Source organism: Cupressus sempervirens, chromosome 3, assembly GCF_028749045.1.
Source record: "Cupressus sempervirens isolate cs-2001-9-10 chromosome 3, ASM2874904v1, whole genome shotgun sequence".
NCBI lineage: Eukaryota > Viridiplantae > Streptophyta > Pinopsida > Cupressales > Cupressaceae > Cupressus > Cupressus sempervirens.
Window position 1 is genome coordinate 643,507,060 of NC_143120.1, and position 144,179 is coordinate 643,651,238.

A 144,179-nucleotide genomic window follows, 5' to 3' on the forward strand; every position below is an offset into this window, starting at 1 on the left:
TCTAGGACTATATACATATAAAACGTTATCAAGGGAAATGTAGATCTCCAGGAATAATCCAAAAAACTATAGTGATTGCTTAGAAGAATGCAACCATACATCATTCATATATAAGTTATACGCTACTTAAAGAAAATGCAACCAAGATAAAACTTGAGAAAACTTAACCTAATTACCGGGGAGCCATTCTTTGTCACGGTCTCCTATGATTCCTCTCCATCTCAGTAGGAATTGAATACTCGCTCCATCCTTGGCCATTCTATATAAAAGAGAATATTGTCTCTAAAAACCAAACATGGGTGCCTAGGGCATGTTTCAAGTTCAGGGCTACCAATTTTGTATTCCATATAAGCTTTTGATAGAGGAATTTTAAGCTTGGCATCTATGTTAGCCACAACAATCTCAAGACCTAGCAACCAGCTTGAATCAAACAAATTATGGCTCAATCTAACAATATCCCCCTTCTCTACACCTGCCCTGGCAAGACATTCTACCCAAAGACCCAAGATGTCACTGTTTGTATGCCATGAATATTCATAATTAAAAACCCCTTCCCCCAATTCCTACTAACTACAACACAGCTCATGTCATCTATCTGCCTACAAATCCTATTCCATCTCTCTAGTTTGACAGGGCCACAAAATGCCATAGTACAATTTTCATGGGCGTGATACAAACATATGTTAGTGTCCATGGGTTGATGTTTTACCAGAGACAAAGTGGAAAGGAAGGGTAGGAAAGCTGAGACCTAGACTTGCATTTTTATAGATCTTAGGAAGAAGAATCTAGAACCACATACAATGACACCATCTCCCTGAATTTGCAAGATTACCTTGCTTGATTTCATGATTAAAGGGATACTTGGAACTAGGGAAGGATTGACAACATGCTTAGATGCAAGAGCCCAAATATGTGGTTGATATGAAAATCATGACTCCGTAAGGAAAATTTGATGGTAAACATTTAAAGAGATCTAAGAATGATTTCCTTGATCTAAGCTATGACTAAATAGAAGATTCACTCCAACTGTACCTTAGGTTGCTAGGCTATATGTTGCCAAATATCCTACACTATAAATATTTAACATCTAACTAATTCAAATGCTACTAAATTATTAAATATTACATTAATTAATAATATATAAGTGTAATGGTCAAGAATAACCACCAAATGAGTATACAAAGGACACTATAAAATAACTAAAATAAGTACCTAAAAGCTAAATCTCCTAACCCCCAGAAAATTAGTCTGTACACCTGATTGTGACAAATAAGACACCAATGATTTCTAGGGTTGGGACACGAAATCAACAAAAAGAAAAAGAGAACAAAATAAAATTTGGGAGAAAATTAAAATATTATTAATAAGGGTGGTATTATTATACTAATTAGAAATATAGATTTGGGAGAGAGTGAAGAACTTTCCATTACAAGGCACCTTCGAAAATGACCTTTGTTAGGCTTAAATCTAGACAACTAATCAAAACTATAGATAAGACCAAAAACTTAGAACTCTCAGCCCCAAAAAAATTATACTATCATGGTTAATAGGGGAGAACAAAGGAGGAGGGAATTAAACAATCTAAGAAAAGGAGGGGGAAAAAAGAAAATAATTAGAACCCTTGCAAGAAATTTTAAGTGTTATTACCTATCTTTGATTACCAAGAAAGTTTTACCATTAGCCCCCATGTTTGCCAATAGATCAACCTTCTTGTTTACTTCCTAAAAGGTATGATAAATATAAGTGTCTTCAAACTTTTCTAGAATAGTAAGAACCTCTTCTAATTTTGAGTTCAAAACCCAATTGGGCGTTGCTCGCCTTCTTATAGAATTTAAAACGATCTAGGAATCTCCTTCAATGATAATTTTGGATAGATTTAGATCTTGACAAAGTTTGAGCCCTTCTTGAAGAGCTTTCAGCTTTGCTAAATTATTAGTAGTGGGATTAATAGATTTGGCCCTTTTAGCTATCTAATTACCTGAATCATTAGTAATAATGTAGTCAATACCTGTTAGGCCGAGGTTGCCTCTTGAGGCACTATCAAAATTTAACTTGGACCATCCGTTAGGAGGGGAAGACCATCTACAACTTTCCCTAGCCTCCTTATTCATATTTTTGTAACTAAGCAGGGGGTTAATGAGATTAGACTAGTTTTTCTTAATGAAACCATCCTAGCAAGAGAAAGATCCTTCTTTTTGGGATTTTCTAAGGTGGGAGTTTAGTGGCTTAACTATGCTTACTTCTATCTTTTTAACTATATCTTCTGGTTGCATTGCCTAGTCCCTAAACAATCTTCTATTTCTTTCTTTCTATACCTCCCATATGAGGATATATGTGCAAATATTCTAGATCTTATTATAAAAACCTTTGAAAATATAAGTAGGCCATCCTTTAAGAAGGTACCCTAGAGAGTTTAACAAAGGGGTATGCCAACCCAACTTGAATCTTAGCCACTCCCAACAATGTTGGGTGCAAGGGCAACTAAGTAAGATGTGGTTTGTACCTTCACTATTTAGTCTACATAGCACACATATAAAGGGACCTTCATACCCAAGTTTGTGAAATATGTCAACCATAAGGATTCTATTTTGGTAAACCAACCATAAAAAGAACCCAGCCTTTGGCAAACAGGACAAGTCCCAACACAGATTGAGTGGGAGGTCCACTTCATCCCAGTTTTGGGAGATAATAAGTGCTTTATATCTATTTTTCACACTATACTTTCCATCTTAAGAAGATGTCCAAACTATTTTTCATTCCTCTCTACTTGTTTGGTTTTCTTGCTTTTGATGATCTTACCATATATCTCTTTTGTTGAAGGTTCCAAATTTAAATTATCCACAAATTTCCACACCCAACAATTAGTTCCATTTGTTGAGATCTTAGTTTTATAGTCACTGACCTTACAACCTCACAATAAGATTAATTTCTCTTTGAGCTCTATAGGAATCTCCACTTTTTCTATAGGAGGGAGTCCATCCCATGAGTCCTCCCAAAAAAGGCTTCATCTCCTTTACCAATATCCCATGTGAGATATTTACTAATTAGGGGTGTGCATCTAGCAATAAAATTCTAGCTCTCTGATCCTTTAGGGAGGGTCTTTATCCTGAAATGGACAAGGGATCCATCACATTTAGATACTTTTTATATATAATTTTTGTCTATTTTTTGTTTTTCTCCATGTAGAGACGCCAAATAAGTTTGGGCCCAAATGCTTCATTTTGCCAAAGTAAATTTTTTATGCCTAGGCCTCAAGATTCCTTAGGTTTACAAATGCTATTCCACCTTATAAGTGCTAGATTATTGGAGTCCTCATTGTTATTCTAGAGAAAACTTCTAAGAGTTGTTTCCAGCTTCTTGTTGATGTTCTTAGGAAGCGGGAGACAAGATAAAGGATAACTAGGGATGGCAAACAGGATAGATTTAATCTTGGTAATTTTTCCTGCTTTAGTGAGTTATTTATCCTTCCATCCACTTATTTTAGTCTCTAATTTGTCCAAAATGTTATGCCATACTTTTTTGGATTTGCTTTCTTTTTCTAGATCAATTCCAAAATACTTACAAGGAAATACACCCTTCTTGTAGCCCATGATATGATAGATCTAATTTTCTATATTTGGACATGTGTTAATGAAGAAGATTTTAGATTTCCCTACATTAACTTTTTGACCTAAGGCTGTCATATATAATTGAATGATAATCCTAATGTTTAGTGCCTCCTTTGGGGTGCTTTCACTTGGCAAAATAGTGTCACCTGCAAATTGTTGATGAGTAATATTTGGGATGTTATATGTTACATTAATTCCCTTGATATCCCCTTTATTGCAAGATTTGGTGATTGCTCTCCTAAAGGTTTCTGTCATAATGATAAATAGGAATGGGGAGAGAGGACCTCCTTGTCTAATTCCTCTTGAGGTTTCGAAAAAGCCTTCTAGGGTGCCATTAATAAGGATAGAGAACCTGGTAGTAGAAATACATTGATAAATGAGGTTGATCCATTAGCGGGAGAAGCCAAAAGCTTCAAGGGTTTTACATAGGAACCTCTAGTCCACCATATCATATGCCTTTGGCTATCTAATTTCATGAACATGCTTGCCCTTCTATTCTTATGTGCTGAGTGAATTGTTTCTTGAATAATAAGTATACCATCTAGAATTGATCTACCTAGAACAAACCCAATTTTTTCTTCAAAAATAATCTTTGGAAGAAATTGTTTAAGTCTATTAGCTAAAATTTTATAAATGGTGTTACATACTGAAACCCCTAGGACTTTTAGGGTCCTCTTTTTTAGGGATCAGAGTAAGGAAGGTATGGTTAATTTCATAAAACAATAATTCTCCATTTCTAGAAGCTTTGATGGCTTTCCAGAGGTCTTCACCCAAGATATCCCAGCATTTCTAATAGAAAAATGTCTAGAAACCATCAGGACCAAGTGATTTGTCTAGGTTCATATTAAATATTACCAATCTGACTTCTTACAAGGTGATGGGTTTGTTCAAAAGTTTGTTATCTTCGGGTGATAATACTTTAGGAATACCATCTAACATTTTGGATTGGGCTGATTTGTTGGAGTAGTCCTGATTTAATAAGTTTTTAAAATGACTCGCTAAGACCTCTGATATTTTACCTAGATCCTCACTAGTAGTACCTGTATGATCTTTAATTTTAACTATTTTTCTTTTAGCTCTATTAAAAAGTGTGGAGTTATGGAAATACTTAGTGTTCTGATCTCCTTCATCAAGCCAAATTTCTCTTGACTTTTGTCCCCAGAAAATCTCCTCCTTAGCCAATATATTTTCTTGTTTGGCTAGAAGTTATTTTTTCAACATATAACTATCATTGTTCATACCTTTCTTAATTACTTTTGTATTTAGTCCATTCAGACTTTCTTCAATTTCTAGTTTCTCTCAAAAAATATTATTGAAATGGCCTTTGTTCCATTTAAGGATATTTTCTTTTAGCATTTTCATTTTTGAGACAAAGATATACATTTTAGATCCTTTGAAGCTACCTAAATTCCACTAGTCTTTTATGAGTCTCAAGAAGTTTGGGTCTAAAAACCACATTTTTTTGTACTTGAAAGGGTTTCTAGCTGGTTTGGAAAGTTCTTAAAGAAATAGTCTAACCAAAAAGTGATCAGATCAAGCTATTGGCAAGATTGAACATTGGATATTAGCATTAATTCCACTCAGATCTCCTTTGAGGAGAAACCTATCCAGCTTTTCAGCAATATACGTGAAGTTTTTCCTTCTATTGTTCCAAGCATGATTTCCATTATTGAGCAGAATATCAATCAAATTATTGGTATCAAACCAATATTTGAAGTCTTTAGAAGCTTGGGAGGCTCGTTGAATACCTCCTACTTTCTCATCAATATTTAATATAGTATTAAAGTATCCTCCTAGAAGGATGAGATCATTCTTATGATTATTTATGAATAAGGTAATTTCTTCCCATAAGTGAATCTTGTCTATATTATAGGTTGGACCATATACATTAATGTGAATAAACTGAAGGTCAGATTTAGTACTTTTGACTCTACTACCTAACCAGTTGTTATTGGAATTTAAAATTTCTAAAGTAACTTTCCTAGGGTTCCATATGAAACCTAAACCTCCAGAAGCCCCTCTAGATGCATGTAAGATAGTGTTCCAACTCCCTATATTCTTTTCTAACTTATTTCCTTCTTCCATATTTAACTTAGTTTCCTGAATTAGTATGATTTTTTATTCGAAAAGTTTTAAATTTTGTTTTAGTAGTCTTTTTTTTCTAGGGGCATTTAAGCCCCTAACATTCCAAGTAGTGATCTTCATAGTTCCTTAGGAAGGCTCTTCCCCTTCCCTAATTTAAATAGTTGACTAATCTTTTGCTATTCTCTGGCCTAACCATCTACTTCTTTGATCTCCTTGAGGGATTGCCTACCTCTTCTAGATTTCACCTTACCATAGTTAGGGGATTTAAGTCCTTCCTGATTCATCTAGATGCCCAACTATTCTTTATTCTTTTGTGCACTTAAGGAAATTTCAGATTGATTACCTTCTTTCCCTTCCTTTTCTTTGCTTTCCATTTCCTGTATTAACTGCTCTGCTAAGTTTAGATGGTCCTTTGTGACTCTGTCCTCTATAGGTGTGTACTTTCTTAGCTTAATTTCCTCAAAATCCTTGGCTTGCATAATCTTTGGAAGTGCCTCAATTGGTTGTAGAAATTATATATTTTTATCTTCACCTTCAATTTTTAATAAATATCTTTTTAGATCTTCATAGGTATAGTTATCTCCTCCTAGTTTTAGAACTTTACGAATCAAACTTTCCTTTTTTGCTTCACTACTCTTATCAATATTTTCAAAGCTGAAGACTTCACTTTGCTTCTCTGTTAATGCTTCTATATTACCTTCTTCTGCTTTTTCAAGATGCAAATTTTCTAGTTCTTCCTCCCTAACCTGGTCTCTGTGCAAGAAATCTTGAAAATCTTGTGTTAACTGTCTATTTGCTTTAGATTGATATATGTTCTTCTCCTTATCATTTCTGCCAAAGTCAGCTACTAAGTCTGATTTGCTGGTGGTGTTTGCCAAAATTTAGAACACTAGCTGATTGGTTCTTCATTGGAAGTTGTTTCTTCTTCACCATTTTTTGTTATATTGTCCTGGGGAGGTTCCATCTTCTCATCTAAACTCATAGTCATCCCTTTTTCTTGTTCTTCCCCACCAAATAGTAGGAATTTTATGTTTCTTCAATTCTTTTGACTTCCAAATCTAATGGCTTCTTAGTAGGCCATGCCTCCATTTTCTCTGATGATTTCACCTCTATGATTAGAGCACAACTTCTCTTATTCTTTTTGGTTTCCTCTAAGTTGTTCATAGCTTTCCTACTAATGGTTGTCAATCCATATGACTTTGAGTTAATCAAATCTTACTTGCAATTTCTACCATATATACAGAGATCTTTGGCACTATGATTCTAATCTATCCTCTGTAGATTTAAAGGAGGATTTGTATCTATGCTTTCCCCAATATCGCTTTTCCTTTGCTGGGTCTTGGAGCTGTATATTTTCCTTCTTTACTATGTCGACTACTCATTATTTTGATTAATTGCTTTTCCTCTAACACTTTCTTTCGCCTTACTTTTCCACTTTCTTTTGCATGTCTAAGATCTGACAGTGAAGATACCCTAGCAGGTTTTATAGAAGTTGCTATCCCGTGTTCTTGTGTCTAATCAATATTTTTTTAAGTCTCCTGGTGAGACTAAAGTAAATCCTTCTTTTGCACAAAATCCTTTAGTTTCTCTTTTTGGTTTCTGAAGTTCATCATAGGAAATGTACTTTTGAGATTCGTAGTAAGCTGTAGTGTTTTAAATGTGATTTTATTATCATTATCTAATCTGATGGTCTCTGAAATTTTGCCTTTATATCTGTGAAGTTTCAAACTATACATAGCTTTGTTGGTTTTAATTTTAACCTTGTCAATTTCTAGATTGTTAGCTTTAAATTTGATTAGTAGCTTGATATTGTTACAAAATTAAAAGGAGGAGTCCAATCCTATCAATTCAGCCAAAGACAACCCTATTTCCTTAATAATGTCTAGGTGAAGGAGTTCCAAAGGAAGGGATTGGATGCTAAACTAGGTTGGGATAACAAAGTCTAGCATCCCTTCCTTGCAATCTAGAGACCAATCAAAAAATCTTGCTGCATATCCTTATAAAAAGCAATGAGATACATAAATAAAATCTTTTTTAACAAATTCATCACTATAATAAATGTATATTAATCTATCAAAATGTTGAGAAATACTTACCTGCTTCTTGCAATAATCTTCTAACCAATTTTTGAGGTTGAGCAGTTTGCATTTTGGCCCATTCCAATATGCAAAAATACCCACTTTTTGACACTCTTTCCATCACTCTTCACTTGCTTGGATGCTAATTGTAACAAACTTATCTATAGGTTTAGGGGAGTGAGCAATAGAAGGGAGTCTAGAAACTATGTGATTGACCCCTAAAGCCCTGACAATAGGGGACCTACGACGAGGGGAACATAGGAACAAGGAGATCTACTTGGGGATGTCAAAATAGAAGGATCTATCTTCCTAGGCTAGCTTTTGCAATCGAGGTTCAAAGTGTTATGGAGCCCTATTTGCTACGGAGGTGGATAAAACTTTTTGTTGCCTAAATATTTGGTAAGATTGAAAATCCTAATTTGGTTATGCAGGCTGATCGTAGAAAAAATAATGGGGTGGGGGAGTAAAGACCTGAGATGAGAATTATCTGATGGTTTTTGGTCTATCCTCCGAGAGGCTTGTGACTGTAGATTTTGAAACCCAGTGACCGATTGCTTACCACCACTTCCATTATTAATATGGACCATCTTGGCTCCTATTCTGGCAGGAGAAACTCGAAGAGCCTTATAATGTTTTGCTTGCTTTGTTTTGGGATACTTGTGTCCATGATGCTTATCGAGGACCTCAAAGTGATTCAAGGTTTCTATCGAATATCTATTGGGTGGTTTAGGTTTCAGAGGTGGATCGTAGCTTTCAGTATTTTGTGGCTAAATCTTCCTCCTTTTGAAGCAACAGAGATTTTGGGCGGAGTTTACCATTGCATGTGCTTTGGATAAGGGAGTTGTCGAAGATTTCTCAAATTAACCCACTAATAACTTTGATTATTACCTTTTGTCACATGTTTTAAAAAATTTGTTGGGTTTTTATCTCTTTTTTTTTGCAATTTCGCTCGACATTTTTGTGGAATCTTATTATTGTTTTTTCTTCTTCTTTAATTTAATTATTCTTCTAGGAATAAAAGTAAAAAAGAAAATGATTAATTAAAATAACTATTATTATTTTTTATTAATTTAAAACAATAAAATTCTTGAGTGGATAAAATAAAAATATATAAATTCAATGATAACATTTAAAGAAAATAAATTGTAATAATATATTCCAAACCTTAAATAGTAAATTTAAGATTACTTTTTATATTAAAAATTAAATAAATACTTTTTCTATATTTTTATTCTTATTAAAAAAACTGTCATCTACTTAATTAATTTAAACAAACTTATATACTAAAGTTAAAACTATTTTTTTATTAAAGATTTAATAAATATTTTTATTATCATAAAAAATAAATATTGTGTATTTAATTAATTAAACATATTCTATAAAAAAATATTATTAATAGAAAATGTATGTTGTTGTTTTTAATTATCTCTTTTATTAATCATTTCAAAAATTAAAATAAACAATTATATTGTATAAGATAATAACTATGTATGTATGTATGTATGTATGTATGTATGTATGTATGTATAAAATTGTATAAAACTTAAAACTTGTTTTTTTTGGGTAAAAATGATATGTATTAATCAAATAAAGTATTATAATTGTAAAAAATAAACGTTCTAGTTAAAATAATATTATTGAATGAATAAAATAGAAAAAATCTAAATACAATGATAATATCTTCACATTTTAAAAAAATTATAATAATATTTGAAAAACTTTATATATGAAATTTAAGATTACTTTTTATATGAACAAGAAGTTGATGAAGGTAAAATTACAAAAAAGGGATGGTTCAAGTTAAATTTTGATGGAGCATCGGGAGGCAACCCAAGTAAAGTTGGCATAAGATGTTGCATTCACAATGACAAAAGAGAAGAAATTGCCAATATAGCAAGGTGCATTGGAGAAGCTAATAATAACTGGGTAAAGATTTCTACTTTAGTAGAAGGACTCTTGTTATGGAAACATTTGGGAATAAATAAGTTAGAAATAGAAGTAGAGTTGGCCATGATTATAAATGGTCTTAGGAAGGGAGCTCTTTCTAATTGGAAGCTAGATGCAAAGCTCTTGACAACTTTAGAACTATGCAAAGCCTTCAACAAAATAATAATTGACCACATTTATTGGGAAGAGAATAAGAGAACGGGCAGCTAGCTAATATGAGGATTGATAAAAAAAAATTAAATAAAGTATTAATCTTCACTTCAGTTTATCTAAAATATATTTAATGATAACTTGACATACTTTCGATATCCTCGGAAGTGTTTAAATTGTTTTCCTTTTTTCAGTAATTGATTCCCTTCGAAAGCTCTATAATCACTTTCTTATGTTTATTTTGTGTTTCTTTCTATTTTTAATTTAATATTTGTTGTTTCCTTTATGTCTATCTTTTTAGGATCTCAATGTCTTTAGCAAATTTATATCTTTCTTAGGCTTCTCTAACCTCCTAACAAGTAGTATAGCATTTTTTTGGATGTTTATCTGTGCTATTTTTGGTCACACAAACAGAAGGAATAACTAAGGAATTAAGGAATCTCCAATCATTTAGATCGAAAAGGGCAATACTAATGGAGTAACGCCCATCTTTGTCCTCTCGGTATCCCCTGAGTGGGGTTGTATAACTATGGCTTCGACCTCTTGCTTATAAAAATAATATTTAAAAATAACAATAAAATACTTTCTTAATATATAATTATTTTCTTTATTTGTTAATAAATAAAATAATCAAAATTAAGTATAATTTATATTAAATAAAAATATCAAAAATAAAAATAAAAATAATAAGATATCTAAATCTCTAGAATATTAAATAAAATAGATTCATATAGAATTCTTTGCTTTAAATGTGTATGGACCTTGCAATCAAACTTTAAAATCTCAGGTATGGGAAACTTTGATTGATAAATGTAATAATGTGAAGAAAAAATTGTTTATTTTAGGTGGTGACTTCAATGCTATCTTATCCCCGATTGAAAAAAATTAGGAGGTAAAGGATGTCTCAGCCAAAGTCACTTGGAATTTGCAGAATTTTTGTATTTGCAAATGGTTTGTAGGATGTGGATTTAAATAATAGGAAATTCACATGGAAAAACCTTCATAAAGGTTTTACAAATATAACAGAAAGGATAGATAGATTTCTCCTAGGGGGGACAATGTGTGATACAAAATGATTATGCCAAGTAGATGTAATGCCTTTAAGTGGTTAGATCTTTTTCCTATATGTCTTCGAGTTTGGGATGACTCTTCTCTCTGATTTGAAAAAATGTGACTAAGAGAAGAGGGGTTTGTAGACTTAATTCAAAATTGGTGGAATAAAGCTCCAAAAAGAAGAAGGAACTTAGCCTTCATTTTCTTCAAGAAACTTCAATTTTTGAAGGATCAATTAAAAATTTGGAATAGAGTAGTTTTCAAAAATATTTTTGATGAAAAGGTGAAATTAGAAAATGAGTTGGTAAAGGTTAATGACATAGTAATGAAGGGGGGAATGGATGAATCCCTTTATAATCAAGAGGTGAGCTTGATAAAGAAGTATAATGAGGTTCTACATAGAGAGGAATCCTTTTGGCAACAAAAATCTTGAGAGCTTTGGCTTATAGAAGGTGACAGAAATACAAAGTTTTTTCATAGTTCAATTAAAGGTAGAAGAGTAGTCAATAAGATTTTTACTATCAAGGATAGACATGGTAGATTGCTAGAGGAGAAAGATGATATTAATAAGGAAGCTATAAGTTTCTTCTTAGAGATATTTTCTAAAAAAACTCAAGAGAAAAATGAAACGATGAATTTATTGGATGGAATCCCCAAACCACTAAGTAAGGAACAAAATGCTATGCTATGTTAATGAAACCTAATTTGGAGGAGGAGGTTTAAAATGTTGCTTTTAGTATGGGAAGTAATAAATCCCCAGGGTTGGATGGGTTCCTGACACTTTTTTTCAAAAAACTTGGAATGTGATTAGAAAGGACCTTTGGGAGGTGGTGGAAGAATCTCGAAGAGGAGGCTTTATTTTTAAAGACTTTAATAACACCTTCTTAACTTTGATTCCAAAAAAAGGTGCCAAGGATTCATGTGAGGATTTTAGACCAATTGCCCTCTGCAATACTATATATAAAGTCATAGATTGAAAAAAATTATGCCAACTATTATTTCAGGGGAGCAAAGCGGGTTTTCTCTAGGTAGATCTATATATGAAGAGATTATTGTGGTGCATGAAGCAATTCACTCTCTAAAATTGGCTAGAGATATAAGAATGATGATCAATTGGACATTAAGAAATCATATGACATGTAGATAGAGCCTTCTTTCTTCAAGTTCTTAATCAGTTTGGGTTTGCTCCTATTTGGTGCAATTGGATATGTAGTTGTATTTCTACACCAAGCCTATCTATATTGATCAATGGTAGTCCACAAGGTTTTTTGAGACTACTACTGGTATTAGACAAGGGGACCCTCTCTCCCCTTTTCTTTTTATTATTATGGTGGAGGTTTTGGGGCAATCTATCAAAAGTGCTAATCTAAATAGAGTGTGGAAAGGCTTAAAGATAGCCAAGGGGCTTGACCTGATTACACATTTACATTTTATTGATGATACAACTTTTATGGGGGAAGCTTCTATTCTAGAAGCAAGGTGTATTAAATCAATTTTGGAGAAGTATAGTAAAGTGTCAGAATAGTTCATTAATTGAACTAAATCTAAAATCTTTTTCTTTAACACCCCTTTCCCCACCTAAGAACATACTAGTAGAATTTTGGGTATGAAGTAGGGTTCATTACCAAATAAGTATCTTGGGATTCCTCTTTTCAATGGAGCTAACACTACTACATTTGGGCCTAAATTATGACGACAAGCCATTGCAATTACGACAGCAACCCATTGCCCAATCAACATCAGTCAAAGTCGGCTCCCGTTGGACAAGCGTCAGACTTTTCTTGTCGCAAGGTGTGATGGCAAGGGTTATCGTTGCAATTGAGATGACTATAGGTGTTGTAAATTGGGCTACCATTATGGAAAACTGTTCATTTTCACCATAAGAATTGCAATGGAAATCTATCGAAGACATCATCGCAATTATGACGTCTATGCAACAGAAATACTATGGGTCCCACAGCAAGCCATCAAAAACCTCCATCACAATTGGGGTGGGCATGTGGCAAGAATGTTGTGGGATCGATGACCAGCCATCACAATTGCAACAATGTGTTGTATTAATTTAAAAAAAATGGCAACAAATATTGAATAGCTATATGCAATCATAGGTTAATATTGAGCTTGACTTGGTTGTAAGAATAATTTAATATTCTCTACTAATCAGGACCAACCACATGAAGGTGGAAGCTCATTTGGCCTCACCCCCCCAACATCTAAATTCCCTGTTAACATCTAAAATCTTTAAGAAATGATCAATGTTTAAAGTAAAAACATTCCAAACCTACAAAAGTGACATCATTTTCCCATCTTTTGGTGCATGTCATTTTTCTATTGCATCCAAAATAAGATTATGTCACTCTAAATCAAGAATGCATGTGCAACTGTGTTCAAATGCATGGGTAGCAGGTGAATTTGATAAAACAAAACATGATCTTACATTTATTTAATAGGTCTATTAAGTTTTTAAAATTATAGACTATCATCATGAACACTGTTTGTAATGATCTATAACTTAAAATACCTAATTAAAGACCTCTGACAAAAATGCAAACATGTTGCATTTTTTAGCTCCACCTGATGTTGTATGCATATGAATTGGCATTGCATATTGAACTATGGCATCCTTCCATTATTTCTGAAACCAAGAGATTCACACAATTAGTTGTCATACAAACATAGGTTATTATTGAGCTTCACTTGGTTTCGAGAATAGTTTAATATTCTCTACTAATCAAGGCCAATCACGTGAAGGTGGAAGCTCATCCCCCCCCCCCCCCCCCCCCCAACATCTAAATTCCTCGTTAACATATAAAATCTTTAAGAAAGGATCAATCTTTAAAGTACTTGGAATGTCCTCGTCGCCTCCTGCTACTCTCAGGGGAAGTCCATATTCATTTCTCACGAGGAATTCATCACATGGGTACATCCAGGAATGTCCTCATCACCTCCTGCATAAAATGAATCCAATATTAGAAAATGCCCCCTAAGAAATAATAGTTCAAGTGAAATAAACATATGAAAAATGAGAGAAAGAAAGAGGAATCTACTTACCAATAGGTGTTGCCATTGCATATGTGGCCATGCTACGTGTTGAGTGAGTTTTATTATTTTTATGTTGTGCCAAGACCTCTCTATTTATATACATACATACATACATATACATGTATATACACATATAAATGTGTGTGTGTATATATATATATATATATATGTACATACATACATACATACATATATAGAGATCACAAAGGCACAACAACGAGATGCAGAGATCACAAGGGCACATACATACATACATAGATACATACATGGATACATACATACATACATACATACATACATATATACATAGAGATCTTTTTAAGGTGCTAAGTGACTTACCTCAAGATCCTCAATAGAAATAATGCAGACTACGAAAAATGGGCAGAGTTCACAATAGCAGATATTTTTAGAAAGAAACAAGCCATAACCTAGTTAAATTGGTCTAGCTGTTAATTACCTGGGTTGATATATATGTATATATAACTAGGTTATGGCTTCTGCAAGGGAATGGTCCTCGTGATTATGGCATTTACACATAAGCAATAATTGCTTCTTCAACTCCTTACACTCAACTCTTCACTAAAGTTATTCTTCTAGTAGTGAGAATAGTTGCTACAAATTCTTGGAAGCCAAGGGACCCTGAACCTATGCTACATTTTTTGGAGACATGGGTGAATTTACTACTGGCTTAAGTACTTCATAAAATTCTAGATCATATAGTGATGCCCAAATTAACAACTACAGTAGATACTTGGGATGCAAAGATCACAAGGGCATGACAACAAATTCCTATATAATTGTCATCATATTAGGTACAATAAAATGAACAAGATGCAGAGATTAGAAGGGTACGATAACGAGATGTAGAGATCACAAGGGCATGATAATGAAATTCAATGATCACAAGGGCATGACAACAAAATCCTAGATCTTTGCATGATATATAGATACATAAATACATACGTGTGTGTGTGTGTGTGTGTGTGTGTGTGTGTGTGTGTGTGTGTATCTTTGTAAAGGTGCTTATTACATCTTAGCACAATAGAAAAATTGATCCAATTGCATACATATTCTAGAATACAAATAATTAAATAATAAAACTCACTCAACCTGTGCTAAGTGACTTAGCTCAAGATCCTACACAAAAATAATATTGATTGTTCCTTTTATTGTACCTAATATGATGACAATTCTATAGGAATTTGTAATCAACCCAGGTAATTAGCAACTAGACCCATTTAATTGGGTTATGATTTGTGTGTGTGTGTGTGTGTGTGTGTGTGTGTGTGTGTGTGTGTGTGTGTGTGTGTGTGTGTGTGTGTGTGTGTGTGTGTGTGTGTGTGTGTGTGTGTGTGTGTGTGTGTGTGTGTGTGTGTGTGTAACTAGGTTATGGCTTCTGCAAGGGAATGAGCCTCAAGATTATGACATTTACATAGAAGCAAAACTTGCTTCTTCAACTCCTTACACTCAAATCTTAACTGAAGTTATTCTTCTAGCAGTGAGAATAACTGCTACAAATTCCTGGGAGCCAAGGGACCCTAAACCTATGCTACATTTTTTGGAGACATGAGAGAAGTTACTACTAGCTTTAGTACTTTATTACATTCTAGATCATATAGTGATGTCCAAATTAACAACATTATATACTTGGGATCCTCACAGGGAGGGCATGCCAATAGATGCATGGTTACATCCTTAGCTTCCATTGTTGGGCCATCCTATATAGGCTTTATATCCAACCATTTATTATAAATTGGGGAATGCACTTCATGCCTGACATTCAAGTGATGCATTTGCATATGCAGTTTTATCACCTTGGAAAACTGTATTTGATCCTACTAGCTGGGAATAGTTGATTGTTCATTTTATTGTACCTAATTTGATGACAAATCTACAAGAATTTGGAATCAACCCAACTGATCAACAACTAGACCAAATTAACAACAGCAGTAGATACTTGGGATCCTCATAGGGAGAATTTGCCATTACAATTTAAAACCTGCATAATTCAAATCAAGTTATTTATCTGTAATTCTTTTAAACCTTTAATAAGATAGGCATAAAAAACCAAGTCTGTTAGATCTAGATTCTAGTTAAATTTACTGGCAAACATAGAACAAATAATGACATAGTCCACTAATTTTTCTAACATGTTCCTACATTGTTAATACCCTATCTTAGCTAATTTTCCTTAATCTAATTGAAGTCAAAGTGGAATTTCAAAAACATTTATTTCAAGTAAATATATTTCAAGCCCCATTGCAAAAGAAAGAAATCATTAAATATAGATACTCTTTAAAAAGATGAACAAATTTTCTTCTAACAAAATTAGATATATTCTACGATTTCTATATGATATTTTAGCTAGATTTTCTCATTAGAAATCATGGTGTTTGGAAGAAAAAAAAACATAGATTTGAAATAAAGTTTGTATTAGCCAAAACCAAATAAAAATCAACTCAATTTTTCCATGCCATTGAAAATATCATTTCTTCCTAAATTGTCAAAATTTTGTCTTAGCTTATTAGGCAACACATTATCTAATCGGGTTTCTTCTTTTGGGGGCAAATTAGATGCATTTTAATAAAGCATTCAAAGCAACATTGTCAAAAGTTTTATACTATGCTTAAAATTGGTAGAAAAAAGGAGGCAATGAACAAAGTTCCTATTTTCGACTAAGAAAGTGGTTTTTAGCACTAGTAAATTAAATGGGCATCAACAATCAAAATGTGGATAAAATATTGACCACCCATTTGACTTAATCCAAATTGATTGACATTGTACAAGATCAAAAAATCTAAACTTTCCTAATTTATCTTTATGTTCTTCTTTATATCTGAGCTCTTATAATCTTAATTTTGATAAGGTAGACGTTCATAATTTGGATAATCTTTTCTCCTTCAAATAGTTGATGCTTTTTGTCAACTTGCAATCCACATTTATAATGAAATATGCCAATTAATCTCTAATTTGTGGCATTCTGGGGGGTAAGAAATGTCAATTCGAGAATCTATTTGGTCACAATGTCAAACACTTCTAGAAGACTTTATAATGCACTTGGGTCAAGAAAGATTACATGCAGGAATTATCCATGTGATATACTTGCTTTTAATAATTAAAAAATCAATGTAGAATTACAATCTATGTTTTTATATAATTATTATTAAATAAAGAAATGGGTCTTATCACAAGACAAGATGAAGGCTCAGTTATCTATGGACAAGGGAGTAAATTTCGTAATTAGGGAATCCTAACAGACTTGCTATCTAGAAACTCCTTACGAAGGATTTGTTTTGAATCTCCAAGGATGTTGATATTCATGATGTTTCTATAATTACTACCTATAAATTTTATATATCCCAAAGACTTGCCTTTCCCCTTGTTGAAACATCTAGATAGAGGGAATGTGCTTAAGAAATGGTACAATAACCTAGAAAGAGTACCTAAGAAGAAATGGATCTCATATTCATTCATTAATAAAGTATAGAATTCATTCATTATCACATGAAGTAAAAAAAAATTATGAGTATCCATAAAATAATATCATAATGTCCAAAGCTAACATCTAACATTAGTTCATCCTTTAACATTCTTTAACAATAGCACAATAAATGCATAGCATTCAATAACATGTTAAATAAGGTATTTAAACATGCCTCAACCAATTATGATTTAATTTTGGATCACCTACTTGATTAGTTTGGAATTTTTTTCTCACCAAAAATCATAACGTGTAAGAACAATTGTGCCAAAAAGAGTGTAAAAAGGTGATTATTGTGCACCAATCATGTTTTTTAGCTCTTTTGGAACAATCGTTCTTACAATTTTTTGGCTCAATCTCCAACTGGTCAGTATGTGTTTTGAAAACTTATTGTTGGACTGTGAGTCAGGAAAAAAAGAAATATCAAACTTGAAAAGATGTACATAAATGCAATTAAATTTTAAAATTCTATTTTATAAACTTACAAATAGAACCATAGAATTATAAGAAACTATTTTGGTTTGTACTATTTGAAAATTATAGTTACAAGTGATAAAGTTATATACCTTTGATTCAAAGAGTGCAAATAATAGAAATGAAGTATTATAGAAGGTGCAAGCTCAACTGCACCCCCCCCCCCCCTCCCATGTGGATGACACTGTTAAGTAGAGAATAGTTACATACATAGATATATACATGGTTAAGTGCTACCTAACTATGTCCAAGGAATTTGCACACTGGAGGCATACATTGCATATTAGGCTGCCTACATACCTGTATCCACAAGATCAAGACCCTTGAACTACTCATTCTAATGAATATGTAGTTATGGTTTCTAATTGTTTTGATGCAGTTGTATTCCTATAACCACTAGTGAGCTTTACTCAGCTAATACAACTCTTTGCCATCGTACACCCACTCAAGAAAATTATGCAGTTTTCTATAATTACAATACTGTAATACCCTGGTGCAACCTTTGTGTTGTAGTTTACAATTAATGTAAGGTTAACCTATAAACATCCCAACTCACTCCTTATATATTTATGTTTAAAATATTGTGATAATACCCGTGACCATGCTACCTATTGAGTGAGTTTTATTATTATTTTTATTGTGCCAAGATCTCTCTATTTATATACATACATGCATGCATGCATGCTTATACACACACACATATATACATATACATATGTATATATGTATAGACATACATATATAGAGACCACAAGGGCATGACAATGAGATGCAAAGATCACAAGGGCATGACAACAAAATGCAATGATCACAAGGGCATGACAACAAAATCCTAGATCTCCATTGATCTCCACAATCCACAAGATCACTATATATATACATACATACTTATATACATACATACATATATATTAAGATACATACATCTTTATATGCAATTTTATTGCCTTGGAAAGCTATATTTGATCCTACTAGCTGGGAACAACTAATTGTTCATTTTATTGTACCTAATCTGATGATAGTTATACATGAATTTTTAATCAATCCAACTAATCAACAACTAGAATGTGGTCTTTGTTTTATCATTGGCTTTGTTCAAGTCCTAATTTTAATGAAGTAACAAAGTGGTTTTTAGGGTGGAAAGGTGATGTAGAAGCATCTCAGGTTTGCTTAGTGGCTACTTTGGAGTTCATGGGAGGAGGTTCAATAGTTTCTTTGGAGTGGTGCTTGGTCGCTATTGAGTTTAGTGATGGTCAAGTCGCTTTTTCATTGAAGGAGCTCGACAAATATTGTTGTGCTCAACATTTATTGGTTGCTCGACATCTATTGGTTGCTTGACATGTATTGATTGCTTGGAATGTGTTGGAAGTTGACAATTCTTGTGGGAGCTCAGTGATGCTTGGGAGTTCGCTGACACTCGACAGTATGTTGGTGTTGACCAAATTTCTTGGTGCATTTAATGCATGTAGCATGTGATCATGAAATGGATCAATTTGGGAGTTTATGTGGACCTATTTGTGGTCTTGATTATCTTTCCTATGTGCATTTAATCATGGTTCTAAACTTGGGGCTTGTCTTGAGTATTTTTGTGTGGTTATCGTGTGTTAACTGCAGGTTAATGCGAGGGTTAACATTTTATATTTAATGTTTGTTGTGAGCCAACTTATGGCTTAAATATACATTTAATGCAAGGGTTTTATTTAATTTATAATTGCTAGGGCAACTTGTGGCTTAGTTGGGTATAAGTAGGGGGTCTTGCAAAGTCTTTAGGTATTCATTCATTGAGAGGGAGTGGATCTTGAGTTTAGCGTGGAGTAGCTAAAGGGCAATTTTTCCTAAGCCTATGGATAGAGCGCCAAATGTGAGGTAGTTTACAACTGGATTGTGGTGGAGTTGTGAGTTTTTAAGAAGGGCTAGTGGCTACAGTTTAGAAACAAGGAGGTTGCTTGGTGGCTTGCGAGCACAAGTTGAGATCTTGCAGGTTTCTACCAGATTGTTATTATGTTTTAGATCTAGGCTAGCTAGGGGTTGATTTGGATATTGAGGGATCTTGTAGAACTATTTTTGTATTTTTTGTTGTATTTGGTCATAACCTAGAAGGCCTTACAACCAGACATATTGCATGTAAACAATTAATTTTATGAATAAAGAGTTGCATTTGATATCAGATCATAAATCTTGTGTTGTGTTTCTATTGTGTGGTTTTTTTTGGGGGCTAGGACATCTCCTTTGGGGATTCTCCATCCTTTCACTATGTCAAGTGGTATCAAGGTGAAGGTTGTGCCTGAGTGTGTAGATAGATCGCTAAATTTGAGGTAGTTTGCACCAAGATTTGGGTTGAGAGAAGTTGATATAAGATCTTGATTTGGTGGTGAATTATTCTTTCTGGAGTCCTAGATCTCTTGGTTGTGAGGTGGAAGATTGTGGTTCTAACTTATAATTGCAAAGGACTTGTAGATGCATTGATGGATGCAAAGATGGAAGGTTGATCTTATTAAGGCATGATCGTAGAGAGTCTGTATATTGCAAATATATGTTCCTGGACTTGTGATTTGGTTCCTATATTTTTGTACGAGGTGGCAGGTTGTGATTTGACTTGCAAACAATTAAAGTTTTCACAAGGAGCATTGGAAGGATTTGTTGTAGAGGGTTTGCAAAGATCTTGGAAGATGGCTCCAAGAGGATTGGACCCTGGGATGATTGTAAATCTTCATGATGTGGTGGAGAGGAGGTTTTTTGAGATGCTTGCTTGGTTTGAAGCTAGTTTGGTTGATCGAGCTAAGGAGTTGTCTGCTCGGTTTGAAGCTAGTTTGGTTGATCGAGTTAAGATGTGATGAGGAAGGTATTTTTTATATGTTTGTGGAGTTGGAGTCTATCGATCTAAAAGAGAGTTGTTTGGCTAGTTATAAGACTTGTTCGAGAGAGAAGAGGGCATGACAAGGTTGAGGTGGAAGAGGTTGATTTTGTTGACCAGTTTGTGGATTTTGACGTAGAACCTACATAGCAACTTGAGGTTGTTGCTGAGGATATTCCTAACCTTGTTGATACTGGGATGGAGGTTGGTTTTTATATTTAGTTGGTTGGGTCTGACATGGAGATTGTAGAGCACTTGATCGTCGATGATATAGTTGTTGTTGGTGGTGAGTTGTATATTTAGAGCATCTTATTGAGAGCAATGTAATTATTGGTGTTGTGAGTTTGGCATATGTTGCTAAGGGGTTACATATGGCTACTGATAGGCATTTTGGTGCTACTAGTATGGATTCACTAGTTGTTGATGTGCATGAGAATTTGTTAATGAAGCATTATGTTTAGTTTATTCTTGGGAGTGAGCATGTTGATTGGATGGTTAAGATTCTAGTGTTTGACAGAATGATGCGGATGTGGATGATTTGCATGTTGGTTTTCTTGCTCTTGTTGGAGTGGAAGCCTTTGGTCAAGATAAAATTGGTGTTGATCTTTCTTTGGGCATCAAAGTGTGGGACACACTTTTCTATTTACATGGGGAGTCTGATGTAGGAGCATCTTGGGTTTGCTTGGTGGCTACTTTAGAGTTTGTGGGAGGAGGCTTAGTAGTTTCTTTGGAGTAGTGCTAGGTTGTTATTGAGTTTAGTTATGGTCAAGGTGTTAGATTGTGGTGACTGATTAGGAAATTTTTTTGGGAAGTAGCCGACATATTATGGCTGACATGTTATAACCCTAAAGCAGTTTAATACTTGTATAAAAAGGGCTTAGGGTTGGGTATTTTTTAATAATGTTGTGATACGAAATTGGTTCTTGCGGCGGTATTGAGCTGCAAGGGATTACAGATTGTAATCAGGTTATAATCACTGGATTGTAATAAGATCGGACTTGCTGTTTGGTGGACGTAGCCCAGGGATTGGGTGAACCATGTTAAATCTTGGTGCCTTGTGTTCATTTCTGTGTGTTCTATTATTTTCTGTTATTGGTTATATTTGCATGTAGTTTTTATTTCTGTCCATGGTTTATCCTAACAAGTGGTATCAGAGCAAGGTTGTCTTTCAGTTATCCTCTGCAGGAAAGTCTCACGATTAAGTGGGAGTCTCACAATTGAGTGGGAGCGATGGCAGATGAGGGTAAGTTGAGGGTTGATAGGTTTAATGGGTAGAACATCCAGTTATGGAAGATGCAAATGGAAGACTATTTATATCAAAAGGATTTATGGAAGCCGTTGGAAGGAAAAGCCAAGAATCAGGGAACTATGTCAGAGGCTGAATGGGATCTTTTGGACAGAAAGGCACTCGGAAGCATTCGATTATGCTTGGCACCATCGGTGGCATTTAATATTACAAAAGCAAAGACGACAGAAGATTTGATGAAAACCCTAGCGACACTGTATGAAAAGCCCTTCGCTTCAAATAAGGTATTTCTCATGAAGCGTTTATTTAATATGAAAATGGCAGAAGGTGGATCTGTTGCAGATCATTTAAATGAGTTTAATACTATTACTAGTCAATTATCTTCTGTGGGTATCAATTTTGATGAAGAAATTAGGGCTCTCTTGATTTTGTGTTCTTTGCCTAAAAGCTGGAATGGCTTGGTAATGGCGGTGAGTAATTATGTTCCTGGATCTAGTACCCTAAAATATGATGATGTGATCGGTGTTATTTTAAGTGAGGAAACTCGTAGAAAATCCTCAGGTGGATCTACATCAGGAAGTGCTTTAAATGCACAAAGGAGGGGCAGAACGACTGAAAGAGGAAGTAACTCTGGAAATCGTGAGAAATCAAGAGGAAAGTCAAAGGGGAGGAGGTCTTAATCGAGAGGACCAAATGATTGATGGTACTGTGGGAAACCAGGGCACAAAAAGAAAGATTGTTGGAATTGAAAGAAAAATGAAGGAGATAAATCAGATGGAGACAAGGAGGCAAATGTGGTAAGTAACAAATCCAAAGAGGATGTTTTGCTTCTGTCTTTAGAGAGTGTTGATGATTCATGGGTTTTAGATTCTAGTGCTTCATTTCATGCTACACCTCATAGAGGTTATTTCATTGATTATGTCCAAGGGGATTTTGGGCTTGTTTATTTGGGGGATAATGAACCCTGTCAGATTGTTGGAAAGGGAAAAATTAAGATTAAGTTGCAGAATGGGAATCATTGGCTACTACATGAGGTAAGACATGTTCCAAAACTAAGTAGAAATTTAATTTCAGCAGGGCAACTCGGTGATGAGGGTTGTGTAGTTACTTTTAATGATAAAAATTGGAAGGTTTCAAAAGGTTCCCTTGTAGTAGCAAAAGGTGTGAAAGTAGGAACCTTATATCTTTGTACAGGTCATATTGTTCCTTCTACTTTGATTGTTTCAGAGAAAAATGAATATTCAGGAATAATTACTGCAGTTGAGCAGGGAGAACAAATAGCTGCTGTAGATTTTGATACAGCGTTGTGGCACAATAGAGTTGGGCACATGAGTGAGAAAGGTATGAAAGTACTTCATTCAAGAAAAGTTTTACCAGGTCTAAAATGTGTGAATATGGATTTTTGTGAAAGTTGTGTATGGAAAACAAAAGAGAGTGAGTTTTGTAAAGACAGGGAAGGAAAACAAAAAGGAGAAATTAGAGCTTGTGCATACAGATGTATGGGGACTAGCCCAGGTATCTTCCCTTGGTGGCTCTCATTATTATGTTACATTTATTGATGACGCAACTAGAAAAGTATGGGTTTATTTCCTTAGACAGAAATCTGATGTATTTCAAACTTTTAAGAAATGGAAATGCTTGGTTGAAAATGAGACTAGTAAGAAATTAAAATGTCTCAGATCTAATAATGGTGGTGAGTATTGCAGTCATGAATTTGAAGATTATTGCTCCACTAATGGTATTCGTAGACAGAAAACTGTTCCAAGGACTCCATAGGAAAATGGAGTGGTTGAACGCATGAATAGGACTATAATGGAGCGCGCAAGGAGTATGAGGTTGCATGCTGGGTTGCCCTTACACATGTGGGCGGAGGCTGTCAATACTGTAGTATATTTGATTAATAGAGGTCCCTCTACTCCTTTGGGCTATGGTATTCCAGAGGAAGCATGGACTGGTAAGAAGGTGAGTTATTCTTTTCTCAAGACCTTCAGTTGTGAAGCTTTTGCTCATATAGACTCTGAAAATAGAACCAAGCTAGAAGCTAAATCAAAGAAATGTGTCTTTGTTGGATATGGCATTAATGAATTTGGTTATAGGCTTTGGGATTTTGAAAATCTTAAAATTATTAGAAGTCAGGATGTCATATTCAATGGGAAAGTGTTGTACAAAGATTTGTTGCAGCAACATGAGAAGAAAGAAGATGATTATGTAGTGCTGGATGATACTCCAAAAGCTGATGTTCTAGCCATTCCTCATGACGTGCAACAACTGCAACAACAAATACCACACACACCAGTGAATGTTAGACGGTCAACAAGGCAAATTAGACCTCCACAAAGGTTTTCTCCCTCTTTGTATTCTATTTTACTTACTGATGCTGGCGAACCTGAAAGTTATGATGAAGCTGTGCAGGTGGATACTAAGATTCAGTGGGAGTCTGCAATGAAAGATGAAATGGACTCTTTGCTGAAAAATAAGACATGGGATTTGTGCAAGTTGCCTGCAGGTAAAAAGGCTTTACAGAATAAATGGGTTTACAGGTTGAAAGAAGAGGAAGGAGGTAAGAAAAGATTTAAGGCCAGGTTAGTTGTAAAAGGATTTGCACAGAAAAAGGGAATTGATTTTGATGAGATATTTTCTCCTGTTGTTAAAATGACTTCTATTTGTACTGTTTTAAGTCTTGTGGCTACTGAAGATTTGCATTTAGAGCAGATGGATGTTAAAATAGCCTTTCTTCATGGTGATTTGGATGAAAAAATATATATGGCTCAGCCACAGGGTTTTGAGGTCAAAGGTAAGGAGAACTTAGTGTGCAAATTGAAGAAAAGTTTATATGGCTTGAAGCAAGCACCTCGGCAATGGTATCTGAAATTTGACAGTTTTATGCATGAGCATGGATATAATAGGTGTCATTCAGATTACTGTGTTTATTTTAAGAGGTTGGATGATGATAGCTACATTATTTTATGTTTATATGTTGATGATATGCTTGTAGCTGGGTCTAACATGGATCATATTAAGGGGCTGAAACACCAATTAGCACATGCATTTGCTATGAAGGATTTGGGGGCAGCAAAAAAAATCCTTGCTATGAAGATTTGCAGAGATAGGAAGAACAGAACATTGACGCTATCTCAAGCTGATTATATTGAGAAGGTGTTGCAACGTTTCTCTATGGAGAATGTTAAAGCTGTCAGCACACCTTTACCTGGTCATTTGAAATTGACTAAGGAGATGTGTCCCAAGACACAGGAAGAGGAGGATAAGATGTCCAAGGTACCCTATGCTTCAGTTGTAGGAAGTTTGATGTATGCTATGGTATGCACTAGGCCAGATATTGCACATGCAGTGAGAGTCGTTAGCAGGTATATGAGTCATCCAGGATTTGAGCATTGGAATGTTGTCAAGTGGATTCTCAAATATTTCAGAGGAACATCCAATAAGTGTTTACACTTTGGGGGCTCTACTACTAATTTACATGGCTATGTTGACTCAAATTTGGCTGGGGATATTTATACCAGGTGGAGTACTACAGGTTATGTCTTTACTGTTGGTGGGGCAGCCGTGAGCTGGGTTTCTAGGTTACAGAAGATTAATGCTCTCTCCAATACAGAGGCAGAGTATGTTGCTGCTACAGAGGTAGCCAAAGAGATAATATGGCTTTAGTTCTTCTTGGAAGGATTGGGACATCCTTAGAAGGATAATTATTTGTTCACAGATAGTCAGAGTGCCATTCATCTTGCTAAGAATTCAACTCTGCATTCTAAGACCAAACACATACAGTTGCGGTACCATTTCATTCGGTCAGTTTTGGAGGATGGACAGTTAAAGCTGGAGAAGATACATACCAATGACAATCCAACAGATATGTTGACAAAGGTTGTAACGAGGGAGAAGCTGAACTCCTCTTCAGCTTCAGTTGGTCTTTTAGACTGAACATGAATAAACTAACAGTAGAGTCCAGGATGGTTTGATCCAGTGGGAGCCCCATGTGGTAGTGGTATTGCTACAGGATCAGTCTCCAAGTGGGAGATTGTTGTTTAGTGTGGAGCCTGATCAGTCCCCAAGTGGGAGATTGTTAGATTGTGGTGACTGATCAGGAAAGTACTGTACATACTTCATAAAAAAAAAAATTTGGGAAGTAGCCGACATATTATGGACGACATATGGCCGACATGTTATAACCCTAAAGTGGTTTAATACTTGTATAAAAAGGGCTTAGGGTTGGGTATTTTTTAATAATGTTGTGATACAAAATTGGTTCTTGCGGCGGTATTGAGCTGTAAGGGATTACAGATTGTAATCAGGTTGTAATCACTGGATTGTAATAAAATCGGACTTGCTGTTTGGTGGACGTAGCCCAGGGATTGGGTGAACCACGTTAAATCTTGGTGCCTTGTGTTCATTTCTGTGTGTTCTATTGTTTTCTGTTATTGGTTATATTTGCATGTAGTTTTTATTTATGTCCGTGGTTTATCCTAACACAAGGTGCTCGATCATTAAAGGGGGCTTGATCGCTGAAGGATCTTGATAGATACTATTGTGCTCGACATGTATTGGTTGCTTCACATGTGTTGGCTTCTCAGCATGTATTGGTTGCTCATCATGTGTTGGAACTCGACAATGCTTCTGGAAGCTTGGCGATACTTGGGAGTTTTCCAATACTCGACAATATGTTGGTGCCAACTAGATTTCTTGGTTCATTTAATACATGTAGCATGTAATCGTGACATGGATTGACATAGGAGAGATAATCAAGACCATAAATAGGTCCACACAAACTCCTAGTCAATCACGTATTAACTACAGGTTAACATAAGGGTTAATCTTTGTATTTCATTTCCATGCCCTTGTGATCTCTATGCCTTTTACAACACTACAACATTTGGGGTCAAATTGCGACGGTGGTGTAATTTATGGTGTTTGGACCCAAATGTAGTAGTGCTTACTCTATGATTTTCTTCAAGGGGAGAAGAGGTACCTTTGTAAATTTTCCTTTCTTTTCCTTCTAAACATGTATCTCTTTATGTTTCCCCCAACAAGTTATTAGAGAAGCTTATCTTTATGTATATATATGTGTATATATACTGTAGACACCTAAATTTGTCCAAAACCCGTTCCTAGCCAATTAAATAAATATTCATTATTTATTTAATTCCCCTAGTTTAATTAAATAAATTTTACATTTATTTAATTATGCTTGCCTTTCCTTGATTTAAATAAACTAAGTTTTATTTAAATCTTAGCCTTCCCACTTGCATCTAACCCCTTTCACTTTAATTAAGTATGTCATTTACTTAATTAATTCCTTGCCTAAACCCCCTAGGAATTAAATATTACATTTAATCCTATTTGAGCACATGCTCCTACTTTTAACCCTCACCTAATCTCACTATCCTACCTAACCCATCATGCTAAACCTACCCACTTCCTTAATCATGCTTGCTTTGCATAATCATCCTAGCTAATCACCTCTTAATCCTAAGTGTGTTCTCACACATGTGTGAGAGATGTTCACACTCCCCTCATCCCTCATGTCTTGCATGCCTCTTGCACACTTGTCCTCTTGCATGAGAGTCAAGTTGTCTCACACATGTATGAGAAGCCATCTTTCTCACACCTCTTGCACACTTGTCCTCTTGCATGAGAATCAAGTTGTCTCACACATGTGTGGGAAGCCATGCTTCTCACACCTCATTGATCATGTCACCATCAAAGGTTGCTCACACATGTGTGAGCATATTGCCCCCTTTGAATGGTCAAAACCCTAACCCATGTGGAGTCTACTTGGCCTCCACCTCATTGACACCTCATCGATCCTGAGAGATCTTAGCCCTCCATCTTGCATTCAATCTTAGCCGTCTGTTGCATCCATTTTCCTATAAAAGGAGAGCTCTCTCCTCATTTCAAAAAATCACTATCTACCTTATTGTTATGCCGTTGGACTTGTGAGCAACCACATCCCATGAGCAATGAAATCATCTCCACTTGATGGTTTCATGAGGTTTGCATAGTGGTATTTTAATAGTTTATACTCTTGTTTGTTTCATGTTGTTCATTTACATGTCTTCTTTTATATTTTGGGGTTTTGCATGATAATGTAGGAATGTGCATTAGTTGCTTAGTGTTATTCCTTTATTACATTTTTATGCAACACATTTTGGCACGCCCAGTGGGACCCACTTCACGGGTTCGAACTAACCATCTAATGTGTTTTTGAGTATTTTGTGAGTGTTCAAGCTTGTAGGTTGAAGACTTGCATTTGGAGGTCAAGTTTCATGAGGAGCATCTAATCAAGCCATAAAGCCCATCATTGCATTTCGAGGACCTAAGGGAAGTTTTTTGACATAAAACACTTTATATTTTGCTTATGGCTTTATTTTCAAGTTCTAGAGTACATATGCATTAAATATTCGTTATTAGGAAAAAATTTAAACAAAAAAAAAATGCTCCCTCTTTGTTGATAAATAAGTAGATTAAAAGCAAAAAAAAAAAAAAAAAAAGGGTGGGGGTGCTCGTTTAGTTTCATTTATATCTTCTTCAATACATTTTAAATATATATTTAAATTGTTTCAAAAGAAAAAAGAAAAAACAAAGGGAGGGTTTAGCATTTATAATATATAAAATTATTTGTTAGCATTTTTGTATATAAAATATATCAAAAATCAAAAACAAAAAAAATTAAAAAAAACAAAACCAAAAAAAAACATATAAACAAAAAAAAAAAATCAAAAAAAAAAAAAAATAATAAAAATCATTTTTTGTTTTTTGTTTTTTTTTTTTGGCAGGTTAGCGCCACCCGCTAGCGCCGCCCCCGCGGCCACTCCCCGGTGGCTCCCCCTTCTCCCCTGATGACAGCGCCCGTCTCTCGCCGGCCCCCCCTCCCCTTTGCAATTTTGCTCCTGGTGGCTCCTGACAGCTCCCCTCGATCTCAGTCCAGCGCAGTCTCCCCGCAAGCGCCGCCCTCGCGCCACTTACCTCCCCCTTCTCCCGACACCGAAACCTATTGCTAACGCTGCATTTCCCGCCGTAGCCAGTCTCTCACTCCTCTACAACCACGCAACCCAGCTCTCGTGCCACCTCCTCCCGAGCGCAACCCGCGGCTCATCTGCTGCCACTACCCACACCGAAACCCCCACTTGGCTCTGCTGACGCTGCTAAGTCGGCCGCTCAACTTGGCTTTGCCCAATCCGTAGTCACCTACGTCACCAACTTCGCTAAACCCTCATCCGCGCCACCAGCTCCGCTCTAGCGACTCCCCTCTACCCCACCACCACTGTTCTACCCACTCCAGCCCTTGCAGTCTTCACCTGTCTTTGTCGCATCGGCCATTGTTCACCGCTCGACTACGGCCTGTCGCAACCTCCCCCTTCCTTCGCCACTTGCGGCGCCACCCGTCGCCGCGTCCACCGAAACTCCCGTCTCAGGTCAACGCAATACCCCTCGCGCCGCTCGTCGGCTCCATCCACGGCTTCAAACCCCATAATCCCCACTCCCCTTCCTCCTCCATCCCTCAGCCCCACTCCCATTCCTCCTCCATCGCTCCACCTTGCAACTTACAACCCTCCACGTGTTGCCTGCTCTCCTGTTTGTTGTTCCCCCGCGGCCGCGTCTAACACCCCACCTCCTGCAGCCAACACCAACACCTCTTTCACCTGCGTCGCCCTCCCTTCCTCCACCACTCCTCCCCTTCTCGCAGCCCTACAACCCTCCCTCAAATCGCGGTCTCAAAACCGCCACCCCAAAAACCACCACCTTCAAAAACTGCCACCTTCAAACCACCCCTTTTTTTTCTTTTTTCAAATTTCCAAATTTGATATTTCATTTGAAAAATAAAAGAAGTTTTTTTTTCACAAAAAAATAAAATTTAGCTTTTTATGAAAGTCATTTAGATCTAACATTCTTTCTTTAGCAAAAAATTTCAAAAATAAAAATAAAAATTCTTGACGTTCTCTTAACAGTCAAATTTTTGCTTGCAGGTTGTTGATGTCAGCACTGCATCAGCAGTCCACATGTCCCTCTAGGCCATAAGGAGCAGCCTTTCATTTTTTGTTCATAACTTGAGCATACGAGCTTCATTTTTGCGAAATGAAATATCATCTGAAAGTTGATTCTAAGCCCGTCATCATGATTCTAGTTTTATGAGATTTTGATGCTATTTAGGTCTCTAATTTTTCTGTCAAAGAACAAACTTTGTGCTAACTTTCTCATTGCAGGGTTGTTTCATGTTTGTCCTACATTTTCGTTGCATTAACTTGTGTTTTTTGCAGGGATATCTTGTCACTAACCATCTTGCTTGTAGGTTTTGCTTCAAATTTGTTTTTGAGAATGAACTTATATGCTTAAACACTCGTCTTTGAATGCATGGTTAAAGCTAAAATAATCAAATTCAATCTTGAATGCCTTAAGGGAATTGACATGCATGTTTAGGGTAGCAAACATTTGGGCTTGGTGTTTAAAACGAATTCATACACTCTTGAATGCCTTAAGGAAATGGACATGTATGCTTAGGCTAGTAAACATTTGGAATTGGTGCTTAAAATGAACTCACACACTCTTGAATGCCTTGAGGAAAATTGATTTCATTTTTAGCAATTTGCTTATGCACATGCTCAATTTACTTTCTTGTTGACGAATCCGTGTTTTCATTTAAGTTGACGACAATTTCAAATTGGAAAGAACATAGTATGATAGAAACACGTGTGTCTTCAAGTAGATTACAAAACCTAAAGTTTCATTGGGAACAAACGCATGTCTTTTTGAACCCCAAGACCACTTACGTATTCTCTCCCCTCGCGCCTTTGGGCGATCTTGGGTGCACAAGAAATAAGTGGTCTTGTTTTTTACTTTTTAGGAGGCCTGCTTGGGGATTTCATCACCCCTTGGGATGACCTTAACTCCAACATTCTGGCGAAGTATAAAAATTGGGAGGTGAATCGAAAGACACCTCTCTTGGAAGTAAAATATTGTCACTCTTGGCTAAGCCCCAAAGAACTTTATACCTTTGGGAAGTGAAGGAGGAGATTTGGGTTACCGTCTCCCCCCGACTGTGTGGCAGTATTTTCTTTCATCTACAGATCTGGGCCTCACATACCTTGCGTATATCGAGGATGCCCTCTAGTTGATCCTTGTACATCCTAGGTGCAACCTTATAGGTTTGTTGGTGTGTTCTACGTACTTGAATGTTCAAAAACCTCCCCATTCAAAGGGGACAAACACCATCTAAACTTGTCTTGTATATAATTCCTTGTTTCATTTTGCATCTAAAACATAAAAATCCAATTTTTTTTTATAAAACTTCAAAAATCCAAAAAATAAAAACAATTTCAAAAACAACAAAAACAAGTCTTGGTTTAGGTCCTCTTAGTCAAGCTATCAACATCACTTCCATGTCACATCTTCTTTCCATCCAAGTCATCACCCTCATACATCTCATCTTCATCATTCAAATCATTCCTTAGCATCTTAATCATCTCCATTTGTCCACATCATTTCCTCGTCATTCAATCTACTTCCTAATCTTCATCCTAGTCATGCTTCATCATCATCCAACTTCAATTTCCTCCGCCAATCTCATAATGCATTCTTAATTCAATCCTCCACATCATCATTCTTCTAATCCAATCCCTTGTCAAATTCATTCATTTCTAATCAATTCTTAATTCAATCCATTTACATATTCCTCCATAATCAATCTTCTTAATTTCATTCGTCTTCTTCTAATTCAACTTTGCATCACATCTTCCACTTTGGACATAGGAGCCTTGTCATCAACATTGGACTTTAATTCAAATATCACATTCACTTGTTCACAATCTAATAGGGTTTTTATCAAATCAAATCAAACCCTCATCCAATCCAATCAAATCAAATTCAATCAAATAAAATCAAGTCAAATAAAATCAACACAAAGTCCAAAGCTCCTAGTCCTAAGTTTGCATCCCATCCTTCATCAAATCTTTCGTCACTCTTCTTCTAACATCTATGGATTTGAATTTGCTTAATCAAATGGTTGACAATCTTCAAAGACAATATAGAGTTCTACCTCCTGTTCAACCTGCATATCAAATCCATCCTCAACATTTTATATCCAACTCTCATCCATCTCATGTTCATTATTCTTCTACCTTTGACAAGGGAAATCCACCTCATTATCCTTCAACTCCATACAATTCCATTCCTAGCCCACACACTTCCTCCAACACAAATGCCCTTGCCATCAAAATGGAACAATTAAAGAATTATCTCTTATCAAGCCAACAGCAAGAGGCCACCTTCCATGCCATGTGTCCTCTTCCCTGTTTCGAAGATCCTAGTCCTCATGTCCCATCCGACCCCAACCCTCCATGCAATCCCCCACCCATAGTTAACACCTTCCCACAATCCTCATCCTAATCCTCCAAAAACATCATCCCCACCTCGTAAGGGGTTTTTCTCATCATTATTGGCTAAATGTAAAGAACAAGATAAAGTGAGCCAATCACCCAAAGTCATACCCCTAGTGCCATCTCAAAACCTTCCTCCAAAGCATGACATTATAGATTCCTCTTCTCCTCTAGATCTGAGCATTTCTCCATCTCATCCTTCCCCTATCCCTCAAGATCCGTTTATCCCCCCTAGTCCATCTCATGATCCCCTTCCTAACCAAGATCAAGGCATTTCATGTCCCACACACCTTAGCGATTCCATTCCATCTCAAGAGTTAGTATCAATAGATCCTCCATTTCATGAAGATATTCCTTCCACTCCATCCACTAACATTCCTTCATGTCAAGATCAAATCACTCCATCTCATTATTCTAGTCCATCTCATGATCCACTCATTCCACTACATAATCCTCTTTCAAGTCAAGATCAAAGCACCCCTCCATTTTCCTTTCATGATCCCACCCCATCCCAAGATCCTATTATCCCTCGTGATCCCCCTTGTGATCCTAATCCTCCACATGACCCTATCCCACCTATCCAATCCACTCATGAACCCCATATACCTAGACTTGCATCTTGTGTTGAAAATGATAAATATCCCATTAACGAAATAATGTCTCGAGATGTTGGTACACCTTCCACTTTTTCCAACCCCACAATTCCTCCATCCAAACCTAAAGCTTTTCATCATTCATCTTCCAAGTCCATTCTAGGTTCTTATCTTCCATCCATCTTAGGTCCCTATGTTCCACATCCAAACCCTTCATCCCTTCCATCCATTTTGGGTCCTTACATACATCCATCCACCATATCCATGTTTTCCACTTCAGTCCCTCATGCTCCTAAAGATCAACAAAGGCACACATCCTTGACTTCCTTCCCACGTTCACCATCCATATGCTCTCCATCTCCTTTACTTTCATGCACCCATACCATAGCCAATGGAAACAAATTGGATGCCAAAGAAAAAGAGAATAAAGCCAAAAATCCACAAAAGCACAAGGATCAACATGTCCCCTCTAAAAGACATTTCCAAGAAAAGAAAAATCTGATCCAAAGTAAAATCAAAAGGCCACAAAGGTTGAAAATCAAAAATGCAAAAATTTTGTGGATACCAAAGCTACTTAATGTAGCAATGAATCTCAAAGAAAGATTCCAAATGGCATCTAATTCTGCTAATCCATCCAAGCTTCCATCATCCATCTCCATTTTGGGTCCCTATACCCCAAAATCCAAACTTACATATCCTCTGCAATTCCCTCCTTTCCATCACCCTTCAAGGTGTGTGCCAATGAAGATCTTTCCACTTCCTTCACAAGTCTTCCAACCTAGCATCCATCAACCATATCTTCGTCCCACCCACTCCAATCCCTTAATCCAAACCTTTTCATAAGTCATTGTCCTCCATTCACTATCCTACCAACATCTAGGAGGAAATAATACAAATTCCTTGAAAATAAAAAAGAAAAGAATAACAAATCAAGGGATACTATCTATATATCTAGATGCTTGAGTCCTCCCTTCATTCTTCTATCACGTATCCAATGTCTTCCACTTCCACTTATCCTTCCATCTATTCACTTTTCCTTTTCCACTTGCACTCTACACTGGAGGCAAGCTCTAGCCATACCACTCTTCCATACATATCTTCCATCCTTCCATCTACCATTCATATTCTACTTCCATCTTTGATCTCGACTTTCACTTTCCTTTCATCCATCCATATGCACTTTTCATATCCCTTGCACATTATCCATACATTATCCTATATACTTCCATAATCCTTCCATACATTTGATCTTGACATAGTATCCATCTTTGCATTCCATACTCCTTGTCATGTTCATTTCATCCATTTTCCATCCATACTCCTACATACTTCCATCCTTTTTTCATATGTCCTTGATCTTGGTCATCCCTTCCATCCCATCCCCTTCATATTCCACATTTCCTCTATACCCTTCATATCATATTCATTCCCCTTTCATCCCCATGCTCGTGATCACCCTTAGAGGCACAACAACGAAAATGTTCATACATGCTTTGGAAGAGCACATGCCTTCTCTTCCTCCACACACTAGCCTTCATGTCATCTTCCCTTTTCATGCATCCTTTCCCACCATATCTCTTACCATTTTCCTATCCTTTGTATGGGGCATTGGGACTCCTTTGAAATATGGTCCTTGGTTTTGCACTTCCCGACACCATATCATTTGGCTCCTCATATCCATGCACCATTCCTTTCATCTACTGAATCCCATTGATTTTCCTCCATTTACCATCCCTTGGTTATCCCTTGTCATTGGTTCTACTCTATTCCACCTTCCATCAATTTTTAAGTCTTCCCATCCATTCCATCAATTAATTTCTCCTCTAATCTAATCATATTCCCTTCTTCTAATCATTTCATTTAAATCATTTCCATAATAAAATCCTTCATTTTTCCATCTATTTGCATATACCTTGATCAAATTTCTAGTCTTCCATTCAGCACACTTTCCTCTATCAAACATTTATCACTTGCTCTCTTGCATTCCCCTTCCATTCCAATTCAATTCATCACTTATCTTATCATATCTTATCCAAATTCTTCTATTTATCTCCTGGCATTGAGCTTAAACCCATCAAACTGAGCTTATCAAATAGTGATTGCAAACAAACTTACACAAATTCACACTTAGACTAAATGATTTATGAACATTGTTACTTTCACACTATTGCCAGTGAACAATCACTTACATTTCAATACAATTCAATCAAACAATCAATTTGGCCTTACAGGATGAATCTTTCCTACACAAGCTTAACAAATTTCACTATCAGAATCAAGTTCATGGCAAGAACTGTGGACTGAATGACTACTTCGTCATAAAGTCTTTTTGTTGATTTTATCTTTGTGTGTCGGCGATAGCCTCTCCATGTGTGCCTCGATCTTCAATATCTTGGTATCATTTGAATGGCTTACCCTGATTACACGTGTCATTTTGCAATATGATCTATTTTCATGATTCTTTAGCACATCTATGTCAATTTCAAGTTATGGTTATGCATTGTTCACTGGGGGCAACGGGTTAGCACACTTTCCACCAAGCTTCCTAACAAGACTTTGGGTGTGCCCAGACTTCTTCAGTGTGTATATGTCATTTGTTCCATCGTGACTCTGAAACCTACATCTATTGTGTTCAGAGTCTAGTCCACGCAAAGGAATATTGTCATCTATGCTACTATAGCATTTGATGCATAACTTCTCTTGCAATATCAAAATAAGGTGTTCTCTCCATATGAACACAACTAAATCTCATGCATTCATGTAGTTAATTTGCATTTAGATTAATCATTATTCACTTCACCCCGCTTCATGTCAAGCTTACCAACAAGCCATGCAAGGTCATCTTTCAAGCCTTTTTTCTTTCCCTTTTCATTCCCGTGTCTATTTTCGAGAAAATGGGGCAAAATATATTTGATTTTCACCCCATTTCTTCGAGGGGGCACCCTCCTCCCTTGTCGTCACTTCAGCACGACTCCTAAGACTCCTATCCTTCTCTGGGGCAACCTATATTTTCTTTTCTTTGATATGATGTCGTTCCGACATCACATCAAAGAGGGGCAAAATGTAGACACTTAAAATCATCCCAAAATACTATATTAATTAATTTTAATATTGCCCGTGACATTGTAATTAATTATTAATTAATTAATTATATTTCTCACATTCTTCTACTTATTTAATTAAATTATTTTAATTAAATGAGTTCATTCTCTTAAGTATTTAAATTTAATTTAAATACTCCTAGCTCTAATGTCTTAAATTAATTTAACACATGATCCTCCATGTCTCCCCCTTTTTGAATAAATTTTATTTATTTAAATCCTCACATCCCATTAATTCCATTAAACCCATGATTAAATTAAAATCTCATTTAATTTAATCTTAAGCCTAACCTAGAGCCTAGCCTATAAGCCTACTTCTTCTCTAATCTCACTTAATCATTCCTAATCATCTCCCTAATCCCCCTCATTAGCCTAAGAATGTGCTCACACATGTGTGAGATGGCATGCCTACACACTCTTGTCTCCCACTCTTCTTCTCAAGTTTGTTCACACATGTGTGAGCAAACTTTGAATTCTTGACCATTTGCATGGCTTGCATGTCACCTTATGTGGCATCTACATGGATGCCACCTCACCAAGCCCTCCCTCAAGCCTATAAATAGAGGGCTTGTCTCAAGCATTTTTATCTCCCATTATTGCATTGTTACCATGCTATTTTGAGTTTTGAGTTTTCATACTCAGGGTTTTGCATTTGTAGCTTGATTTGCATAGAGATTTCTAGGATCATACTAACAATTTGGTAGTTGATTTAGTTTACATCATGCATTGTTAATCTAGTTTCTACATGCATTTGTAGCTTCATTTTAGCTTGCATTTTTATCATAGTTTTCATATCTAGTTAGTTCTTCCATTGCATATCATCTTCATCCTTGAATGCGTTCAAGAATGGCTCTCTCCATAGCCATTTTTTGAGGTATTCTTCATCTCATGTAGTCCAAATTCATATCTCACTTGCATACACCCTTGCACTCACTCACTCAAGATATTTCATCATTGTTGTGTTTGGGAGAGCACACCAAACATACCCCCATCTTAACACACCAACAAGGCCTCTCATGGGTGCCTTTGTTGAGCTATAGAGGTGGCTGGAAGGTTGGATTTGTTGGTTGCTTAGGGTTGCAAAACCCAAGCAAGCATTAGTTGATATTTATTCCTTGCATTTTGATGAATGATTGATGTATTTTGAAGATTTTAAACTAGTGTTTGTTTGTTAACCCATGCTTCTTGCAGGTCACATTTTCTAGCACACATATACATACACACACACAAGTGTATATGTATGTATATATACATATATATACATACAAACATACATATACAGAGATCACAAGGGCATGACAATGAGATACAAAGATACATATATACATACGTACATACATGCATACATACATACATACATCTGCATATGTAATTTTATCACCTTGGAAAATTGTATTTGATCTTTACTCAATCACCAAGAGATAATATAATTTGTAAGTACAAGTTTCTACATACTTAGTTTGGTATGACTAGTTTCAATTGAAAATTTGAGGAGCGTGAGTCTACTCGTGATGATAATGGCTCCATGTATTGGGTCTTTAGAGGAGAGAGACTTACAAAAGATTAGATGTTGTTAAAGGATATAGGATGATTCGTGTGTGTGAATGGCTGATCGAGCAAGTTGTAGAAAATTAGAGTGTCAATTGCAAGTATTTTCATTAATTAGATAAGGGAATCAACTTTGAAAGTGGGATGATCAAAATTGGCTTGTCCATCCTTCTTATAGATGTCTCTATCTCATAATAGAAAATTACCTCAAATGACAAGCGACAAATTATTAAATATATGGAAAATCAGAAGAACATTCACCTATAATATTTTTGAAGGACAAAAATATAATAAAAATATAATTTGGTGGAAAAATCCATGAGCTATGTGGCTCCACATTGTAGCTATTTCATTGTCTAGTAGTGGAAACTCTTCACGTTAAATATGAAGATCTTGAAATTGAAAAAGATAACTATTAGAGATCTATATTTGTGTTTTAGTGATAAAAATATACAATCTAATTTTAAGAAATATAATAGTCTTAAATGTATATGATTAAATAAGATAAACCAGAGTACTAGTTGTAGCTGTATAATTCTAGTATTATTGATTATGTTAAACAAAATGTTCGATAAAAGAAGTATGAAGTAACATAAATGGATCATCTGCTTGATCCTATTATGACTTAATGTGAATGCATATGATCATTACCTGGATCATATTATGCATGAGATCTTTACTCAATCACCAAGAGATAATATAATCTATAAGTACATATTTCTACATACTTAGTTTGGTATGAATAGATTCAATTGAATGTAAGAATAATTGCTTGTGTGAATTAAAGACATGAATGATTAATTTTATTTAGCATAGTAACTATGCAAGTGTGTATGTATGCATGTAAACTAGTTCACATAGTGAACTGATTTACATACATACATGCACATATACATACAATCATCATAATCAATTATCCTTGAATCTGACCAAAGCTATTATATATGAACAAGAGATGCATGTTTAGAAAGAAAAGAAAAGAAAATTTACATAGGTACCTCTTCTCCCCTTGAAGAAAATCATAGAGCAAGGGCACATAGATCACAAGGAAGCATCAACAAAATCCTAGATCTCCACTGATCTCCACCAATGCTTAGAGCTCTCCACCCTCATTCGGAGCTTTCCACTGTCTTTTATGTGCAGGTCTCCACAATTAGTCAAAATTAAATGGGGATGATTAATGTTGTGTTTTCTTTTCTTTTTTGTTTATAATCCACAATCCACAATCCACAAGATCTCTCTGTATATATGCATGCATACATACATACATACATACATACATACATATATATATATACATATATACATACATACATGAAAATAACAATGCACTTTCTAAGAGTTTACAATTGTTCAGCAAAATTAATGTTTTACAAGAAAATGCATTTGAAGAATTGTTAGCTCAGAAACAAGAACATGGTGTTGAAATAGTACAGAAAGTGCTTGACATGAGAGGTTCACAAGTAAGGGTGTTGACCAATCTTGAAAACTTGAATGCTAAAATGAAAGCTATCAATGATCAAACACCTATGCCAAAGTCACAACACAATGTGAATTTGATTTTAGATAAGATAGAGGTAGATATTTAGAAGTTTGATAATCAAAATTTAAGGCATGAGAGCAAAGAAAAAGAGTAGCTTTAGAAAGAGACTACACGACGAAAACAACAACTAGACAACATAGAGGATATTATGGGAGCCACTAGATAGAATCTAGGAAAGTGTTGTGGTAGGTACTATGACATTGGAATCCTTTGCAAGTGTCTTTGATAATTTACAGTCAAATTATCAAATGCTTGTAAGAGTGTTTCAAGTATTAACACAGTCTCCTTGCAATGATCCCAAGTACCAAATGCTTATAAGAGTGTTTCAAGGTTGGGAACCACTACAACATCCTTTGCATGGTTTAGAGGTAATGCCATTGTGGTAGAGGCTTCTACAAGGGAATGAGCCTCGTGATTATGACATTTACACAAAAGAAAAACTTTCTTCTTCAACTCCTTACACTCAACTCTTCACTGAAGTTAGTCTTCAATTCCTTGCATATGCAATTTTATCACTTTGGCAAACTGTATTTGATCCTGCTAGATGGGAACAACTGATTGTTCATTTTATTGTACCTAATATGATGATAGCTCTAAAGGAATTTTTAATCAACTCAACTAATCAACAACTAGATCCATTTAACTGGTTATGGCTAGTTTCTTTCTAAAAATATCTGCTATGATATGTTTTTGTAAAATTTCTTGCAAACTTTGCCCATTTTTCTTGGTCTACATTATTTTTGTGGAGGGTCTTGAGGTAAGTCACTTAGCACAAGTTGAGTGAGCTTTATTTTTTTATATTTGGATTCTAGAATATTTATGTAGCTAAGATGTAATAAGCACCTTAAAAAAGATCTCTAAATATATATGTTCAAAATGAGATATAAAGAGATACTTGTTTAAAAGGAAAAGAAACCAAAATTTTACATGCCCTTAAAAATTACAGAGCCAGGGCATGGAAACAAAATCGCAGAGCAAGGACACAACATGACTATGAAATCTTAGAGCAAGGGCACAACATGGCAAAAAAATTGCAAAGCAAGGGCATGACACTAAAATTGCAAAGCAAGAGCACGACAACGAAGGACAAAGATCACAAGGGTATGGCAACCAAATCACATAGCAAGGGCAACACAATGAAATGAAGAGATATATCATAGGAATGAAATGCACCAAGCACATATGCATCATCACGAGCTCATACCCTTGCATAAGCCATAAACTAGTTAAATATACATATATATCAACCCAACTAATCAACAACTAGACCCATTTAACTGGTTATGGCTTGTTTCTATCTAAAAATATCTACTATGATATGTTTTTGTAGACTTTCTTTTGGACCCATTTTTTGTGGTCTGCATTATTTTTGTGCAGGATCTTGAGGTAAGTCACTTAGCAAGGGTTGAGTGAGTTTTATTATTTTATTATTTGGATTTTGGAATATGTATGCAGCTGGATCATATATGTAATAAGCACCTCGAAAAAGATCTCTTTGAATATATAAAGAGATACATGTTTAGAAGGAAATATAAAGACATACATGTTTACAAGGAAAAGGAAAAAAACATTTACATACGTACCTCTTCTCGCCCTTGAAGAAAATCGCAGAGCTAGGGCATGTAGATCATAAGGGCACAACATAAAAATGAAATCACAGAGCAAGGGCACGACACGACAATGAAATCGCAAAGCAAGGGCACGACATGATAATGAAATCATAGAGCAAGGGCACAAAAAAAAATATAGAGATCACGAGGGCACAACAACCAAATGCACTAATCGCAAGGGCCATGACAATGTTCACAACTCTCCACCCTCATTTAGAGCTCTCCACCTCTTTCATGCACAGCTCTCAAAAATCAAAACAAATAGAAAATGATTGTCGTGTTTTTTTTTTTTTGGTTTTTTTTTTTCTCGTGAGGGAATCGTGATTACGATGCCAACGTTAGTATTGCGACAACATCGGAGACAATTACAAAAAAAAAACATGAAAATGACCATAATTATACTATCGTCACAATTTGACCCCAAATATTATAGTGTAACAAAGCTAATCTATGGAAAGATATGTTATATGCTTGTATTAAAAGATTGGATAGCTAGAAAGGAAAATGGTTAACATATGCTGGTAAAATATTATTGCTACAATCAATTATCTCGACAATCCCAATCTTTGTAATGAGTTGCTTAAAGACCCACCTTAAAGTGTCAAGGTATATTGAACAAAGGATGAGGAAATTTGTTTGGAATGGGGCTCAAGAGGAGGAGAAGATTCCATTTATAGCTTGGGATAGGATTTGTAACCCAAAGAAGCAAGGGGGGCATGCCTCAAAAAATGGCACTTGGTAAACAAAGCACTTGGAGATAAATTGGTGTGAGAGATGTATATTAACCCTTCTCAATTGTGGGTGTAGATTTTACAAGCTAAGTATCTTGATTCTAGGTAGGCATCAAGAATTTTGATGGTTAGAAATCCACCAAAAGGCTCTATTGTCTAAAATTTCATTCTGGATTACAGACAGATTATTACAGATCACTTATCTTGGCAGACAAGGGATGGTAAAATGGCCTCCTTTTGGAATGACTCTTGGAATGGAGCACTGGTTCTCACAAAGTTAGATGAGGTTTTGTAGGCTCTTACTGAGGCCAGAAAGACTGGACTCCCTTGGAACTAACAACGGATCATAATAGAGTGATGTAGAGGATCTTTAGTGATAGATGTATGATTCATAGAGAGAAAGATGATAGGATCATTTGGTGTGCAACAAAAAGTGAGGCTTACTCAACAAAAGTGGGATATCAGATGCTCAGTAGAGCAAAATGCATAGAAGAATGGCCATCAAAATTAGGTTGGGATAAAGACTATTTGTAGAAGGCAAGGGCCTTCACTTGGTTAGAAATTCAAAGAAGAATTTTAACTTGTGAAAGAAGAAAGAAATATGGGTTAATTAGACCAACTCGATGTATCCTATACATGTCCTTTATTAGTCTAATGTGAATTTATAGAGGAGTGTTGGCAAAATTTAAGACATCTAAATTGGTCTAGCCCATTGCCAAATAAGTTATGGCCTCTGTTCCAAGGATGGCCAAAAGACTTTAAAAAACTACCTTTTCAAAAATTTGGATTATAAGCCCATCAATAGTTATATGGGAGGTGTGGAAGGAGAGAAACAAGCATATTTTTCAAGATAAAATACAATCAATGGAGAGAGTTTGGAATCAAATTCATAAATTAATAGGTGAAACTCTGTAAGTTATCACTTATAGGGGACAAGTGAATAGGATTTTTTCTTCTTGGGATTGCTTCATTCAGAGATATTAGCCAGTGATCAGAATCAATTGGTTCACAAATGGAATTAGGAGAGTGGACAAAAATTTAAGAAGGGAGAGCGCCTTATGGAAACCACCGAAAAAATATTGGATGAAAATTAATTTTAATGGTGCTTCGAAAGGGAACCCAAGAGTGTCTGGTGCAGGGGCAATTACTCAAATGGCTAATGGAGAAATTGCAGCTATGACAAAAATAAGACTGCCAGATGGAACCAACAATGTAGCAGAAGCAAATGCAGCTCTTCTAGCTATGCAATTAGGAGCAAAGTTGAAGGTGAATATTCATTTGGAAGGCGAGTTCAAAATAATAGTAAATAGGTTGAAAAAAAGACAATCGCATAATTGGTTTTACAAAGCAAAATAGAAGAAATAATTGTATTGATGGACATATTTACCAACTTCAAAATAGGTCACACTTATAGAGAGGCGAACCTGGAAGCTGATAAATTAACAAACTATGAAATATCACTACCTAATATTGGTGATATAATGATGGATATATTCAATGATCAACCCAATAAGGGATGATTGAATATTAACGACACTCATAAGAAGGTGGGAGATGTGCCAACAAAATGCAATGATATGATTCATTAAATGTGGAAGATGAAAAGTACATGAAGAGGTTTTTAGTGGTAGAATAACTTGAATAGGAATTCATGAAGAGTGATGGTTGAATCGTGCGAAGGATAGAGTGAAGTGCAAATCACTTCGAATGCTTTTATAAATCGGCTAAGTGTAGGGAGGAATACACAAAGAAATAGTAAAAGATGGAAGCCACTTTCTCTGTAGACTCAAAGAGACAAATGAAGGCATTTAAAGGACCACCCAGATGGGAAAGGGTGAAAGGGTTGTTAAAAATAAAGATTGAGGAGATGATTTTAGGAGTGTTAGGGGTGATTAGAGATCAATTCCATGAAAGATTCATCAAGAGGAGGACAAATTTAGATGTGATTTCAATATTCATCTCGTAGGGTGGAATCTGTGACACGTGCCCTGTTTGTAGACGATATACTAGATGGGTTGGGATCAATCATGAAGTGGTCAATCTCTAGCATAGGGAAAGACATAAGTGAGTGCTTTAAGATGAAGATGATGCTCGCCATTATGGATATGTGCCCTTCTTGCATTGGAAAACACAAGTGGATAAACCATTACTGTTTCATAAAGATGAGGAAGCATGGTTGAGGGTTGCAAGAGAATCGGGGAGAGTGGAACATGCAAAAAATATAGCTAGCTTAGGACCCTGGAGAAATGTCCCTCATTGTCAAAGAAGCAGTGTTGGGTCCTGGTCTGGCTCGGGCGGTGATTGAGCCTGATGGCTAGGTGATAGATGAAAACAATTTTTTTGGGGCTTTGGAATGGAGGAGTGAGACGTGGAAGATTTTGGTTTTTTGACACTATTTAGTGAAAGTGCGGAGAAAGGAAGAAGCCACGAACAACAAAGCGACTAAGCTTGATTTTGTGAAAATATAAAAGCTCATAAGGTTTTTTGATTATGCATCATTGTAAAATGTATAGACTTTACAACTTTAATAGTTAATAGTTAGCATAAGTGATTGGCTTATAAGGAGGATAAGCAAGTATGGGGGAGAAAGGATTGTGGGGAGGTAGAGAGGTAGGGGTAGATGTTATTTGGATTTGCACTCGATGTAATGTTTTTAAAATTAATAGAAAAAACTTATTACCAATAAAAAAATATAGATTTGTATGAAATAACACATATTTGTATTAATTGAAAACGTATATTTTACATTCTAATTCTGGCAATACAACTAATTTTTTAAATATATTTTGTCAATAATTAAAGTAATGAATATAAATTATCTATTTTATTAAATATAAATACAAAAATTAGAACAAATAACAAATTGACTCATAAATCTCTAAAATAACAAATAAAACATAAAATCATCTATTTTGTTATATTATTTTAACTTTTTCTAAAAACTATGCATAAATTTTATCATGTTTTGAACTTGTGCTTATAAATATAGGGTCAGATTTTTCAAATAAGCACAAATTTGAGAAGGCTCACATGTTGAAAGGTATTTGACATTCATATGAATGAAATTTAAATTGTATTTTTAATTGTCAATATTCTGGTAGTTGTCTATTTTGTATAGTGTTAAGTATTAATTGTCTATTCAATATATTGATTATTGCTAAAATTGAACAACTCCTACAAGAACTGATATTAAGGATTTGTGAGTTTGTGTTTCAAAGCCCTTTGAATAGATGCAAGATATTTTGTTCTATACAACTTGTCACTTGGTAATATCTACACATGTTTTGGATTGTAATATTTTTTTGTTTTACTGTGTGGTATGAATTTAGGTTCAAATTAGTCCTCTAAAGAATTTTGCAATTGTTTCAAATTCAGTTTTAGTAAGTAATTATTACATGATTTTTTTTTTTTGGTTTATTAACCTTTACTTTCTTTCCTTTTCAAACATTTTGATCAAGATTTAATGGCTTGGTATGCAAAATGTTTCATTAGCATCTCTATGATTGCTATCAAAAGTATATTGTGATCTAGACACTTTGTTTATTTGAGCTAACTTCGATAATAATAATTTTTCCTGCAAATGAGAGCCTTTAAATAGTGTCCCTCTAATTTTCCCTTCTTATTACATTTGCAGGTTTGCAATCATGTAGAGAGATTCTGGTAGTCGATCATCAAAATACTTTTCATACCTCCTTTGGGATGAAGGGGAGTTCTATGTTCAAGATTGGATATCGCTTGAAGTTATGCTCTAAATCAACTTTTTTAACCCAACAGTTTGTCACTTCCAATCATCAGACTTCTTATAAACAAAGTGAAGAGCATTGAAGCTTTAAAAAGAAAATCACACTTGCCTCAATACAACAATGACAAATGACAATGGAGACAAGAAGACTTTGTCTTAGAGACAACCTTCAATATGACAATGAAGGCGAATGGACTTGATGCTCCCTATAAATTTGAGAAGCAAGATTTTGCATGTTGGTTTTCCCTAGAATTTTTACTAGTTGAGTAGATTGAGATACCTTTCATTTTCTTATTTCTTAAGTTGTTGGGTCCATCTTCCATAACAAGAATTTTGTCCGAGTAACCTATCTATTGGACAACTCTATTCTTCATGCCATGACTACAAGAGCTAAGAAATCTCTTTGATTGAGGCAAATGATACACATAATAGGAATACTTGAATAATCTGTTTAATTTTACATAGTTAGACATATAGGTAGTTAAGTTAAAACATGTACAAAATTGTCTGTCAGTTATTCTCTTGCACCTCTTATGACGCAAGTGTTAGTAATACATTTAACATGTCCAACGTGTTGACATTTTCATATTTTTAACAAGACAATTGTAATTTTACTGATTTAATATATTCCGAAAATCTTTTCATATTTTTAAAATATAAATTTATTATTTTATTTATTTATTGAGAATGCCATGTTTGAACTAATGACCTCCCCAAAGGAAGCCATGTTTTTGGTATATGACGAAGGTTTGAAATAGATTTAGAAGTGAATGACACAGGAAAATCTTTGGGGCCCGTTTGGCGAGCGGAATAGTAATACGTACTCTGGAATACGTACTTTGGAATAGAAAATGGGGCTACGTATCCCTATTCTTCGTTTAGTTCAGCCAATATTTGATGAAAATTCGCGGACCTCAAAATTTATGTTTTTTAAAATAAAAAAAAGTAGAATAAGAATATGTATTCTAATAACACCTATTTGGGTGGAATTGTAAAACTCCATTTTTAGGCCAAAATTGAAATACGTATTCCTATTTTACTTTGTATTCCAATTCCGTTTTGGTGCATCCAAACTAAGGAATTCAAAAATTTTGGAATAAGTATTCCAAATACATATTCCTACTCCGCTCGCCAAACAGGCCCTTGGAGAGTGGAAATTCGTCTCAACCTTGTTACCGCCGCAATCTGTACGATGAATGTTCAAAATTCGTTTCAATCTCATTACCGCCGCAATCTGTACGACGATTGTTCAAAATTCGTTTCAATCTCATTACCGCCGCAATCTGTACGACGATTGTTCAAAATTCGTTTCAATTTCGTTGCGGATCTGCGCTTCGCTCGCAGCAATCTCCCGGGTTTTGGAAGGTATGATATTTCCGTTACATTAGAAGAATTCAGTTGTTAGCCTGTAAAATCTGTGCCTATTCAAGCTTTCTCTTTATCTTCATACCCTGAAAGACTTGTTGATGCCGATGGTTCGATATTTTTTTAAAAAATCATCTTAATTTCTGGGTCTAATTTACCGGAAAACAACATAATCCGAATTTGGGCTTGTCTCAGTTTAAATGAGAACAAAAGGTAATTATCATACTTGGTTTACTGCAAATACGCCTTTCCATTTTTGTATTTATGTTAGCAGCTATGCTTTCATAAAGGATATACCTTTGCTTGTTAGTAGTTGTCTGCTTGCAGGCTGGTTGGTGAGAATTTTACTGTTTCTTCAAGCAATTTTTTTTCCTGGTAGGATGGTCTGCACAGATAATTTTTCATGTAGGGGGCATCACATATTTAGAAATTTCACAGCGTACATGTATACCATAGTGTACACATTGAGAGCTCCCTGTTATCCTTTCGGTTAAATATATTTGGATGGGCAGCCAACCGCAAGATTTGCATTTGCTTTTGGCTTATGTACCTGCCCCATGTGTCAATTGAGCTATTTATATCCAAAGATGACATTATACTCCTATTTTAGTAATCCACATAAAACATTATCTTTGTCATTAAAATGGGAAATGTGGTAGAAGACAGAACTCCATTTACTTCATTTTTCCGGGAACGAGTTGAGGCATATTCGGTAACGGCAGAATTTTTCACATCCTATCTGGTACCCTGTCAGGAACCTTGTTAAAGTAGTTATGTATGCTGTTTCCATTGATCTGTTTAATGTGGGAAATGACCTGGGTTGCACAATGTTGCCAGTGACCTGTTTAAGCTGGAGAATCATGCTAAGTCTGCTATCTTAGCTGGGGGATGAGGGAGGACCCAGGGATCATCGTAGAAATTTATGTTTTCCTAATTTTTGACCTATCATCTCACTGTTGTCACTAGAACATGCACCCTTGTTGAACCTGGTTCAACCATGCAATGAAACATTGGATTAACTCGCAAAGTGTGGGCTTTGATAGTAGAGGTCAACCTTCAGAGAGGGCCAGTTCCCTTCAGTACCTCACTGGAACTTTTGCTCTCTGGGAAAAGGGAATAGAAATAACTTTGAAAATAAAAACTACACCATGGGGCAATGCACCAAAATGAATTCATACCCATACTGCTGCTTCTTTAGACAAAATTGTTTTACACAACTTCAATGTGTTCACTCACCAATGCATCAGGGATTTGCAAGAAGGTTTGAGTTCAAAACAGTTTTTAGTCTTTAGAGGGAAACCTACAGTTTCACAACTTACACCATAACAAAGTCATCACAACTTACAATCTGCAAAAGTATATTTTACTACCTAAAGGCACCAAAGAGACAAATATTAAAGGAATTTAATTTTTAAAATACAAAGGACTTCACAGAAACACTCATCAATCAATATAATGCACACATTGAAGCAGCCACAAGGTTTGCAGCAGTGCACAATCTGAAAAATTGAGTCTCTTTGCATAATCAGATCAAAAGAACCTTATTACAGGTTACAGTCTTGGCCAAAAACCAGCAAGAACTCCCAAAAAAGCCTCCCTAGCTGTACTATATCTTCAACCTCAACAAATATGAGCGATAATAGGGCATGGTTAGGGTCATTAATGACTTCAATTGACCTGGTTGCATTCCATCTTTGTTCCGGAAAGAAGCTTCTGTTGTTTTGATTTCTTGAAATCTCCTTGGGTGGTGTTAGATGAGGGAAGTGTTGACTTGGTCTCAACTTGCATACTTTCTTTGGAATCCCTTGGATGCCTGGCATATGCCTCCCAGGTGTCCCATATGTCATTATTTGTTGTTCAAATTGCTACAACTGCCTCATAATTGTCTTTCAAATCTTTCAACCTGCTTTGAGCCTCAGTTCCACGCTTTTAGAACATGTGAAAAACAACATTGAAATGACAATTACCTTCTAGGGACGTGGGATATTTTTAAGGATAAGAAAATGGCACATTCCACCATTAGTAAGAGTTTGTTATATTCATATTCCATTATCCATTCATCATTTAACTCATTGTCATTAGGTATACTGTGTCATTGTGATTCATCTTTGGCTTTATCCTTATGTTTTCGTTAAAAAAAACAATTGCCATTTCCTTGTACCTAACCTCTCTCATTTGTTTCTACTTTTCATGGTATCACCATGCATCATGTTTATCAAGGTATTTATACTTTATAACTACAATATCTGATGAAATTCCATTTCATTATGCTTTGATGAATGGTCATAACCTATTCCAAAATTTCCCTTCTTGGCTTCTCTGCCTTTTTACTCCATGATAATCTGCCCTTTTAGACTTGTCACCAATTATTGCTAGACTGTGACTATTTCATGCATGGACTGCCTTTACACCCTTTTCATGACATTCGACTCTCCTCTTTGTTCTTTCTGTCCTATTTCTCACTGCACTTACATCATATGTGGAGTCTTGTCAAAGCCTTTAAAGCTTGAAATACCCCCATACGTTGTCATTTCCTTAGCATTCTCTGACTGCCTCTTTCACAAGATGGTTATCCCAGTATGACTGTTCCATGCTCATTATCACTCTTCTTCTATCTCTGTAGGTTCTCATTACTGTTGTCTCAAATATATACTTCTGTCATTGTAAATCAATGTCATAGCATTCTTAATTCATACCTTGCTGCCCATTTCATAGTTTGAAACTTTGAAATGGTGCTGATGCATTCTGTTGCCCACTGTGCATATAACCATACTTCTGTCCTGCATGTCTTCACAATCTTCAACAAATATCTTTGTGGCCTCTTGTCATCATCATCCGTCAAAAGGAATGCTTATGCTTTCCTTGTTGTCTTCATTATATCTTTATTACATGCCACAGCAAACACCTTGTGATGTTTCATTAGACTGTTCGTTCTCCATATTAATACCTTGCACACCATTCCTCAGTGGGAACTGTCCCATTCTCCATGCTGTTATTATCTACTTCCACCCTTTATCATCCATTCTATGTCTGTAATGCCCCCTACAAGGTTCATGCCTGTTATAACCAGAATTATCCCAAGCTGAGTTGACAAAGATATAATGATTCAGATCTATGTAATTCCATGATTCAAGGTGAGGAAAAATTGTTCATTTGTCAAACATATTAAGTAATTTGGCTTCTTTTACTAATTTTAATTCTTAAATGTCAATGCTGATCTTACTACCACTTAAGTTTGATAGGGAAGAAGATATGGATGTAACTAAAGCGCTTAGAGATGAGGCACAATAGGCTCCCTCAAAGTTTACCGGTCCAAGCCCTTATCCTATCCTAGGACTATACCCTCAAGGTTTAAGGGATGTTGATCCCTACCCTATCTTGGGAATCAATGTATTCGCTGGGTTTAGACTGCCCCTCCTTGGAAACACGTCAGTCCCTTCCTCTTCAGGTATTGAGTAGTAGCAGGATTCAATCACGGACATACATATTTATATATTTCAACCATTAATCTTTTCTTGATATACCGTATATTCCTTATTTATTTGTAACTATACTTCCTAAATATTAGAATACTGAACATACCAGGCTACTATAACAGTTGATAGTTTTAATGCACCAATCCTTGCTGACACCACGTCTCAGACTATCAGTCCGAACTGAATATATCCTTAAATCTTTATTATTTAATAATCTTCAGTCCTTTGATGATAGCTAGATGTAGTTTATAATTTGTTTACCCAATTCTTCCAATGCCCGAATTGATGATGGAGTGTCTTCTTATAACCTATGCTTGGGATGAGGAGTCATGTGTAAAAGACATGACCCAAGTGTCTTCTTAAATTGTATAATTTCATTATCAATACTAGTTGTTGCATAATCAGAGCAATATTATCATGCTTCCTGATAACTTAATTGTCATGTGACATCGACCATTGTGTACTAATTGAAATTGTTTTCTAATGTGCCTCTTCATGATATAATGGATGTGGATTATAATTGCTGTCCTACCAAGACATTGCTTTAACATTAATTTTATTAATTAATTATGGTTGATACTCTTGTTGATCCATTTGACAAGTATTTTGAATCGCAGGCTTCCAGGTCAGTGAGTATCTTTATTGAGTATCGATATTTATGTTCTTGTTCATAAACGACTATTTTCTTCATTAGTGACAGTCTGCTGTAATATTGGTTATGACATACAAGTAGGACCTTTTGGACAATACATAAACTACTATATTATTCTTTCCTTTTACATATTCTATATCAAAGTTAAAAGCCTGCAATTTGCTCACCCAGCTTTGTTGACGATCATCAAGATCCCTTTGTTTTAAAAAGAACTGCAAACTATTGTGATCTGTCTTAACAAGTATCATGCATAATCGCCAACATTTCTTTAGCATAGATAGAGTAAGACCTTTCCTTAGCATTGTGTTTTCTACTTTCAAAAGCAATTGGGTCCCTGTTCTGCATGAGGTCTGCACCAATGCCTTCTCTAGATGCATCACATTGCAGTTCAAATGGAAGAGAGAATCAAATGGAAGAGAGAAGTTAGGGATGGCCAGAATAGGACATGAACAGATGGCCTTTTTGATGTTCTCAAAGGCTCGTTGAGCTTGTTCATTCCATCCAATAACTCTCTTTTTGGTTAAGTTTGTAAGGGAGCTGTCATTTTCTAGAGTCCCTTCACACACCTTTTGTAATAATTGCATGGTCCCACAAATCCTCTTGACTGAGTTAAAGGTTTTGGGTTTAGGCCATTCCTTAATAGCCTTAGTTTTCTTTTCATCAACGCTCATAGCTCGTTCACTGATCTTGTGGCTTAAGTATAGAATTTCCTATAATTCCAAATTCACACTTTAAATCTTCACCATAAAGTGATCCTTGCTTAAGAATTTCCATTACTTCGTCAATATGCTTGAGATGATCATGTTTTACCATATACGAGGATGTTATTGTTGGCTATTTTTGCCTCCATTCAGCCCATCACAGATATCTGATCAAAGTGATCTTTCAATGGGCTGGGTTCTTGTTTTGGGTTAACCCACTAAGGTTGGCGGCTAATATTTTGTGTTAGCTCAGTTTCTTCGTTGATCGAGTGAACTCGGTTTATTCTTGGTAGAGGATCCCATCTTTTGCGCTTGTTTTTAACACAACATGCATTGTGTAGATCGACAGCGGAGATTCAACGGAGGATTATAAGATCGTCGTCCATTCTGTCAAATGGCAAGGTAGGAGATGCTGCCGCATGTCGCTATTTCAACTTGGAATTGTGTCACGCTACCACGTGTCGCCATTTCGGTGTTTCTTCATGCTACGGAGTCTCCAGAAGGCTCTGAAGCCCGAAATTGTGTGACAACTGTTGTATCTGGCTCATCTCAGAGTCTCCTCACTACATCTCAGCCGTTTGTTGGAAATAAAGATCATCTTGATCGACGACTATGTTTTAATCTCTCGTTAAGGGAGATTCTCTCGCATCTTGGCCGTCCATCTCGAGGGGAAGATCTGTATTGACAATGGCAACTTAATCTTTTGTTGGGAGATTTCCTGCGGCATCTCGACTGTCCCTTTCAAAGAGAGGACCTTCATCGATGACCAGCATTCAATTTCAGGGAAATCAGATTCCCCCTCATGGTCAACCCTGCATTTTGTTGGCAGACCGACTTCTTGCGGCCATGGCACGTTAACAGGGCTTGTTCTTCAATGCCCAACGACTTCTTGGGCCTGGTTTCCACGACGCCAATGCCCTCCATGCCTCTTTAATGCATGTAATGATCAAATCTTTGGTGATTTGATCCCTTTTACAGCTGGATGCATTCTTTTTACCCTGCCTGTCACTTCCAGCATCCAGTTGCACTCCTTGATAAAATTTTCTTCTGATTCTCAGTTATTGCTCTCCTCTGCAACTCAACTCCACCTTGGTTGGGCTTTGAACTCCATAGTTAAATCAGAGTTATGCCTGAACTCTTTAAAAAGCAGTTGTAAATATTTCTTAGGGGTTCTTCTCTGTTTGTATTTTGTAGTAGCATTATGCTCTGCAACTCTTGCCTTCCATTAATGAAATAGCTCTATTTCTTACCTTCTTCCACCATTAATGTTGTGCATGCCTTCTTGCCTTTTGTTAGTGTAGCTTCTTTTTTTTTCAAGTTATATGTTGTATCTACTTTGCTTATTGTTAATGCTATCCTGTGAAGCTTCTTCCTTGTAGCATTTTATCTAGTTCCTGATCTGCATATGAGTTGTGAGGGGTAATTAGGGTTGGGGAGTTATGTATATTGGAGTGTTTCGTTGATGTTTCATGTAGTTATGGGTAGAGTGGTAACCACGTTCTATCTTATTGCATCACCTTTCCCTTTCAACATTTTAATTTCTGTTCTCCTTCTCCCTTTTTCTCTCAAGTAGTAGTTTAGGTGCACTTTGATAGTGAGGAAGCTGGCCTTCTCCGAAGATTTAGCCTCAGAGCGCAAGTCCCATATTTAGAGGCTGTTTCCATGTTACACAAGGTCGCTTGAGGGTCATACCTCAAGCAAGGGTGCAGACTTTTGTGTCTACAGTTATCAAAGAATATTAACAAAAAATTTGTGAGTTGCTTCCTAAAGTTGTGATTCATACAGGACTAAAATGTGGTGGGGTCATTTGTTATACTAATGGATAAGACTAGAAACTTGAATGTCCATAGTGGCATTTGAATGTTGTTTTTGGGATATCTTCCTCCCTCATTCTTGTTTGGTCATACTGTGACCTTAAGTCGATTGTTGAGAAATACTTGGCTCCATGGAGCTCATCAATGAGTTTGTCCGTGTTAGGGATAAGATATTGATTCTTGATAATCTTTCTATTCAAGGCTCTATACTCTATACACATTCTCATTGTCCCACCCTTCTTTTTAACTAGTACAACCGATGATACAAAAGGGTTGGAACTCTGTTGAATGTGGCCCAACTTCAGCAATTCATTTATAATTTTTCCTATCTCGTCTTCAAAGTTTTGCAGTTGCCTATATGGAGTGGTAATTACAAGTTGTGCTCCGTTTCCCAACTGTATGATGTGTTCAAATCCCCTTTTGCAGGGTAACCTTGGGGGTATGTCATCAAAGACTTTTTATGCCTTTTTAGGATAGGTCTTTTATCAATGTGAATGGTCTTCTTTGTGGGGCAGACTTTTCAAGGATCATGCACTATGCTGCCCACTCCCCTTGACATTTCCTAAAACTTCTTTCCATCCTCTTGCAAGCAACTACCTTAGGGAATATTTTGGGTCCCTTTTAATGTCACTTCTTGCCCTTCATGCTGTAAATAGATTGTTAAGTTTGGTAGATCGAGCATAAAGCATCCTAAATAATATATCCAAGGAGTGCCTAATATCTTGTCAACATCTAATGGTACCACATAAAAGTCTTCCTTAATGGGGTGCTTCCCCAAACACACTTCTAATTGGGGAACTATCTTTGTGCATTTGACCATGGCTTCTATCACAGTTGCTGCTGTAAAGCCTTTGAAATCTTTAGTCTCCAATATTGTTTTTGTCACCAATTTCCTATCTTTGAAATCATGAGAAACTCCACTATCTACCAAGGTGATGACTTTTGGTCCCTTAAGGGCGCCTTTTATGCGGAAGGGATGGTGTTTGGCAGTTTGAGTGATAGTGGCCAAAGTTGCTTGTTCTTCGATATCATCATACTTAGCCTTCTTGCTAGGATTTTCTTTACTCTCTTCCTTAGAAGTGCTTCTAATTGGTGGGCTTGGCTTTTACATTTATGGCCAAGTTCCCATCTTTCCTTGCATCTATAGCATGATATCTTTATGTCTAACCCTATCTTACGACAGTTGTGCCCTTTTTCCCATGGCTCTTGACATTTGAAGCATACGTTATTCCTTTTAAGCTCATCTCTGTCTAGGTAATTGTAATGTCCTCTTTTGGGTTTGTTCATGATTGATACTTATTTAGTCAATTGTAATGTATGTAAATTAAGAATATGTCCATATCAATAGTTCCAATTACCCAATCATATTAGTATTTGGCTTATGGATGCATAGTATAGATATTATCCAAGTTGCCTAGACACCAATTATGGACTCCTTCAAAGTTCAAAGGTCCAAGTCTGCATCTCAAAGGTTTACGGATCGCTGGCCCCTACCCTCTAATGGAATATGATCCACTAGCTTGGATTTATACAAGCCCTTCCTTGGTAACACCATGCTACTAAAGTTATCTTTAACAGTTATGTCCAACATTATTAGTTATCCAACTAATGATAGAAGTAGTGGGCATTAACTAAGTTGCCTATATACCACTATCAATGGATTCCCTTGAAGTTTACAGGTCCAACTCCATATCATGAAGGCCTATAGAATGCTAATCCCTGCCTTGTCTTGGGACAAAGATCCATTGCTTGGAATTTATGCAAGCCCATCCTTGGCAACGTTTCATTCTTCCCTTCTTAGCCAAATAGTACTAGGATTGAAATTTGGATATATTTCTGATTTTGCTATTATAATTGATATTACAATCTCATCATTGTAAATGATATTAATAATGCAATAGTTGTACTTATTGATCTATGATCACTATTCATATATATATGTGATGTAGGAGCACCTTGGGGTAAGGCAAAACCCTAAGATAATTTTGGCTTGTAAATGGTCTAGCCAACCATTTAGGGAATAAGAACTAAGTGTAAAGTCCCAAGGTAGGTTTAGGAGGTGTGATTAAGAAAGGAGTTAGGGTTGAGTCATGTTGTTAGCAATTTAGGTCCTATTAAGCCTAAAAATGCTCAAATTGTGCTAAAGAGCACAATATGGAAAAATACCTTAAAATGGGGCAAGAAATGATTTGGAAAGGTCTTTAGGTGTTCGTAGAACATTTTAGGTGGTTTGAAGTCAAACTGGATCAGGTTGGAAGGCCAAGAAGCCATATTGCAAAAAGTTGTCAAATTGCTCATTGACATTTTTGCAAAAGTTGCAATGGAATTTTTGCACTTTTTTAGGAAAAGACAAGATGGGTGTTTGTAACTCAATCCAAGGGTCCAAGTAGTTAGTTGAAGGCTATATAAGCATGATCCAACTCATTTGGAGGGGTTTGTTGAATCACATGTACGAACAGTTAATGAAACAATAAGGATTTGTTGATAGAAAAATGGGTTTTGCAAGGATTTCTTGTTTTTCTTGATTGGTGTGCCTATTGTTCTTGATGGAATAGTTGCTTGAGTTCATTTATTGATTCTATGCAAGTTTGTTTTGATCAGTAGTTGTCATTTTATTGGGTTTACAAAATTATTTAGTTTTTACATTCCTGCTGCCCAGTTTTGAGCAATCAGCACAAACATGGCTAAAGCTTGACTTCCCATAGTTGAAAGTCCATGGCCTTTAGGGATCAAGTAATGGCCACTGTATATTAGGTAAATATCAGTTTTGGAGGTTGGGAAAGGTTGTTTTCTAGTTTTGCAAGCAAGCCCTAGGCAAGCTAGTAGAAGCTTGGCAAGGTGCAATGGTGCTTGCAAGTGGGTTCTAGCATGAACAGTGGATTGGCACATGCCAATCTTGAATGGGCAATGGTGGAGGAAAGTGTTAGGTGTCCACAAACCAAAGGAAAAGTCTTGATGCAAGGTTTAAACCATTTGGTAAGTTGATTTGCCGTCATTGCCCTTGAAACCCTCAAAATAGGGGTTTTTTGGAATCGTACTATACAGACACCATGGAGACTTAAGTTCTAGAAAATCTTCAAGCCCAAGTCAATAGGAAACAAAGTCTAAAAGGCTCCAATGGGCCTTGTTAAGGGATTTCGTGAGTTATTGTAGGTTCCTTGTTTTTAGGAGGGCTAATAAGGGCTCTTAGGGCTACAAGGACAAACAAAGCAATATTGGATTGTGAGTGTGTGAAACTCAGCAAGATGATGCAGATTGGTATGAAATGTGTCAAGAACCTTAAGAGGAAGGTCCAAACTTGATTTTGACCTATTGGTGGCATTTGGTGGAGTTTTGGTTTGTTAAGCCAAAAGGTGCATAGTTAGGGTGTTTGGAGTCAGAGGAGTGAAACTTGAATTGATTGGAGAGTTTCTTGGTGAAAGGGGACTAGGAGAGTGTCCTCTAGGTTAAGGTTAGAGAAGGGACCCTAAGAAGGCTAAGAAGTAGCCTTGGAAGAGCAAAAAAGGCTATAAGTGAAGAAGCTCCCCATCAATGTATATCATATAGATATAATATATTTGAGAATCATATAAGATTCTTTATTTCTTCCTCTTTTGAAGAAAGCCCATTGTATTCATGTTGTCCTTTATAATCATAATCCATTCGAAAAGTGACAAACCTTCATAATTACAATCCATTTGAAAATTCACAACCGTTCGTAATTATGACCTAAGTCACATGATATGCCGAATTTCATCCATGAAGTTTGAATTTCAGTGATTTTTACCCTTTACGAACTTCATCCAAATTTTATGATATCTAATATAACACTGTTTTTGATTAGGAAAACAGGTTGTAAAGGGGCCTTGAAACCTTATACAAAAGATACTAAAGATATAACATTAAGTCCAGATATACATTATATAAAAAAGAAATAGAGCCAACACCTGAACAAAGCCAGCTACAGAAGGACAACAAAACTAACAAAACGTAGAAACAAAAAGACACCAAAGGAAAAGGAAGAGGGACAAGAAATGGGACTTAACCCATTTTCTTGATCAGCTTAGCTGCCTGCTTCTCCAACTGGTCCATCTTCTCAACTGCTTCTTTAATCTGGCTAATATGTAAAGAGGCCCCAATATGCATTTTCCTAGTGTTGGCCTTGGTCCTCCTCCTCATCCCTTCCTTGTTATCAACATCAACTCCTTGGTCTTCAACAACAGTGTCAATGGCTTTTTCCCTCAGAGTATCTTCCAATTTACTAATGAGGATTTTGACATGCTCGTTGGAGGTTTTGAGGATTTTATATCTTTGATCCGCTATATTCTTGAGGGTGCTCTCAATACCATTCACTTTATTGTCCAGCTCTAGCACCCGGGCCTCCAACTTGTAGAAAGTAGCCATGTCAATTAGAGAACCCGTAGGAGGTTTCTCCCGCTCATCAACATCCTTAATCTTTTCACCATCGATTCTCCATTACATGGTCCCCATCCTATACTTCAAGTCAATGACCTGATGAAACAACCACTTGATGGACTTGAAGTTATCCAAAAGACTGTTCCTAACATTGTTCAGTAAATCTATATCCTCCTCGTTGTTGTCATTGAGAATGATCAAAGGAGGATCAATGAGTGCTTGGATCTCCACTTTACCTGGTTTAGCCTCTCCAACCTTCAGGTTTATCTTCTCCCTCGCAATCTCCAACCTCACCGTATCCATACTTATAGTTTTCCATGCCATTTTCCTATCTCTTGAAGTTGTAGGGTTCTCATCAGCCGACTTGGTATTTGTAGTCTGTGTGGGCATCAAAACAATGTCCTACTCCTTTGGAGTGGAATCATCCCCACATCAATCTTTAATGAAATCTAGTGGGGAAACTGAACTTCACCCATCTTTCATCTCACCTTTACTCATGGTCGACTTGGCACTCTTGCTGGTACTGTCTTCCTGAACATCTGTGTCCATTTCATCCCTATCTTCCTTAGACTCATTTGACGAAATGACAATCTTAGCTTGTTTCTTGGGCACAAGGGTCCGAGCTGTCTACATAGCCTTCCTCTTCTTATCCACCCCCTTACCTTGCTTTTTCTTGCTATAACCAACATCCTCATTAGTTTCCATAGACTCCTCTTCATACAAATCCTCATCCGACTCCATTTACTTTTTCTGCTTTTTCCCAGTTAATACATTCTTCTTCGAAGATTTCACAGGGGTTTTGTGGACAAAACCCTTACCCTTTCCCTTAGCTTTTGGAACCATCTCTTCCTCCGAGTGCAAGCTTTCATTGTCTTCAGGGTTAGAAAAGGCCCCGAGACTCCTCCGACTCACTCTCATCCACATCCTCCGTCTCTCTCACCTCAGGGAATTCGCCAATGGAATGGGCTTTAATGTGCTCATAAGTGCCTACTATTCGGTTGGGGACCAAATTCAATTCAATGATCCGCCCTAGCACGACACTAGGTGGGCTGCTTGCTGATTGATCAATCCATCCTCGGATGTATCTTTCCAATTCAAAAAGAATAGGGTGATTGGTACGCACAATAATCTCTTACTCAGTCCCTACAATTCTATGGGCCTCATTACATTAAGCCCTCATGGAGAGGAGGGTAAGCCAGAGTTTTCTCCCCGAGGATAAGAGATAAAATGAAATGGAAACCTTAATACCGTGCCTAAAATGATTAAAAAGAACAAAGTAGTGTGAGAACATCCTTGAAACCCTACCATCCAGAGTCACATAGTATTATATAATACTGTTATTTATAATAATATTGTTTTATTTTAAAGGAAAATTGAGTTATTTAGTTTAATTATTTAGTAATGTCAAACTATTTTGACAACTTTGTGGATATATTACTTGTTTTTAAAAATAAATAAATTTATACAAGTGAAATTTAATGTCAATTTTTCTTCCGAATTTTCAACCTTGCCGAATTGCATCTGAATTTTATGCTTGACAAACGCGAATTCGAATTCGAACCTTGAGACTTAGATTATGACCTATCAAAAAGTCACATCCTTTCATCATTATTGTCTTTTGAAAAATTCACTTCCTTATTTTCTTCACATTCCTTTCCTCTTATATTAATCTTTCTTTAACTCCTCTCTTTTTCTCTTCTTCCCCTATTTCAAATGAACTTTCGTCTCTTTTATATATTTATTTGAAAGAGACATATCTCGTGACTTTTCATTAAATTTAGTAAAAAAATGTTATTCTATATTATATTATTTATTTTATGTTTAATATCATTTATTATTAAATCCTGTTTAGAAAGCTAACATACTTTCTACAATATTCTCTCTTGAAGTTAATTTTATTTATTTATTCATTGATTGTAAATTTATCATTATTTAGTTGTTTTAAATCTTATTTTAGATATTATTTTATTGACGAGAGATTATGTATGCTATTATTTATATTATGATTACATTTTTATTTCTTGTTTTTATATTTTAATATTAATTTTAATATATGACTTCATTATCATTATTCATTTAATAATATTTTACTATCTAATTATTATTAAAATTCTATCTTAAATTGGGGAAATGACAGTCTACCTTTCCTCAATTTGCTTGTCCTCAAGCAATTAGATAATTTCATCTACTAATTTGTAAGATGCATGTCTTGTAGTCCAAATTGTTCGGTTGTTGTCATGGCTATGATTGGACCTCTCGCATTATCATTCCACATTAGTCTTTCATATGAATTATTTTCCTATATCCTCTTTTACAATACAAGATGGTAGGATCATGCCTTGATACCACGGTAATGTCCCCTTTTTGGGGTTGGTTATGATTGATACTTATTTAGTCAATCATAATGTATATAAGCCTTAAGAATATGTTCAGAACAATAATTTCAATTACCCAATCATATTATTATTTGGTTTATGGATGGATGGTATAGATGTTATCCAAGTTGCCTAGACACCAGTTATGGACTCTCTCAATGTGTACAAGGTAAAGTCTGCATCTCAAAGGTTTATGAATCGTTGATCCCTACCCTCTATTGGGATATGATCCATTAGCTTGGATTTATACAAGTACCTCCTTGGTAACACCATACTTCTACACTTATCTTTAACTCTTATGTCCAACCTTATTAGTTATTCCATCTCATGATAGAAGTAGTGGGTGTTAGCCAAGTTGCCTAGATACCACTATCAATGGATTCCCTCAAACTTTACAGGCCTATGTCCATATCACAAAGGCCTACAAAATGCTGACATCTACCTTATCTTGGGCCAAAGGTCCATTGCTTGGAATTGATACACGCCCCTCCTTGGCAACACTTCAGTTTCGCCTTCTTTACCAAATAGTAGTAGGATTGAAATGTGGATATATATTTCTGATTTTGCTATTATAATTGATATGACAGTCTCATTATTGTAAGTGATATTAATAATACAATAGTTATACTTATTGATATATGACCAATTTTCATATATATAAATATGTATATCATATAGATATAATATATCTAAGAATCATATAAGATTCTTTATTTCCTTCTCCTCCTTTTGAAGAAAGTTCATTGTATTTACGTTCTTCTTTATAATCATAATCCATTTGAAAAGTTACAACACTTCATAATTACAATCCATGCGAAAATTCACAACCCTTCATACTTACAACCCTATCAAAAAGTCACATCTTTTTCATCATTAATGTCTTTTCAAAAATTCACTTCCTTATTTTCTTCACATTCCTTTTCTCTTCTATAAATTCTTCTTCAACTTCTCTCTTTTTCTCATCTTTTCCCATTTCAAATGAACTCTCCACTCTTTTACATATTAATTTGAAAGAGACACATTTCTTTGTTATATATCTCTTGACTTTTCATTAGATTTAGCTAAAAATATATTATTCTATATTATATTATTTGTTTACTTATTTATTTTATGTTTATTAATATATACTATTAAATCCTTCTTAGAAAGCTAACATACTTTTTACAATATTCTCTCTTGAAGTTAATTTTATTTATTTGTTCATTGATTGTAAAAGTATTATCATTTAATCATTTTAAATCTTACTTGATAGATTATGTATCTTGTTATTTCTATTATAATTTTATTATAATTTCTTATTTATATATTTTAATATCAATTTTAATATATGATTTCATTATCATTATTTATTTAATAAAATCGCATTATCTAATTAATATTAAAATTCTATCTTAAATTGGGTCATGACAGTTTGCCCATCCTCAAATTGCTTGTCCTCAAGCAATTAGATAATTTTGTCTACTAATTTGAAAAATGTATGTGTTTTAGTCCACATTGTTCAATTATTGTCATGGCTATGATTGAACCTCTTCCATTGGCATTCCGCATTACTCTTTCATATGAATTATTTTCCTATATCCTCTTTTACCCTACATGATGGCAAGACCACGCTTTGATACCATTGTAATGTCCCCTTTTTGGGGTCGATCATGATTGATACTTATTTAGTCAATCATAATGTATATAAGTCTTAAAAATATGTCCATAATAATATTTCCAATTACCCAATCATATTATGATTTAGCTTATGGATGGATGGTATATATGTTACAAGTTGCCTAGAAACTAGCTATGGACTCACTCAAAGTTTACAAGTCCAAGTCCGCATCTCAAAAGTTTACGTATGGCTGACCCCTACCCTCTATTGGGATATGATTCATTAGCTTGGATTTATACAAGCCCCTTCGTGGCCTAGAAACCAGCTATGGACTTGCTCAAAGTTTACAATTCCAAGTCCGCATCTTAAAAGTTTATGTATCGCTGACCCCTACCCTCTATTGGGATATGATTCATTAGCTTGGATTTATCTTTAACACTTATGTCCAACCTTATTAGTTATTCCAACTCATGACAAAAGCAGCTGGTGTTAACCAAGTTGCCTAGATACCACTATCAATGGATTCCCTCAAAGTTTACAGGTCCAAGTCCATATCATGAAGGCCTATAGAACATTGGTCCCTACCTTATTTTGGGACAAAGATCCATTGCTTTGAATTTACACAAGCCCCTCCTTGACAACACTTCAATGTTCCCTTCTTAGCCAAATAGTAGTAGGATTGAAGTGTGGATATATATTTCTGATTTTTCTATTACACTTGATATTACAATCTCATTATTGTAAATGATATTAATAGTACAATAGTTATAGTTATCGATCTATGATCAATATTATATATATATATATATATATATATATATATATATATATATATATATATATATATATATATATATATATATATATATATATATACACCATTTAGATATAATATATCTGACAATCATATAAGATTATTTAGTTCCTCCTCCTTTTGAAGAAAGCCGATTATATTTATATTCTCCTTTACAATCATAATCCATTTGAAAAGTTACAACCCTTCATAATTACAATCCATTTGAAAATTCACAACCCTTCGTAATTACAATTCTATCAAAAAGTTGGCTTCATTACGAATTTCCTCATCATTTTGGCCTCCTTCCACTTTATCGTGATTTTCCTTAATTTTAGTAGCAAAAAATCTGTTTTCTTTGAAAGATATTGTTAATGGACATTTTATTTCATCCTTTCACCTTGTGTCCATTACAGTCTTAAGTTTGTGAACTACCCTAAACATCGAAGTTCCATCACAAGGGGTACTCCCAATTTTCAATCAAGTTTTCAAAATCGAAGTTCAAAAGGAGAGGGTTGTGTTCAGATCCAGTCCTTGGGAGAGCAAACAAGGAAAGATTAGCCAAAATGTCCCAATTTTTAGATAAGAGAAAGCAGTCCAAGTTGACCTAGACAACTTTTCACCTACTAGACCAAGTAAAGAAAGTTCCTTGAAGATTAATATCAACTAACCCAACAACAAAAATTAAATCAGCAAGATCCAGCATACTATCAGAGAAATCATTAACAAAACCCTATTTCTTTGAAGGAAACAATGGAGAACTAGTATCATCCCCCAACATCTAGCAGTCATTGTAACAATTTAGAATCAAAGAGACCAGATTATCTAAGGCAACTCTAGAAGTCATAGAATTAGGGGCAATGGAGAACTAGTATCATCCCCCAACATCTAGCAGTCATTGTAACAATTTAGAATCAAAGAGACCAGATTATCTAAGGCAACTCTAGAAGTCATAGAATTAGGGGCATAGTTGTTCAGCAACTTCCACTTCTGACTAGTTATTGAATCACATATATTAGTAAGGCTGTTTTTAGAAATAGGTGCTTCAGCACGAGAGAGTCTGGCAGAATTCCATAGAGTAGCTAAACCTCTAGAGGCACCTTCCTTGTCACTAACAAAAAAATCAGCATTACGCCAGTTTTTTTAAACAGTATTTTCATAAGTCCCTTCTTTCATGTTGGTTTCTTGTTGTAATAAAATATCCACTTTTTGTTCCACAAGCATACATCTCAGAATATGCTGTTTAGCAAGGCTATTCAGCCCTCAAATATTCCATGAAAGAATCTTCATATTAAAAAGAGTAGACAGTTATCCTTACCGTTGAGCACAACTTTTAAGTGCTGATAGAGGAGGCTTATCCTTTGTTTTACGTATTTTTATTTTTTGATTCCCGGAGACCATCCAAAATCCCTAGCCACTTCTTTTGTTGCATCCCTAATTCTTGTTTCTCTTTGAGAAGTGCAATCTGGTTTACTCTCTCCTCTGACATCTACCTTCTTCCTTTTTTGGTTTCCCACCAACTTGAGTTCATTCCTCCTGAATCTCCTTAGCCTCCTTGGCATTTTTCTATTTGGCTCGAGGAGGAGAAGAGGAAAAACAAAGCAACACAAGGTTCTCTTTAAGATTTTTGAATCCAGCCTTTAACTTAGGGGCTCTCATCTCTAATTTTCTTCTCTTCACACACCTTTGCAACAACTACATTAGTAGGAGAATTTTGAATCAATAAATTTTGTTTATGACTTGGAGAAATCATTTCCTTTGGATGAGACTCACCAGCAGCAAACTTAGTTGTTTTTGAGCCTTAGTAATAACAGCATGAGAGACAATTTTAACCAGATTTTAATTTTTATCTTCTACTCCTGGAATATCCTAGATGGATATTTTCCCAAACTTATTTCAAAATACATTTGAGAATACAACCAAATCACTTATGCAATAAACTTTCGAACTTGACCAGCAATTAAACAACACATGCATGTGGAAAACCTCAGTAATTTCTGTTGTCTTCTAATATTCAACAATTATAATAGCATGACCAGAAAACTCATTTAAACTCTTCTGATACATTATTGCATTATACATACCAGCTATCAAAAATTCCAATCTTAATCACAGATTTTCAGTCACATTAGAAACTGAGAAAGAGCTTGTAAGCACATGTGAGACACCTAATGTGATGTCCCACAGACAGTGGCGTTGCATCCACTGTCTATCAACACGAGGGTTTCCATCCTCAGGCTGGATGAAAGTTGAAGCTTTTCAATAAGCTCTCCAAGAGAGAAACTGAAATCTGAAATCATAAACCAAGCATGCGAAAATGAGTCTCCCTTCTTTTAATGCATCAAGTTGTGACTCTTCAGTTTCCACCTCTGTCTTTCATCCTCTTCTTCTTTTGTCACCTTTTAACCTCTTTTATAATATTAAATTGACCCATTTTATAAATTTGCTTTAAATTTTCATAAGCCAAATTTAATATTTTATGAATTTAACTTTGGAATTGCTAATGTCCCAAAAAGGGGACACTACAATTCTCCCTCCTTGAGATTGCTTTCCCTCAAGCAATAAAGCCATAAACTGACACTAGGATCCCATATCAATCTGTAGGTAGCTCTGAAAAGTGAAAACACATCTTGCCACATTGTGAAACAAGGTGTCCAAATGCATCTCATCCATCAACTAGATCCTTGGATCCCATGTCAATCTGTGAACATGATCTTGGGTGTAGAATTAGATGATCGGCCAGTCACTGACCTCTTGAATCAACCAACCAAACACAGTGCCCATGTGTAAGGGGAACCAACTCATCATGCCTCAGGATGTCACCGCCATAACTTGAATCAGCATCAAGAATGTCTACTGTCACCAATAAGCTGTTGAACTGGGAAGGAAAACATCTCATAAGAAATCTAGCAACATGTGATGTTCCCACTCGTCTGCTTGCAACTCACTATTCCTTGTAGGCTAAGCCAAATATGAAAATATAGTAATACTCTAAGCAAGGCAGCCACTGATAACTAGGGTATGCAGGAAGATAAAATCACCAATCAATAAGTAGGCAGCTACCATATCATAAGAACTTGATGGTAAGTCTCTAGATAACCTGTAAAAACCCCTAGGGCACACCAAGGACACACCAAGGACACACCAAGGACAACTCTGAACTCTCTGCTTCACCATAAGTATCATCACTAAAATCAACATCTTCCTCAACAAAATGATCATCTTCACACATAGTTTTTGAAGTAAAATTACTTGGTTCATCCTCTACCTCATGATAAGGTGAGATCATATAACTGTTGTTGTTAAAATCAGAACTCGTGTTTGACTTCTTGCTGGTCCTTGAAGCTTCCTTCATCATTATGAGTCTCATCTAGATTCGGTGAAGTGGGGAAACTAACTTCATCTTAATTCTCACCAAGGGTGTTGATCCCTTCTACAATGTGTATGATATCCTTGGCTCTATAATTGTGCACATCATCTATGCGAGTAGCTATTAAATAATTCTGATTTTTAGTCTAACGTAATGAGTATTGTGTCATACTTAACTGGAGATATAACTCGTCTATGTCCCTCTCGTTATCTTCAGCATGTTTGACAGCCATATCTCTATCTTTGAGCAACTTTAAGTAATCTGATTTCGTTCTTTCCAATGCCCTCTTAAGAATGTGATGACTTGCACTATTGATTCTCTTCATTATTCCCTTCTCCTTTTAAATAGTTTTTACTTCCCACATAATTTCCTCAATGTAAGGCTGCAATGATCATATCATTTGATACTTTCAGCTTATCCTTTAAATAATACGCTCCAAAATCATCATCTAGAAATGAATTGTCTGATTGGTCCTTCAAATCAGCCCCTAAGGCAACATCATCTTGTGCTTATTCTTGAATACTAGATTCATTTTCACTTTCAACTGAACAATTTTCATAATCTTCCTTCCTCTCCAGATTATTGTCTCATCAACTATCATGTCATTGCTTTCAAATAATTCATTCTCATTGAGAGTCTCATTTTCAGCCTTAGGATCACCATAATCTTTGTTAACAATAACCTCCAACTCACCATATAGGATGCTAGAATAATCCTTACTGTTAACTATGGTGGGTTCCCTCTCATGGCCTTCATTAGGTTGAAGTTGAACTAACGAGTCCTTAACCTCTTCAACACTTATCTGCACTTCTTGAGCTGACTCTTCCTGCTTGTTAGCCCCACAAATGTGACCAAGTGACCAAAAATGTTTGCAAGTGAAGCAAATATGCTCTTTCCTCATTTGGTTCTTGCTCATCTTTTGAGATTCTACAACCTGTAATTTCCTTGCCTTGGGTTCTTGTTTAGCCTGTAGTTGTTTGTACTTCTCATTTTTTCAATCACAATGTTTGAGCACCTTGTGGATCAGCTTATAAGCACTTAGTGATGCCTTTTGTTCACCATTGGAAAGGGTTAAAAGCATTTGTAGGAGTGGCTGGAAATGGGCATCACTCTCATTAATTGTTATGACCATAATGTCATCCATGGCTGCAATAACATTTGCATTGTGTTCTTCCTTGATTATCCCTAATAGATTTTGAAACATGGTATGTATTAGATCATACAATCTTATGCTTGCATAAAATCCCGTGTCAAGCATAAGGTTGCATAGTCTGATTTCTGCAAATGCTTTTAGTATGAGAACCCTTCTTGAGAAATGACAACTGTCGGTGTCTCCAAGATTTTGAAAGCTATCAACCATAAGTACCTTTTTCATTACATTTTCTTTGCAAGGTTCTTGAGGTGCTAAAATTCTTGTAATCTCCATCAAGCAAGAAGTAACCAACAAACCTACGTTTTTGTTTGAATGCTTCAGCCATTTGTGTGGACTCAAAGCACTCACTATAGGAGCAAGAGCGATCTACAATAACTTAGAGGGCGATTGCTTGACCATGCTTAAGCATCCCTCCAATTCAATCGAAGTGCTGAGAGTATGTTTGTTTGTTTGCAATTCCAAACCCAGCTTACTACTGGTCTCATAGAGTACTTTGGCCAAATTTGATATGTCCTTTGTTGCAATTCAAATTTCTACAGTTGAATATGCTGATGAAGTCAATCGAGAAGTCAATGCCCAACCACAATTTGCTTCAGATACTGAACAAAATCCTGAAACTTCAACTCTCATGACAGTAAGGACAAGAGGGCAACTTTCTTGATGTAAGGCTTGCAGTAGACTATTGCAATATTTGATTGATAATTTTTGCCTATTTTAGCTGAAAATTCCTTGAACATATCTGCTTATGTGTGCTCTGTTGGTGGGACAGATAAAGATCCTACTAGAGTGACTGTAAACTGGTGTTGCACTGGCTTTAGGCTTAGTCCCCATCAAGTTCAAATGTATGATGACAAACTTCCTCCAAACAGAGAAATATATTATGTAGATAAATGAAAACAGTTAAGAAATCAAAATATCTCTGTCAATGTTGTCACCAATCTCTTTACGGTAATGCTAATTCCATCTCTAAAGAAATCCAGCGATAATCAAATATCAGGCACTTTATTAATTCCAGTATTATTATCATTACCATTGCTGTTGAATTCCTGATAATCTCGTGTTACACATATAATTCAAATGTTCAATGAAATATTAGTCTCCTTCAGAGTCAGCAGTTATAAATGCAGTGAAATGTCTGCCCCACCAAAATATATTACTTTATATGTTTCAGGCAGGCTAAACAGTATATTTGAAGATCACCACAAGAGTAGCTTTGACCAAGAAGACGTTCTGTATCCTGGAAACAGCCTGAAAATATTATTATATATTTATACACTCCAACAGATGCTCTTGACAACACCAAATACCCTACCTCACCCAACGTTCACAAATGCACCAGTATTACCGGCTGTTAAGGCTCTTCCAGTATATGCCAATAGCAAACCGTTTCAACAAAATCCCTTTTCAAACGACATACAGATGGTTTTATTGAACAGAAAAAAAGCTCCAGTTTCAACGTAGATTCGTAACTGCCCAGACTGAGTTGGCTTCTGCCATGACAACCTTTTCTTAAGGAAATTGTTGTTTTATCCTTCATTCATTGGCATCAATTACCTCACTTTCAATGTCTTAGGCGCCAAACTTCCTACACGTGAAATAAGTAAATGTCTGTTATTACTTCTTTTTTAAAAACGGCAATGAGTGAGAAGATATCTACACTGCAGAGCTAATTCACAACCAATTGTGCTCTTTATTTGAACTGAACCAATTCCAGCAATATTCCCCTTGTAGAAAGATGTTTACCAATATCTCCTGCCGTAGATGTAAATAGCATGCAAGTTTCTTATTCCACCAGTCACGACATGCACAACCAGGCCATTCAATTTTTTTGTTACAGTCAGTGGCTGAGATCACAATAGGGAATGTATTGTGATCTTCACCTACCGGAGACGCACATAAAAGCTTGGATGAACACTGCAGTGAATCATCTTCAAAGCTCATACCGATGAATTCTTTCCTTCATTTTGTGTTTGGCTATGGTAGATGCTCAGTAGCAATTCTTGGGAACTTATAATAATGGAAGATTTCTATTGACTCCCCTGTCTCACAAGTGATATTGCATGAAGCCAAAAACGGCAATGATGCTGATTCGACACGAAAAATCAATCATAGAAAGATTTGTTGCTTCCGGTCACTTTAAATTTGGAGGTACGCACTATTGTCCAAACGTGCTCAGCTTCAAGCCGGACTCTGGGCAAAATTCTCCACACATCCACAATTTTAACTTGCTCGATAAACTTCCGAACTCCGGGTTCCTCTAACGAAAAACATGAAATATAATATTTCTTTTCCACTTGTCATCGGTTTCTCAATTCTCTTCAAAACACAGTTGTTCCACAATATTTCAGCTTCAACTTAACTGAATGCATACACGGTGTTGGCAAAACACTTGCAAATCTGTCATACTGGAATGTAATCTTCACAGAGATGCTATCACATTGACTCTGCAAACAAACATTCTATTGTCTTCTAATATTCAACAGTTATAATAGCACGACAAGCAAACTCATTTAAACTCTTCAGAACACGGTATTGCATTACAAATCAGCAATACAATAACCAGCTCTCAAAAATCCCAATCTTAAACACAAATTTACAGTCAGATTGGAAACAGAGAAAGAACCTATAAGCACATGTGAGGCACTTGGTGTGACATCTCCACGGACAATGGGGTTGCATTCACTGATCTATTGGCACGAGGGTTTTCGTCCTCAGGCTGGATGAAAGCTGAAGCTTTCCAATTAGCTTTCCAAGAGAGAAACTGAAATTTGGAATCATAAACCAATCATGCGAAAATGAGTCTCCTTTTCTTGTATTAATGCATCAAGCTGTGACTCTTCATATTCCACCTCTCTGTCTTTTGTCCTCTTCTTCTGTCACTTTTTCACCTCCTTTATGATATTAAATTGACTCATTTTATAAATTTGCTATAAACTCTCATAAGCCAAATTTAATATTTTATGAATTTAACTTTGGAATTCCTAATGTCCCAAAAAGGGGACATTACAAATTCGTAATCGAGAGCAAATTCGTTTTCATCAGAATCACCATCTCCTTCTATTTTTCCTAAGCTTGCTAGATCTTTACCTTCATTTTTTTTTGATTAAAGTTGGAAACAACTTCTCCATTGTTCAGTTCTTCCTAAGCTTTATTTATCTCTCGAGGAACCTCATTGGCCCTTTCCTCCACTACCATATCTGCATTTTTTTAACCCCAGGAAACAGAGGGGCATCTATTGATGCAAAGCATGCACAACTTGAACCCCCTTACAAGGATTCACTATCCCAGCTTGTCAACTGGATGCTCCTTTCCTTTCAAGATCTTCCTAAAACTTTTAAAACCTTAGTACATTTACCACAGTAGCTTTGTTCAACTGAATCTTCCTTGACTCATAAGCACACCGTTGACACATTCTTCCTCATAACTGATCACAAGACCTTTTTCATCTCTTTACTTTAATCATACCATTTAGACTCTCTTAACAATCAAACTCTTGTCCCAACATCCTAATCCATTCCCTGACTCACTAGATACTCTCCATTTTCCCTTAAACACTTAACAACTTCCAAACCCTTATGTGATCGGAATACTATTGACTTCCCTAAATCCCACTACTCCTTCAATGTGCATCTTCCTTTCTTCCTTGTACTAATTGGTCTCTCCCCAAGGGGCCTTTTTTTCAATACTCAACCTACTTAAGGACACTTATTGCAACCAGGCTGCTATTTTATCCATCCCAACACCAACAGGCATTCCAATGTAAAATCACATTTATTGTCATTTAGGACAATCAGTAACAGTTCTTTGGGACAGTTATCTTTGAGATTCTTGTCTTTGGGTCCTTGGCCACCCAGTCATTGGGATGTCAATCACCATAGGCTCATTGCCCCTCCAAACACATCAGAGTAGGAGAAGTATCTTCAAGCGTGATGTTCCCTGTACTGCACTGTTCTGAGTCAACAGATTTAGTGTTATCTGTGTCAGATTCATGTGAGAGCTTTGCATGGTTCTCTGATAACATAAAAAATCAAAATACATTGTTTCTACTTCCTTCCTCCCAAGTTGGATGTTTATTAGACAAAATACATCCGGGTTCTACAGTTATAGTGCTTACTGGAAACCCTAGCAAGGGTTTTAACCAGTCTAAACAAAGAATTGAATATCTTCCTTAGTACGGAATGTAGTGGAATGACACAAATGCCAAAATGGAGATGTATTAATGCCTTATCAATGTGAAACAATTATTAGTTCATAGCAATAAGTCTATACCCTAAGAATAAACCGGGGGTAATTCTAGAGAACCTTTGATTTGTATTGCCCAAATTCTTGAACATCGACCATTTCATTACAATTTGAAGCATTCACATCATATTTGTAGTCATTAGGAACTTCCCAACCGACCAACTCCCCTCTAACTACCCAAAAACCGATTGATGCACAAAGTTGTCAAGCAACTTTGGAAAGTTGCTTGACAGGTTTTTGTGTAGTTTCGCAACTTTTCCATTTTTTTTGATTATTTTGTCAATCTAAGGACTGTAGAAGGATACATTACATGTTTCAACACTAAACATGATCCAAAATGCCCATTTCCACCTTTGCATTTACAATATTGATCATTCGACCTATTGTGACAAGTCATATGCTTGACAAACTTTCAGGACCCATGGGACTAATGACTCCATAATTGGACTTAGTTGGCTCTTGATAGCCTTATTACATCAAACATGGTCCTTTTAGACCTTATTAGCATAAAGATATAAAAGTTTCATTTGTTGACCTTCATGTAGGTCCTTGGTTCAATGTGGCGCCCCTGCGCCCCCCTCCCCCAGAAAAGAACTCATGTCCTGCGAGTACCATGAGCCATACCTGGGCACTGAATTCCTTGAATACCTGCAACAAAAGGACAAATACCTGCACATGAAGTCAAAAAACAAGGAGAAGCAGAGAGAAGGAGCCCGGTTTTGCATTACCCCCATAGGTAGTTTTGGGAACTTGAACCACCATCTTGGCCAAAGGAGGCTCATCATTCAGATTTGGTTTAGACCTATGGTATTTTCATTTGCATTGTGAATGTTCTCCTTCTTATGCATAATAGGACACATGACTGTCCCTACCACGACCCCTTCAAACAATCTGGGTGTTGTTGTTTCCTCAAGCCTTGAAATGGCATGAACTTTTTCTCTCTTGAGAGGTTCTTGCTGACCAAACACGATGACCTTTGACTCATTAGTTGCTGACTCAGATTCCTGCGAACAAGTTAAACTTCTCCCCACCTTTGTGAACAAGATAGGTGTTCCTCTTACCATCAAACAACACTTCCCTATCAAATTGCCAAGGCCTTCCTAATAGAAAATGGCAACACACCATACGAAAAACCCTGTCCCAGTATTGCCCAATCTGAAAATCTAGATAAGCCTGGACCCTCGCAACTAATGACTGATTGTCTGAAACCCAACATGCCTTATAGGGTCTTGGATGGGGTATACTAGCCAAATTTAACTTGTCTACCATTTTACTAGCTGCCATATTTTCCTGTGAACCAGAATCAATAACAACTTTACAAAGTTTGCCCCTACACTTACACAAGATTTTGAATAAATTCCTTCTTTGACTCAAGTCCTGTTTGAATGGTTGCAAAACTTGTCTTCTCAACATCAACATTTTCTCCATCCAGTATTGGCCCTACTGGATGGATTCCATCTTCATCCTCTTCTGGAACCAAATAGGTCCTCTTCTCTCCTTCTGGAGAGTTGGATGTTTGTTTCGAAGGGTGCCTATTTTATGAATGCCCAACTTGATCATAATTGTTGCATCTCCCTATAAAGATTCCTGAGTCTCTACCTGCACCAAATCTTCCTCTTGGATCTCTGCCTCGGAAATCAGAACTTTGTCCCTGTACTTCTTGTCTTTCACCAGTTTGTCTTGGGAAGGATGACTCTCTTCCCCTTGAACTAATACCCCTTCGCCTTGTATTCTTGTCTTATCTTCTCTTTATCTTCTCTTCTATCCTGATGGCAAATTGCTAACACTCTTTGATTGTCTTGGGGTTAGCAACAACAAGTTGATCTTGTATGTTAAACCTCAGACCTCCTAGGTACCTTGCAACTTGCTTAATCTCATCCTCTTCTACCCTTGCCCTTATGCGTAACTTATAAAATTTATCAGTATAAGTATTAACATCAAGACCTTTTTGTTTTAACCCTTGTAATAATTTATACAATTGAATCTCATAATCTTTAGGAAGAAAGTTACCTTTATAATTTGGCCACCATTCGGTCCCAAGAAGTGATCTTGCTTTTCGCCCTCTTCCTTCTATCAGCCTCCTCATGGTCCCACCATAGAAGTGCATGTCCCTTGAGCTTCGTCTTTGCCAATCTGACTTTCTGATGATCAGGTACCTCTTCACCTTCAAAAAAGGCATCCATGGCTGCCATCCAGTCCAACAACTCTTCCTCCTTCAAATTACATCATACACTGTTATGTCCCCTCTCACCTTATCTCCTTTTACTGCCTTAATAAGCTTGATTGTTCTTTGTTCCTCATGATCCACTGGTAATGCTTCCTCTGCTTCTTGGAATTCTTCATCTTCTTCCTCTTCTGGTTCTTCACTACTCACACCTCCGAATTCAACATCCTTTCTTTGATTTGACTCCAAGGCTTCAAGCCTAGCCAAGACTGCATTATAAGACTCTTGCAATTTGGGATTCTTCTCCTTCAATTCCTGAATCTCTCTAGCAGTACCTGCATTCTTAGGAGGCACTTTGACTAACTTTACTTAAACCTTCAATAAGACCTACTCCCTAGCTCTGATACCACTATGATGCAAAGCATCCACCACTCAAACCTCCTTACAAGGATTCGCTATCCCAATTTGTCAATTGGATACCCCTTTCCTTTCAAGATCTTCCTAAAAGTTTCAAGACCTTAGCACATTCACCACAGTACCATTGTCCAACTGAATCTTCCTTGACTCAGAAGCACATGGTTGATACATTCTTCCTCATTACTGATCACAAGACCTTTATGCCGTCTTTACTTTAATCATAACATTTAGACTGTCTTAATGATCAAACTCTTGTCCCAATTTCCTAATCCACTCCCTTACTCACTAGAGACTCTCCAATTTCCCTTAAACACTTCACAACTTCCAAAACCTTATGTGATTAGAATACTATTGACTGCCTTAAATCCCACTACTCCTTTAATGAACATCTTCCTTTCTTCCTTAAACTAATTGATCTCTCCTCAAGGAGCATTTTCTTCAATACTCAACCTACTTAAGGACATTTATTGCAACCAGACTGTTGTATTATCCATCCCAACACCAACAGGCATTCCAAATGTAAACTCCTTTCTCTGTGACAGTTATCTTTGAGACTCTTGTCTTTGGGTCCTTGGCCACCCACTCATTAGGATGTCAATCACCATAGCCTCATTGCCCCTCCAAACACATCAGAGTAGGAGAAGTATCTTCAAGGGTGATGTTCCCTGTACTGCACAGTTCTGAGTCAACAGATTTAGTGTTATCCGTGTCAGTTCCAGGTGAGAGCTTTTGCATGGTTCTCTGATAACTTGAAGAAATCAAAATACATTGTTTCTACTCCCTTCCACCCAAGTTGGAGATTTATTAGACAAAACATATGCGAGTTCTACATTTTCTTGTGCGTACTGGAAACACTAGCAAGGATTATAACCAGTCTGAACAAAAATTAAATATTTTCCTTATTACAGGGACTGGAATGACACAAATGTCAAAATGGAGATGTATTAATGCCTTATTAATGTGAAACAATTATGAGATCATAGCAGTAAGTCTATACCCTGAGGATGGACTCTCATCAGACTGTTGAACAGGAAAACCGTGGGTAATTCCAGAGAACCTTTGATCTGTATTGCCCAAATTCTTGAACATTGCCCATTTCATTACAATTTGAAGCATTTGCACCATAGTTGTAGTTATTAGACACTTCCCAACTGACTAACTCCCCTCTAATTACCCAAAAATGGATTGACGTACAAAGTTGTCAAGCAACTTTGAAAAGTTGCTTGACATCTTTTTATGTAGTTTTGCATCTTTTCCATTTTTTTGATTATTTTGTCAATCGAAGGACTATAAAAGGATTCATTGCATGTTTCAACATCAAATATGATCCAAAATGCCCATTTCCACCTTTGCATTTTCAATATTGATCATTTGACATTTTGTGACATCTCATATGCTTGTGGCAACTTTCAGGACCCATGGGACTAATGATTCCATAATTGGACTTAATTGGCTCTTGATGGCCTTATTACATCAAGTGTGGTGCTTTTAGACCTTATTAGTATAAAGATAATAAGTTTTCATTTATTGACCTTCATGTAGGTCTTTGGTTCAATGTGATGTTTGTACACCATCTATCCAGTGCCCAACAAAGGATCACCATTTGGATTGATTTCCTTCATTGTTTGATTTTTCTTATAGGGTGCTTCATAAAATAACTACTAAGATGCCCAAACCTTCCGTATGTTTGACGGAATGCAACATCATTCTCATATTCAATGGATTGATTCTATGATCCATAGTTTGATTTGAGTTACACTTATAGGGAGAATCAAATTAACAACAACATTAACACATAATCTTGCAAAAGTCAAATGGGACTTCTACTAAGTCACTTTATTGACCGCCGAAAGATGACCAAAAGAATTAGCAATCATCTTAAAAATGGCAAGGTGCCAAAATTCCAATGGCAGGCCAGGGAGGCAATTCTAGGTCAAAGCAGCTGAACCCAAATTCGTAGATGGGTCAATCCATGCTTAGGTACAAAATTCCTAAAATTACTACCAATAGTCTAAGAACCTGCCATAAACACCTTTACTATACAAAACTAACAAGAAATAGGCAATTGGCCATTTTGCTAATTTTAATGCCACTCTTTCAACTTCCACTCCAAGTCAGCCAAACTCATACTTTGATCAATATTAGGCCTGAAAGTAAAGAAACTTACCCACCAATGTTAGCCACGGTGTAAAATCCCCTTTTTCCAGGTCTTAACTAACAATTACCGTATCATAAAAATACAGTTACTACTTCATATCCATGAGAAGGTAGTTATAATAGCTATGTTCATGTGAATGAGATTAATGGTTACAGTCAATTTAAATGAATTCTTTTAACTAACAATTGATAGCATCATCAATAAATCTAAATAAAGAATTTAAGTTTTACATACCCTAAATTTCAAAACTGGAATCCGCCTAGGGCAACATCTGCAAAACCCAGGTTAATCCACATATACCACTTAGGGCACAAGTAGTTATACCACTATATCGTAAAGACAAATAACATTTAGGGCATCAAATACCATTGTATCATCCCCTTTCTTTCTATTGTTAACTATGACAATAACATATAGTTAGAAGATATGTTCATATTCATTATTCACAAAAGTGAAAGACATAAATGACAACTGCAAGATAAATCTATCTCATGCGTACAAATATATTTCATGTTCAACTAGAAAATCAACAGATTGTACTGCTTACTATTTATATTGACGAGAAAGTTGATTTCATTGAAGGGATTAACTGATTCAACAATATAGATCAATCTATCATATCTTCAACTTGCAATTTCAAATATCATAAGAGTAAGATACTTGTTACCAATAGATGTTGAATGTATAACTTATCTCTGTCTTGTGCATGTCTTGGCATTTGGTGGAGAAGGGAAACATTGTCAGGGGCTTAACCTCCCAACCGCGGGCCCTTAATTATCCCCACACAATTTCATCCAAGAAAGGCCCTTCCTCCCTGGAATAGACATGGAACACCTTGTCCAACTATCGAGCATCCTGGCAGTTAATTCTGCTACTCAACTTGACAACTGAGTACATTTGGACAATCATGAGCTAACTTGGATTTTAACAATTTCTTTTTAAGATGTTCATGCAGTTGAGAATCTGATCATAGTTTGTTTTTCCCTTGCAAGATTCCTCTCCTCTTTACCCATTCACACAACTTCACTAGCCTTGGGTGCATCCTAGGAGACTGCTATTAATAATGAGATCTTTGACATATGGTTTCCTTAAATACCTTTCTTATTCTTACTACAGTTGTTATACAACAAATACCAGTGAGTAAGTTAGAATGTCATAACTTTGGATTCAAATTCTGTACAAGAATGCTCATGCATAATATAGCCACGAATATGTTTTAAGGGAACTTATAAGTCGTCCCTATGGTTATGCAATCAGAATATAGAGAGTTGAGATTTAGACATAAACAGAGTAATAGAGCTGGAAACATATTTGAGTTATTTTTATACTGAAATATGATTGTATTTCATTTGTATCTGCAACTTCAACATGACTATCTTCATACTCGATAGAACAGATACTTAATTGCATTGATAAGAACATGGAATAGAAAGAAGAATAGATCGTGAATGATCCATAACTTGTAATAATACTAGTGGGTTTGGTGGCTATCGATTTTGTAGTAAGTCTCCACCTAATTGACAAAATAGACAGACCAAGATGTTGATAGAAAGACGAAGAAACTTTCCAAGCTCGCGGTTGTTTGGTGGCTATCGATTTCATAGTAAGTCTCCACTCGTGTGACAAAATAGACAGACCAAGATGTCAATAGAAAGAGGAAGAAACTTTCCAAGCTCACAGTTCAGGAAATGTGCTCATATTAGGGCGGTTGTGTTTGATTTGAATGCCCCTCCTTCAACAGTTGTGGGATATTATATGGTCTCGTGTGTGTGCTTACAAGATGGCTTTGCAAATTTGAAAGTTTAAAAAAAAAAAAGATGGTGCCGTTATGGAGGTGGCCACCACTCATCTATGTGGAGTTATAAAGATTACATTTCCATGGTAAAAACAAAAAGGCATATATATATATATATATATATATATATATATATATATAAAATTATAAATATTAAGTCATCATGCCATTGTGATATATCTATAATTATACCTATATATGTACATATATCTATATATGTGTGGGATTTAGAGAGTATGTATAATTTATTTCTAACATAATGTTCTTTCCATATATGCACGCGCATATATATATATAAAATTCATAGATATCATCAGAATATCATGGTGACATCATATAGTTATATATATGTGTGAATTTATAATGTTAATCACTTCCTTTGTCTCAAAATAAGAGAGAGGTAATAGTTCTTTTCATGATATTAAATGTTTAATATTTCTCTTGTTATAAAAATTGACCACGTAGCTCATGGTATTGTCCAACGTACACTCTTGCTTGCCCAGTCCTTTACCCTTAGCCATGGTGGTTCAAGACTTGTACCTATTTGCCCAGTGATGGTGGTGCCCCTGTGCGTAATTCTTTTCTGACAATGCTCCCACCCCTTGACGTGCTCTTGCAAGGAATTTCTCCACAATTATATCATATTCCTCAATATAATAACAATTAGCACAACAAGTTATTAATCATAAACTATCACAACGACTTACTGCCATTTCACTTCCCATGAGTTCATGATGATTAACAAACTTTCCAAGATAAAATTAAAATATCATCATAACGGTTAACCAACATGCCAACTTCATATGAGATTATAATGATTAACCATCTTACCATTTCACATGATCGTAACTAATTTTACCTGTCAACTGACTTCACATGAAACCTCAACGGCTATATAAACATTTCAAATGGAGCCAAAATTGGGATGTAACATACCCTCCCCCTTGTGGTTCATTGTCCTCGATGAATTTTTGAAATTTTAACAAACACTATAAAGGAGCATTTAAAATTGGAATGTAACACACAATTCAGCTATTGCATCACTCGTTAGGTCATTAGGGATCTCCACCATGAGAGCATCAACCATTCATGAGGTTTGTAGGATATTTAACTCCTCTATATCCCTTCGATTTCATCTGCCACGTAGTAGCTTATGGACATTTTTAAGGAGAATATTTCTTTGAAAGGAAAGAATCAATATTGTATGGAGAGGAAAACAGGATATGAATCAGTAGACCTAGCCCACGAACTCTAAGTTTTGCTTTTTTCCAATGTCTTTGTCAATGGATGGAGGATTTTGCAGTGGCCCCTCACCTAACTTCCCAATCTTCAAAACTGTCAAAGCCCTTAGAAACAACTCAAGTTTAATGTAACATACGAATTTTCATAACCAAATTTTAATCTCAAATTAATCTAATTTCACAAGTAATTGTTTTCATTTTACATGACAATGATTTCTACCAAATTATAACTGAAAGAAACTCTTTAAATCCATCTTACATATTCATTTGAATTCACGAGAAACAAAAAGAGATATTTATGTATTGCTAACAATTTAACTATCTCTAATTGTTCAACTAAAAATAAAGTAACAACTAATTATATCAATTGAAACACTTATTCAACATAAAAGTAAAAGTTTTCTCTATCTTGAAATGAAATTATCTATCTATTTTATAGAGGTAAAAAGTGCAAAGAACATACAGTAATAACAAAGAATCTCTTTAACTTGTTGTCCGAGCCTTGGCTTTGGTGAGAGGAGAAAGCATTGACACAGGCTTAACCTCCCAACTGCGGACCATTACTTATTCCCACACATTCTAAATTAATAGAATGACCCTCCCTACCTTGGGATCGGGCTTGGGATGTTCATAAGCTTAGCCATTTGAGTAATCAGGTTGGTTGAAGTCCCAATAGTTATTCTCCAAAATAACTGAAGCGTTTGAACAATCAACAAAGATCACATGTTCGGCACATCTGCCTAATTTCTACCCTAGCCAAGGATTTCAAGTTGGGTCTACAAACCTGATCTCCACCACTCAACTTGACAACATATTACATAACTGGAACATGCATGAGCTATTGCAGTTTTGTTTATTATTATTCCTTTGTATTGATTCCATTTTTTTATATGCAGATTCTCTACACCTCCTCACCTTCTTAGGCTACCATGCCGGTGATCCCTAGGTGCACACGAGTTATATCCGCTATATTTGATTCACACCTCTTCACCTATATTGGCATTATTGCCGGTGAATTCCTTGGTGTTGGATTTCCATGATATTATTTCATTTCCATGTGATATAAATGAAAGGAATAAATTCTGAGCTGAGATAAGTATTCATACATGAATGATTCACTAACATGAATGTATAACATCATTGATATAATTGACAGTTTTCATGTTCTAAAATTTAATTGCAGTTCCCTAGGTTCAGTCTGTAATAGACATCAGTATTATGAAATTTATGCACAAAGGGTTATATGACTGGTGCAATATACAAGACTACATCTGAACTTGGTCTTAACTTGATTCACAACTGACTTGGAACTAAGAGAGATTATAAAAAAAAAAGGAACATAGATTGGCAGCCTTACGTGACACTTTTGTTTTGATTCAGATTCGCTGTGGTTGGAAATATTGGTCTCCGCTCCTTGTTCTATATCCCATGGTTATGGAAATTGAAGGTAATACAGATAAAAAACAGAATGCAAAGGATTTTCAGTCGGGTTTTACTTTACGTAAAGGTAGAGAACAGAGAGCTCGATAGCAATGAAGGAAGAAAAAGACAAAGACGAGTTGAGACACGATCATGAGACTCTATAAAAGAATTTGTTTGGCTCTTCAGCTGCCATTGGTTACAAGAGACCTTTCGAATGCAAAACGATTTGGATTTTTTAAAAGAAGGAAGAAAATAGAGGGAAAGAATAAGAAGTTGAAAAGTTTGGTTTTATTATTTTATTATTATTGTTCTTTTTTAAATACGTTCATGTGTACGTATTGGTAAAGTGACATCATTAGATTATAGCTTATAATTTATTGGTATCACCTTATTTTTATGTACATATGTTCGTATTTAAGTATGAATAATAATAATTAAATAATGAATTTATTAATAATTCTTTCAAAGGTATGAATTATAGTTTTAATTTTTAATTGATTATTATATTGTTCTTTTAATAGCTCATGCGGTTCCATAATGTAACATGTTATCAAACCTAGTATCCTTGCTAGAGTGGTCTTAGGTCAAACTTGACGATTCAGATGATTGGACTATTCGACCATCCCCTTCCGATGATCCCGTTTAGCAATGCTGCCCCTCTCTTCAGTCTTCTTCCTGCAATCATTCAAAACAACATTCTCGCCAAGACATCAATTCAAGATTTATTAATTGTTAATTCAAAACCATTGTTGATCATCTAATGACTGTTAGAGATTTCATCAACGTCAGAATAACTAACTCATTTCACATGTTCATGAAAATATCTCATTATCAGTTAATACAACATATATATTTCAACTAACTCATTTTACATGATCAGGAAGAAATAAATTGATACAACAACTATAATTAACTAACTCACTTCACATGATTAGTACGAAATAAATTGATACAACGGCTATAATTAACTAACTCACTTCACATGATCAGGAAGAAATAAATTGATACAACAACTATTATTAACTAACTCACTTCACATGATCAAGAAGAAATAAATTGATACAACGGCTATAATTAACTAACTCACTTCACATGATCAGAAGAAATAAATTGATACAACGGCTATAATTAACTAACTCACTTCACATGATCAAGAAGAAATAAATTGATACAACGGCTATAATTAACTAACTCACTTCACATGATAATGATTCGTTAAATCAACGGCTAAGTTCAATTTAAAATTTAGGGAAAAAATTTGGGATGTAACATTTAAACCCTCAAAACCCTCTTATTTTGATCTAGAACATTGATGTTACAAATTACACATTTTAAACCAAAAATTCAATGTTATTTGCAATATATTTTTCAAGTTGATCAATGGGCAGGAATTTGTTCTTCTGTTGTTTTTTCAAGGCAAAAAAGGCGTTGGTAATAGCTTATTTTATCTAGTTATTACTTTCACTTTTTATTATAAGCCTGCTGTTTGGTCACATATAAATTATGCATGCAATTCTAGTTCTCTTTTGGGCATTGCTGCTTATGCTTGAAGTTACACTATAGCATTGTGTAAAACTAAGTGAAAAAATTGACAATATGATGAAATAATTGGTGAGAAACATGGGGACAGTTAGCTGGAAATAGAAACTGACGTCTTCTATCAGTGAAAGATTTTTTGATGCGACTGAAAAATTCGTTCTTTGTTAATGAGCTTTGGTTCACATCTTGATTTATTAACTTCTTATATCAATTTTGTTTCCTTGTCTTGTTGGCTACTCATGACTAATTATGTGCTAAGGGGCATCATTTCTCATATATTTATTGCTTATATCAGCTTTGCTTCCTTGTATGTTTGTGTCATCATGGTATACGCGATCTGAACTAAGAGGTAACTTTTCACCTAAGTTACTGATGCTGGTTCAGATGATGATCCGGGTGCGGAATTCTAATGTGTGGATGCACATTTTTTTTTGTTTTGATTTTGGGTGCATTTGGATGTCTATATATATATGTTGCCATGATTTCAGTCCCCTATATTTTTCAAGCTTCTAAGATAGGATTGAGTTAATGTGATGTCATGTCTGTGTCTAGATTGCCTTTAAGGGACTTCTCTTCTCATCTATTCCTTTGTGTACAGCTAGGTGGGCATTCAAAAGCAATCTAATGCATTCGTTTATATTAGGTGATTAGGGAAGGGAGGGTAAGTTTATGCATTTCCTAGATGAGAAGAAAGTTGTTCAGAAACCCTAACTCTATGATTAAGTACTTCATTGAGCGTATGATACATCTGAAGGGAGAGATCATAGGAACATCATAGAAATCAGAGAAGATGAATTGAATGCAGAAGCAGATAAAATCTCAGAAATGGTGAAATAACCCAGTCAAAGGTGGTATGACTCTCTTTGAAATCCAATTGATGACTTATATTTAATCCGTGTGTCTACCTTGCAAAGTTGACAAGTCAAATGGCTCAGAGATTAAGTTTGGATCGTCAGATGAAGACCAGATCAACGGATGATATTTTAAGATGGAATTATAATGGCCCTTAGTGATGCATCTTCCCAGTCGTCAAATCTTAGCAGATCACCGATTGTCGCTTTCGCGCTTTTCGAAGATGCATGAAGGATAATCAATGCGGGAATACGAGCATTCGACACGTGGAGCAGATGGACCCACATTGCAAAGCAGAACAAAGAGTTAAGGTCCTCTAATCTCAACCATTAGATCATAAAGATCAACGCTCACTACACGTTCGCAAGTGATTTAAGGTAACCCAAAGTTGACATGGCAAGCTGCGAAAAATCAACGTTAACTCGGAGTCAAGGTCACAAAGATGCGAAGCATGTTAATTGCATCATCGCAGGGTTAAAGACGAGTTAGGGTTTCTAAGTTGCAAAAGTGTGGAATACTACCCGTAGTTAAATCAAACAGGCTCTCGCACCATCGCAAGTGATATAACAGTCAAATCCCTTCAAGTCGCGAGGATGCGATGATGGGCCCAACATTTAAGATTTAAGCTTTCACATAATCCCATGCGGTTAGGGTTAATCATAAGCTAAGGGTGCAAAATTGCGAAAGATAATTTGAACAATTAAGTTTAAAAAGAGCGCAACATTGCACGCAGTTAGCCAAATGTTCAATTTCATCTTGCGAAGATGCGAGAAGCATCGACAATTAATTCAGACAATCATCGCAACATCGTAGGTCTAAAATGACAGTTACTTTTTAAGTTGCGAGGTTGTGAAAACAAAGTCAGGGGCAACCTAGAAGTAGTTGTCGCAGCATTAAGTGCCAGATTAGTTTGAGAAGTTGTGAAGGAGCGACAAAGCATAAAAGAAGTGATCACATCAACACATGTAAATAGGCAGTTAAAGGTTTCCAAGTTGCGAAGCTACGAAAGCTAGTCATCGCATCATTGCGTTGAATGAAGATATCGAATGAATGATAGTTGCGAAGCCGTGAAAAGTCATTGATCGCATGATCGCTTGTTAGAAGATGTTCAAGACATTTTAAGTTGCGAGCTTGCAAATGAAGTAGCGATACCATCATCGTATCGGAAAAAGACATTCTATGAATGACAATTGCAAAGGTGCGACATGAATAGAAGATGTCTGATTTCAAAAGATCGATGATGCTCGCTTACCTATTTTTTAGAGATCTATGAAGGATAACTGACATGGGAATACGAGAATCTGACACGTATACACATAGGGACCCACGTTGTAGAGCAAAACAAAGAGTTAAGATCTTCAAGTCTCATCCGTTAGATCTTAAGAGATCAATGCTTATCGTAGATTTGCAAGTGATTAAAGATAACCTAGAGTTAACTCGGCGAAGCTGCAAAAGCCTTTGTTCGCAAAGTCGCGGGTGATTAGAGGTAATCCTGAGTTAACACAGTGAAGCTGCGAAAGCCTTTGATCACATCGTCACATCAAATAAAGATATCTGATGAATGACAAGGTAAAGATGAGATGGTTTGTTATGTTTTAATCATGATTGTTGAATATCAGATCGATGGTTGAGATTTAAACCTGTGGTGACCGTTGGAATATGAATTATATGAATTTGGCGCCAATGTGACTGCTACAGGTCAGAGAAGAATATGAACCATTTTGAGGAATTCTAATCATTTTTGCTGTATTTTCTTGATGTATTGAATTGTAATCAATGTCTGTTGGATTTCTAAGCATTTCAAGTGCTCTATTGATGTAATTGATGAATCTGTAACTAGCCAAGAACCCTAAGAGGGGGCCTATATATGTAATTTTCTAAGTTAATAGAAAGGATCGGCAATTTTGTCCAACTTTTCCCCTTGCATGTCCAGATGTTGAGTGAGAATCAAAGAGTTAGATGGAATGAAGGATTTCTATGATGTTTGCAGTTAGGTAATGTGATGTTTTGATTCCATTTAGGACTAGCATGCCTAGGTCTTTCATTGTCTCCTTTGGCCGAGCTGACCATGCATTTCAGAGTAATCTCTATGGGATTGTAGAAGAGATGTATTTGAAGCTGATGATATCTTACTAGATTCCACTTTAGTGGAGGGTTATCAGTCATGGTGGATTCCGTTTCATCTTTCATGTGCATCTCTGCTCTTTCCCTAGATTGCATTTCAGTAAGACTAATCGATATTTAGATTAGAGTAGGAGTAGTATTAGAAGGGCTTTAAAGTAATTTATGATATCGATTCCACTGGGTGTTATAGGTTGCCCAAATCTATTTCTGCCTGGGGTGTTTGTAGCTATGAGCATCTTGGTTTATCCTCTTCTACTCTTAGGTTAAGAGCATACCCCCATCCCAATGATCTATTAAAAACACAATTCATTGCATATTTTGCATACAAGGGAGCTGTACCTTATAATTCAGATGGTAGTGATATAACACATACACTAACCCATTTGTTGGTGACATCTTTTTGTTTCCTCACATTGTGGGCATCTAGAGTCAAGGTAAAGCCAAGTTAGCAAGAGGGACAAACTATTAACCAACAATACACACACACACACACACAATAATTTATATATGCAAAGAAATGCAAGAAATATACAAAATTAAACCATTCCATAGCATGATACTTCACCATTGATAGTTAAAACTTCACAAACACAAAGTGACAAATATACAAATTGAAATAACTAATTAGTAAATAACTCAAGTTCAAGATTTCGATGCATTTTGAATTGGAAAATCAAAATTTAGTTCATGATTCAATGTTGATCAATTAAGAGTCAAGGCTCAAGATTCACTTATCAAATTTAGTCATTTAGTATCATAAGGATTCTCAAAAAAATCCACATTCTCATCATCTCCTTCTGCTGCAAGACTTACAAGTTCATTTGAGCCAAACATGGTTCCACTTGTGCTAGATGTGCGTGCCATGATGCTATCAACATCATCATCTGTGATCATAGTAAGATCTTGCAATGTTGCATTCAAGTTTTCACATTCAGGGGCTACATCCCAAAGCTTGGTTGACCCTTCCTTGTATCCATCCTCCTTACGTCACAAAAGACACAAGTGGGTATGTATATAAACCAAGTCCTCAACTTTCTTTAAACCAAACTGAATGCACTTTACTAATGGATATAGGAGTATGTACTCCAATTCCGTTCAGCAGTAGAAGAACTTGCAACCTAGATAGTGTTCACAAAATAAAACTTACAAAGGAAACACAAATTAAAGAATGTTAAACACTAAACTATAGAATACAATTGTTAAATGAAAATTAAAAAAATTACCCGTGAGAGGATCTTGATTGAAAGGGGTTGTAGATGCTTGAATGGTTGACTATACATGTACCACCATGTCATTTTGGTCTTCTATTGCATATGGAGTAAGTTTTGATCTTGAGGCAAATAAGCCAAATTCTAGCCTCACCTTTTTGTGCATTTCATCATTTGGAAAGAGTCTTGCAAATGGATTTCAACACCCAGTAGTAGCTTCTTCATTAGCATATGGTACAATTCTATCCGGCATAACAAGTATTTCTTGGCCATAGTACCTTGGAGATAAGGCATATGCAAGGAGGTGTAATGGGGTAGTCATCTTTTCCCAACAATGATGAATGATTGCTTCTACCTTATTACATAAGGCTTCACATTCTGTGGGGTCATTATAATGTGCTTGTATGCAAAGCTTTACCTTTTCTACCATGGTGTCGATGGCATTGTACACATCCCCCTAGCATGGTAAATTTGTATTAGCAAAGCGTAGCATAGTCATGATAGGCTCAGTGAAATCCAATACAAATTGCACATGAGCCCACCAATTGTCATCCAAGACCAAAGCCTTGACCTTTTGGTCTCTCTTTGAATTTGAAGCCTTCCATATACCCCATTGGCTAGAAATAACCATTTGACTAAATGCCCCTTGCACCTTGAGGAGTCGTCTCATAACAAAAATATGAGATCGAATCGGGTCTCAGAAACTAAGCAAGTATACAATATGACAATAAATATTAAGCAAGGTTATATACAATAACAATTTGATAATTGAACACGAATATAAAACTTATTCAAATTAAATAAATAAATGAAACTAAGTAAGTACAATTTTAAATTTACCGTCAACAACTCCAACTTGGAGAATGAGTTGAACATGGATTGTGACATGTGGTGGTTTGTCTCAAACATTTGTATCTCCTCTCCCTCTTGGTATATTTGCTTCACCCAATCTATTTGGGTGTCAATTTGTTGCATGTCCAAGTTGAGAGAGTGTACAGTGCATGGTGTCCAAAAAATGTGGTTGTACCAAGTCTCAATCAAAGCACCTGAATCTCTACAACTTTTGGCATTATTTGTGGCCACTTGGACCACATTCTCACTACCCACCATCTCTATTGCCTCATTGAGAGTTCTACAAATGAATTATATATCCTTAACTTCTTCACAATCTACTGCCTTAAAAAACATTGCCCCTTTGGGGGACATTGCAATCACATTAATCAATGGCTGGTTTCTTGTATCTTTCCATCCATCAAACACAATAGTTATACCGAAAGTTTTCCCAAGTTTTTCAAGAACTTCTAATTGGTTGAAGAGCTTTGTTTATAGAAATCTTTTCTTTTTTGCAAAAGAGTAGCACTCACCTTTTTAAAGCTAGGACTAGTGTAATTAGCTGACACTTTAAGGATGGTTGCAACTATTTCCTTCCAATATGGCGATCTTACCAAGTTGAAAGGAAGACCATTGGCATAAAGGCAACATGCAATTGCTTCTTCAACAAGCTCTCTTGCCTTCATTTTAAATGCTTGATCCAATGGACCTCTTTCGTGGGTAATAACTTCTCCTTCTTCCTCTTCCTCTCCTTGTATAGGTACTTGCAAGAATGGATGTTAGAGGATACAACATGATCATTGGGCTATTTCACTTTGCTCTTTCCGGATGAAGGTTGATAAAAACTTGTTTTTGATTTGTGAACTAAATGATCAACAAATTGTTCTTTTATAAATCTTGCTAATTGTGCATTGCTTATCCTTTTTCCATCTTTGCTTCCTTTGCACATTGCTATTCCTTTACCTGTAGGGCCCATAAAATGAGCTTTGACCTAATAATATGAGTTGTTGAATGGTTTACTATGATATACATTGCATTTCCAAATGTATGACCTGCCTCTTGAAACTTGTGATAATCTTGTGGTATGTCTCCATAATGGAGATGCATCATCAATATTGAAGTTATTACTTTGTTCGTCTTGCCCTAGTGCTGAACTTTGACTACCAGTATTGGCCATTCTTGCTCAATACAAACTATGAATCTAATAAGAAAATTTAAAAAATTAAGTCAGAAATAATTAAATCAACTATGAACATCAAACATACAAGTGCAAAAATATGATTAAAAAATATTAAAAAAGATAGCTAAACTTGTTCCTTCATTTCATAAAAAAAAGTGGAAAAAAACTTGTACAAATTCTTCCAAAACTTGAAAAATTCATCATCATCTCAAAAAAGATAAGTAAAAGATCTCATGAATGAGATCAAAGATTCTTAGAAGTCCTTTGTAGAAGCTATTTGACAACCTACCAATGATCGTCTTCAAACGTAATGACCTTGCTTTCAAAATGCCAAAATGGAAACCAATTGAGAAGAGAGTCCAACTACGAACAAAATGAGAAGAATGAACAATGAATGACCTTTTTTAGAGCCATTTTAGGGTTTAGGAGCAAAGAGGAACAAAAAATAAAAAAAATAAAAAATTAGACACATGCAAATTAAGTCACTTAAGTGACTATGGGTGTTAAAAAAAGGTCATATTGGTACGGGTTCTTTCTAGGTGTGCCTAGGTGCTCTTTGGATGCTTTTTGGGTGCGCTTGGAGGCATCACGGGCACACCCACAATGGCTAGACAAGCTTCCTAGGCTAACTGGTGCAACACCCAAAAGCACCAACACCCGCACCTGTCAATTTCCCAGATGCACAAGTATCTTAGGGCTCGTTTGGTTGCTAGAATATGATTTAGGAATTGGAATCTAAAATCTTTGATTTGGGATTTTGTCCATATTAGGGTTTTTGGAATTTATTAGGGATTGTTTGGTTCAAACCCAAAAATATTTGATATTTGGAATTTGTTATTCCAAGCTTGTTTGGTCCAAAATATGAATATAAAGTTCAAAAAATTGAATATAAAAGTGATAGTGAGAAAGACGATTCATATCTCCAATTTGTTCAAGGTCTTGTTCATGGTGCTTCCAACTCCACACATGCTGAAAATGTCGATGTTCATTGCAAAATAAAATTCAAGAAAAGGTTAAAAGAAAGACGAAAGAAATTAGATATGTGTGATACTAGTTATTTAATTTAATCCTAACATATGAGTAGGTGCAACAATAGCCGAAATTTTTCCCCCAATTAAAAAAAAATTGTATTTGTACAAATTTCTACAATAATCTTTTGAATTTCTTCAAGCGACACCTGCTAATTTTTACAAAATGATGTTCAAAGGGTGCTCGAAGTAGATGCAAAGGGTATTATTTATTGAAATGCCTCACTCTCTTGGTTACAACTCAATTAAAATTCCAAAAATATGTGCAAAAATAGGTGCTCCCAAATGGGCATCCAGATGTCAAACCCAATTAAATTTCACTTTAGTTGAAATCCTCATTTTGAAAAAATGAGAATTAAAATAGGAATTCTAAATAACAAGTATTTTGAGGGGAGACAAAATTCTTGTTTTGGGGGTCAAATGGGGATACCAGATCCACATTTCCCCGAATTCCAGTTCCTATTTTGCAGACCCAAAAAGTGGATTAGGAATTTTTGAAGATTCTGAATTCCAATTCCCACTCAAAGCCGCAATCCAAACGGACCCTAAGGTTTTCATGTAAAGCTGGTTTGCATCATTTTGAAGTCTATGACAGGGGGGCATGTTAGCTCTGGTTGCTTGAATATTTTTAGGTCATCAAAACCTGAATTTGTGTATTCTCCACAACTTCGATAAATATTTTATATTTAAACTCCAAAGCTCCTATTGCCCCTTTACTATCATCTACTTCCACATTTTTTGTGCCATGATTGTTTTGACCATTGTTTGTATCCCTTATATTTATGCAGACATGCAAAGAATACAATTGTACTTATAAGATATAATCTTCAGGGGTTTCCATGTTCACAATTTCTTTGTATATGAATTTCTTGGTGCAGCTGACTATGAGAATGGATTCTAACTAATTTAATGCTTATATTTATTTGTAGGGCCATTTATGATCGCATGAAGGGGATGCTATTATTTGGAAGGTATGGGTGAGGTATTCCAGCGTTATGGTCTTGTTCTGAAAAATAATTCTGCTATTCAGAAGTTCTTGGAAGAGGCAGCATTATCTTCAAATGCAAAGTTTTCTGCGATACTCTTATCTGCAAAAAAACATATCCGTTCTGACGAAATTCCATATATAGTTCTCAGAGACATATGGTCTCAAACGGAACCATCTCAAAGACCAAAATTTTCTAATCTGCTTGCTGGCGTCGCTTTTGTTCTTCCAAGGCCAAAGCCTAGGGAGAAGGTTAAAACTCAAAACTCAAAACTATATATAATTTAATTATTGTTACATGCATTTATAGTTTGGCTCTTCCAATGCTATTTCATGTTTTTGATCCATGTATGCAGTATAGCTGCTGACAAGTTTCATAAATATATAATTTTACAGAGTAAAGAGCTGACAGAGCGCCTTAAAAGGCTCCAAGAAATGACAGATAGGAAGGCATATGGTGCCCTAGTTAAAGATATTACACTAAAGGAAGATAGAGAATATTTCTCTTCATACAAGGATCAACTTGGGTTTGGTAAATGTCCTCTTGAGGAGTTTTCTTTGCTTTTAGTAGATGCTTTGGCTATTGCATTTAAAAAAATGTATATAAATCTGAATCATGTAATCTGCACAAATTTAGAGCATCTTAATTCCTTTTTCTAACTATTTTGCTCTTAGTTACCGAGTGTGTGTACCCTGCACATGAGTCTGGGTGTTGGTGTGTATGAATTCGGATCCTGGTGCGGGTGCATTTGGATGCGCCCTGGGATAGCTTTTTCTCTGTGGGTACATCTGGTTGTGGATCCGGATGCATCCACAGGCAGAAAAAATGCTACCTGTGAGCATCCAGATGCACCTGGATGCCCAACACAATTTTTTTGATGACAACTTTTAAATGTGACTTTTCTGATTTCCATTGGAATCATGAACATAGACATATATGAAATGGCCTATTTGAATATTTGTGAACTATCAATTGACATTTAATATTTATCTTAGGCATTTGGCATTGATCAATATTCAATAATGAAGTATTGTAATATCAAATGATTAAATTCTGTATATTTCTTGCATTATGTACCCAAACACACCCAAAACCCCCTAAAAAAAATCTCATGTACCCATATACCAGGTTCTCATACCCGCATCCACATCCGAATTCAAATTGGTAACTTAAGATTTTGCTTCCTTAAAACTTTTAATTTTTGCATATATTTCATTCTATCTGTAAGAGTTTATAACTTTATTCTAATGGATAAACAGAGGTTCTGTTGTCGCTCATGGTTGAAAAAGATTGCAAGATACAGCTTTATATAGCAATGCTTATTCCATAACTGCAGTTCAATTCCAAGGTGGCAAGAGTGACCTATATTCCTTTGCATACTTGGATTATGTTTCCTATCGCATACACCATATACATTATACAAGTTATAATCTATACGCTAACCTTTGTGTTTCAACATAATATGCTGGTAAAAAGGTGAGTTAAATAGGTCACATCCCTTTTGTAATGCCCCTTTTAAAAACATTTCTAATTATTGCCCTAAAGCAACAATCCTTTCTCATGGCTTTTCTAAAATTATGAATTTTATTATAATATTCAGATTCATAATTTATGACATAATTCTGAAAGTAAACAACATCTTGATTTTCTGCTATAATTCTCCTTCAAACTATGACAAATCCTCATACATATCTACTCTGAAAGTACTTTCAGATCTACCTGAATCAGGGGTTGTCATCCCTAACTCAGGAATGGACAATAAAGGGTTTTGTAAGTTACGAATAGAATTTAAGGGGTTTCATCCATAGAACTCTTAATTTACCTTGGAGGGTTTACTGTAGTTCAACAGGAAACAGTCATAATATTTATTCCAAAACTGATTGATAAATTGATTGATTACCAGTCTGCTGATTACGGATTTTGGATTTGTATATCTGAACCGTTCTTTACTATCGTATTTCACTAAATGAAGTTCTTTCTTTATAGCTGTCAAAGAATATGAATAGTCACGGCTCTTACTAGGGTGATCATATTTCATAAATGAGATGTTTTTCCCTAAACAAATCCTCGCCTCTTTCTAAATTAAACTCAGACTCAGAATTCTTATTCCATTTCTTGATCCTTTGACCTATTACATAGGTAACGGGTAAAATATTCGAATGAAATAATTAACTAACAAATGTACATTTATAGTTTACAAGGAAATCGTAAGAATTATAAACATTCTAATATGCGCAAGATTTACAGTATTGACCATTAAACAAAAATAGGAAATATCTACGGAGATTTTTTAAAATACCCTCCCTTAATGGTCAATTTGTCTACTGCACCAAGGAGCCCCCTGAACTTAACAAAATTATCTAGAAGTAGGAATCTGATGAGAATATTTGTAGTCTGGTCCGTTGTGGGAACATACTACAAATCCACAGATCCAACTTCAACAAGCTTACGGATGATTTGATAGTGAAGGTCAATATGCTTCATTTTCTCATGGAAGACTGAATTTTTGGCAAGCTTGAGTTCCCCTTGGTTGTCGCAAAACAAGGGGAAAGGCCTGCTTGAGACATATGGATGTTTGAAAGCATCCTTCGAAGACAAACTACCTCACAATCTGCTTTGACTGTTGTCCGATATTCATCTTCCATCGAGGAAAGAGAGACAATCTGTTGCTTCTTACTAGTCCGAGTGATAGCACCTGTGCTCAAACTGAAAACATACCTGGAAGTGGACTCTCTGTAATCAAAAGATCCTTCCTAATCTGAATTTTGTGTAACTAACGAGTATGGGATATTTGGTTCATGCATATAGAGAATACCAAAGTCTGAAGTGCCCTTGACATAGTCCAGGATGCACTTCCTTGTAGCCCGATGATCTGAAGTAGGAGCTATCATAATGTGGGATATATAACCTATAGAAAAGTTAAGATCAAGTCTAGTGGCATTGAGATAGATTAAATTGACCACTAGTTGCCTAAATGCAAATTCATTCTCTATTGGAGAAGCAGATTTGGCTGACAATTGTAGGCCAAACTCCATAGGTGTAAGTGTAGATGCAGTTTTGCAGATCTGCATTATGAATTTGTTTAGTAGAGCTTGTGAATGCTTAGACTGAGAGATGAAGATGTCATGAGACTGCTGACAAACCTAAACATCTAGGAAATAGTGGAGACAACCAAGGTTGGTCATGTGGAAAGACTAGCATAAATTCTATTTGATACCTTGAATTGAAGATGCCAAAATGTCAGTGATCATCAAATCGTTAACATATTTAAGTAGAAGGATGATGCCATCTCTAGTCGTCTTGAGTTACGGATTCGAGTCAGAAGGACTCCTTTGGAAACCCCAATCTATGAGGTACTTATCAATTTTCATGTACCATGCTCGAGGAACCTGTTTTAGGTCAAAGTGCTTTCACCAGTTTGAGTACCTGCTGTTGTATACTGCCAACCTTGAGTGTAGGAGGCTGTGTCATGTAGGCCTCTTCTTGTCACTCTTGACGTCCATTTGATGGACTTGCCAACTATATTGAGTTGCCATGCTAGGACTAATCTGATGGTGCTCATCTTTGTTGTCGGAGCAAAGCTCTCCTCGTAATCAACTCCTTTATGTTGAGAGAAGCCTTTGGCAATGAGATGAGCCTTGTACTTATCCAAAGAACCATCAACCTTATATACCCATTTGCATCCAATGGGTTCTTCCCTAGAGAAAGATCTGATAGAACCCAAGTTTTATTTTTCATCAAGGTGTGTTGCTCAGTTGCCATAGCTTGTTCACACCCAAGTATCCCTTTCACCTCTGTGTATGCTTGAGGCTCATAGACCCTATGAATGTTGGCCATGAGAGAAAAAATATTGTATAATCAAATTGTTTGCTCATCATCCGAGTAGTTCTACCCTTGACGAGCTCATCATCGTGAAGATTTCCATTCATCTTAGCCCATCATTTAGGCCGAAGAGTAGAATTGTGAACATTAGAAGCAAGAACTGTAATAGGATCAAGTTCATCAAACAGATGATTGGATTAATCTTGAGGTAAATCAGGTGGCACAACTGCTTGTCTAGGTGTTCCGTAGGAGAAGGAACAAGTGGAGGTGCAGGAATAGGAACAACTAAAGCTTTCTCATTAGGTGGATCTAATGGAAGATGGACATGTAAGTCTTGAGCCTTGAGAGGTTGATGCTTTGAGTCCATAATTGGACGAGAGAGCTGAAATGGTCCTCATTCTCCATTAAAAACCACATTTTGATTGAAAATGACAATATCGGTCTTATTATCAATAAAATGGTAGGCCTTATGTTTATCATTGTAGCTAGTTAGTAGAAGTTTTTGACTCTTGCCATCTAACTAGGTGCACTTAGCATCAAGGATCTAGACAAAAGCAGTGGAGCCAAAAACTTTGAGATGACTAATTGTGGGCTTGTGACTTGACTAGGCCTCTTCTAGGGCCTTTTTCTTGACAACCACTATAGGAGAGCAGTTGAGTAGATAGACAACATTGTTGATTGCTTCAGCCCAAAATTTCTTTGCAACACTCTTGTAATCAATAGACCGGGCCATTTTGATGATTGTGGGGTTTCTTTGCTCGACAACTCCATTTTGCTGAGGGGTGTAGTGTGTTAATTGGTGCTTTATGCCATGCTGTTCACATAAATGAAAGAAGGCAGAAGAATAAAATTCTCCCCTATTGTCAGTTCTAAGGGTAACAATATGTTGACTAGATTCATTTTGTATAGATGCTTCGAACTTTTGAAACAAAACTAACACCTCTGATTTTTTATGAAGGAAATACACCCATATGTTATGACTGAAATCATCAACAAAAAGTAAGAAATAATGAGGCCCAGTAATAGGAGTATCTATAGTTCCACAAATATCAGCATGGACCAATTGTAGTACCTTAAAGCTCTCTAGGATTCACCATTTGAAAATAAAGTTCGATTTTTCTTCCTAGCTTAACATGCTCGGCAAACTTTGAGGTTTTGGGTCTGGATCTCAAGATATTCTTGAACAAAGGCAGAAATATAGTGCATATTTCTCTAATGCCAAAGTGTACTAACGGAGGGGCACTTAGCTTCCATGGCTAGTTCTTGAGAATCACTAGAGTTAACAAGTTTGAATAGACCATGATCCTCAAGACCCATGGTAACAATAGATTGAGTCACGCAATCAATGATATCGCACCGATATGAACAAAAGGTCATGTCTAGCCTAGGAGAATGTCTTAGAATTTGACTTACTGAGAGAATGTCGAGTTCCATTCCCAAAACACAATACACATTTAGGAAACATAATTTCCTCCCATTAGATTGAATCTATATATTACCCTTTTGGACAACGGTGTACTCTTCCCCTTCAAAAATAAGAGAATCCATGAATGGCTGGAAGTTTGTGCACCAATCCCAACAATGAGTGAAGTGGCATGAGGCACTTGAATTGATATACCAGGCAAAAGATTTCACATGGTTTATGGGTCTTCCACCCATGAAGATATAAAAGACAAACTCGCTCTGCTCAGTTGATGTAGGAGGATCCTTGGGCTGTTGGCAATCTTGCATTATCCAAAAATAGTTTGTTTATTTTATGTTTTCCAGTTCTAGTCTAAGTGTTTGAGGTGGCGATCATTAGATCACATTGGTTTCTTAATGAGGACCTATTATGGATCATCTTCCCAAGGTTGCATGTCTTTATGTTTTGTATGCTTGGAGATCTAATTCATTATTCTTGGGTGGTGTACTCTTCATTGGCTCATTAGGCGATGCATGGTATTTTGCTTATGCGAAGCTCATTGCTGATTGCAAGGTTTTGTGGCTTTACATGTGAATTTTTGGATCATGTGCGGACCTATATCTAAAGTCTCTGGTGTTCTTATGCTTTATTATGTATTTAGTCATTTAATCTTGGGGGGCAGTCCTATATTGTGTAACACATTTTCTATATTAGGAAATTGTGATCTTAAAGCTGACCTGCGTGTCTTGTGGAGGGAGCAGTGAGGAAGAAGTAGCTAGGAAGAAAAAGAAGGCTAGATTGAGGCCTGTGATCGAAGTTAGTTTGTAATCCGGATTCTTGGTATTGGCTGTAGCTGGGAAGGCCTTACAGCCCAACATGTTTGACGTTCCTTTGCTATAAATTGGATCTTCTGTTGCAACGAACCCAACTGGCTCACACTATTGTAATGCTGGATAATATTGTTTTTGTTTTGAAATGTCTTGCAATGTTGTAATTTTTTTTCAGCATATACAATTTCTGTTATTTTTTAAATATCCTGAATGCTGGAATGCAACAATTGAATTACTTCCACTAGGAATGCCAAATACCGAATTTCAACTTCCAACTATCTTATTACAGCATTATTGTTTCAACAATATTGGAAATTACAATTAAATATAAAGAACCTGGTAATCTTTGTAATAAGGTTCAATATGCAGCAATAAGACATGTAACACTACTCCTTAGCTGGAAATCCCCCACGCCTTACAAGAATGCATTCAATAATCACTCTGTAGGCATCTCTCAGCTTTGAAGATGATGCTCTGCTGAAGTATTCAGTCCTCTAGAGGAAACAACTAGTCCATGGGTCTACAACTTACAAAAAACTCAGAAGTTTGGTATTCCTCCAGTTTGACTGCCACGATTCCTCTAACCTTCTGATAACATCCTTCCCAAGTATAACTGCTGAGTCTCTTGAATTCCTCTAATATATTTTTATTCCCTCTTACATTCAACGTTAATATTCCCCTTTACATTTTAGATATGAAATTTGATAACTTGTAAGAGAAATACAAGATATTCAATTAAATGCTTAAGAGGATGATTAGCATTTAATCAAGTCTTGTAACATGTAGGTTATAGGTTAGGCAGGACATTACAATCCTCCTGTCTCAAAATTGCTTGCCCTTAAGCAATTTCAGATCAAGGATGCATCAAGATTTGCTCATTTTCCCAAGTGGCATCTTCCATGGATAAGTCCTTCCATTTCACTAAGTACTCTTTAATCACATGTTTCCTAATAGTACGTTCCCTTGTCTCAATAATGGCTTTAGAATTAAGATCACCTTCCCTTCCTTATCCAAAGGTGGTGATACTGTGGATGGAGTAACAATATGTCCCAAACCTTTCTTTATCCGGGTGACATGAAAAACACTGTGTACATTACTACTTGCTGGTAATAACAGCTCATACGCTACATCTCCAACTCTCTTGACAATCTGATAAGGACCATAAAATCTGCGTATTAGCTTATCTAAACCACTTCTTTTAAGAGATGATTGCCTATAGGGCTGCAATCTCAAGTACACCTAGTCATCAACCTCAAAATCCCTTTCTACTTTGTGCTGATCTGCATACTGTTTTTGCTGATTCTGAGTTTGTTGGATGTTCTTCTTCAAGGATGATGTCTTGACTTTGCTGCGACAAGTCCTTTGCTTTTTGCACTCTATTATCACCAAATAGTAAATCCACGAGACTTGGGGGTTCATACCCCATAAAGAGCCATAAATGTAGACATTTTAATAGACATGTGATATGTAGAGTTATAACAATACTCACTCAGACGAAATCATTTCACCCACGGTTTCTGCTGCCTTGAAATATAGTTCCTCAATTAGCCTTCCAACCACTTGTTAACTATCTTCGTTTGACCATCATTTTGTAGATGATAGCTAGTGTTAAGAGAGTTCCATTGCACTTAATCTAAGTTACCGGTTTGAGTTTGGGTTTGAAGAATCAGTTCGCTGGTATGTCGAAATCTTGAAATGGGGTTTGGGTTCATTAGTACAAAACATGTAAAAGTTATATATATACAGTTTAGAAAAATGAATTAAGATTAAAATGCTACCTAGTATCATAAAAACAACAAAAACACTATAAACTTGTAATCTTGGTATCATATCTATTAGCAACACCAAAATATTAAAATAATACCGAGTTCAAGTATCATTGTTTAGACTTTCAACAATTAGAACTTTATGCTAAGTTTCAATCATCTAATGGATTATCTAAATCTTCATCTTCATCATCTTCTTCTTCTTCTTCATTGAAGGCATTAGTTGGAGCACTGTCAATGTTACTGGGATCAACTTTACTAATGACATTCTTGCTTTCCAAGTTGTCCAATGCTTGTTACATTTTCATTGTATACGAGTAGCTTGCAACTCCCTGCACCTATTGAAGATGTTGTTTAATGTTTCAAATGTGATTTATCACTACACAGAGCTTCCAATTATTTGGACAGGGGCCATTATCAACAATTGGATATAAAAATTTCACTGGAAGAAATCTTGAGGGCTAGTTTAATTTGATGTAATAAATATTTGAACTTCAGAAAATTTTGTTTGTAATGTTAACAATCTTTATTCAAATTTTGTAATAATTGTTTTCTGCACTAAATTCTAGAATGTTCTCAATGGTATTGTACTTGGTTTGCACTCAGTCTACTTGGGTATGCCTTGGTTCGACGTAGGCTTGACTTGGAGGAATGAACTTGCTTGTGTTCAAACCCAAGTGGAACCCAAAAGGGAACCAAATGGGGACCAGGACCAAGAACCCTTTCGAAATTCGCCTAGTGCGAAGGGCCAAGAGGAGAACTGGGTAACTAAGCACTTAATATAAAAGACTCCTGCTAAAACAAACTCATAAACTTCATATCCTTGTCACTCACTATATTTCAAGATAAACCATGAAGTCTGAAAATTTCTTCAAAAGACAAGTTTGCTACCTGTACTACTATAAATGTTGCTGAAATTGCTAAAAAGTGAGCGAATTTGGTGAACCTGTGAACCACCACATAGATATAGTTCCTTCTTGGACAACAAGTAACCTTGTGATAAAATCCATAGAAATACTTTTCCCATTTTTGATTGGTAATGATAGGGGCTGCAATAGACCAACAGTTTATGTGTTTTTGTTTTTCCTCTCGAACTAAACCTCTCTCTAACTTGCTTGTATGTCTTAAAAAACCAGGATGACCAGCCGTAGGGAAACCATGAAAACATTTTATAATCACTCCTTTAAATTTAGAGTTAGGCACCAAGAGATTTCTATCTTTATAAAAGACAAGCTCATTTTGAACCATGCACCAGTCACCATAGGTAGCACTCTCCTATAAGATAGAATCCCATTTGTCTTTTGCATATTCAGCTATTACGTCCTTTCAATCTGCTATAATCTCCACCAATGAACATGAATGTGGTCTCCTAGATTAAGCATCAATCCCCACATTCTTTTTTCCTTTGACATAAATTATGTCAATATCATAAGCTTGCAATTTACTCACCCACTTTTATTGTCTTTTACTCAAATCTTGTTGATTCAGAAAATATTTAAGACTATTATTATCAGTCTTAATCGCGAACTTACCCCCCAGAAGATATTACCTCAATTGGGAGAGTGCATGTTTTATCACCAACATCTCTTTCTCATACACAAAATAACTTTTTTTGGTTCCTCAACTTCCTACTTTCATAGGAAATCATATGTTTATTTTGCATTAGGACAATACCTATTGCTTCTGTTGGGATTTCTCTAGAAATAAAGAAAAATAACAATAAGGAAGAACAAAAACAGACACAAGATAGATACAAGAGACACAATATTATCCTGGGAAACCCTTCTAGATGAAGGGAAAAACCCAGCCACACAACAAAAATTTTTACTTTTATTGATCATAAAATGTTCAAGTGTACATTAGTTTTCGCTTGGTACAATATATAAGGAATAGAGAGACACTTTATTACTTAATTGAAGGTCTCTTCAAAATTCCATGTACATTAATTTTCATATTTCCATATGCATGCCTCAATGCATGTTGTAATACATGTCTCTACATTTAATGTTATCTCAATTATTATCACAAACAATCATATTTCTAAAAAACAGAGATAAAGATCTCTATTGCAGCTACAGTCTTAACACTCCCACTTAGAAAGAGAGATCTTTCGTATATCAGTCACACATAGCTGCAACCAAAAAAATGTCAATGATAAATTCTAATCACATAGATTCTCAAAGAAAAAACATGTTATGTCAGCATAACATAAATCATGGAATCATTCAATGATGAAGGACCTGCAAGTATCACAACCAACTTTCATTAGGGACTTGGAATCTCTCAACATGACAATCCTAGAAGGCTCTTACATTAGAGGCTCTCTCAACATGACGAGCCTGCAAGGCTCACAACTAGTTTACATCACAGATTCTCCCAACATGATGACGTTATGGACTTTCTCAACATGACATCCAACTCCCATCACGGAATCACTCAACTAGATGACATCATGGATTCTCTCTACATGATGTTCACTATGATTTCCCTCATATGTGAAAGTTTTCAAAGAGGTCCTTTCAACTATTATTAATTTCACATGAATAAGAACTCATAATCAACAAGGAAAATCAAAGCTGAGACTATTTCCATAGTTTTGCAAGTGTGTACTCGTGGATAATTGAGTTGAGTCTCAATCCACAAAGGGAAGAGTGTTAATATGGATATTTGAGTTAGTCTCGCTCATAGTTGATTGGTGGTTGTGTTACTATAGATAATTGAATGTGTATTGATGTAAAATTGGTTGGTGTTTATCTTGTGGATAATGGAGTTTGCCTTGATTCATAAGAGTAGTAGTGTACTTTGGAATAATTCTGTCCTGATTTACAGCTATTTTATAGGTGTGATAGTTAGGAGATCCATTGATGGTTCATTTTGGTGTTTTATGGGCAAGCAAGGAGAACTGGCGGAGATGCTTCATCAAAGTTTCTAGAAGGGCTGCTGTGTTCAATCCCTGTAGTGTTCCATCATTTGTTTGGATTATCATAAAAAGGGGAGGAATGTGCATTTATATCACATCAATAGTATATAGGCTAGATTAGTTTATAAATAATAAGTACTAGATAATAGTTATTTAATAAATAAATTCTAGGTTAGTTTATAGTTAGTAAATAATGTAATAACTAGTTTTTGGTAATTACTTTCTTGTAAGGAGTTTGGATGGTACAGGAGAATAATGGCTTAATAAAGCCAAATGTATTGAATTGTAAATCATTCAAAAATATCAAGTCCAAAATTAATACATTATTTTATATGAATTTATAATGTTGTTTCATAATGGTGTAACCTGTGCAATCTGATCACCATTTCCAACATTGAGAAAGTGACTTTGATAATTTCTTTTTACCCTTATTGGGGAATGTGAAGATTAAGGCAAGTGGAGAAGCTGTTTGGAGATGTGAACACATCTTTTAAATCATAGCGAACCTTGCTTGAAACAAGGTCGATAGGAGTTCATGCTGAATGAGTGGTGTGAACAATCAGTTCTATAAGCAAACTATGAAATGTGATTCTGCTTTGTTGACTATGGCCTGGCGGCATTTCCTCTGAATCCTATTAAATTATTAATAACTGGTTCTCGCTTCACAGTACATTTCCATAGTCTTAAAGAAACTCCTACCAGTGGGGAAACTAAGTCATAGGGAGCATATTAAGTATGCTCCTTACTTGGTTAGCCTTGCACCTGGAAGCTAAGATTTAATACAAATATTATAATATTAATGTGATATTTTCATGCAGTAAATTGGGATATGACATGGTTCCAGTTTTCAATATAGTTCAATATATAGTCATTAGTTGTGTTATTGAGAGCTGTGTTGCATTTGTTTCTAAGTTTTCCATTTGTATATGTATTTTGGAAACTCAGTATTTTTTATTATGTCTAGAAGTTAGGCTTTTGTTTTGTACTCATCTCAGGACTGTTTCTAAGTTCTTATCGAGTGTACATAATCTATGTGATGTCTTTTTCTATAAATTCTGAATGATCTTTTCATTATTAAATGTTGTGGTTGTTTAATATTAACCCATTAGTTGGTTGCAGGTTTACATGTTATTGCAATAATGTTCACTGGTTATTTGGTTGGAAATATGGCATTCCGAGCTTTATTTGGGAACAAACCAGTAATGGTAAACATTTGATTTCCTGCCATATTTTTTGTTTTCAACTTGCTTAACTGGTATTTTCCCTGTGCCTATATTGCTGGTTGAAATGAGGATTGACAATTAGTATTACCAACGAGAATATATTTTTAATAAAATTTCTGAAATGTGAATGAATGCTGAGTATTGTTTACCTGGATTCATTCAGAATGCTGCAGGAGGTATTTTGGGATTGGTGTCTGGTATGTTGCTTGAGACCATTCTTTTTATTGTCAGAAGTAGTAATTATGAGATGTCATCAGCTTCTGGTGCACGGCCCAAAAATATGTAACATTGACTGGTTTCAACATTAATTAATTGTAATCAAAGGTATCATTTGTAAAAATCTTGTCTATATTGGATTTCATTTATTGTATTTTTGCATGATGTATTATCAATTTCTGTTTGTCTTTAGCCATGGTTCTGGCACAAAACTAAGACTTTCGTATGGCTTTATTTGGAGATTGATTTCTATCATGAATTATATTTAGCATGTTTTTGCATTGACAAGTGGAATATTCACAAGCAATCTCACTTGAAAGTGCTGTGGGCGTGCTAATTGGGACTTTTCAGTTAAAATAGGACTTTGGGAAGTCACTATCATATCGGCTTATATAGAATTGAAATTATTGAGATTCAAATTTGAAGTCTACTAAAAAATTCTGGTCCACTTATAAATCTTACTTGAACAAATCCAAAATTAAGCTCTAAAAATTAAAGAAGAGGATTAGAGCACATAGATTTAGAACACTGTTACCCAGGGACTGGACAAAGGATGCCTACTGGACTTGGACTTTGATTTCTAGAGGAAATTTGACTTTGATTCTCAAAGTAACACAAATTTGGCATATAAATTCTGTTAATTCTTATATTTTTAGGGTTCTATTATGTATAAGCACATGCTTTATCCATGATTTCATATGAATATTTGTACTTTCTCTTTATATTTTAATTTTCCCTATTGTTATATAGCCGTCCCTTTTGCGGTCCCCTTTTCCGTCCCTAAAATTGGTAAAATCTTGTCCAGGAATCTTGTCCCCACCATCCCCTGCCATACCCATTCCGGAAACTTGGGGTAACACTGGTTTAGAGTTGAATATTCTCTGATGGATGCTATTTTTGAATTTGATGTTGTGACTATGGCTCACACCCTACCAGATGGCTAATATCAGATTCAACATTTTGATTTGCAACTGTTGGGATAATATCTGGAATAAGAGAATTGATCTCTGTGGCAGCAGATCCAATATTTGTGCATGCATTTAATTTGAGCACTTTTGGTCTCCTGGATCCTGCTCACCTCACTTCTGGGAATCTCACGTACCAACCCACTATACTTTTATTCATTTATTTGTTTATTATCAGAGATGAGTACGGTGCCTCTAACCACGCAATTCAACCTAAATGATTGCAATTACAAAGATATGGCAGCAATCAGTCTGGAATACATAGGTGAAAGAGCCAACCTGATTGATACCTTTTCAGCAGATTATGTAGAATGCCACATAAGTGGAAAGGCCAGGCTATCAACACCTCTTTTGCGGACTGTGTATGTAATGCAGGCCATTGATAGAATTTGTAAGCTTGACAGAGACCAAAATTGTTGTTAATGCCAGCTTGTTCATGCCAAATGGGCTGAATGGGAAAATTCTATAACTTTTGGTGGTAAACCGCCCAACATATAATATAAAAATGCATTAAAATGGAAGCTTTTGATGGTATTACAATCTGTGGTTTACTACACACACGCGCACACAATTCAAAAGGGAAATAGTATGCAGCTGATAACAGACTGATATCACTCTTCATAGCTGATGACTTGGTCTGATAAGACCTGTTACAATCACAAACACCCCAAAATGCTGATACAATCCCTTTCCGCCCAAATCCCAACCCTTCCGCACCCCCCCCCCCAACAAACTGAAATCCACTGAAGAGCATATTTTAATGACAGTTTAAGATGTTGAGCAACACCCAACAGCAGTAACAGCTTAAAATCAGAACTGCCAAGGCATAGTACAGCAATGTATGACCTCCTTGCAACACTAAATGCACAAATGTTCCATGCCTAAATGATTTTGGAGTGTTTAATGATCCTTAAATGGTAAATGCCACCAAGTCATACTGCTTTGATCCCTTTGATGGGTTCACTCGCTCCTAAGTGGACATGCGACCAACTTCCAAAGCATACAACCTCTTCACAGACTCCCAAAAAATCTATAGTCAGTAAATGGTATAATATAGTGAAGGAAAAACATGAGATTTGACCCCATCAAATTAATGTAGTTTACAGTTTCAGGTGTATGACTTGTAAAAGGTAGTATGACTAGCTTTGGTGGCACTGTTATGCTTGCTGAAAATTCAAACAATGCCAAAATATGTTAAAGCGTGTCATAATATGTAACAAAATGTATCTTAAGTAGTGATATGGAAAATCTTCATTTGCTGACACAACTGTAGCTTCAAGATTAAATCATCAAATACAGTTAGGAGCATTTTCATACTCGAAATTGGTATTTCTGAAAAGTTTATATTCTGTGAGAAATAATATCTCTCAAATCTGCTTTGATTAAAAACATATGAAAAATGGTAACCCTTTTTTCTTCACAGCTCCTTTCGCCAGACCTATAGGAAAAGTATGCTCATTCTTGTTTTGTTGACATACTTCCCATTCTGTAACAGGCTTAAGGACATCACCCTTAAGCCCTTCCCATGAGAACCTTTCTCAAAATTTCCTGTCTTAAATATCCTTGGTGACCAGTTAAGGGAGCATCATGAAAGTTCTATATACTAGATTGGCTGATTTGCCACTTCATACTTACTTGTAAAGTGGTGGAATCTTTTACATATTCAACAATAATTGATCTTTCCAATCAGTATTATTCAATGTAAAAAATGTAAGCTTGCAGCTTATTCACCTACTTTTCCTGCCTCTTATTAAGATCTTTTTGATTCGAAAATATTTCAAACTGTTATGATTATATTTGCTAGCAAACTTACTTCCCACCAAGAAAAGTCTAAACTCAGCGTAGTGTTTATCCATGTAAGATCTTTATATACATAATTTAATACAAATTCTGTAACATTTGAATAGTTTAACATAAGTGGTATAAAAATATTTATAAATGCTTAAAATAACACATTATATTTGAATTGTAACAAAGTATCGTTGATTTATAACATGATGCATTTTATATCAAATTTATATAACAATCCTGTAATATATGAATACTTTTGAGAGAAAGACCAAGAGGCAAATGATGGATATTTGGTAAAATGTTAAAGATGCAAAAATAATAAAAGTTAAGGTGTAAACAGAACATCAAAGGTCATTTTTTTTTAAGGAATCCATTGCTAGAGAATTTCCTTCCCAAAATTACCCCTCTATGAAAGTTCTGAATGCCCCATAATTGTCTAAGTTTTCAATTGCAGTAATTTTTTGCAACACTTAAGTAATTATCTTCAGGTCGTTGGATTTTAGCCTAAGTTAGGAAACTGTTTTGGGTTCCAATGGGTCTATTCATACCACCCATCTAAGTCATGGTCTTCATTTCCCGAGTTTTGAAAGATTGTTGGTGTGTATCTTTTTCTTTAAAAGTCTCATCGACTTGGACAACCCTTTCAAAACTTTATTTTTTGTCCAAGTGAAATCTTCAAGTTAGTACTTAGTCTTCGTTTGGAACCCCACACGTAGACTTGAACTTTTTATGTGATGCCTAAGTCTCTTCCAAATGGTCTTTCACTCTATAGTGTACAAAGTAGTGCCAAAGTCTGAAGTGGTTGTCATAACTTACCTAAACTCCAATAGACTTTCAAAATGTTTGTATTGCAACAAGTGTGTAAGATGGAAAATTATGGTGATGCTTTTGGATTGCGAAAGAGTACTCAAACTTTTTGGAGTTTGACTACCTTTTAAGAACTAATCGTAAAAATGCAAAAGTTTGATGAAAGGTAAGAAGTATTGCTTGTGGAGACAAACCCAAATGTAATATGGTTTTGAAATCAAAGGTGGATTTCAACGAACCAATTCAAACTCATTCAAAGAAGAGTAGTGACGTGACTTGAGTACAACACATTTTATGACAGCCAAAGCATGAGAACTAAATGTAGGCATTAATAGGATACTTATTTCCCTAATTGTTCACAATGGAAAGGTTGCTTGAGAAGAATGAGGCGTGGATTGAAGCAAAGTCCTAGACTAAATAATTACTTCAAATTTCTAAGTGACAATCACTACCACCACTACATTGAGGAGTAAGTACCATTGATTTTTGTTGTATTACCTGTAAGAGAGTTAGGGTTGTTTCACTTGAAGATTAGTTGGAGATGAAATCGTTATTAACTTTCAACAAAGTTAAGTTCAAAAATCTGGGTTGCAAACATTTAAATATTCTAGATAGTACATTGTAGAAGTAGGTGACATGAGGCTAGGGTATATAAATTTGGATGAATTTTGGAGAAGCATAAAAAACCCTAATCAACACCCTATTGCATTGAAACTGGTAGAAAGTGGACTATTGGAAGTGAATACTTTTCTAGTGGCAATTTAATGATCCATGCTTGCGTTTGTCTGCGTAATTGAGAGGGTTGCTCACATTGGCAACCCTCTTTATCACAATGTGAATTTAGTATGAGCAAAGTTATGCAGGGATATTATAGCAAAAGAATGGTTCGTTGTGTCAAGAAGAAGCTAATCCTAACTTCCAAGACTACACACAAGTCACAATTGAAGGGAGAGGTTATAGATGTTATTGTATTGCTGCACGTGTTATATGGGGAATTCAGTGCATTAAATTTGGATGAATGGATGCTTTTCTTCATGCAAATCATTTATTACAATAATAGATAAGTCGTCCATTATTAGTTAATGATTATCTTGTAAATATCTTAAGCTTTAGTTTGCTTTCGTTTTTTGCTTTCTCTAGAATAGAATGTTTCTATTCTTTACGATCATTCTGTTGTATAAATTGACCTCTCGGTCTCTATTAATAACAAGCATCTACCAATTACCTTGTAATATGGTATCAGAGCTAATACTTAATTTTTTTCGGAAAAATTTATAGTTTCTTGTTGAAATTATTTGTTTAATTTTTTTTAAAGATAAATTCTCTAAAAATCTGTCTAGAGTTTTTTGTCTTGCCAGCTTCAAATTTGATCACACCCTCAAGCTAGGGTTTTTGAGACTGTGTTTCAAACTCACCTTTTTTGCAAATCACGCGTTTTTTCCTCTAGTTCGAAACTAGACACGTTTGCAACTCGCGAGTTTTTAAATCCTTTGTAAAATTGCGACTTCCATCTCAACAATCACAATTTTTTTAATCAACTTTTGCTGTTGTTGAGGCCGTTTTTTACAAATCGTGGCAACCGTTCACGTTTTTTTTCAAGAGGCTATCAAATCACAATTTTAAGGGTGCAAAATTTGCTTGTTTAGTGTCCATTCTTCCTCATCTATACTGTCCATGCAAAAACACCTCAGGTTTGAAGAAAAGCGAGCATTTTTTAACTTGCAAAACATCATTTTTTTGTTGTTTTTGACCTCCTTGGCCCCCAATTGATATTTTGTTCAAAACCCTAATTTTTGAGGTCTTTTTTTTTTGATTGTAGATTTTTGGTGGGTTTCTCGAGAGCTCAACTAGGTTGTAGTTCATTTTTTTGGGTGCCTCATTTTTTGTGCCTTGATTTTCGATCCAGCGGATCCAAAAAAAATAGCATATTCCTCTTGAGTTTTTCGAGCTCTCTTCTGGGTCACTCTGATTCTTTTGGGTCTTTCGTATTTTTGCCTCGAAGAACGTGCCTTACAAATTTTCACAATTTTTCATTGGAGAACGTTCCATGGCATCTTTGACAAATATTCTGCTCGAGCATAATTCCAAATTCAATGGCCGCAATTATGGAACCTAGAAGTAGCGCATCATCGCAATCTTTGAATTTCGAAACACCGATCAACTTGTTATGGGTGTTACGCATTGTCTGACTTCTTCGGGTCCTGATCAAGATACATGGGATTCAAATAATCAAGAGGCAGTGACGCTTCTCAAATTATCCGTGGCTGAAGATCAACTTTCTCAGATTCCATCTAGCAAGACAACGGTCGAAATCTGGATACATCTGAAAGGTCTTCATGAGACTTCTAACAAGAGCAGAGCCTTCTTTTTGAAAAACACTCTGTTTTCTATTGTCATGGATGAGCGCACTACACTCCATGCACACCTGAATCGGATTCAGGAAATTCGTGATCAGCTACTTGCCATCGGTTGCAAGATGGAGGAAAAGATATTGTGGTAATCATTCTTCAGAGTTTAGCAAAATCCTATGAGCATTTTATCGAGACTTTCAACATCACATCTACTAGTGTTGATTTGAAGTTCACTAATCTTTGCACACTTCTGCTTTAGCAAGATCGGTGGAAACAACATTTCGGTAGCAGCTCTTGTTCCACCTCCATTGAGCAAGCCTTTGCTACAAAATCCTTTCAGAAGGATAAAGGCAAGTTTCAGCAACCATCTCAGCAGAAGTCTTCTGCTCCACCATCTGATGGTTCCAAAAAGAAGAACGTTCAATGCAACTATTGCCACAAGTTTGGTCACATGAAGGTTGAGTGCCGGAAATGCTTAGCTACATAGTCTAAGCAATCGGGTTCGCAACCCAAGGCAAACAGTGCAAAGCATGCTGAGCAGGTGAAATCTGCCTTTTACGCCTTCATGGCTAAAAGACCTACAGATCATGTGAAGTCATTTGCCAAGTACATTGATTCAAGTGCCTCTTGACATTTCACTCATGACAGAGATTGGTTTACTGATTACCAACCTTATTAAGATTTTGTTATTTCTGGTGGTGGAGAAGAGTACATGGTTGTCGGTAAATGCAACATTCAGATTTAGTCTTTTGGGAGGAATCTCATATTCCTTGATGTGTACTATGTTCCAAGGATGGAACTAAATCTACTCTTAGTCAGTCAGTTGCTGCGACATTCTCCACACTTGGCAGTCACCTTCAGTTCACATCAATGCACCATCACTGATCGGGCGACTAAGTCTACTATTGCAGTAGGTCTTGAGGATCATGGTCTTTTCAGACTTACTGATTCTGGTGACTCTCGGGACTTAGCAATGGCTACTCGACAATCTTCTGTCAGCACACTTTGGCATCAGTGATATGGACACTTAAATGTGCATTATCTCTCACAGTTTGCTCGGGATGAGCTTGTTCTTGGATTGCCAGAGATTTAGACTCAACACCTTGGAGTTTGTGACACATGTCAGGCTGAGAAGCAACATCGCACACCTTTCCCCAGTGGCGATTCTTGGCGAGCTTCTCGAGTACTTCAGCTTGTTCATGTCGATATCTGTGGCCCTATGGCCACTCCTTTTGTTCTTGGGGCCAAGTATTTTCTGTTGTTTGTAGATGATTTCAGTAGAAAAATTTGGGTGTATTTCCTTAAAAAGAAATCAGATGCATTTACTGTATTTTTGAAGTTTAAACCATTAGTTGAAAAAGAGTCTGGGAAATCTATTATTACTCTTAGATCAGACAATGGGGGGGAATTTTGTTCTAATGCTTTCTCTAGCTTCTTGGATACACATGACATCCAACGTCAGTTCACCACACGCCACACGCCACAACAAAATAGTGTAGTTGAACGTTGGAATAGGACAATCATTGAGATGGCTCGTTCCATGCTCGAACACAGACATGTTCCGAAGTAGTTTTGGGCAAAAGCAGTTAGCACTGCAGTTTATCTGTTGAACTGGTCACCCACAGTGGCGGTCAAAGGTAAAACTTCGGAAGAGGCCTGGTCAGGTCGCAAGCTCAAAATCAGTCACTTGAAGGTTTTGACTTTCTTGCTTTTGTTTGGATCCCTGATGCTTCATGCACCAAGTTGGATGCCAAGAGTTAGAAATTGATGCTTGCTGGATATAACAGTCTTCACTTCTCTCGTAGCACTCAACTTCATCACAGGGCTTCTGGTAGCCGCACAGATCAGTCACTGTTGGACTTTTTCCCTATGAAGACGGATACCTAATCTTTTTCGTGATGTTTCCTGCTTTCTTCTTCTTTTGTTGTGCTTGTTCTTTATTTTTTGGACACCGTTTGGTGTTCCGTTTGTCTGCTTTTTCCTTGGTGTAAGCTTCCAGTCCCATAGACCCACGTTGTGGTCTTTTGTTGGACATTAATAAATTTATCTTATCTTATCTTATCTTATCACAAAACCTACTGCCTGATTGATGTTGAGACATCTCGTCTCATATACAACCGTGATGTCTTTGATGAGTAGCAAGGACCATTCATGCCTATTTCTCCTATTCCTAATCCAATAGAATAGCCTATGCAGCTCATGATTTGGGAGTTCGGCTTCCATTAGGTCTACCTGATGGGAGGCCTCTAGTAGCTCCTGCATCTCCAGTTATTCCAGTGATACTTGTATAGACACCTCCGACTTCTCCTGCAGGATCACCTCGCTTTGTAGATGCTTCACCTATGTTTGATCTAACTTCTTCTGATGAGGATCATATTGATCAAGCATCTCCTAGTACTACTGTTGGTCATTCTCCTATTCGGCCTAAGTGGTGGGCTAAGACACTTGCTGATCTTCATGATGATGAGCTCATTGATGGGAGAACTGCTCGAAAAAAGAGCAAAATTACAGATTTTGTTAACTTTGCTCTTATGGCCAACATTCACAATGTGTTTGAACTTCAAACATATTTCGAGGCTAAAGGAATTCCAGAGTGGGAACAGGCCATGACATTTGAACATCAGAGCTTGCTGAAGAACAACACTTGGGTCCTTTCTGATCTTCCACCAGGGAAGAGACCCATTGGTTGCAAATGGGTCTACAAAATCAAATACAAATCAGATGGTACTTTGGATACGTACAAAGCTCATTTAGTGGCGAAGGGCTTTTCTCAGCATCAAGGCATTGATTATGAGAAACCTTTGCTCCTATTGCAAAGATGAGCACCATCAGATTAGTCCTAGCCATGGCAGCACAATTTGGCTGAAAGGTCTATCAGATGGACGTAAAGAGTGCTTTCCTGAATGGTGATCTCCATGAAGAGGTCTACATGATGGAGCCTCCTGGTTTCAAGGTTGTTGGTAAAGACCATTAGGTTTTCAGATTGCTAAAAGCTCTCTATGGCTTGAAGCAAGCCCTCAGGCATGGTACATTAAGATTGATAAGTACCTCAGTGATCAAGGCTTCAAGAGGAGTTCTTCAGACTCAAATATGTACATCATTGACTATTGATAGTGACATCATCCTTCTAGTTATCTATGTGGATGATTTGATCATCATTGGCAGTTTGACATCTTTTATTCAAGGAATCAAACAAAACTTATGCCAATCTTTTGATATGATTGACCTTGGGCTCATGCATTATTGCTTAGGTGTTGAAGTTTGGCAACAGTTTTATGGTATATTCATCTCTCAGTCCAAATATGCCAGGGCCTTGTTAGACAAATTTCGAAACCTGCATCTGCACCTATGGAGAAAGGTCTCAAGTTATCAACAAAGTCTGATTGTCCTTTTGATGATACTATATACAGGAAACTAGTAGGCAGCCTCATCTACCTCTCTATTACTAGGCTTGATATCAGCTTCGTAGTCAGCTATATTTCACGCTTTATGACAGCTCCTAAGTCTGATCATTGGATGGCAGCAAAGCGTGTGCTTCATTATGTGAAGGGCACTTCAGATTATGGACTTCTGTATTCTCAGAGTTCTAATCCTAAACCCAGTGGGTTCACAGATTCAGATTGGGTAGGCTCTGTTGATGATAAAAAGTCAACATCTAGATATGTGTTCAGTCTGGGATCCGGTGCAGTCACATGGACCAGCAAGAAGCAGCAGGCAATTTCTCTCTCTTCTACAGAGGCTGAATATAGAGGGACTGTTAAAGCAGGATGTGAAGCTATTTGGCTTCGTCGGATGCTTGAGGATATGTAGATGTCACCAGCAGGATCGACTACTCTATTTGTTGATAACAAAGGCGTTATCAAGTTAGCACAGAATCTAGTCTTCCATGAACGAACCAAGCATGTCGATGTTCATTGTCATTACATACGACAACTGGTTGAAGACGAGACTATAGATTTGCAGTATGTTCCTACCATAGATCAAATTGCGACCATTCTCACCAAGCCTCTTGGTCCTAATAAGTTTGTCAAATTCAGAGGACAACTTGGTGTGTTCGATAGATTAACCATTAAGGGAGGGTATTACAATAATAGATAACTCGTCTATTATTAGTTAATGGTTATCTTGTAAATATCTTAAGCTTCAGTTTGCTTTCGTTTTTTGCTTTCTCTAAAATAAAATGTTTCTATTCTTTACGATCATTCTTTTGTTTAAATTGACCTCTTGGTCTCTGTTAATAAATAACAAGTATTTACCAATTACCTCGTAATATCATTTACTCTGAGGAGCAATAGTTAGACTGGGTTGGATTGATTAGCAACCAATTGCATAAGGTGATCTCCCATTTATATTTCCGCAAGCCTTTATACATGCCTTCGTATTTGTTATATGCCTTGGCTTGGACAAGGTACTTGCTTGGACTTCGTTACATGGAGGATTTTGACAATGATGTCTAGATACTTTATTTTTATCCAATATTTTGATTGCAAAAAAGCGATGCCAACTGTAGAAGAGTGAATAATGCATTCACTATGCAACTAGCCCAAGAGTTACTAGGGGATTTGTGGGGAAGATTATCTCCAAAAGCAAGTGTGTTGGTAGATATATATGATAGTTATTTCATTCATAACCCTCAAACTCACCTATTTTAGGATAGGAGGCTACAATGTTTTCCTTGAGAAGATGCCCAAGTATGTGGAAGATAAATTCATTTGGATTGAAGTGTGCAGATAGCTAGTAATGTTAATAAGTTCTATTCAAAGAAGAGGAAATCTTGCATCCAGTTCCTAGTACTAGGGTTTTATAAATGCAAAGGTTAGTTTGGAGTGCTAAACATTGTTAAAGACACGATCAAATATTGATTTTCCACATATGATTAACTTAGGTTGCATTTTGATAATTATGTATGAAATCATTTTCTTAGATGACTACACAGTTCACAAAGAGTGTGAATGAGGTTGAGCGTCAAATAGATAATTGATTTCAAGTTGGGATTGATGTAGTACAGATTGTTGATGATGGACCTGACTTGGTTGACCTTGTGTATGCAACTCTCGTTAAAATACAACCTTTAGCCTCCATTGATTGGAGTTTTCTTGAAGATGATGATTCTTTTGCCAAAGTTGTTAAAGTATTGAAGATAACCTAGATTTGGGTTGCCAAAAAGAAGGGGAGAGAATACAACACATACTCAAAAAACAAAAAATAAAGGGGATCAAAAGTAATCCTAGTCCCATAGGACTCCATAATGTCGTTGCTTCTACTACTACTATAGTTCAACAAACAATAACTAGAGGATAAAGCCACATGACAAAACTGGGCGTCCCGAGAAGATGCATGGAGAATTCTCCAAACTTAACACTAAAGGAGACAAGACAAGTAAATGAGAAGAATATGAGTCCCCTTTGAATTTTTTAATGGAGTTGAGATCCCAAATGCAATCTATATGGGTCTTTGCTGCGAGATTAGGAAGATCACTAGTAAAAACAATCTTAATGGTACATATTTCACCTTTTATAGACTATAATGACGTATATGATAAACCTTAGCATACATGACATTGTTATGTTGGATAAACCTTTCATAACTTTCAAATTCACCAACAACAATACACCATAGAGAAGAGTTGATTGAGATCCTAAGGGCAGGAGAATAAAGGAAATTTTATATTTGGCGAGACTAGAATTAGGTGTAGTAGTGAGCCCCAATCCACATAATTGTGGCAAGAGGAGGAGAATACGAGCCGCAAAAGGAGGAGAATAAAGATAAAGGAAAGGCTATAGTTAGTGAGACTAGAGGATCACATGCATTATTGAGCCCTAGTCTAGATAAAAGTATCAAGAATTGTAAGTCAATTCACATTAGGCCAAAGGAAGTCTTGTCATTAAAACCAAACAATTTCTTGCATTTGACTTTGCAAAGAATGCAATGCAAACATTGTCTTTACCATCAAGGCTAGAAAATTCTCTGTCTAAAAAGTAGTAGTTAGAATTTTTCAAAGTGCTGCTAGATAATGCTGTTCAACAACTTCTGCAATTTGTTGGTGTACCAAAGATCAAAGATTAAAAAGCTTAAGACTACCACTAGGATAATGGATGATGATGTTAATGTTATAATTATGTCAGATAAATTATATTATATATGAGATATATAATATATGATATATGGAATAATTAACTTACATTTAGAGTGATGTATGTATGTATGTATATGTATGTATGTATGTATGTATGTATGTAATTGAGGGTCTATTACTTAACTATAACTAATGTAAGTTAATATGTTAAAGAGACATGTCTCTTCAAGAGACACGCCTCTTTATTTCACATATATTTTCATTCATACATAAAATTCTACAAGTGCTATTACAAGTTACAAATCCTATTTCACTAACATGGTATCAGAGTAGCAACGAATGTCTCTGGGATGGACAAATTGTGCAGAGCAATACGAAAGTTCTTCTAACGTATTAATGTCAATATCAAATGAAAGAAAGATAGCAAAGATGTGACTCAATATATCACGCTGATGGTCATGATGAAGCGACGGTAAGTATTTTTTATCATTGCCAATGTATATCCACAGGCAATACTGTCTAACATCGATATGTATCTCCAACAAAGTCTCATGAAAATGAAAAGTTTATGGTCAGTCGGGCTGCAATCATACTAGGTGTTATTATTGGGTTCATTGTTCAATGATATGTATGTATGCATGCATGTATGCATGTATGTATGCATGTATGTATGCATATGCATGCATGTATGCATAGATGCATGGATGCATGTATGGATGTATGGATGTATGCATGTATGCATGGATGCACGTATGGATGTATGTATGTATGTATGTATGCATGTATAGATGTATGCATGTATGCATGGATGCATGTATGGATGTATGTATGTATATATTTATGCATGTATGGATGTATGGATGTATGGATGTATGCATGGATGCATGGATGCATGTATGCATGTATGCATGGATGCATGTATGGATGTATGTATGCATGTATGCATGTATGTATGTATGGATGCATGGATGCATGTATGGATGCATTGATGCATGTATGCATGTATGTATGAATGTATACATGTATGTATGTATGTATGCATGTATGCATGGATGCATGTATGGATGTATGCATGCATGTATGCATGGATGCATGTATGCATGCATGCATGGATGCATGTATGGATGCATGCATGCATGCATGTATGCATGGATGCATGCATGGATGTATGCATGTATGCATGTATGCATGGATGCATGCATGTATGTATGTATGTATGTATGGATGTATGCATCTATGGATGTATGCATGTATGTATGTATGCATGTATGGATGTATGCATGTATGCATGGATGCATGGATGCATGTATGTATGTATGGATGCATGTATGCATGTGCAAAGTTCAATGAACCCAATAATAACGCCTTGTATACAAATTTATAATTGCATTTGGAGCATTACTATTACTTTCGAGGATCACACAAATCAATGGAAGATGACATAAGGGGGGAACTCATGACTAGTGTTTGGGTTGCCATGTACATAGACTTTCCACAAACTCTTTTGGGACACTTGGTTACTATTCACTGTCCTTTCCGCTGTCAAAATTCTCTCCTCATGGTATCGATCAAGGAAATGTGGTAGATTTTGGTTTTGTGAATGGACTCTACTTATATCTTTTGGAGTCATTGGGATTGATATGAAGTCATTAGATTGCATTATGGAGGTTCTCTCAAATGGCCAATCCTTCATTGTCATAACTTCACTTGCAAAAATAGTTCTGGCACTAGTAATCAATCCAATGCTTTATTTTAGAAAAGTCAAAGAAGATTTGGGGCCCACGTTTCATGTCTTCTTGTGAAAGTGAACAAGAATGAAGTAAGAAATGACACAATAAGAATAAATGAATGAAAATACATGTCCTCCCTTGGTGACAAGACATGAAGAGGGAAGGACAATCATCACTCTGTTTTAGTGAGAACACATTGAATGACCATTCAAAATTAATTGGTTTGATCGTTATAAGGTGATTAAATTGGTGAAATATAATATACTTAGTACCTTGGTCAGAGGAAAATGATGGACTTGTCAGGAAGAGACATAGATGTGGAAGTGAAAGACATCGATTTGGCAGGGACATTGACAGTAATAACTAGGAACACAGTGACTTGCAAAGACTATAATGAATATAGAAGCCGGTAGGAAAGAAGTTACAATCTACTTGAATCATTACACGAACAAAGAGTGAATGAATGATACACAAAGGCCATCAAAGAGGTAGAGTATGTACAATGCTACATGTATGAGTGTGTCCCACCACCAAACAAGAGGAGGTACACTTTAATACAATAAACAAGTAGAGTATTAGCTTTTGTATTATTGTTATTATTATTTATATGGTGAACTATTTTAAGTCAATATACTTTGTTTAATGAGTAGTTTGATATATGAATTAGTATAACTAATTTATTTGACAAATAATGGAGTATAAATATCTTTGTTTTCATTACTATATGAGTAATAAACCTATCATGCCAGTGCAAGAGATGAATAACTGTCATATAAGTGTCTAGTAGTGCCAAAGTGAGAGGTCAATAGAGTCTACATATAAATGGCTGCATAAGAATATAAAAGGTTCTAACTTCTTACTTTGCCTAGTATTATTTTAGGGCATGTTAAACTACATTCATTTCAAAATATCAAATAGAGTTGGGAGATACCAATCAACGTCTACCAGGAAGGTCATATAAAGGCATCGAACATAGTTAGCTGGTATAAGAATGGGAATTTCACATTGCGAGGGGGAAATAGTAAACAATGTTTATTCACATTTGAACCATCTTTAAAAGAGAGATGTTCCATTCTCAAATAAAATTAGAAGGCATTTTGTGATTCAATGTCTATGGACCTTCATGTGTAGATAAGTATTTCTCATCTTTCATTATTACACTTTTCTACATATTGTAGTCTCTCTCTTATTTGTACTTCTATATGTGCTATAAAGAGTCATTTGCTTTAATCTTTTCCTTTGTCTCCGAGGATGTCCTTGCAGGAAAGAAGATTGGAACATTAGGCATGCTACCAAATATTGTACAAACTCAATCTTATGATAGTAGCTTTAAAGAAGCTATGATGATTATGTTGGATAATGTGAGGCTCTTGAAGCAAATATCCTTGATGATTGAGATTATGAGAGGGAGTCTAACAGTTCATTAGAGGTAGTTGTGGAGAAAGAGAGTGAGCAAAAAAAAAAAAAATGCTTTAATCAAACTTTTGATGATCTTGGTTCAGAAGGAGTAGACCTTGTTGATGGATTCTCCATTAGTCAGAAACTATAATAGCTAAAGGACTATGATTCATGGGATGAAGTCTCATGTATGTAGGCTAGAATGCCTTATGCTATGAGGATAACCATTGAACTAAGGAAGCATGACATGACTTGCTACCAAGAGATTAGAAGGATGATAACAGATTCAGAGGAAGTCTGATACTTCATCAGAGAGAACCTTGTGCTAAGAGGTCAGAAAAGTTGATATCAAACTAAGAGGGAGAAACCTTATTGTCTGATATGTTTTATGGTGAATGTTGTGACAACACCACATGACAGTTTTCATGGAGACTTTGTACGAATTTTTGATGTCACACATGTATGAGCTTGTCCCCTGTGTACATCATGAAGAAGTGACGACTTCTAAATGATTATCACTTGTATTAGGAGAAGTTGTATTAAAGTGACGTCCTTACAATAACTTGTAGCATGATCCATTTTTGCAAAATTGTTTCATGTAAAGGCTTTATCTTATACATCAACAACTAGGTAGTTGATATCATTAATTTGATTATCTACAAGTTGCTTGTATAGATATATTTTCGGTACTTGGTGTGTATCTTGCCTTGATATTCTGATAGGCCATTACCACATTGAGTACTTGGTGGATATCATTTAGTTGATGTTCTGATAGGCCATTACTCAGAGTATTTGGTGAATATCATTTGATTGATATTCTGATAGGCCAATGCTCATGTTACCAAATATGATATTGAATATTAATTGGTGAATATCATATGTTGATATTGTGACAAGCCAATACTTACATGATATCATATTCTAGAAATCTTTTGATACATCGTCTAAGCTATCCCTCCTGGATTCCTAAGTAAGAGCCACAGTGCTCTATGGTTCGGTGGTTTGGGGTCCTTCTCTTTTAGACTTAGATTCAAACATGATCAAGCGTACCCAGATTATGCTCCTCTGTCGGATTATCAGATGTCACGGTTCTTCCCCCCACAGTATTATTTTGGCCGAGTTTGGTGCTCACCCATTCAGACTTGCAGCCATTTTTGACTTGATCTGGTTTCTCCACCGTCTTCGTGGCTTTGCTGACTCGGAGGAAGGCCAACACAGATACCCTTATTTAGCCTACTGCTCCTCAGTTGCTATTGCTAACTTCGATCCTGCCACTAGAGCTCGTGGTTGGTATGCTCAGGCTACTATCCTACTGAGTTCAGTGGGGATCGACATTGATCATCTTCCTCCCTACCAGTTCTCATTGGATGCCCCTGCTCATCTACTCCCTTCTCGGCAGGAGTTGAACGGGCATGTCAGACTTGACATTTACAGGAAGTATATCACACAGACTTGGGTGGATCCTCCAGGGGGACTACGTCCAAGGATGGCTTTTACGCTGAGCACTTCTTAGTTATTCAAGATGGGATTATTGTATGCCCTGAGTACTTACATAGATACTGGACTCACACCCTGCGTATCTCCCTTGGCTCCTTTAGGGTGGGCTCGTACAAACTTTGGATTTAGGTCGATCACCATATTGCTAGAGAGGATCGGGTGTGTACACTTTGTACCTTAGTAGAGGCAGAATTTAAGATTCATTTTCTTTTCAGATGCCCATATACTATGAGATTAGAGGGAGATTTTACTGTCTGTTTAGAGATTGCAGATCCCTCTCGAATTTTTTTAGGTACATCGATCAACGTTGCATTGCACTCTATCTCCGTGAGTCATTACAGCTTCGTGACCATACTTTATAGCTTTCATTTCCCAGGAGTTAGACCCAGGCACAACTTATTACGACCTTCTTCTCGCCCTTAACTACAGCTCGAGGTGTGAAGTGACCGTACAGTTTCCCTAACATGGGCTGTTCCAGATCGGTGAGACCCCACAGTGGACCTTTTTGCCAGCGACACTCCTCTCGTAGCACTCAGCTTCATCACAGGGCTTCTAGTAGCCGCACAAATCAATCACTGTTGGACTTTTTCCCTGTGAAGACGGATATCTAATCTTTTCCGTGATGTTTCCTGCTTTCTTCTTCTTTTATTGTGCTTGTTCTTTTTTGGACACCGTTTGGTGCTTCGTTTGTCTGCTTTTTCCTTGTTGTAATAGACCCACGTTGTGATCTTTTGTTGGACATTAATAAATTTATCTTATCTTATCTTATGATCAAAGATTTCCTATATGTATTATTCTTGAAATATTACCTATGGTGTAATATCTATGTGTTATATCCTTCTTCATTAAGAGGGAGTGTTAATGTTATAATTATGTCGGATAAATTATATTATATATGAGATATATAATATATGATATATGGAATAATTAACTTACATTTAGAGTGATATATATATATATATATATATATATATATATATATATAAAATCATAATAATATTATTGAGGGTATATTACTTAACTATAACTAATATAAGTTAATATGTTAAAGAGACATGTCTATTTATTTCACATATATATATTCATTCATATAGTAACTTGGAAAACACATAAAATTCTACAAGTGCTATTACAAGTTACAAATCCTATTTCACTAACAGATGACAATTCTAATCTCCTATTTGGAAGTTGCCACCCTTGCTGTCCAAAAAGATCCAAGCCAAGCTATTTCAATGTACTTCAATTTGGTTCGTATTGACTTGGGTCAACCAATAAATATGCAGATTTGTATAATTTCAATGTAATAATGACCAAATTGATGAAGATGACAGTGAGGAATAAATATATAAGCTAAATTGAAAATGATTGTTGGGGTACTGGTTGATTGCTTAATATGCCTCTAAAAGCTAACAACATATGCACCTAGTTTCTCAAACACAATTCTTGATCCTAGAGGGGATGCCAACACGGAAATAATTTTGAAAATGCAAGAAGACAGTCACTGTTGTCAGGTGACCAAGGGTTGTATTCAGAAGATCGAGGACAAAAGTACTTTAATTGATGGTACACACAAAGCATATTATGGGCTCATCTTGGCTTGAAATGGTGCAAGGTCTAAGAGTGAAGCTATATGGAAAGAAGATATTACTCATGAGTGAACCATAAGTAAGCTCCAAGAGATTGCAAGCATGGCTAAAAATATACTCATAGAAGCCCAAGACAATCAATATATCATATGGATTGAAAGCCTCATATGGAGGCACAATGTCTTGCAACAATATGTTAAGGAACTTGATAAATTATAAGAGGTTAACAAGATAATAGGATACCTTGGACAAGAATTTGTTTATATTGGTTGCCATTTTAAGAGAAGTGACATCATTGGAGAATGCTACCATGGAGGAGGTAATAGGAGAGTTTGAGATTCTTATTAACACTATATTTGATCCTAAGAATTTAAATCAAGAAGCATAGAGTAAGCTACCCAAAATTGACTCCTCATTGACATGGCATGCAATTCATGCCACATATTTTTTGTTGTTGCTAAAATTGATTCTGTTAGACTTTATAGAGGTTTGTGGGGGTTGACGTCAAGGAGTATGAGCATCATGTGTAGATATAGGAGATATTGATCATTGCCAAAGCTCTAAGATATTATAAAACTAAATAGGGTCCACCTCATCAAATAGGAGCTCCATTTGGCCTAAAAGAAATTATTTCTTTGAATCCTTTTGGGAAATGGTATGTAACTTAGTCAAGATTGATGACTATATATTTTTTGTAACTTATTTCTAAATACATATTTTTTATTAACTTTTTACTGGGCATAATTATTGTTTTTAAAACTCCTCATGTATGACAAGCATAATTTGGCCTAAACTTACCCTTCTTGTTTTTGTTTTAAAATGTCTATAAAATTGTCTGTAATCGCATAGTGTTTTTTTTTTTCAAAAATTGTTGAAACAAAAATGCTATTAAAATAAGAAAGTCTGTTATTTGAAGTTTGTACACTTGTTTTCGTAGAAGTAATTGAAAAATAGAATACATTCAAATTTAAAAACAAGTTGCATATATTGAATCCACATTGTCTCATTTGTAATGGGTGTTTTTTGTCAAAATTATGTAGAAAATGTATTAAGATATTTGTCCAAAATCTGTATTTTGTTTAAACATTAAAATGACCTCCATGGTGCATGTTAAACTATATTCATAGATATGGTTCAGTTAACCAAGTCTTTTATCAAACCAAAATTTGAAGCTATATTCCTAGGGCAATAATAAAAATATAATAAAAGAGGGCCACATTTATGGAATGGGGCCACGTTTTGTAGAGCGGGGTCACATTCATGTTTTCATGTTTTTTACATTTTTAATAATGGGGTCACATTTCATTTTTGTAGAACATGACCTTGATCTAATTTTATGGCTTGGGAGTCCAAACCTAAATGTGAACTTGTTCTATTTTTCGTGATGCTATTTTGTAGAGCTGATTTTTAGGGGGTAAAAAGGAAAACTAAGTGTAAAAGTGCTTCTATAAGCGGGCTCAACTTCTTGCACACACCAAATTGAAGTCTATGATTATGTAATTAATTGAATGGGGAAAGGTTGGCATTTTTTGTCCCCCTTATGCTTTGGCATAGGAGTGAGACTCAATCAAATTTGGATGATCAATTAGATTACTTTGTGGAAATTCTGAAATATTGATTGCCTATGTGCATTGAATTGTGACATTTCTTGTGTAGATCTTTGAATTTATATAGTTTGTTTGACTTATTCTTTGAAGTAGTGAAACCTTCATCAATGGTCTTCATATTTGTTGAATTTTTCTGTTCAAGATTAGAATTCATTAAGTTTGTCTTTCTATATACTTACAATTGATCTTTGATTTTGTGCATATAAAGAGATCATTGGTGTTTTTTAATGATAAATTTGTGATTTGTGAAAATTTTCTCTATAATTTATGTTGTTGTTTGAATATTAGTTTTTGCATTTGTCTCATTGTGATGGGAAAGTGTTAGCACCTTTATTAGAAGTATATCTATATGTATAGATTTTGAAAACTTTTGAAGAAAGAAAAGATCTTGATCATATAGACAGAAAAGTATATACTCTAGATTATAATCAATTATATAAGAAACTAGAATATGAAAATTAAGATGTTCTAGTTCTAATTCCAAAGAAATAATTTTTGTTAGTATGTATACTTTAGGGATTATATCTTCTTAGTGTCAAAAATACATAAAAGAAACACTCTTGGTCTCTTCTTATGTATTCTATAAGATGAGATTAGGTTGTTCTTGTATATTCTATATGAAAAGATTAGGTGATTTTGAGTTAAGAGAACTAACATTTATGAATTTGTACATGGAAGAAGAGGACCTTATTTTATTTGCCTAATGTTTTTTAGAAAAATGATTAATGCAATAAATAACATTCCCTTATAAATTATTCTTGATGAGGTGATAGATGCATTACACCCAAATGAGTTGATATGAGAAACTTTAGAACCTATCTAGTATGATTCAATGGTTAAAGGTTGTTTCAAGAATAAGGTATTTGGAAAGGTGAAGGGAAAGTGTACTAAGAGTTAGGGAAGATGTTAAGTATTTTAACAATAGATTAATAAAAAAAAGACTTGACATTGATTAAGAATTAGGAGCCTCTAATTATGATGGCAGTGACATTACCGTTGTACTCTATATTATTTACTCTATATTATTTATGCATGAGGTTGCATGGTTGATTGATTTAGGAAGTTTCTTCACGTGACTTATAAAATAAAGTGTTTCTTATGTTATGAGGACTTCGATTATGAGAATGTATAAGCTTGGAAAACAATTCTTCTCTCGAAATCATCATTTAAGGTATAGTTATATTTACACGAAGAAAAAATATAACTTTTGAGTGGTGTGCATGTATTATTAGTTTGATGTGGATCTTATGTGTTTCATGTAAACTAAATGATGTGCTCTAGGCACTTTAAAAAAGAATTAGATGCAAGATTGTAGATAGGGCCATAATCTTTTCTAAGCAAGTTTATTTATGAACTCTATCCCATTAGAATGCTAGTATCATAGAATGCAATTATTATACTATTCCCAATTTAGGGAATCATATGCTTTCAACAGAGAAGGACTACCTTGTGGCACATGTGTATGAGCCACATTGTTGAGAAATTTCCAAGGCCTTGGAATTTTAGAACATAATACAGGGGTGTTTATCGAACACTAGTAGGGCAAAAAGTAGAATTATACTACCATATGTACATATTGTTATCCTTTGTTGCAAAGGGTTTTGTAATATTAGACAATAGAGAAACATTGAATAGAGATATATAAGAAGGTTGTTAGAAATTATACAATATATTAGACCTTGTGATACTACATAAATCAATATATACTTACAAAAGATAAACCTAAGGTTTTGTGAAACCATACATATTGTTTAGGTTATTTATGAGCTACATACGTCATAAATGTCTTAAAATATATCATATGAAGAGTAAAAATTGATATAAGAATAAATATGAAATGAATACCTCTTAGAATTGTACATATCTCTTGAATTTAGATTTGTGATACATTGAGCTAGTATGAGAGTAAATAATAAATATAAATATAGATTTTATGTTAATATATTGATATATAGTTGATTTAGATTTTTAATTTTTGTGTGTGTGTTTAGTTATGATAGATACAAATAAAAAATCATGTTATTTTAGGCTATACTTTTTATATGAACAAAGTAAAAATTCTTTATATGTAGATCTCTAAATAATTTCTCTCTTTAAAAATTGTGTAAATGCGAAGACCATGTCTTTCATTGAACATATTTTGATGGTATTTATTAGGAATTGTTATTTTTGAATATCTAGAGTAATAATGTGAATCTTTTTCTTTGTTGTGCTTGAAACAAAGAGACAATGGTTTTTACAATGGTAACTGGATACTGAGATCATGTTTTCAATCAAGCTTATTTTGATGTTATTTATTAGGAATTATTATCTTTGAATATCTAGAGTGACAATGTGTATCATTTGCTTCTATCATGCTGTGCTTAACAATGGTAACTAGGAATGAAAATTCTTTGCAACATAAAATCACTTGGTATGGGAGCCTTAGATGTTTTAAAAGCTTTTTTGGTTGGGTTTACTTAGTTAAACAAAAACTTTTATTCATTGTATGATAATATATCATGCAAAAAATGAATATCAGTCTAATGAGGAGTGCTATGGGTTGAGGTGGCTTGGTGCAACAGTCCACAATAGTTTCCACGTCACTTCCAAGACCAGACAATTCCCAACAAGTATCTTAGGTTTTCTCTGCGATTGCGATTGGAAGGGGCATTGCATTTGGTTTTCAACATCGTCTCAAGCTTTAGGTGAAGAAATTTTGTGACCCACATTGCAATGGAGCCACAATGAACAAAAGGATTGCAGTAGTGCTCTCTAGTCATAATAATTGCAGGCGCTTTGTGCAAAATGGTTTCCATCCATCCTAAGAAAATACAAGGTACGAGATCTACATACAGGTAGTTGGGGTTTGCTCGTCGATTGTTTGATGGAATGAATCCCCCACTTGATTGAGTCGTACTTTAGTAGATTATTGACCATTTAACAAAAGTGGAGAAGGATAATATAGCACTAAAAGATATAATTGTCTCTTTATTTAATCGCTCTCAAAAATTAATCAATTGGGTGTTTAATCTTGAATCCACAAAACAATGCTCATACTCATTGAGACTATTGCTGCATTGAAAACCTAGGTTGACTCGTTCTCGACCACTCTCATTTAAGACACTGCTGTGATTAAGACTTAGTTCGACATGGTCATAGAACAACTTGGGGACTTGGACACTTTCAGGGAACAATAGAGGGAACTAGTGGCTGAACACACTTCTATTCGAGACAAAGCAGAAGGTCAAGTCATGGGCGTCAGTGTGCACCACCCCCGATTCTACCGCTCTTGCGGGGGTGGAAAAGATTGTTAGGGGGTAGCTCACCAAGGAGCGTTGGAGAAAGTCCTGCAAACTTAACCTTAGGGTTCACGGTCTCCTTAGTTTTATCACTGATCCATTGACAACTGGGCAATAATTTCTCGTGGAGTAGCTAAGCATCATAGATATCACCTTGGACAATTGTTGGATGGGACCAGATGGATATGTTTGTCTGTAGATCCTCTCACTCTCAGACAGATTATGGGCTCTTCGATTGAGAAGGAAGCTTTTTCCTTTCCCTTCGAAGATCTTTTTGGATGAGGATCTTACTAGAGCGTAGATGGCAGAGTTGAGACATTCTAGGGGGTTAGTTGCAGAGGCTAGAGGAGATGAGAAGTTGGCAATGATCTGAAACCTTAGGGCTATCATTAAGGATTCCCCCCTAGTGGATAGGAACAAAGACAGGCTCCTCTAGCCAAATGATGGTCACGCTAGCAATCACATGGGAGAGAACCTTTCCCCGCTTCTCTCCATGTTAACTAAGCACTAGAATGGTAGTGGTACTCTTTGATCATTACCTGACTTGCTCTTAGATGCGGTTGGCTCAACACATATTTTGGTGGTTATGGAGACTCATGAGAGTTCGGTCCACCCTCTCCTCGAGTTCTTGGGCTATCAGTGGCTATCTACTTGTAGAGAGGAGGTTCAGACGTCACATGGTGTTCCGGGCTCCGAGGGTGTTGCCTGTCTTATCAGAGATGACCTTGCTAGCGTCATGACAGTGGTCCATTCTGACATTGCAACTAGGTTTATGTGTATCCAGATCAGCCATACTGGTCATATTGGTCACCATCTTAGAGACATGTTTATTGCAGTTTGCTATTTTCCTCAGACCACCTCTCCTTATGCCATAGACAACTCGGTTGATGGAGACTCCTTCTCTGATTTGCATGAGTATATCACCAAGTTTTTGGGCTTCGATGACATCATCATCCCATGAGATTTTAATGCATGAACTACAGATCTTCAGACCCCTCTCCATGACCGTTCCTCGGACTTGTCTTGTACTTGAGAAATTGATTTAGCCACCATTGGTCTTCAGAGAGATTATCAGGACTTGTTTGGGCCTCTCTCATGCTATGGCTGCATCTCCTCCAAATTTGTGAATTGGTCAATTTGCTAATCTTGAATGGCCTTTCTTGCTTCTCAGACTCTAAGCTGTTCACCTATTGGCCTCATTATTGGGGGGGGGGGGGGGGGGGGGCAGTGTGGTCAACTACGCTCTCATGCTGACTTCCTCTTTTCGACCTCATTTCCTCATCTTTATGGGAGTTCGCCCTCCTTTCCATCACCCATTGCACTTTCGCCCACCACAACCCCACTATCTGGAAATCTTTCCCCATGAATTCGTAGTTTGACGGGGACTATAAATCTTTCCACCGCTCCCTGCGTGCTTCCTTCACGACACACTCCCCCTCTTACACTCGGTTACGTTCTTCTTACCACTTCCTTCTTTGCTTCAAGAAGTGGGTTTCTGCGGCCTCGCAGTGCAGATCTCTTTGTGACACTCTCGCTTGTGACCCAAAAACCTTATGGTGTACCTTGTTCCCCCACCACACTCCCCCGCCGTCTGCCCTGAACTGGCACTCATTAGTATCCCATAGCTCCACCCTCTATGATATCCCTGGCCAGCTATCCACTCACTCTTTTTTCCACACACTACCATCTTTTCACTTCCTCCACCGTTAGTGAGGCCATTAAAATCATAAGATGGAGCAAGGCTATGATAAGGAAGGTTTTTAGGTAGAGCTCTTCAAGCTTGGTACTTCGATCCTTTGTTCTTTTCTTCCGACACTCTTGAACAAAGTGGTTTGCACTGGATTTCCTGACTCCTGGTCGAGACACATGATTTATCCCATCTATTAGTCCGAGTTGGTTTCAAACCTCGACAACTACATGCCCATCATGATTGGGCATACCTTTACCAAGTTCTATGCCATAGTTTTGAACACTATCTTGTCCGAATACTTCAACAGGAGGCGATATCATGCTAGATTACATGCCGTGTTTCGTACCAATTATCATTCTATGGATCAGATCTTGACATTACAAGCTGTCATTGAGGAGGTTCGACATTGTGCTATGAAAGTCTACTACTATTTCGTAGACTTCCATAAGGCTTTCAACTTTGTTCCCCGTGGAGCCCTTTTCCAAAGGCTTGGAGCCATTGGTATTTCAAACATTCTTTTGACAATGATCATGAGATTATATGAGATAATGGCGGGTATATTTCAGACTTCTAAGGGTTTCTCTGATCCGATTCATAGTTCCACTGGGGTGAAACAAAGATGCCCTCTATCCCCCACTTTATTCGGTATATAAATTGATGAGCTTGAGACCTTTCCCAGGGAGACCTCTCTCCCTGGAGATGGTTGCTACTTGCACCAGATTCTTATCTCCATTCTCCTCTTTGCTGATGATGTGGTTCTCCTTGCCTCCTCTCTTGAGAGGCTCTAGAGACTTATTGATGGATTAGCCTCTTTTTGTGTCCATCGCCATCTTGTTGTAAACCTGGGAAAGACTCAGGTCATGGTCTTCCATTGCTTGAAGACCTCTCATCTTCGCTTTACCTTTCAGGATCAGGAGATTGAGATTCTCTCATCATACACTTACCTTGGGGTTAAGTTCTCCAGCCCCTAGTTCAACATGAGACGAGCTTGCCTGCCCAAGGTTGCCAAAGGGATGAGCTCCCTCGCCCTATTGGAGAGACAGTGCTTCCGACATCACTTTCAGGACACTGAGTCCAAGTTATCGCTTTTGGACTCTCTGGTCAAACCGATAGTTTTTTTATAGCTTGATGGTTTGGGGACCTTCGCTTCTAGACTCTAACTAAGCATCAGACAAGTCGGTCTAGACCCTTCTCTTTCGTTGGATCTGTTAGTTCCAAAAATCGTAGATTGGAAATCCAAGAGCCTGCCACTTCTCTGATAGGATTCCACAATCAGTTCTGGCTAACAGACGAGAATCACCTTAATTCCCCTACACTTCAGGCTTCGCTACAGCTAGGCATGTAGACTTTCTCCTCGAACCTGATCACTTGGTTCAAAGCTTTTCTAAAGTGAATTTAAACTTTGGAGTTCTCTGGCTAGAAATGTCCTCAAACTCAATTAAAATGAAAACTGGATGCTGGATAATGGTTGAATGTTTTGTATAATTGAATAAAAATTAATTCGACGCTTGTAGGAAGGAAGTTATAGATTATCTGACTTCAATAATAAAAGACCAGTGCTTCTGCTCATCTGGGCAATGGAGGCAACTTCAATGAATTTTCACATACAACTTTATAATGTTTTACACACTTTACTGCCAACAATTAAATAATCAAGATGCGACAGATCAAATATATACGCAATCTTAAATTAGTCCAGATTGAATTTTAACTCCTTTGGTAGGGAGACAAACTAGACAGAAATACAAAAACAACTATATATTTTAGAATATTTGTGATGATCCAATTTAAAATGCTAAATGACCATATTCACTTATCTGACATTTAAATTCTATACAAAATTTCAGAAAATAATTATGAAGGATGATTCACTTGTAGTTTAAATCTCCACGCCTTTAATAATAAACAAAGAACATTTTAATTTATTAAAATAAAATAATAGAATTTATATTACAAAGTCATAATGAGCCCCTTATTCCTCCATACAATAAATAAATATAAAATACTTCTTTAGAGTGTATGAATGTGTTCGGATCTGTGAATGAATTTTCAAGTTAAAAATCTCCTTTTTATAAGAGGGAAAAATGATGAAAGGTTGCCTCTAAGAAACATACTGCTCCATAATAAATAACTGATTGATAATTATATTAGTGCGGGCTCTTAATCTTAGTTTATAATATAATCCTAACTTTTCTTTGAGTTCGAAAACCAAAATGTTTAATTTACGAGCACTCTTTTATTAACGAGTGAACATAATCACATTCCTCGTGTTCTGTAATGGATATAGACATCAGTCGAACACCGTGGAATAGTTTTGAAGTCACACATACTCCATTAAAGTATTTTCAGGCCGGTGCCATCTGCAAATTATTGCTGTGTAACATCGTTGTAATTCATTTTGCAATCAACTTTATACTTTGTCCTTAGTTCGGGGCTCTTTATTGTTTTGGTATTTGAAGTGGTTCAACATATCTGACTTCATACATATCACTGTCGACATTATTTTGAGTGTACTTCCCCGCACCTATGGCTTTGAATTACAATCGATAAGGTGTGAAGATATCATCATCATGTGCTCCATACCTGCACAAGCCAGTTCTGTCAACATGCTGTGATTATATATATATAGGTCACTGTGGGCTAAGAACGTGCCACTCAAACTTGTATTATCATTCCATCTGGGTGAGAATAATGATATATTAATTGCTTTTAGATTCAGGTGATATAATCTTGAACTATACTCATATTCTCCTTCAACAATAACTTCCAATGGCCTTTTCCCATGATCTGTTGCTCCATGTCTATGGTAGGTAGATACTCTGCCATGTATTTAAGACTGACATCACTCCAATTTTTGTCTTTGGATATTTCAATGACTTCTTTGTTCACTCTGATCACATTTCTTTATTTTTTTCTGTGTCTAGTGCAATACGAATCAGTTTCCAAAATTTTCCTTCATCCTTTATTTGTATGGTGAGAAATCTTTGTCTTCCATTGTTGCAATATTGGTGCAAGAAATACAATAAGAGTTGCACCTGAAACCTTGACTGCCTGCTATTTGAAACAATTCTAAACATGCCGTACATATAATTTTTTCTTCAATTTTTGTGACATCAACATCATCTTGCACTGCTGAAGGTTTTCTCCTTTAGTATATTTAGATATCAATATTTTAATAATTTTGAGGATAATTTCCATCAATTCCTTTTTTTAAAATGTTGGACTCTTTTCTCTCTTGCTGCACCTATACATAGAGCACTGTACACCATCTCATCCAAGTCCACATATTCTTATTTTTTGAAATCAAGTTGCCTTTTACTGTTCTTAAAAATAGATGCCAAAATTTGGAAAATTTGGGCACCATTAGGGTCATCAAATGTCACTGGTACACCTCGCAAAGTATTATCTTGGCTGAGTTTGGGGCCCATCCCTTTAGGCATAGTGCTATCTTCAACTTGATCTAGTTTCTCCAGTGCCTCAGGGGCTTTGTTGACTCTGTGGATGACTGCCGATACTCCTACCTCCCATGCTGCTCCTCCATTAATATCACTAGCTTTGATTTGAGACTTAGAGCTCGTGGTTGGTATTGCCCAAGCCATTGCCTTACTTAACTCTATTGGGATCGATATTGATCATCTCCCTCCATACCATTTCTCATTGGATGCTCCCACTCATCTGATCTCCTCACAAGGTGAGTTGAATGGGCATGTTAGACTTGACATATACAGACAGTACACCACCATGAATAGGGTTAACCCACATGGTGGTTTGGGCTAGAGTCAGGCCTGAGGTCATCTCATCACTGCCTTCTTCTCCCCTTTGTCACCCGCCAGGGGTAAGAAGCGACTACTGGATACACCTACATCAGGACACACTAGATCTATTATACCACGCCACATTTTCATTAGGAAACGACATTCTACTCCTAATGCTACTCGGATTCAGGCTTGGGCCCTTGGTCTCCCTGGGTCTTATCCTTCAGTGATGTATTTCTTTGTACCGAGAAAGGATATCTAGTCTTTCTCTCTTCTGTTGATTCTCGTTTCCTCTCTTTGTTTTGTTGCTTGTTCTTTTTAGGACATCGTTTGGTGCTTCCCCTAGGTTGCTTTTTTGCCCTGTTGTATCTTCTAGTCTGTGGTTTTTTGTCGGACATTAATATCATTATCTTATCTTATCTTGTGTTTTACAATTACATTATGTTACCCCAAGTTTCCAGGAGGGGGAGCTCTGGGATGGCTTTTTTTTTGCAAGAGCAGGGGATGACTATATATATATATATATATATATATATATATATATGAAAATCTGAATTTTAAAATATATTCATCAATCTCATAACTACATAGGATTGTTTTGATTAAGTAAAAATAGGTTTTGAAAGAACCTGAAGCCTTATACAAAGGGACAAGAAAGATATAACAATTAGAATCTTAAAAGAACTGTGGAAATCCACCTAACAAACTAGAGGGACACACTAAGATTCCCAACAAGAGGCCAAACAACCTAAGAGACTACAAACCATCAAGACTTACATTTTGGTCCATTCTTTTGAGAATGTAAAAACATATCAAATGAAGGTTTGGAGGATTTTCCTTTTCTTCCTTTAATTGAAGTCCAACCATCCTCCACCTTCCCCGCAGCTTTCTGCTAATCCCCACTAACCCCCAAAATGCTCGTAGCAAGAGAACCAACAACAATGTATTGGACAAAGTTAGCAGCAGAAGGGACAACAACAAAAATATGACTGAAAGGTGTCAAAGGGACAACAGAGTCAGCAGCAAGAAATGGATCAACAACAACCTTTTGTGTCAAAACCGTCATAGGGACAACATGCGAATCATTAGAGACATCAACAAAATCCTCATCCAAAGTGAGATCAATATGAGAGGAGCTATCCAACCCATCCACATCCGAAGAAACTTTCTGGATTGTATAGTGATCATCTGAAACTCCCAACCACCAAGAAAGTGATTTATTCAATCTAACCTTATCAGAGGAGCATTGAGCAGTGAGATGGCCAGTTTTATGACATTTCCTACATCTGAAGGGAATACCTTCATAATCAAGAAGCTGAATCCAAGAATGACTTGAAGAAGCCAACTTCAACATAGCAGGGAGTCCCTTAGAGATATCCATCTCCACAAGGATACAAACATATGTTGTCCTATAGACATTAGAGGAAATCAAATCAACCAATAAGAAATCCCCAAGAGCATCCCTCACAGCTTCCAAGATTGATTCTTGCCACAAGTGAAGGGGGAGATTTGACAACCTAACCCATAGAGGAATCTTATTAAAGGACTCAGTAGTTGGATTAAATGATAGATACCAAGGTTTGGCCATTAGGGGAAACCTTTCCTCCCAAGAGAAATTGCGACACAAGATGGCATTCCTGTCATCAACATTAGCAAATTTCACAATGAAAAACCCCTTGCCACAGGGTAGATTTGAACTAAATCCGAAATGATTGGTTCCCAAAATTTGGAGATCCAAGCATGCAAAACTGAGAGAGGGCCCGAAACCCCTAAAGCAAAAAAATAGCAGCAGTAGTAGAGAAATCATCCACATGTGCATTGATCTCATCAACAATGTTAGATTCAAGAGTAAGCATCAACATTTTACTTACAGGAATATGCATAGTCGCACGACTAACCATAGCTAGACGAGACCCCTTCCTCAAAACTAGAGCATTAATACCTACTTCAAAAGAAACAACATCTGCATAAGAGATAACAGATTGACCCATAGCAACTCGAGATACGTCAAGAAAGGCATCCACAATTGGAGCCACAGTAGCAGATCCTGCGACAACAGTCTTAGCCCTAGTAGGAGAGGGCACATGGTTCACTTGTCCGGAGGAAGCCGCATGAGAAGATGCAATAGAGAGCCGAGTCGCAGCAAAGGAAACCACCACACCACAGACATGCTCCACACCAGCGCAGTCCAGAGCCGAAGTTTGAAATGCACGAGCGGGAGCCATCGGGCTGGGATAACTACATAGGATTTTTACATTCATCGTAGCAACTTAGTTATCAGTATCTTTCATCAAATCATTAGAAACGATGGCATCAAATCAAATAATCATAGAATAGGAATATATAATGACATGAAATGAATTAAATGAGAGTTCAAATTTCAATTTCATATGTTCATAGATATACTTCAAATTTCAATTTCATACATTCATAGATAGGATTTAACGGTAAACTGTGATCATAAAACCATTGATTATTGTTTCAATGGTTTGGTTTTGTTAACCATTGATTATCACTAACAAATTGATGATCATTGGTTAACAAGACCATTGAATTATTGATTGAAGGATATTTTAATTTTCTTACCTCTAAGAATGACAACTGAAGCGTGAAAGTGAAAGCATACTAAGAAATTTCTTACTTCTATGCAAGTGCAAGTCCTTTCATGTGAGTTGTGAAACTGCAACTTCTTTCTTTCCTTTTAAACACAACAAAAAAGGTGAAAAACCAATTTCAAACTATTGTGATTTCTTTGCAAACTGAACTTCAAACTCCTATTTTAATATATTAATATTAGGGTTTGATGGTAAACATATTTGTCACTTTATAATTTATGTAGTAAAGTCCATTGGAAAATAGTGCACACTATCCATGACAATAGTTGGATAGATCACTTTGGATATGTGACCTTCCTTTGTGTGCAGAGGGCGAACTCCCTTGCTTGATTTGATATTTTCAATTTTTGAAATATAACTTGCTAATAAAAGATTAAATTGCTCTATAATTTTTGACAAAAATGAATATACAAATTATTATCAAGAACTTATTTGCATAACATGTTAACTTCCACCACCGAGAATTTGCCTTGTAGCCTCTTAATACCTTGATAACTTGAGCCGATGATTTGTTTTAGAGATGATTACATTTTGTACTTTTAACTTGTAGCTATCATGATTTCATTGAAGCTCATTGAACTCTTTGCTATAGTCAGGGAGGTAATAAACACATGAATCTTGAACCATTGGTATAGTGCTTAAACCCATTGTGGCACTAACCCCTGAACTTTGTTTATCATCAAATTCTGAACTAATCTTGGCTTTCAAACTTCTTAGTATAACTAGCACTTTTGGATCTTAATTTCATTAATTGATTATTCCAATGATGGTTGGCAAAGTTCCCAATGCTTCGGTATTCAAGAGATTTTCTTGTGCACCTATTTATTGATCCACACTTGCACATTTCCAATCTATATTTTCCAGCCACACATTGGTTTGGTGATGTTCACCGCTTGGAAATAATCTTATCATTATATTGTTGTCCATCTCTTTTATCTCTTTCAAATTGCCTCTGATCTCCTTCCAAAACACCTATTTCCTCTGTGGTTCCCTAGCTCCTTAGAAATTTCTTGTTCTATTTGATTTGTTTTCACACACATAACTTTTATGTCGTTGAATAAATCTGAAGCTTGTGCATTCATGTGAGTTATCGAATCATCCACCATCTTACCATATGTATGACATCTCCATATGTTTCCTATAATGTTTTTTATCAAATACCTTCTTCGAATGAACAATTACTTCGACAAATCTAGATTTGAGGTTTAGAAACGAATCACCAACAATAGATTGAAGACATGAATAGAGAGCTCAAACTTGATACTCGAGTTGATATTTAGCTTGTTTGTCCTTATTTGTTTGTTCCACTAAAATATTGTTAGAGATTTGAAAGTTATCAACAACACCCTCTCAGGTAACACAATCAAAATTCACTTGTGATATGTTAAAATCAAATTCTTTGGCTTTGTTTGCATTTTTTTTTATAATAGGTTGTGCAATTTCAACTAATAGGTTTCCTATAGATTGATTTACTACTAGTTTGGAACCCACTTAAGTTTTCTTACCTTTACCTCCTTATGTACCAAATTAGCATCTACATCCATGTTGGGTGTTTCCTATTGGATAACTCTCTTTGTTTTCTTCTCTAAGCTTTTTGCTTGAGCAAAGAAGTTGAGAGCGTTGAAAAAGATGGTTGAATTGTTTTTTTGTTTTGTTTTGGTTTTGGTTTTTTTCTCAGAGGGTATCCTCACGACCCAAGCCCAATGGGTTCTCTTTACGGGGTAAGCTTGGGGTGAGACTAATCCCTTCGGCCACTCGATAACTAATACCTCTCCCAAGTTTTTCGTGGAGGGGTAATGACGGGCAGGGAGTCAAACCTGAGACCATGGGGTTCTACCCACAACCTCAAACCAACTCGCCTAACCCATGGGAGAAAAGATGGTTGAACTGTTGTAAAAATATTTAAATCAACAAATGAGATAACTTGAACAACTTCATTGTCTACAATTGGATCATTTTATTCGTAAATGACGATTGGAAAAGAAGTCATCTTTGAGCCTTTTCTACCATGTCTAGTATCAAGTTTAGAGTCATTCCTTTAGCTTTGGACCTTTTCTTTTTGACCATAGGAGTGGTTCCCCATAGTGAAGCAAGGTCTACTCTCCTGCTAGGATCTTCATCATCCCCTCTGCCTTGTTCACATGGCTGAAAGTTAGTAGTGGTAGATACAATATGAGGTAATGCCAACTTAGATGTACCTTTTTGTGCATTATTACTCCAGGAAGAGTTCCTCTTGCTAGTTTCGTAGTCATGGTTTCTTTGACTTTCTCTCTAAGCAACCTATTTGTTCCTTCCATAACATAGAGGGTTCTTTCTCTTAAATTCCTAATTTATGGAAGGGTCCAATTCATGTAAGATAACTGCAATAATTGGATCTTTTCAAAGGAAAATGGATCAATTTATTTTGATCCATCTACATGTGTACCTGTCAAATCCCATCCTAGCTTGAAAGAAATGATTTTTTGAATAGTAAACCTCATCCAATCTCTTTTCCTAACCTCAAAATCATCTTCACAATCTTCCTCTTAATCTTGGACATTGTTGGAATGTAAAGGTATCTTGAGTGAAGTTCTAATCTATCCTTGGCATATCCTTTAGTATCAAGTGGGAACCTTGCATAATAGCAATAGAGAATGGTTTTAACAATAGACATCTCTCTATTTTGTGCATTGGATGAAGAACTATATCTGTAATATCCTCTACAAATTGGGAAAGGGATGGGGTCCACTTTCTTATTCTGATATTTCTTATTAACTTGACAAATCTACTTGTAAACCTCTGTCAGCACAAGTTTATCATCTATGAAAGGGTAGCATGATTGAGGATTCTGGAAACGTTCAATGCATATATAGGTAAAGTAGGGGAATTGTATGAAGTAACTCCCATACTCTCAGACTAGGCTAGTTGCTTTAGGAAATATTGTAAGACCAATGCTTCCTTGGAATTCCTAAACATTTAACATTATAAAATCATCATTTACCCTGTGAAAATGCATACTACTTTGTTTCAATTGAAAATGGGTGTAATAATTATAAATTTGAGTCGTCTCATTATACTATCTCTAGGGGTTAAGACCAAGCCTTGCCTCCATGCTTGCAATAGCTTACACGAGGTAAGAAGGCATATGAAACCTCTGATTGATCTCAAACTATGTTAGTTGATTATGAAGAATAGTGCTGACAATCTCTCCCCAATCTATGAACTGTCTACTTTCAATTATTGTGTTGAAACATAAAAACATCCACTTTATTCTCAATATTTTCATTCCTAATCAATTGGTTAAGAAGAATAATTATGTCTAAAATTTCTTCCACAAAGAGATATTTGCAAAGTCTCTTCAGTAGTCATGATTGGCCTTTCCTTAGTGGATCCTACCGACCCATAGCTATAGTATTAAGACCCTTTTCTAGTTTTGATGAAAATAATCCTCAACAATCTTTAGAAATATCCATAAACTCCTCTTTGATTAGTAACTTCAAAGAGATGGCAATGTATATGGGATCAAGCTTTTCTATAACATTACCTTTAGGTGTTTTGATCTCCCTAGTGTCTGGATTATATGCTTTCGTGCATTCAAGAACCAATTTGGGACACTAAATTGCTAATTGGTGCCTTGGGACATAAGTTAAATAACTATCCAATATTTTCTAAGCCAAATGTGTCTTTTCCTCTTTGTTCATCATCTTCCAAAAATCAATAATATGCACATGGCCTAGTTTTGTATCAACTATTTCAGGGAGCATGTATTTGATTATAGAAGCAGGTTGTTTCCCTTGGCAATTGTATTTTATTTTTCTTGAAGTCATACAAATTTATCTTGTTACTTAAAAAAAAGTTATTATTTTCCTCTTTGTTCATTAAATTCCAGAAGCAAAGTGTTTCACCCTTCCCATATTTTGCATAAAAATGTAAGTCTATGCTGTTATTTTCACCTATTCAAGAAGACCATGACACTACATTCTTGTTGTTTGATTAGTACTTTCCCTTTAAATGAATGGATAACCGACTCACTCATTCACTTCTTGACCATATTACAAAAGGTACACAACACATTCAATCATTGGCTAGGCACTAAACCAAAGTTCCCAAACTCAAACTTAGCTAGGCTGACGCAACTCATGACTCGACAAGGCTGACACAAATTATGACTTGGCTAAAATTCGATAAAAACTCAACAAAATGAAAAAGCCTTTTTATCTATAAATATTTTTTTTTATTAATAAAAATGTTCATTAATTACATAAAATTCACTTATGTTAAATCACTACAGAATTCTTCCCAAGAAAAACCCAAGCCACCTAAAGCCCATCCCGACATTGAAAAACTAATAATACAAAGTTAAAAGGTCTAATATATTCAGATTTTTGTGACACACACAATCATTAAACATTCCATCCACATTCTTCAAGCATCTCGTTTGTCGCCATCAAAATTTAGGAGTCATCTTTGTTGTGCGCTAACATTGTGTAAGTCCCTTCTTCCCAAAAAATTTCCTTACAATGCTAATTTTTTCTATGTTATTTGGGTAAACTACACTCACCATAGTTTTCCTTCTCCTTGTCATCTTGGACCATTGTCATCTAGGAAATGCCAGAGGAAGTCCAATTTCCTTTTCTTCCCTTTATTTTTATGAAAACTTAGAATTTCCATTTTGAGCTTTGCCCGATCCTTCACTATATGGTTCTTGTAAGCCACTCTATTCACCTGCTTTGGCCACCAGATAGAAGGAAAGTGAAAAAACTCTCTTCCCTTGACATCATCTTCATAAACTTTTCTATAGTCAAAACCTAAACCTTGGGAAAGCTCATTCAAGTAAGAGTCCATCCCTAGTAGCAAGTTTGTTGGGAACAAAGATTTCATCACCTAGTATACTTCTTGAGAGCTCTCCACTATTTTGAGCCCCCAAGGCATGAACATTGCAACAATGTCAACATTAATTTTCATTTGTGTTTGGCTTCCTTAAAAAGAGGCTCCAAAGTATTTTTACGTGCCCTTACAACATCATGTGTTGGGCATTTTAAAAGGAGATTTGAATGCTTGTTTTCCACTAGGCCAAATAGGTCTTTTTGATATGTCTCAGTTTCAAAGGTGAAGGAGGCCTTTGTTAAACCTTTCTTCAAAAATTTAGTCTTGTTACACCACACTTCTCTACTCACACTTTACTTCGAAGAGATTTAAAGGAAATCCTTGATCCATGTAAATAGACTCCCCACAAAGACTTCTAAACACCCATAGTTTCATCTCGTAAATGCGGTAATGTTAGAAATTAAAAAACAAGATTTAAGTTGCCATTTCTTGCACTTAAACCATCATTTCCACTTAACGCTTCCAATCTCCACTACCTATTGAATTTGACATTCTCTTAGTGCATTTAATTTGTTCGTCACAACATTTTTTTTTTGAATTAATATGTAATACTACTAAACTTCGTCACTCTTCATAATAATTGGGAACTCCATGCAGTGTTAACAACTACCTCCATTGAAAATTACAAAGAATTTTTTTAAAATAGATATCCTTTTTAAACACATTTATCTTTTATTTTCTTAACATAAAAGTAGCCAAAGAAGTAGTAAAACCCACCCATTGGCTACACAACAACAAAAAATAATTATCTAAATCTATCAGTAAAAACCTCCATCCTTACCTCACCTTCATTTTCAAATCCTAATGCCCATTTTGACAACACATATGCTTCCATATTTCCTTACCTCCTTATGTGAGCTACCATGAAATTTTCCATACCTTCCAATTCCTTCCTAATCTACACAATGAAGTTCCCCAAATGCCAAATAGTTAAATTATTTTCCCTTTCTATGACATCCACAATTATAAAGAAGTCATCTTCCAAGTAGAGCTTCTTTATCCCAAATTTCTTTTCCATGTTGATCGCTAATAATGCCACTTTCCTTTGTAATGTTGTTTTTTCCCTGAGCTTTTTGGCCTTCACTACAATTGCCTCCCCATTATAATCTGTCACAATTATTCCCACCTTTGATGGTCCCCGATTCCCTCTTTTTGCACCATCGAAATTTATCTTTACCCAATCCTTTTTTGGGCAATCCACCTCTCTCTTTTTTCACTACTTCTAATTCCCACAAACTATTTCTAGAAACCACAACACTTAGCACCTCCTGAATTGAATGATTTATCCTCCCAAAAAAGGACTTCAAATACTCATGTTTATCCATGAAGGTCCTCCTATTCCTCTGTTTTGAATTCTCCCACACCACAACGGATGGACTGATCCACCAAACACTTGGTAAAGTTGATCTATTAATCATGCTTTTCCATCGTTCAAATAAATCTTTGACCGAATTCTCCCAAGGACCTCGCCACCCTAACTTCTTGTAAAGTCCCCTTTCTTTGTCCATCATGATTGATATCTTTAAATAAATTGTAATATTCATAATAGTCATTTCAGTTCTTAAATGATGTTATTGTTTGGATTTAATAATGAAGAATGATGATGTTATCCAAGTTTCGTAGACACCATCTATGGACTCCCTCAAAGTTTACAGGTCCAAGCTCGTTTCACGAATAGGACATTGACCCCCACCCTCTATTGGGATAAGATCCATTAGATTGGACTTACACAAGCCCCTCCTTGGGAACATTGTATGCTTCTAGTTAGAAATCAAATAATGATGACAATGGAAATATTTTAATAATGTTAAAAGATCAAGTTGATAAGTAACAATATTTTATTAGAAATATATATAAAGTAGTTCTATTTTAAGATGAGTTATGGAAATTAGTATAAATTACTGGTCATTGATTATTTAGATCAATACTTAAAATATTAATTGGTTATATTTATTATATTCTTAAATATGCATATATCCATAACTCCCTTCAAATACTTAGAGGTCTACGACACTAGGGGAGAGGATCAAGTACTTGAACACCCCAACTTTGTGATTATCAAATTCATATGTAAAAAATTTCAAATTACTCCCATTTTTTGACAACAACTTACTTGGTGAGTCACCTACTTATAACTAAGGTTTCAAGTCCACATCACCCATTATGATGCCACATCAACATGCTTTTTGCAAAGTTGTTCAAAACAACTCAAATAAAAAGTGAGACCAATAGCCGTGCATAAAGGGTACACATAGTTGAACAACTGATGTGGCATTAGATCATTGGTTAATTTTGATAGCTAAGGGTACATTTTATTCAATTTTGGGTAGTCAACATTGTACTAACAACTTTGAAGTCACAAGTATTGGTACAATGTTGTCAAAAAAATTGGGCATTAAGTCAATAAGTGTAGGTATCAATTCAAAAATTTCTTTCACAACTATTGGAACACATTCAAGTACTAGATCCTCTCCTCTGTGTAAACGTACTTCCATGTTATTTTGGTTGAAGACTTGAAAAGTGACCAGCTATTCACACTATTGACGTAGTGTAATCCATGTGAGAGTCTTGGATAGGTTGAGTCAATAAGGCCGCCTACTTTTCTTTTTAATTATTCTTTTTTATATTCTTTACTTTCCAAGTTTCTACTAGGGGGAAAGTTAAATTGCATTCTTATTACAACTGCATTTTATTTCTCTTGTTTTGATGCGATAATATTTTGTCCTAATGTTGCCTTGTATTTTTAGTACGTGAGACCGTCAGATCAATCACGTTCTTTAACAAATGATGTGATCGGTCATTGATTTTTGGTTATAGTTTATTTAGAGATATTTGTTTAGTACATTTTAGGGATAAATGGAGAGCTCAAACAAAATTATGTCTTATGAGATTAGCTCATTTCTTTAGGAGTCGAATATTCATTCTTATATTATTCTTAATCTTATTTATTGATAAATATTTATTAACTATTTTTTGGTAATTTAGATATATATATTGATTGATTTATTTATCTATTAGTAATATTTTTCCTAATAATGAATTAGTTATTCTATCATTTTGATCAATTATACTTAGGGATGTCAATTATGGATTGATGATAGATTTTTTTATTAGAGGGGATATTGCACTTCCCTATTAGATCATTTCAACAGTCCATAGCAATTTGGTAGTTTACTAAAGGTGATCTACAATTTCTTTTGCATTCCTGAACATGACACATTTGGTTGGACCAAAATCCCCCAAATGCTTCCTTCTCTCCCTAATAATAATCATTCCCCTTACCACTAACCACGCAAATGCCCCTTCTTTTGTAAGGCAATCCTCATGCCAACATAGATCCTTTGCATAAAATCTACTTTTATCAACTCTCTCCACCATTCTATACTCTAACATAAGTGAATATTTTCTTGAGGAGGCAACACACCAAATCACCTTAACATCCTCCTCTAGTGAACAAACCTCCCTTCTTTTAAAGATGTTCTTTAAGACTTCTCTTTGCTGAGGTGACAAGAAGTCAACATTTCAATCTCTCCACTCCCATGTCCTCCTATCTCAATCCTCTTTCACTAAACATAGTCCAACACCCTTTCCCCCCACCTTTCATTTATAATATCACTCATTTCCCCCACAACACAATTTTCTATTAATACTGAGTATCGATTCCATGAATCCTCCTAGAACTTTGCCTTCTCTCCATTACACACCTTCAATTTTGTGTAATCAACTATTTCAGGTCTACACAACACAATGAAGTTCCATGTTACTGACCCTCTTAGGGGATTACAAATTGTAATGATTCTTTCCTTTTCTATGGAGTCCAAATATTTTACTTCCAAATTTCTAACCCATGATTGTAGACACACCAAGCTATTTTTCCTCCATGAGCATCATTCATTAAATTCCAATCCCTTAGGCCTATCCCACAAAAATATTTGGAATGACATATGGTTGTGCATATGATAAGTAGAATTTTTTCATCATCATTTGGCGCATTACAAAAAAACCTTCTCATTTTTTGACCTGTATATAAGCTTAAGAATTTTTTAAGGAATTTTTAAAGACATCATTGAAAAAATTGGGATAGCTGATCTGACATATTTGAGAATTAAAATCTTACCAGTTGATGTTAGCAATTTCCCCTTCTAGCTCTCCATCCTCTTTAAAACATTGTCAATGAAGAAGGGAATACCCAAATAGTTACTAGGAAGTGAGTCACTCCTCATATTAAGGTTCATGCATTCCCCTTATTTTCTCAGTAGGGGTGATGAAACATAAAATTTCAAATTTATTCATGCTACAACACCTCAACAATGATCAATACACTAGAATGCTAAAGAGTCTAAATGGTGTATCTAGAAGATCCTTAAGTGTTTGGATCCAATGAACCATTTGGTTGTAATGAGGGCTATCGTGTAAGACCTCTTTGCCATGTGGTAACACATATAAGCCCATGGTAAAAGTTAATCAAATGGAAAATTTTGATGTTTTAAGGAGTCCTAGGTCATTTTTATACGATTTGGAGTGCAAGTTTCCAAAAAATGCAAAAATTGCTCAAAAGTTTCTTGACAACTTTTTGAGCAACTTGCTAATCATGTGTTTTCTAGCCTCCTAGACTCACTAATGGTCACCAAAATTCAAAATTTTGGCTAGGAGAGTTGGTTTATGTTTATTTAACCCCATTTTAACCTAGTTCAAATGTATGGTGAATTGGATGAAGTTTTGGTACATTGAAGTTAAAAAAAACTAATATTTTCTTGTAATTTCTTTACTTTGGTATTATGATATCTCATGGTGATTTGAACTCACTTTGATCTTGCCTGGAACAATTCTATGGTGTATTAGGAACTTGAAAAAGGAAATTGCACTTGATTAGATGATGGTTGTAGTGTGTAGAATCCAAATCATTGTAGACTTGTCTGAATTGGGCCCCACCGTATGGTTTCTAAATTCAATGCCTCTATCATTACTTCTAACCCTTAGAATTCAATGACCTTTGGGTAGAAGAAAGTAGAGGAAATGCACTTCAGCCTCCCAAAAGTATTTGGTAGGAAGGTTTTGTTAAGGAATTTTGACACCAAGCCCTAGCCGAGCATCTCTATGTGATTGACGTGTGACATAGTAAGAAACCTTGGTAAGGAGAGTTCATGGGTGGATCTAAGTGAACTAATGGAGAAGATTGTGTATTCTCAGACTGGAAAAGCCTCTTAAGTCATTTCCTTATTGGATTTGATCAATTTAAAAGTGCTGCTGAAGTATGACCTTGAATTAGGCTTAATTAGCCCTATTTAGCCCTCATAAGTGATGTAGAGTGCTCACACCAAAAGCTTGTTAGAACCCCAATTATACCACTTAAGCTAACTTTACCTTTCTCCACCTTCTAGAGTCCTTAAAGACTTCTCCAACAGGTTTAATCACAATGCCAACCTTCCACACAACTCTCCAAGTTTTCAAGACTTCTTTCCCTATCAACAATTTTAGGGATCAACAATGGTAAAATGGGCTAAAACTAAGAAATGGACTCACACCTAGGACCTTTCAAGGAACATTCAAGGATGAGACTTCAATAACTATTTGACTTCCACAACTCCTACTTTGCAAGTTCGCTCTCAATGGGCCTAATTCTCCTTGTAGCCCTTTTTAATGTTTTAGGATAGTAACTTGGTTTTTCTCCACTAGAATTGGAAAATAAACTTGGGGTTTGGATGCCATTTTGGAAGTTACACAAATCCCAAAAGCACCAACTCTCACACCTACTCCAACACGCTTGAACCTACACAAGCCTCATAGGATTAATTGGCCAAATCAAGCTTGGATCACTTGGAATGAGCAAGGACGG

At 35.9% G+C, this 144,179-nt stretch overlaps 1 protein-coding gene across 1 annotated transcript; it reads left to right on the top strand.

Annotated features, from left to right (window-relative positions):
- The first annotated feature begins 46,397 nt into the window (after positions 1-46,397).
- On the top strand, positions 46,398-102,452 carry LOC149568332 (uncharacterized). The gene is made up of 5 exons (XM_089821291.1): positions 46,398-46,636; positions 90,093-90,400; positions 90,545-90,680; positions 102,009-102,094; positions 102,276-102,452. The coding sequence occupies exons 2-5, from the start codon at positions 90,137-90,139 to the stop codon at positions 102,396-102,398; spliced, it is 609 nt and encodes a 202-aa protein (XP_089677417.1). The 5' UTR covers positions 46,398-46,636; positions 90,093-90,136; the 3' UTR covers positions 102,399-102,452.
- Positions 102,453-144,179: the final 41,727 nt, after the last annotated feature.

Excerpts from the sequence above, each read along its gene's own strand:
- LOC149568332 (XM_089821291.1), top strand. The coding sequence starts at position 90,137 with ATGGGTGAGGTATTCCAGCGTTATGGTCTTGTTCTGAAAAATAATTCT. Across the intron at positions 90,401-90,544 it reads GGCCAAAGCCTAGGGAGAAG|AGTAAAGAGCTGACAGAGCG; the intron begins GTTAAAACTCAA and ends ATAATTTTACAG. Across the intron at positions 102,095-102,275 it reads TTGGGAACAAACCAGTAATG|AATGCTGCAGGAGGTATTTT; the intron begins GTAAACATTTGA and ends GGATTCATTCAG.